General features: G+C 35.7%; 2 long non-coding RNA genes across 4 annotated transcripts; both read left to right on the top strand.

Moving 5' to 3' along the window:
* Positions 1-29,081: 29,081 nt before the first annotated feature.
* LOC306669677 lies at positions 29,082-80,256 on the top strand. 2 transcript variants are annotated; one of them, XR_013766195.1, is made up of 4 exons: positions 29,082-29,191; positions 31,279-31,406; positions 70,577-70,684; positions 79,836-80,256. It is a non-coding gene; the product is annotated as an uncharacterized lncRNA (long non-coding RNA). The 2 variants fall into 2 exon arrangements; XR_013766196.1 differs by lacking the exon at positions 79,836-80,256 and having other exon boundaries at positions 70,577-70,938.
* Positions 80,257-101,881: 21,625 nt separating this feature from the next.
* Positions 101,882-108,428, top strand: LOC306669594. Of its 2 annotated transcripts, XR_013766163.1 has the most exons (4): positions 101,882-101,998; positions 104,973-105,019; positions 106,924-107,051; positions 108,032-108,428. It is a non-coding gene; the product is annotated as an uncharacterized lncRNA (long non-coding RNA). The 2 variants fall into 2 exon arrangements; XR_013766164.1 differs by lacking the exon at positions 108,032-108,428 and having other exon boundaries at positions 106,924-107,481.
* The last annotated feature ends 35,751 nt before the right edge of the window (positions 108,429-144,179 follow it).

The raw sequence follows: 144,179 nt of genomic DNA, 5'->3' as shown, positions 1-144,179 counted from the left end.
ACTTTTAGAAGAAAAGTGTAGGAGCACATTACTTAGAGCTATTATGCAAGAATACCAGGACTACCTTAGCCAAACTTCACAGAGTTGATGCACAAAGAAATGAAGGTGGGGTAAGAGAGAGGTTTTATTTCATATGAAGGCCTTTCTTCCCCTTTGAAATGCTAGATTTAACTGTGAAACCATTTCCCAGTTTCCAATTATACTCGTGTAAGTTAGGAGTTCAATAAATGTTTTTCTACCACCGTCTTCAAAGTGTCTAACAAAAGTGTTAGCAATGACAGAAAAAACAGCTTAGAGTGGTGCTTACCGTGACAGTGACATTACTCAATCTGGATATACATGATTGCACGCGTGTCATATATTATAGTTGGTGTGAGAACAGGATATTTCTCTGTTGAGAAAGAATCATAAAATGTGATTCTTATTTATTTCCAAATATTCCTATTTCTTAATTTTCTCTCCTAAAAATCTAAAATCAATAGTTTTAATATAGTTTGGAAACTGAAGAAAGTGAATTTGTGAATTTATTCCTGAGAGTCTTTCAAATTAGGTACTGTACAGTCCTAGGAAATGATTCATGGTACTGTTGGGAGCCGGAGAGGATAAAGTAGAAAGTTTCATCTTGCTTAGTATTTTCCAATTTCTGTTTTAACTGGATAACCAGTTTTGTTAGTTCCTACACACTCTTCCACTGATTTGATTTGCCACATAATGGTGGTATGACACTTATACATTAGGGAAGATTGAATCGTGATTTTAAATAGTCTTTGGCATTAGTGAATCTAGTATTTGAGGTTTCAGCAATTTTTCAAGCCCATAGATATTTGTGTCATGAACAAGTCTAATATTTGGACAAAGCAGAAATCTGAAGTCCATGTGGTGAAACTCAGGTATGTCCTGAGATGGCACTTAGCCAACTGGGTCTCAAGTCATTTTTAGGCTTCTACTTTTGAAATAAGTAAATTGAGTTCCCAAACATTTTATACTTCATGAAGAAATAGCTAAAGAAACAAATCTATGAAACATATTTGTTTTGCTTGGAAACAGGATTTGAGAGGAAGGATTTGATTCTTTCCATATTTGTGAAGGAATCAAGATTCGTTATCTCTTGAAGGTCAAGATTTATCTCTCAAATGTCAAATGTCTCCAGAAGGAGTCTCTACCTTGGTAGGATGAAATTTATTATTTCTCATGAAAGCTGTCAGTGGATTTTAGAGTACTTCCAGTTTAATTTTAAAAGCAGAGATGGGTGGAGTTCAACTTAACCCTCAGTAGCCTCAATTTTTCTGTATTGTACCACTGTAGAATGGTAAATTTTAATAATATGCTTCGTAGGGTCAAATTTCCTTAGGTAATTCTCTCTTCTTTTTTCAATGATCAGAAGCTTAACAACAAAGGGATTTTTATTTGAAACTATCACTATTAAACACATACAGACCCACACAGGTTTTGAATTTTTACAAAATTTATGGGTTTTGTGTGGATAACTTTGAAGGATGAGAGGCTATGTATTGAAATATGCATTTATTTTGTTCTAGCTGGAAGAAAAAGAAAATGAGAATTTATGTCCATGCCAAAATCACAAAAATTAAAGAAATAAAGAAGTTGATGCAAAAAGGAACAATACATTGAAGGAAGTTACAGGCATACAGAAGGGAGGACAACTAAATTTTGAAGCCACATTCTAGATAAGGTAGAGGAATTGCATTTATAAGAATGTTTAATAAGCAAATATCATCAGTCTTAGTATAAGAATCTTATTGGAAAGCATGTATATTTGGAAATGATCTTAAAATTAAAAGTACATATTTCAGTCAGAAATTTAGGTGAAAAATCTTAAAATGCTGCAAAAATATGCAAATGTTAACACATTAACTTGACAAACTTCTGGAAACATTTCCTTTGTCCCATAGCCTTCTAAACTAAAATCTTCTAAAATCCTCTTTGGTGAATCTTTAAAATTAAAGTGAATCAGCATAAATTTTTTATCATCAAATTAATTATTCGATTTTCAAAACACCAAATGAAGCATTTTGGTAAATTATTGGCAGATAAAAAGAAAGGAGATTGAGAAAAGAATGTTAGAAATTCCTTTGCAAAGAGTGACAAAGGGCTAGAATAATAATAGTAATTAACAAAAACAAGAACAAGGATAATAACATAGAAAATCAAAGAACAGGTTTAAGGCAGAACAAAATGACACAGATTTAATACTGTAGATGTTTATGTAATCTACAGAAGTTATTATTAAGTGGTTGAGAAAATTTGCTGCATAATTTTAATGACTGAGATGGGGAGTTAAAAGGTTAACTTGAGTAATGAACAGAGAATAATTGGAAGGATTCAGAGTGAACTGAAGGAGACAGAGATGATGCAACAATAAAATAAAGCAGTCCACTAAAATAAATTTTAGGCAAGGAAAGAAGGAGCTTTGGAAAGTGGCAAGTGCATTAACAAGTATGGTTGAGTACAGTTGTGTTTCCCTAGGACCATGCATCAGAATATTTATAGAGTCAAAGCAGGTGCAAACAAGTGAAGGCATACAGAAGGGTTTCCAGAAATTATGGATAGTAGATGCAAGATGATGACAAGGGGTTCAGGTAGTCAGGGACCAATGCAAACAGTAAGTTAGCACAGTTTAAGACATGAAACACTTGGGATGCTCCTGAATTTGGAACAGTTCTGGCCAGGGAGGCAACTTGAGGTGGGAAAAGAGTCTCATCTTTTTAGACTTCACAAGAATGTTTAGTGGAAGCAATTGTCCAGTTGTTTTATAGGACTCAATAAACTGTGAAATATTATAGATTTATTTTTGGACTACTTGTTTGGTCTGTGACCTGAACACTTGGTATAGAAGAGTTTTGAATTAGGATGAAACAAAACAAAACAAAACAAGCAAACAAAAAAGACAGCAGGTCCTCCCCAGTGACTCACATTTCATTCTCTTCATCCAGGATCTACCTCCTGTTTATCTAGTCTTCTGCTAAGTTCATGTCATCTCTTCAACATAAATGCTGCTTTTTTTATCTTCATTTCTAGGGGATAAGAAAACACTAAGAAAAATACAGGAATTTATCCAAACTCTGTTTGACATCCTTTCTAGGGTTTTGATCTAATATTCTTATAAGTAGTTCTTGAGCCTTGCATGGCACGGTTACCTAATGTGAATCAGAGTCTTCCTTTTCTACCCTCTATCATACAACATTACGATAAAATTGTAATTCCTGAACATTTAACACTTTGGGTCTCAAAAATATAAGAAACTATTTAACTATACTGGTATACTGATAATATAAATTAATTTCATCCCTTGTCTTAAGATACACACATGCAGTTTTAACTTGGTGTGCAGAACACAACCTTCCTCTACTTCTTTCAACATGCTGTGTAATTATCATGATACAATACGGTGTAATGTAAAAGTGATTGTGTTTTAGTGGTTGCTTATTAGGTCACTGAATAAAAAGTTGTTTATAATGTTCTTTGTTTTCCTTGCAATGTCTTTAATATCTGTACTTAGGTTTTCCCTTTTTTATTCTGGATATCAACAACTTGCATTTTTTTAATCGCCGTATAAATGTTAATCTATTTTTTCTAATTTTAAAGAACCATTGAATGCCTTCATTAGTTACCTTTGTTGTTTGTATATTTTTTATTTTATTGGTTTCTGCTTTTGTCTTTTTCTTCTCCATACTTCAGATGTAATTCTCTCTTCCAGTTTCTTAAGATGGAAGATGAGAATTTTTTGCTTAAAGAAATTATTCCTTTTTATCATAGGTGTTGTGTGTTATAAAGTTCTCTGTAAACAATGCTTGATTTTTTCTATATTGTTTTCATTTTCCTTCAGTTCAAAATGTTTTTGTTTACTCTTCTTTTTTTTCCCCTTTACTTGTAGCTTACTTTCATGTATGTCTCTTATATTAAAATATTTGAGGATTTTTCAATTGTCTTTTGTTGATTGCTTGTTTAATCTATTGCTTTTAATTTGTAGAGACTTGATTTCTTGGAAATAGATGATAAATCTTGGGGAATGTTTCATGCACAATGAACATCATGCTCCACTGGGTGTTAGGGGTGGGAGAATTAAACACATCCTTTTGCTTTCTCTGTTAAGACTTCATGAGATCCTGCATCTGAAACTGATGAGGACTGTTTCTGTACATTGAGCCAGATGCATTCAGTGGAACATTCTACTATTTTTTTGTAAGTTTTCTAAAATTCAAACATAACTGTGTTCACTATGACTTTATTTTCTAAATTTGGCACTTCAGTGAGGGTTAAGGCAATGTATTTCTAGATACCAGGAGATTCTTGGGTATTATGGATCTTCCTTTTCTTACCTTCTCTAATGATTTTAGTTTACATACTTATCACCACAACAACTATTACTTCGATGTGAGTGAGAGATCTGCTTGCTTTAGTTTTACCTTCAGAGTTAATTCAATAATTCAGATTAGGAAAGTTAAAAAAAAAAAAACAACTAACCTCATTTCCCTGCTCTAAAAGCACCATAGATTCTTCTTCACTACAGAGATAAAGTTCAAACCCCTAAGCAGAGAAATCAAAGCCATTCATGCTTCATACTTTTCTCCCACGACATCCTTTAGCAAGCTTCTTAATCCAACAAGAATGTTCTCTTCAGTCATATGTGTTTCCTCCCAGGAGCCCATCCAGCTGTAAGATTAAACTCCTCCATTTCTGTTAAAGTTTCTCTATCATTTAAACAATACGAGGTAACTCCCTCTGAAGTAATAAAATAAGATAATGAAGATTTGTATTCATTTCACTGTATGTATTTTGCAAAAATGGTAGTAATTCCTTTCCTTAGAATCGTATTGAACTTTTGAAATGTTGTTAACTATATGTGTTATAAGAACTAACGTATGATATTCTAGGATTGACGCTAAACCCTGTATATTATTATAGTCATAATTTTGTTCTTAACTGTATTCCAAAATCTCATGTGTTAAAGGCTTGGTCTCAGGCTTGAAAGCCATGATTTGAGGTGGGACTTTGGGTAAATAATTGGATCATGAGTGCTGTGACCTCATCAGTGATTTAATCTAGTGACAGGTCTGTAGCTTCATGAGCTATTGGAAGGTGGTGGACATTTTAGGAGGTGGGGCCTAGCTGGAGGAAGTAGGTCACTAGGGGTGAGCCCTGAAAGGCTATACCTTGTTTCTGGCTCCTTATTCTCACTCTTTCTCTCTCTCTCTACTTCCTGGCTGGCATGAGGTGCCACAGGCTCTCCACCATGGATTCAGGTCTAAAGTGATATGGCCAAGGGACCACGGACTAAAACTTCTGAAACAATGAGAAAAAATAAATCTTTCTAAGTTTATTTACCTCAAGTATTTTGTCACAGTAATGGAAAACTAGTATACATATATCATATATATTAAAACACACATATATGTGTATTAAATAAACATGCATGTATAGATATTACATATAAATATACATATGTACACAATTAGTTATCTAATATATGCAAAACAATGTATAAATAGAGTCAATTCTTCATTTTTAGATCAAAACCCTGAGGAACAAAGGTTAAGTAACCTATTCAAGGTCATATATGTATAAATCAGGCAGTATGGCCCCAAAATCTATACTTCTAACCACGCCATTATAGTTTGTCTATAAGGAATATATTTAGAAAAAAGAAGAAAAGATTAAATTCTTCTTTTAATTTACACACTAGAGATAACTGTTATAATTACTTTGATGTATATTTTCCACCTTTTTTCTATATTTTTCTGTGTCTATGAATGTCTCCCCAGAAAGCACATTTTATTGTTTAAGTATGTTTTAATATCTATAACACAAACTGTGTGTGTACCTTGCTAAATATCATTGTACAGTCTTCTTTGGGATCATATCTACCCTATAGGATAGATTCAGAGAAAGTAAATTTTTAATTCTATATTTAATTTAGAATTTCAAGATTTAATTCTAAACTGCTTCTGCTTAATTATATCCTCAACAGCAGTAAACGATAGTATTTTATTTCACCTTTATTGATGATTAATATTGTCAGATAGTTTTAAATTTGGTGAATGGAAGTTTGTAACTCACTGTTTATATATTCCCAAGCCCTAGTGAGGTTGAACCTGCTTTCATATGTAATTGACCATTTGCATATGTCAGCTGAGAATTGCTTTTTCATACTGCTTACTTATTTCCCTAGATTGTTCATTTTGTTCCTATTGATTTTAGAACTTATATATGTGTCAGTGTAATTACTCTGTCTTTTATAGATGCTGTAAATATTTTCCCCATTCTTATTTGAATTTTAGCTTTGTTTGTCCTGTCTCCCTTTGATTGTTTATACTTTCTTTTGTTTAAAAGGTTTTTCTATTTACATTGTGAAACACACTACCCCTTGCAAATCATGCTTCACTTTGCACCTTGAGTGATCTTCAAAAACTAGAGATCAGATTGTGACATTTATCCTCCTGAAATCCTTGGTTCTCTTCCCATTTAAAGACATCTTGCTACGACTCCTATAGTCCTACATTATCTACCTTGGAAAATCTCTCACGGGACTGCTCTTCTTAAGTTCTCCTTTCCACTCACAGAAATAACATTGATCTTTGAGAAAAGCTCTCCTTCCACTGTTAGGTGCTTTAACTTGCTGTTCCCTCTTCCTGGAATGCCTGTTCTCTACTTGTTCTCAACTCTACTTGGCTATGTCATTAGTTGAAGAGTTCCTCATGAGAAAGATGTTGACGACTTTACCCCCAGTACCATAGAATGTAAAATGATTCGAAAATAGGGCTTTACGGAACATTGTCAGGCTAAAATGAGGTCATTAGGGTAGGACCTACTCCAATATTCTTGCTGTCTTTAGAAAGAGAAATTTGTATACAGGGACACACATAACACTTTGTGACCATGTGAAGGACACGGGGAAAAGTCTGCCAAGTGACTGGCATGATGCATCCGTAAGCCAAGGAATGAAAAGGATTATCAGCAGATGTTAGAATCTAGAAGAAACAAGGCTCGGTTCTCTTTGAGAGCAGTCAGAGGGAGGCTGCTGACACCTGCAGAACTATGAGAATGTACATCTGTTGTTTTAAGTCACCCAATTTTTGGTGCTTTGTTTTGGCAAGCCTAGGAAGCCAGCATGACTGCCTTCTCACTCCTTATATCTCAGTGGAAGTGCCCTCCCCTACTGCCTCTGCACCCTACCAGAAAGTGCCTTATCCTCAAAGATGATAGCACCCCTAGTCTTTCCAGATCAAAAGGCTCTGCATCTTTCACAGCATCTTTCAGTCATGATTAGTTTAGGAAAATAGAAATCATTTAATATATTTTAAAACAGAAGGGATTGCTTTAATTTAGAGAACTATGTACAAATATTGGCAGGAAAGAGGAATGAAGATCAGAGAATGCTATTGTTCATCTAAATCAGGGACTTCAGGAAATCAATGCTGATTATCACAGTTACCTCCAGTACCAAAGTAAATGCCTTGCTAAAAACACATATGAGATCCCATATCTGGTGAAAGACACACTTCTGCCTATATAGGGGCAAGGAGAGCTTCTCTTTTCCTGAAGGTCCTGAAGGTTTGAGTCTACTTGATAAACTGGTACTAGAGAAAGTGGAGAGGAAACATACAATTCATTAATGTCCTTAGGTGCAGAGGAATGAAAAGAGAATGATAGCCCTTTATCAGGTAGATTCAGAAACTTACACATTTTCTTTATAAGGGGAAGGGGAAAGGCACACAAATGCAATTCAAAGGGTTAGTGAATGATTTTTAGGTTCCATGAATGAGTCCAAAGCACAGACAGTAGTTTGTGACTAAGTTCCTCCTGGTAAGGGTGGAACTCACTGTGCACAAAGGTTGTTTTATCATCCAGGTAAATTCCCTGAGGTAAGCTCTCAGAAGTACCCTCAGAAACAGATGAAAATCTGTCTAGGGGTGGTGATAACTTTTATTCTCTTCTCTTCTCTGATGATTAATATTCCTGGGTTATTTGATGATATTCCTAAGGAGGGAGTTTGAGACATTTCTTTTGGAACAAGTTTTCTCAGTAGATAAGAGAATTTCAGAGAAAGCCCCTCCATGTGCTTCAGTAGAGAAAAAAGACCAAAGATCATAAGACACAGGGAGACTGTGAGAAGGTCAGAGACACCTTAGTTCTGAGACTGTTTCTCCAACTCAGCATGTCAAAGCACACTTGGGGATATCATTTCCTGAGCCTCAACACCTGCCACTGTGCGGAGAACAATATTATAATTATTCTTTCCCTCTGTATTTGTCAGCTTCTCTTTACCATAACAATAAAAGAGAGACAATTAACTTATAAAGATGAAAGGTTTATTTTGATCCATGGTTTTGAAAGTTTCTGTTCATGATGAAGCAGCCCCAATGCTTTAGAGCCCTGTTGAACCGAACATCGTGTCAAAAGTGCATGGTAGAACACACCACTCACTTCATGAGCCAGGAAGCAAAATAGAAAGAAGGGCCCAAGGTCCCCAAATCCACTTCAAATGCATGTTCCCAATGATCTAAGGACTTTCCATTGAAAGAGAGTTCCTCTGAAATTAAGGACAGGTTCTTTGCACTGAGAATTAAAGTTCCAAAATGCTTTAACTTCTAAGCTTCCTCACACTGAGAGTAAAAACTTCCTCATACTGAGAGTATGAAGGACTGTTTCCCCACCCACCACTCCACAGATACTGAGGAAGCTGAGAAGGACATATTTTCTGTCTAACTAAATCTGAATATATGTATTTTCTGCCTTATGTCCCACCTGATCTCCTTTTCTCTTATAAAAGTTTATCTTGCCTATTGAACATTTTGATGTACACCTGTGATCCCACGTGCCTAGGAGGCTCAGTAGGATTGCAAGTTCAAAGCTAGACTGGGCAAGTTAGTGAGACCCTGCCTGAAAATAAAAAATAAAAATGGCTGTGGTGATGGATCAGTGGTAAATCCCCTGAGTTTGTCCCCCAGTGGTACCACTGGGAAGAGAGAGAGAGAGAGAGAGAGAGAGAGAGAGAGAGAGAGAGAGAGAGAGAGAGAGAGAGAGAGAGAGAGAGAGAAAGAGAGAGAGAGAGAGAGAGAGAGAGAGAGAGAGAGAGAGAGAGAGAGAGAGAAAGAAAGAAAGAAAGAAAGAAAGAAAGAAAGAAAGAAAGAAAGAAAGAAAGAAAGAAAGAAAGAAAGAAAGAAAAGAAAAACTAACTTTCCTTGCCCTTGAGTTCTTTGAAGATTATAATTTGGGAATAAGTCTTCTCTATCTTCCTTCAAATTTGGCTTTGAATAAACTCATTTTCCTGCCCATTTGACTCCTGATTATTTTTAGAGCAAGAAGGGTGGCAAATCCAGCCTTTGGCCCTACCCTATAACACCATAAGGGTCCCTTCAACATGGTCCACTACTTCCCCATAGTACCACCCTGGAGAACAAATCTTTACCACGTGATTCTTTGAAGGACATTGTTATGGTTTGAATGTCAGATGTTTCCTCATAGAAGCTCTTGGGTTAATGCAGGAGATGAAACTGCTATAGTGGGGAGAGCCAAGGTAGCCAGAGATACTGCAGGAACCCACAACCACTGGTTCTTGGCAATCCCACAAGAAGGATTTCTTATGAGTTCCACATAGTAGCAAACTAGAGTTTATCAGAGGATAAGGATAAAGGAAAAGGACACTTTCAAGGGAGAAGGGAAGAGATTGAGTCCTCTCAGAAGAGAGGGACAACATTCTTGTTGAAGGAAACAGACTGGTTGAGAAGGAGCAAGCAGCACTCAGAGAGAACTCCAAACTTCATTTTATGCCAGTGGGCCCAAAGGAAAGCAAAACTCCAAATTCTGAGCCTCCATCCACAGATTTTCATAACATTTATAGGCTATCTAGTGTCATAAGTTTTCTAGTCCACCCGATATATGGTTGTGCTTCAGATTTCTAGAGGAGAAGCACGTTTACAGAAGCAGAGTGATCAGGGGAAGAACTGACCTTGGGCCAGGAGCCTCCATGGCCTGTTTACACTTCAGAGGGGAGTAGTCAGACTCACAGGGGAATTGTCTACAATCCAAAAGGTGGGGACCCAAGGTCAACCAGGCTTCCTGGAGAAAAGCCGAGAGAGGGAGGGGAACTGACCCCTCCCCCAGGCATTTTTTTTTTTTTTTTAACCATAACATTTTTATAATTTTATTTCACAATCAGGTCTGGTTTTGCCATCACACTATCACCTCCCCTTCAGTTTTACTGGGCCTCCTAGGAGAGTTTTCAGAGAGTCCTGCCCATATCTACCTCTCAACTTTTGTTTTGACTGACAGCAGGATTGTATTGATCCCCCTGCAGGTTATCAGTCACGAGTGAGTTCTGCTTCCTCAAATGTTGAAGTCTGAACATTAGAGCAGCAGCCAAGGCAAGTGTCAAAAGCAAGTTCTATTTAAAAAATAGTAACAAACTCCTTCTGGGAGGGAGAAGGGGGTCATAGCCAGGATCCTGGTGTCTCGAGAGGTGTGAGCATCCTGCTCCTTGTATACATTTTAGACTTTCTTTGTTTGCCTGCCTCTTCCCCCTTCCCTCTCTCCTTCCTGCTTATGTGATGAGGCCCAGGAGATGCTGGTGAAATGGCCAAAAGGTGAGAAGCAGGTGGGTGAAGGGTCAAGGTGGAGAGATCTGGGCAAGAAAGGAGCAGCAGCCCAGGGGGTGATAATTAGAAGCACCCCATCTGCTCAGAGGGTACTTCATTAACGACTTTCTGGGAAGGGCAGCACAGGCAGGTAATCTTGGTAATAAAAGTGTTCTGGAGGCATTTCCATTCCGATCTCTCAGGGGTGGTCTCCAACTTCCAGGTCCCAAACCAGCCTCCATTTTCACAATACGACCCAATTACCTACCTACACTATCTGCCTGTTAATCTTGCTTCAGTGTTAGATTTCCAAGTCCCCTCTGTGCTGGTCTTACCTATAGGTACCCAAGCAACACCCATGGAGGGGGGAAATTTTACTACTATATGACATGCTAAATATCCAAAGGCAACTTTGTATCACCTTGACCCAAATGTTATTCTTACAGATTTTATGTTTGGTGGTCGGTTTCTAATTAGCCGATCTCCAACAGTCTTGTAATCTTTGGCTTGTATAAAAGTCACAGGAATCACCTGTGAACTTTTCTTATTGTCAGGGAGGAGTCGCTGGGCCTGCCTTCCTCTCTCCAACAGAAAACAGGTTGCTTTTTGACGAATGCAACATATCCTATTGACTTAAACCAGGGCAGGGTCAGAGTGCCCTTAGGTAAATTACTTTTAAAAGAAAACTTGTGGGGTTCACAACAGCAGAACATCAACATCAACAACAGAACCATCCCTCCAAATCCATGTTCCTGTTGCTCATGCCTGTCTGCTCCTATATGAGATTCATTTGAAATACTTAGGTCAAGATTGTGAAAGCTGTAACCCAATCAGTGGACTGATCCATTTGATACATTAATAATTTGAATGGCTTACTGGGTGATAACTGTAGGTACATGGTGTATGGTGCAGGAAGTGGATCAGCCATGCCTTGAAGATTGCGTATTTTGGCCCTGGACCCTTGCTTCTCTCTCTGCTTCCTGGTTGTCATGAACTGAGCAGCTTTTCTCCACTGTGCTCTCCTGTCCTGAGGTTCTGCTTCATCTTGGGCTTAGAACAATGGAGCTGACCCACCATGCTCTGAGCCTCTGAAACTGTGAGCAGAAAATAAACTTCTCCTCATTTATGTTGTTCTTGTCAGGTATTTTGGTCCCAGAGATGAAAAGCTGACGAACATAGAAATTTAATGTTAAAACTATAGACCCTTACTCTAGATTTTTCCACTCATGTCTCTTATTGACAGAATCTATCCTACAACTTACTGGCTGATCTGGCCCTTCCTTTTAGAAGGAAGCATAGAAAAAGAAAATTGAATTGAAATTGATAATGAGACTACTAAATCATTGGATAGTAAATATCTGTACACAGCTTTGCACTACTATTTAATTTCCAAACAACAATGCTAATGAGAACAGGAGGTAAAAACATGATAGGCAGATAGGGTGGGGACATCACTTGCTACAATTCTGGGTGCAAATGATCTGAGGGTAAGACAGCAAGTGGTCCAGCATGTGAATAAGCACATGACATAGGGCACATGATCATCAGGTGTCTAGTAATTGGATTTAAAAATCATCAGCCAATAGCTTTAAAGGCCACAACCAGCAATACTATATAAAACCCTAGACAGTGGCAACCTGAAGGCAACTCATTCAGGACCCCTCCTTTGCGGGAACTGAACTTCCTCTCTGTTTAAAGAAAGAAAGAAATTCTTTCACTTTAGTCTAGTCTCTGTTGTCTGCCTGTGGGTCTCATTCTTTAGATTCACAAGACAAAGAACCTACACCTCACTGCATCCAAGTAATAACAATATGCTTCTACCTGATGCTGAAAACTACTCTTGACAGAAATGTTGCAGAGGATGGGAATCCTTAGCCATCAGTTCTTGTGATCTGACAGCATGTACTTCAAGAGGGTTGCACATAGAAGAAGGTGGGAGTTTATATTTATAAAAAGTGAGAATAATAGTAATAAACATACAGTATAGGCACTGACTGACCCAGACCGTCTCTGAAGAGAACAGTGTGACCCTCATAGAGGAGGGACTTTTTATGGATCTTGGGCACCTTTGTCTTTGCCTTAGTTTCCCAGTCCCCTTAGATGGTTTATTTTGCCTTTGTTTTACATCTTCAGTAACTTTTCTTTGTGAGGATCCTGATGACCTGTCACAAGGGAAGGGTTGTGATGACCTGGTTACAAGGGATGGGTGTGACAAGGGATGGGTGTGACATGGTCTTGAAATAATAGTCCCTTAAGGGGTTATAATTAACCATGACTGCAGAGGTTTGGAATACTAGTTCCCATTTTCCAGATGCTTGTCTGTTCTGATAAAGCTCTCTGTCATCCCCCTGGTGGCCTGGGGACTCTCTTTGATGTGTATGTCAGATGTTCACCCCCCAAGGGTGCTCTTCCTCATCCTTCTACCCACTTACCTGGTCACCCTACCTAAAAATCATGCACCAAGAGTATGCAAAAAGTTTACCTATTATTTTATTCATTGCTGAATGACCTTCATTCTTTTTCTGACTCAGTCATATTTTGCTAAAATCTTCCAGAGATATCCTATATATTAATGACTCACTTATAAATTTGAGTTCTACAAAAACACTTCATTATATATTAATAAGCAAAGGGTAAAAGACAAAAAAATTAATTAATGTATGCAAATATATGTTTAGCAAAGCCAAGAAAAATAAGGAGAGCTATTGGAACTCTGGTTTATATGGCTGGGCAGGAGATTGTTGCTCTTCAGATCTTTCGATTCTACTGCCCATTCTATGCTTCATTTGCCTTCAGTTGTTTGGGCTTCATTACTAGGTAGGGTATATAAATCTTTAATCATGAATCATCTGGATCATTAATGGCTATGCAACTAACGAGTTGTCTCCTTCCATGACTTTTAAAGACTGGACTACAAGTACAAAGAGAAGTTCACGTAAAAATCTTGTGAGAGATTAGCACGAAGAATGAAAGGCTTTGAATTCCATGCTTAGGGATTTGAATTTTATAGCAAAGAAGTGTCTTTGATGTTTGCAGGGTACGGTAATAATCTGGTGTGTTAACTTGTGTAGGTTGAATTTTCCATTCTTGTTTTATAAGCTCAAAAGGAGAGAAAAATCATAAGCAAGGAGTTAAAGCATGGCTATAGCAATAGTTAACAATATGGTGATGAGGATGTAAACTAGAAAAAAAGCAAAAGAAAAGCATTCACAGATCTTGAGACTTGAACAGACATGAAGCAAGGAGGAATAAGAGCCTAATCTTTTAATGAAGTTTTGAGTGGGTGTATGCTGGATGGAAATCAGCATTCAAACCAAAACGCAAGTTTAAGATGGCATTTTGAGTACATCTGTGAGAAGCCCAGAGGCAGAGGCAAGCACAACCATTTGTATCCAAGTATTTCTGTTGATCAGAACGTTTTTAGGCAGATGACTGAAGCAGAGACTTTCTTTTCAGGATGAGGGGAAAAATATACACTGATAAACCCTGAAGAGAAAAACTTTATAGAAGTTTCTCTCTCTCTCGTTTTTTTTTTTTTTTTTTCTTAATGGGGCACTTGATAACTACACAAAAGGATTTGCAGAAAAGAACTAGAGAAATAGTTGAAGAAATATTAGATTACTTAATTACAGGAAGTTTATTTCTTTTCTTTCAATATTATGGTGTAAAGAAGTTGCTGCTGTCATGTCAGGGAAATTAATGATGCATTCATTTTCAAAACTTGTAACTTAAGGCAGAAATTAAAACTTGAATATTTTCTTAATCTGCTGAGGCAGCATGTTAGGGTTCAATCACAGAGATAGAAACACTTTTAAGTGATGTGGAATAAAGCATTTATCTTACCATTTATATTTCCACCAAGGTGGGAAGGAATCTCTGGTAAGGAATCTCTGGAAGGCCATTGTCTCTGTTCCTGGAGGATACCTGAGATGATCTGCAGTTGGTAGGACTAACTGTGAGGCAGGGAGGAGGAGAGTGTACTGGAACCCCTGAGAACAAGCGAGCATCCACATCTGGTTCTTGCTGCTTCCAGGCTTGGGTGACCCTCAGACCACACTGGATCCCTTCACCTCAGTGCTGTTCATGCAGCTGGCCCAGGATTCAAAGCAGTGGGAGAAGGAGGTCTAGCTGGGGTGGAGAGTCAGTCTAATGAAAACACACTCAGATTTAGTCAGGAGGTAATTAACTTTAAAGTGGCCAAAATGGCCTCAAACTTCCCCGTCAGTTTGAATAAACTTCATGTAAGTTTTTTCCTGACTATAAGTCCCGGTCTCTCTTTTCTTAGAACACTTATCTTAGACAACTTAGAATTATAAATTCTTTCTCTCCTCCTTTGAACTCTATGTAAATCTTCTCCTGCCAGTTTTGACAACCAGAAAATATTTTTCTCAAGGACTTGAGAAGCACCTCTCTGAAATGTAGATATTGAAGGACAGAGCACCCGTGCATCCCAGCCTATGTTAAGGGTAAGTGCCTAATTTTCATGGGCACCAGCCAGCAAACACAGAAAAACCAACCACGGAAAACATTCCCAACTCAGGAAATGCTCTGTGCACTGGACACCTCCCAGCCACCAGCCTCACATACGCCACAGCACTAGCTCTGCCTTTTGATTCGGTGGAATTGAGTCAGTTTCTCTCTATGGTAGTAGTCTCGAATAAAGGTTTCCCTGACTATTTCACTTTGTGTAGTGTAATTTTTATATTAATAAAACATTATTGGAAAGGAGATAGGGAGGGATGATGGCAATATGGAGAAAGCTATGCCCATAAGATCTAAGCATCTCAAGGGTTAGCCAAAATAGCCTTTTCTTTTATAGGGAGGATGAACAAGGAGCCAGTGTGGTGGTGAACACCTGTAATCCCAGCAACTCAGGAGACTGAGGCAGGAGGATCACAAGTTCAAGGTCAGCCTCAGGAATCTACAGAAGACCTAAGCAATTTAGCAAGATTCCCGGGTCCAATCCCCAGAATCAAGTAGAAAGAGAGAGAGAGAGAGAGAGAGAGAGCAGAAGAGAAGAAATAAGGCTAGAAAGAAGTGGAATGAAGAGAAGGTATGGAAGATAGTAGACCAGAGAATGTTTCACCCTGAAGAATCCATATCCAACCAAGTGGAGCTTTGGGTTGGAGTTGTATGCTAGTATGGAAAAGGAAAGAAACTTAAACAAAGTTTGCTTCATAAGCATTTTGTTCCTATTTATCAATAAGAATGAGAAGTCAATGTAATCACTTACAAATCAAAGAAAGGGGATTTGAAGGGTTTGTGTCTATGTTGTAGGTAGATAAGGGGCCATCCATAAATCTAAACTAGGACTTATGTGGGTGTATTGGTGCATGAGTTCCTTTCTGGAACACAAAAGTGTGTTTATATGTGTAATGTGACAAGGAAATAATAGGAATTACTATAGTTGTGTGTTATGTAGTAATAATAAGCTGTATTTGGTATTTGCCTGGACTTGTAAAACTAAAATAAAGGCACCTGGTGACAAACTTGCTATGTGGCAGGATGACACTCCTGAACAATGCCAATATTAACCTTTATTTATGATTTGAGTGGTGGCTCCTAGTCTAGTCATGTTCTGGTCTTTATCAATGAAGACCAGAGCCTGACTGGGCTGAAAATCACGAATTACACCCCTGGACTTTTGGAGCAAACTGTCAGCAGCACTGTGACCAGAGGACTCCATGTTGCTCTGTCTTTTGACTGCCCAGCTGCTGTCCACTCTATCGCTGATTGCTGATAGACCATTGTCTCCGAGGCCAGATGACTGACCATCTCTCCCGCAACAATAACTGCCACCCAGCCTCCAGCTTATCGGACACCCAAGGACATCCAAGACATCCGAGGAGCTGAGAGAGGCTCTGGCTGATAAGAATCCCCTCGATCTTGCTGACTGACTTCTTGGCTAAGAGACGTTGCATTGAGTAAGTGGATGGGGATTGGACTCTAGGTGAATAAGGGAGTGAATCTTCAATGTTATATGTGACTTGCTATTATTAGGAATGTTAGGTTGAGCGTGCATTGCATGAATATAATCCACTTGTTGGAACCAAACTTGATTCCTCTCTTACTCACTGCTCATGACAGTATATCAGGGAAAGGAGGATTTCTTAGCTGTCTTTGTTTTCTGGGGGCATAGGGCTCAGGTAAAGCTCAACATTTTCAGGTACCACAGGTGTGGTGCTGCCCCACACCTGTGAGGTGAGCCAGCAGATCAGCAACAAGGTGTGGGAGCTGCAGAGGCCCCTAACACCTACAGTGAACTTCAGAGGATAATGGCTACTGCTTTCTGTTCACCTTCCAAGTTTCCAGTAAGTTCCTCTCATAGCAAATCCTAATTTTGAACCATACATTGAAGTAAGTTCTGGAAATTCAGCTCAGTTAAGTTAATGCGGCACAAAGTCAACACGACAAATGAAATGAAAACAATTTTAAAGTGAAGCAGTATGATTCTGAACAACTGGAACCATGTGAATAAGTACAGCACAGTAAGTTAGAAAGAAACCACCACAGCACTAGAGTGTCACATGGATAAAGTTGTTATTTATTTCAGAAGCATTACTGGTCTGTTGTGCCTATACTACTCACACCTGACCTTACCAATACTTGCTGCATTCTGTTTTAATTATTTATTGGTGGGAGGATCTTTCAAACTAGGTTTGAACTTGCAAGGTCAGGTAATGTACACACTTCTCTGGGTAGCTAGTGCATTCAATCATGTCTGGCCTACAGAAGTAGGTCCTCATAGGTTTGCTGAAAGGATTGTTGAATGAGGCAGGGATTTTTTTTTTTTTTTTCTAAAACACAAACATTAAATCTGGGACTCTAATGATGGAAAGAGACAAGTTATATAAAAAATGAAAATAATCTATTTGTTTTGTCCCAATATTCAGATCAAAAGACAAGCTATAGTAGTACTTTGAGTACATCAATGGGAAGCTCCAGAGGCACAGTCAACTACTACAATTATTTTATAACCAATAGTTACAGGTTATCGAAACCCTTTAAAGGAAATGACTTTAAAAAGGGATTTATTTTCAAGGCAAATTTATTTTCAACATTTATTCTTTTGGTGCCTTTTAATTGATTTTGTTTAAACAATAATGTACATGGGGAATGTGGTGCACACACACACACACACACACACACTCAAATGGGCACTACAAAAAAAATCTATAATATGTGTATAAAACACATTGCAATCACTGCCCTTTTCTTTTCCAGAGCCTACATTTGCCTCACTCAAAATTCTGTGCAATGTGTTCTGTCCCGTGCCAATGAAGCCCAGGTTAACTTGATCTTCCTTCACACCCTGTCTTCTGCTCTCTGACTTGTTTACATGCCTTTTCCATTTCCATCATCATCTTCCTCCTTCCATCCCCACTCAAGCTTTCCCTGCCACTTCCTGTAAGAGAATTGGCTATCCCAATTCTCATTTTTCAAAAAAAAATTTAAATTAAATTAATTTTAAATGAGAAACACGGAGACACAAAACTGTACATATTAATGGGGTAACATGATATTTTGACACACATATACATCACACAAGGTTTAAATCAGCTTAAGCATATCTGTCTCCTTAAACATTTATCATTTCTGGTACATTATTGTTTTCTGTAGTCACCCCTGCAATAGCAAGTCACCTTGTTTTGCAATAGCAAAGAAGGACTTCTTGTTCCTATCTAGCTACATACATTCATCCATCTGTTCCTCACACTGAAACACAGTGGCTAAGTATAAGGAGAAAGTCCAGGAAAGCTCCAACTGGATATAAAAGATGTTCTCATCACGAGTCCTCACCATTGCCCTGCCGCACATCTTTTCCTTTTGACCCTCCTGTTCCTGTTTGCACTTATTCCAGCATCACTCAATCTCTGTGCCAGCTTAATATTTTTGCATAATAATTTACACTGATCATTTAACTTATTTAATAAATAGCATTAGTAGTCACTCTGCTATGGTAGTCACTCAGCATTTTTCTAAGTGACTTTCAAACATGAATCATGTAAAATCTCACAAAGACTGTATGAGGAAGATAGCATTTTTGTCTCCACTTTATAAATGAGAAAAATGGGACTCAGACAGTTTAGGTTAATTCAGTCACATTATAGCAAATAAGTGGCAAATCCAGAATTCAAACCTGAGAAGTCTGGATCCAGAGACCAAACTCTTCACCTATACACTAATTTTATGGTTTGGATGTGAGGTGTTCCCCAAAATCTCATGTGTGAGACAGTACAATAAAATTCAGAGGAGAAAAGATTGGGTTGAAAGACTCTTAACCCAGTCAGTGATTTAATCCCCTGATAGGGATTAACTGAATGGTAACTGAAGTGGCTAGAGGACATGGGACATTCAGGGCATAGCTTTGGGGTATATATTTGTATCTGGCATGTGGAGTCTCTCTCTCTACTTCCTGATCACAAGGTAAGCTGCTTCCTTCACATTCTTCCACCATGATGCTCAGCCTCACCTTGAGTCTGGAATGGAGCTGGCTTTCTATGGACAAACACCTGAGCCCTTGAATAAACCTTTCTTAGTCTTATTCTGGTTGGGTTCTTTTAGTCATAACAGCAAAGAGCTGACTAAAACAGCTAATGATTTCTTCCTAGATAGCAGAATGAGCTAAAACAAATTAAGAAAAAATGAAATGATGGAAACTGATTAAGAAATTAATTATCTGATTAAGAAATAGGCCTGCAAAGATGAACAATGACACCAAATGAAAGTAAACAGAGAAGAGAAAGTGGGAGATAGCAATGTAGAATGACAGAGATACATCTATTCAGAAAAACAGAAGCAAAAATAAATAAATAAATAAAAATAGAAAAGACAGGAGCACAAGGGCAGAAACAGTCAAGTTTACAAAAGTGGAGTATTAAATACCTTAGTATTCATGAGTTATACTGTTTTATTTTCCCTAAACTAGCAAGTCATTCGGAGCTAAAGTTCAGATGATTAAAACACAGATAAAGAAGTTTTCATTGAGACAAAGATGACCTGTGAATGAGAATGGTAAGGAATAATTTAAAAGAGAAAGTGGGAAAAGCATGTTAAGAGGGGTAGCTTAGCAACAGTAGAAGGCCAGTGACACATGTAGGAAATAATTGGCAATATTGGCTGTTTGTAGGGAGACCCTGGAATTTAAAGTGCTGAAGAAAGATTTTTTGCAAATTTTTTGTTAGTACATGCTAACAAGACTGGAGAAGAGATATGCTTTGGACTGGGTGAGCCACAGTCTCTAAATCACCTACACAGAGTCATTCTGGTGACACCTTCGATGAGCTAATTTTATACCAGAAAAAATTACAGACTTCTTTGAGGACATAATGCTTGTTAGAAGCATGGGAAGGAGTAGAACTGTGAAAAGTCTAACCACAAAGTGTCTACAGAGAAAATGTTCTGTTTCCCTCCCTAGATTTATAGACCATGTTGAAGGCTGGACTCCTTGTGTTGGAGAGTCATCTCCATTTTTTTCAAACACTTCATTCAGAAAGTGTAGCCTTCACTTCAGTGAAGAATCAATGTGACCATGTTGGTATCCTATGCAACTATCCATTGTCAGATGTGACTTTTGTTCTGCAGATGACACAGAAGCAATGGCCAGAGAAAACTGATTTCCCACGTCTCTGAGGAGTTGTTGGATATCTCCATGATGGAAGTTTTTGTTTTGCAGTTGCTTAAGTTCGCTCATTCATTCGTCAGAATGTGGGACCAACACTTTTCTTCACAATTTTACTAAAGTATAATTGAAGTACAGACAATCATATACAGTGGATCCATTTTATTTGCTGTGTTTGTGATTTTGCCTATTAGTGAGAATCTTTGCACAGTAGTTCATGGACAGGTGCAGAATGACAGAAAACATTGAAAATTTGCTTTGTTTTCTTGGTTGAGCTGTCATATTATAAAATAGCATCCTCTCAGCCATTCATTCAATACTGCATTGTGCACATTTAGGGCCTTTTTGTTGATGATTTTGCTGTTGAAAATCTGTCTCTCAAACCTACCAGTCAACTGGTGTTCCTAAGTCCAATAGGACAGTGATATGTTCTAAAGAGGAAACATGTAGTTTACATGTGCTTTATTCAGACATGAGTTCTAGTGCTTTTGGCTGGAAATTCAATGCTAATGAATCAACAGTGTGGTACATCTACAAAAGGGAGAGGAAATCTACCTATTTGTATATGAGTCCATTCTCTCTTGACATGTTCTAGATCAACTCTAGTAGAACTTCAGTAAGGATCCTAAATAACTGGAGGAGCTCTTAGAAAGTTATACTGTTGGGTGACTTTCCATTTTTCTGTGCTCCAAGCACTAGATCAATCACCAGGTAAATGTTTAGGGTGGGGGAAAAGAAAGATGCAGACAGTCAAATTCACATTTGTCCCTGTCCTCTTTTCTTCTTTAACCAGGTTGTTTCCCATTGAGACACATTACCTGTCATTATGTGACATGTGAAGCGTTCAAAAAGAACTGTAAAAATGTGCTATGAATTGAAATATTCGGGAGTGACACTCTGAGAGACTTGGGTGACTTTCACAAGGGAGAATATCAGTGGATGCAGAGACTTTCTGGGAGAATCTTCAGGAATGGCAAGCATTTCACCAGGCAGAGGAGGAGTGAAAACAAATAGAAGGCATGTGTTGATCATGAAAGTGACCGGAAGGAACAGGAAGGAGTAGCATGAGATGGGGTGAAAGGGAGGGTTAAATTCAAACTGCTCATGGCTTCACATGCCCTGCTAGGCTATGCTGTGGAGTTCAGACTTTTATCATGTAGGCAGAAGAGTTCAGATTTTGATTCCCCTACTTAAGCTTATCCTTTTTATGCTCTTACCTGCAAAAATCTCTAAATAGCAATGATAACAAAGACTAACTATGTTAACTAACCAAATTTTCAGTATTTCATGTAAAGTATACTTACATCAGAAATGTTCTTAGCACCAAAAGTCTGGCTTGAATGAGCTTGCAGAAGTCTGGCAATATTTCTTCACTGGCAAATATTGAAATAAAAATTCATCACTGAATTGATGAGTTCTGAAAAAAAATGATGACTCTGAAAGATAATGTATAAAATTGGAATAAAAAATGATAAAATATACTTCAGGCTTCAGAAGATAAATTCTAACTAAAAATGACAACTTTGGAGATCATCTAGGGCAATGATCCCAATTGTCTTGTGGAAACTAATGTCCACACTGATTTTTTTCCATGGTGACTGAAGTCAGCGACAGAGGTAGTACTAGAATTCAGGACTCGTGCTAACCATATCAAGGCATTTTTTTTTTTTTTTTTTAAATATAGCTATTGCTTTACCTGTCATTGCTGCTATGGTCCATCTCTTTCTTTGTCAGTTTACTGACCCTTCTTGATATGACTGCTTGATATGACTTTGGTCCAGTGTCTATCTTCTCATTGATTCAAGAAACCCACAACTGAGTACTTCTTTACTTTCTATTTTAGTACAGTTTCATTTTTAAAGATATTTCCATCACACACTATATAGTAATAGAAAGTTTGGGATTAGATTCTCAGCTTCAAAAGTAAGCTACTTTTACACCAGTTCACACATACCAACCTTCCCAAAGTTTACATTCCTTATTACAGGAAGTCATTGACAGGAGAGTGGTGGGTGGGACTGGTCTATAGCAGTGGTACGGCTCTAGTTTGAATTACATTCCTTTCTTCTTGAAAATTCTGATAGGCTCCCCTCCCACTTACATGGAATTCTTGTGGGAAGGACTTCCAGGAAAGCTTACCATGGAAACCAAAAATGACCAAGTTATGGGTTCTTTTTATTTCTGCTGCTATCTACACATGCATCTCACTTGCACTGTATGCTCTGTACAAGTCACTTCATGGTGATATTTGATTGTGTTTGTGGCTCCTACATAGTCTTGTAAGCTCCTCTGCCTGCCTCTATCAGAGCAACTAATGCATTACCTGGAATTGTATTTCATGTGTTTCTCAGCTACACTCATCCGTTATTTCTCTAAGGAAACTTGTCTTATTTTTGTATATTCAGAATCTAATACAGTATTTGTCAGATTGGAGAAATACTTTAAATATTTGTAAATCCTAAGTAAATTGTTTGAAAAATAACAAGAATACTTCTAAGATAGTAGGATTTATGCACATACTTCCCTGCCCAAATACTCAGTCACTATTAACATATACATTGAGTAAGTTGAAACTTAATTGAATGAAATCACAAAGCAAGTTTCTGTTTCTTCATAAATATCCTTGCACACCTGCTAGCAGAACATATAGAATCCAGTGAACTGAGAAAAGCACTTTGAACATAATTGGCTTTAGCCTGGGAAGCTTGCAGTGAATTGAGGGAGTGAACAAGGTCAACTAGGTAAACTGTTTCTATTCCTCCCTCTTACTTGTTCTATGACCACAGTAGGATTGAAAGTGGTAAAGGGCAAGGCAACCTAATTTAAGAAATACTATTTTATCTAGAGTATGTGTGTACTCCAGTTCAACACCAAATCTCTCTCTTGAGGGATGTTGATGGTTTCCTTTGAGATTTCAGTGGCTGTAACCTGTCTTGTATCAGGCAATGACTCTTCTCTGTTGGGAAGTCTATTATTTTCTCATCTTCCTCATCCAACAAAGTACCTCAGGTGTCTTTCAGCTAATGAAGATATCTTTAACAAATTCCCTTTGAAAAAGTGACTCAGAGAGCAGTGTCCTCTTACATGATCACATATGGACCATGGAAAACACTACTCTACTCTGTCAGCAGAGGCAGTACAGCCTCTGTTCCCAGTGTAACTATTTCGTAATGGTTTCAGCGTATTAATCTCCAGACAAATGGAACCAACAGGATGTATCTATCACCTACTTACCCATCCAGATTTGGGTGCTGAAAAGTTCCCAGATCTGCAGTCAACAAGCTGGAGACCTAGGCAAGCTTATGTATAATTTCAACCTCTGTCCAAACACCTGAAAGTCAGTCGGTGATATAAGATCCAGTATAAAAATTGTAAAACCCTCGATCCCGAAAGAGTCAAAGTTTCACTTTGTATTGGAGGCAGGAAAAGATCATTATCTCAGTTCAGCAGTCAGGTTAGAGGAGTTCCTTTTTACAGGCAAAGCATCATTTTTGTTCTCAGCAGATTTTCATTTGATTGAGGCACACCCTCATTAGAAAGGGAAATCTGCTTTATTCAATCTACCTATCTAAATGTTAATTTCATTCAGAAGTACTCCAACAGACACATGCAGAAACATGTTTGACCTAACATCTGGGCACCTGCTAGTCTAGTCAAATTGACACATAAAATCATTAATCATATTAGCTATATCCTTTTACTTTAAGTTTCTCAAGCATAGGTTAAAGCTTGGTATCTTATGTTGTTATAAACTTCAGGAAATATTTGCCAAACTGTTCAAATGGTTCTTTTAAGCCTTTTATTTCACTTGATGTGAAATGAAGGTGATGCATCTATCCATCCTCCTCGGTGGGCTGAATAGGGAAAATATTGCAAAACTTCAAAAATTTTAACAAGAAAAACTTATCTTCCAGTTCCTTGGGTTCAGTTTTTTTCTTTTCTTTTATTTTTAATTCCCTTAAAGTTCTGTTGTGATTCAGGTCACAAGATTTTGATTGTCTCTTGTTACGGACTGAACTGTGTGCCCCTAAATTTATGTTGAAGTCCTAACCCTCAGTACCTCAAAATGTGACTGAGGGTCTTTACAAATGCAAAATAAAATCATTAGAGTGGGATCTGAGCCAACATGATTTGTGTTCTAATAAAAAGAGGAAATTTTGGCACAGAAATGTATAGGAGTGTAAAGATGCAGGGAGAAGACGCTCATTTACAAATCAAAAGAGAGAGTCCTCTGAAGAAACTAATCCTATAAACACCTTGGTTTTTGACCTTTTCACCACAGAATTGTGAGAAGATAAATTTCTGTTTATGTTACCCAATCTTCAAAATGGAATCGGTATTTTCTCCTGTACTCTCAATAGAATTTGCTCAGGTAAACGAGTCTGATAAAAATAAGGCAGACATTATATGGTCCACAGGACACTTCTCTTACCTTTTACATCTAAATATCTACAGACATTAGGTATCTCAGTAAATGCAGAAGTATGAGAATTGAGAATATAAACCAAGAAAGAAAGGATAGTGACTAAAATATTATTTTCATGGTGTAACAGTAAACACATTCTATTAGAACTTTGTTAGAACATAATTAAATCTCTCCTTGGTTGTAAAAGATAATAGTGCTTTCATAAATATGTAGCAGTATAATGCCTCTAAGTTGTCTTCACATGGTATCCACTGAGATGTAATTGACCAGTCTAGACACAACATGGAAATAGAAATGTGCCTTTCTTCACTAGAATAAATAAACACACACATGCTACATGCTTAGTTGACAGCTTATACAGATCTTCAGGAAAACCAGAAAGTTGGAAACATAAACACTACCTAAGAATTAACATTTGCATCCAGAATAACTCCTCATCAAGATTCCTAAATTTGTGCTCCTTTTCATGTTCTCGCTTTAGCCAGAAAGTGTAATGAAATCCCGTGTGCAGAACACGTTCAGAGGGTCTGCATTTTGTCAGATACTCTCTCATTCTTCTCCTCACAGTGCACATACTTCTGTTAACAGGCAGACCTCATAGATCCTTTTTGTCAAGAGCTTATTGGAAACAGAAATCTATTCTGTCTGCTAAATGTGAGGAACTGAGATTCAAGTTCTGGCACAGCTAAGCTGTCAACCAAATGCAATGATTGGGCTGATGTCCAATTTTCTAATATTGACCTGCTTCTTAAGAATCCTAATAAAGTAAAGTAGCAATGGCAACTGCTCCAAAATGCGTGACTGGGACACCTTCATATTTTATGGGAACCTATGTCAGTTTTCCATGGTGACCTGTAATATCTGCTTTATTACCTGTGATGTGTTAGCATCAGGTTCCTGACAAGTAGCAGGCTCTCAAACCTGAGGCATTGCATCACCATGGAAATCAGGTTCCCAGACGCCACTATTCAGAGCTCACATTTCCCACTGTCATGAAAAGTCCAATTGTTTGTGGAAACTGTGAAAATATTTCAAAAGGTAATCTTAATAAAATCTTTCTGATTTGAGTTGGAAACAGTTGAATTTTCTCTTAGAAGCTCGGAGTTGGAAAAGGATAGCAAGTAGTTATTTTTTAGTTCACTCTCTTCAGGGAAGACAAGACTTTATGTATATGTAGAAGCTTTAAACTGTCATTCCATCATTTTTTTAAAAAAAAACCTTTACATACATTCCCTTTGCTTAAAAGGTAATTCTTTAAGCTTTTTTTTTTTTTTTTTTTAATAAAGCAAAGGTCAGTTGAATTCATGCAGTTGGTTGAGATTTAACTGAAACATAAACATAAGAAAATAGTACATATTTATGAGGTGTGATATTTTGATAATTGTATACATTGTGTAGTATTTAAGTCAGATTCGTCATATCTGTCTTCTTAAATATTTATCATTTTTTATTGTGAAAACTTTCAAAATGATTCCTTGTAGTTTTTTGAAATGTACAGTACTTATTTATTATCTGTAGTTACACTACTGTGCAATGCACGCCAGAACTTCTTGCTCAGGTCTGACTGTAACTTAGTATGAAACAACACTACTTGAAAACTGATCAGCCTTTCCATAATTCCCAGTCTCCACTACTCTTTCCAGCTTCTGCTAACCACCATTCTGCTCTTAACTCTTATGGGGTCGACTTGCTTAGATTCCACTCATGAGTGAGATCATGTTGTCAGGAGCTCCTGTAACAGATTCTAAGCAAATTCTCCCTAAATTTCTATGAAATTCTAATGCATGACCCTGAATCCCCCTTACATGGAACTCTTACCCATATTTCTATTCCCTTTGATCCATATCACACTGAACTAGACAGATAAGTAATCTTTCTTACTGAATTTTCCAAAGTATTCATGTGTATCATAGGTTTTTCTGACATTTTAGGGGACAATGGGAAGGAATTCTGTCTTGCATCTCTTCAAATTACATTATTCTACAAAAAGTCAGCTGACCACTTTGCTACTGGAAATTGTTCACTGGCCTTGGTTTCCGGGCTTTGGACTTTTACCATGTTGCCTGATTCATGATTTCCTCTGTTGCCTCTGTAGCTTTTGGTGTTTTGGTTTTGCCAGATTGCTCAAAACCCAAACTCTCCCTTTCTATGGAGTTTGTTTCAATTTATTTAACTAACTTCCCTCAACATTTTTTTCTAGGATTGTATTTTCATATCCAAAGACCCATTATTGTGTCTGATAAAACAAAGGATTGCTACTCTCTGGCTTGCCTATTAGCAGATCCAAATTTGGCTAGTCTTGTCCCCTTTATGCCCCTTCAGTCATTTAAAGTTGGCACATATATAAAAGTTATTTTCCCTCCACAGGAAAAAAAGTGCATGATGTACATGACCATGGCCAATTAGCTTTGGGTTAAATCACCAAAGGCAATACAACTGATAGTGCATTTGAAACTTGGCTTTGCATTTTCTCTTTTGCTCTGTTACTGTCTCTTTTGGATCACATCTCATAATGTGAACATGTAAGTTTTCCACTGGCAGGACTGTATTAAAAAGAGGAACAAGTTCTTTTAAATTAATGATTATTTATTAAATATATTAGTCTTTTAGGTTTGAATGAGGGTATGTTTAAATGCTGCTGAATTAATTTCCAATTCTTGGGTCAAAGAATTCCAATAGTTCCAGTGAATATTCCACAATAAACCAAAACATGCCACTAGTTGTTTTTAGTTATCCTGGGCATTATCATTTTAACCATGCTCATTTCCAAGTCAAAGCTCAAAATACACAAATACATTTGAAAGTGTTGCACAGATTCAGGTTTCCATATCAATAAATGTCCAATAAATATGAAGAGGAAGGCCTGAGGCTTTCCCACTGTGTTAATCAGTTTTCTGTTACTAATAATTGAAAACGTCTTATCCTAAAAGATAAATCAGGTAATTAAGCCAACATCATGGTGGAAGCAAATTGTCTATCTTATGGTTGAAATGAAAGGGAAAGAGGAAGAAACCAGGGTCCCAAATGTCCTCTATGGATACCCCACCAATGATCGAAAATTTCCCACCAGGTCTCACCTCCAAAAGGTTCTACCATCTCCCAATAGTATTGCAAGCTGCGGACTAATACTTTAATACATGGGCCTTTGGGGTACACTCCAGAGCCTAACTCCAGGGCCCATTTTCTTTCAGCGGTTGGATTGGCAATTATTTTTTTCTTTGCTTGTTCAATTACTATTTATTTTCTTAAAAAACACTACATTGTGAGATATTATAAATTAGAAATGTGAAAGAAGGGGCAAAGAACATATAAAATAACAGACAAAAAAACAAAGAAAATAAGGGCAAGGAATTAAAAAAGCACATAGAACAGAAATAGGGATAAGACTTGAACAAAACAAAAATATATTACAATGGAGACCTTTTAACAAGAAGATGATAAGAGATAACTCTTGGTTTTGTTCACATGTGGAGAGAGATGTAGTTTGCAGACTATGCTAACTGGATGTTGCTCACAAATGATTCTGATAGTTATGTGAGAATGCCTTGACATTAACCTAGATTCTTCTGATAATGGCATATGGAGAAGCTTAGAGAGAAGAACAGGAAGAAAACCTACAAATAACTTATCTTCCTAGATGGTCTTCATGTTGTTCACATTTCTCAGTAAAGAATAACCAGCAATTCTTGTTCTTTAGAAAAACATAAGATGTCACATGACGAAAGTTTGAGTGCCGAAAAGTCTTGGCAAACTCTCTTAAATTCAATGACTTCTGGGTACAAATATACTTTGAGTCATATGAAAAGAAAAGTTGCTTTGTTCTCTCTAGTCTTTTGGTATCTTTGAAGTGGGTTTGTGTCTTTTTTTCTCTAAGCTCACTTAAATCAGCTTCCCAGAAATTTGAAGCCAAAAGAGACTGTTGCTCAAATTAAGGGGATAGAAAGTTTGAGAGAAAAATTAAACATTTTCTCATATGCACTTGATTGATAGCTAGATTAGATAAATGTTTTAAATTGCTTTTCTTCAGTATTGGAGATTGAACCCAGAGGTATTTTACCACTGAGTTACATCCCCAGTGCTTTTATTTATATATTTAATTTTGTGACAGGATCTTGTCAAATTATGGAGAATGGACTCAAGCTCACAATCCTCCTGCCTCAGCCTTCTGAGTAGCTGGGATTTACAGATGTGCACCATCACTCCTGGCTAAAATGTATCGTATTGTTATGGTTTAGATGTGGTGTCCCCACATTTTAAGACAATAAAAGAATGTTTCTAGGAGAAATGATTTGGCTATAACCTTAACCTAATCAGTCAATTAATCTCTGATGGGATTAACTGAAGGCAGGGGGTGTGGCTGGAGGAAGTGATTTCATTGGGGGAAGAGTTATGGAGCACATATTTTTATCTGGCGAGTGTAATCTCTCTCTACTTTCTGATCAGGATGTGAGTGCTTCCCTCTACCACCCTCTCCTGCCACAATGTTCAGCCTCACTTTGAGCCCTGAGGAATGGAGCCAGGCTTGGTTGGACTAGGACATCTGAAACGGTGAGCTCTTAAATAAACCTTTTGTCCTCTACCATTGTGCTGGTCGGGTCCTTTAGTCACAGCAGTGAAAAAACTGACTAAGACATGTATTAACTATTGATAGTTTGGGATTCGTTGAAAATATGCAATGAAAAAATAAGATGTGCACATGTGTGTCCATGCATGCATTTTATGAATTCACTGCTAACAGTATCTATATATTATAGGATAGATATGTATATAACAAATTATCTTAGTTTAAGCATCATGGTAATAGAAAGTGTCTCCAAAAATTTTAGTATAGCTTAGAATATAATACACACATTTTCAAATAGAATGTTTTTGACTTTTCAATAAAGTGTATTAGATATCATAAAGTTCAATCAGGTCTCTAGAAACCCTTTTTTATTAAGGTACTACTTCCTAAAGGGATTGTAATAACTAAGAATGTGTGGGAAATTAGGGTGAGTGTATTTACAGGTACTGATGTGGAAAAATTTTTCTTTATTTTTTGGAAGGAAAGAACTGGGTATGACCCAAATCTGTAATATTTTCTTATATGTAAACTTGAGTAAGTTACTGAAATCTCATTTTGCTTTCTCAGTTTAAGAAATCTCACACAGCAGATGCTTCTAATTGTTACTACTGTAGACATGGCCAATTTATAAGATCTCAGTATCTGTACTTTCTCAACTGTATAAAAATAGTAGCTTCCTGAGGTAGTGATAGTGAGGATTAAATAAGATATTACACATGTGTGTCTACTTAAGTGCAAGATGAATTCCTGTATTAGTGTGGATATTTTCTTGAGAAACAGGCTATGAGAAAATACGAATCTTCCTCTGGTGCACAGAGCTTCCCTTATGGAGAGGCATTTTGTAACCCAGCTCCAGAGGAAATGCCTTTGGTGTCTGCCTGATGTACACCATGAGAGCAGCATAGTTGTACTTTATTTCTTAAACCAGGAAGTTTTGATTCTAAGACTGTTGATCTCTCACCTGTTCTAAATTTGTACATTTTATGTGAGACTTGCATCAAGAGGAATAAAATATTCCCTTTATGTACCAAAGGCTAATGAGAAACTATTGACCTTATTTATCAATATCCATCTTAAAATTTTTCTTCTGCCCTGTTTTCCTTCGCCTTGAATACAAATTGTGCTTTGTAAATCCTAGTGGTTCTTATTTTACTACCTAGTGCTAATATGTGGATTTGGTTTCTCTATTTTCATGTATGTGAAAATCATTGGAGCTTCAATTAAACATTTAAAAGAAACAATCAAATCTTCAAAAGCTGCATATAAATATGTGTATCTTAGATTCTACTGTAGGGATTATATCACAGGCAGAAAGAGAATGATTTCATTGGGATTCTCTTTCATCTAATCGCATACCACTGCTTCAATGGCACCAAGAGCCAGAAAGGGGAAAAAATATTGTAGTATTAATATTATTAATAATATTGTAATATTAGTTCCAACTTCTATAGGCTTTAATTCAAATCAGCTTATGTGGAGAATTTGCAATAAAGTTGCTTTGAAATTTTATTTGTATGTTTGATTATTTATTTTTATATGGGCAATAAAAAACCTATTTTTAGTATATACTATTAAAAATATTGACCCAAACTAGGAATCAATGAAATTCTTAAAACACTCCATGAATTACTAAATGGGTTAGAGATAGTTAAGAGCCAATAATAGATATATTTTACTGAATAAATAAATCCTCTTTTAATATTGCATTACAGTTGGAAAGTTAATATTCTTGCCATTCACAAAGTAGGGTTTCCTTAAGCAAATGTATCCATTTGCACATATATGAGAAATGCAGTTACTTTTTGTTATCCTTATGGGGATAAGATATACTGGACAGATTTTGTTTTTTAATTACACAGGAAAAGATAATTCTAAGCAGTTCTCTTTCTGTAACTCTAGACATTTTTTCATTGTTATTTTTCTAGAAGGACAAATAAATTTACCATTAGGCCATTTAGAAATTTGTTTTACAATCAATTATAAAACCACATAGCTGAATGTTTCCATAAGACAGCTTTTTATTGGCTACTTCTATAAGCACATGAACTTTATTTTCACATTCCACACAAAGTTTGAAGAAGCTGCTGTGATTGCTGAACATGGTGGCACGTGCCTGTAATCCCAGAGGCTCGGGAGACTGAGATGGGAGGATCACAAGTTGAAAGCCGGCCTCAGAAACTTAACGGGACCCTAAACAAGGTGAGACCCTGTCTCTAAATAATATATAAAAAGGACTGGGGATGTGGCTCACTGGTCAAGCGCCCCTGGGTTCAATCCTTAACGCGCGCGCGCGTGTACACACCCACAGGAAACTGCTGTGACACTGAAATTGGCACGTTGATAAGGTAGTACTACAAGTAACAGCAAGACAGTTTAATCACTTCGTTGGAGGAATATCAACAGATGGTATTTTTCACAGCTTCTGATTTTTAGAGGGAAAAAGAAAATAATCTATGCAAATATTAATACCGAGAGTATCCTACCCAATAACAATGGGTAGTAATGGATAGTTGTCAGATTTCTACAGATGATGTAGCAAAGTTTTGGCTTAAAAGATCCATTTTCACTCACAGATGCATAGTACACACACACACACACACACACACACACACGTACATCTAAAGATGTTTTCCATGGCTTCTGTTGTTTAGTGCTGCAATGTCACTCCTCTAGTTTCTTTCTTTTTTTTTTTTTTTTTTTTTTTGCGATACTGGGGATCGAACTCAGGGCCTTGTGCTTGCCAGGCAAGCACTCTACCAGCTGAACTATCCCCCCAGCCCAACACTTTTCTACTGTCTAACTCCTGTTTCCCTTGACCGGTTATTGACCTCAGCTGTGAATGGACTAAAGTCATTTTTAGGTCCAAAGTGCTTTGATTCTGTGATTCTATTTCTGTTCTACACACATTAGCTATATTACTACTACTCCCAGATGATAGAGGTAAAGATAATATTAGGTTCCATTTCTATTTCTTTTCCTAGGGGGCTCATTTTTTAAGCACATAGCGTTTAAATATAATAATTTGTATGGAAAAACTAAAAGGAATAGATGGCTTTTTCATTTGTTCATTCCCAAGTGATTGTTTTTGATTTACCAAGCACTGCACTAGATACTAGTGAGGCAAGGCTTGGTTTTATTTCATTTCAGTTCAGTCAGTTCCATTCAGAAACCCTCATTGAAGTGGGAGGAGGCAAAGGCACAAACAAGTATAAATGCAACAGTGATGTACATGTGCAGAGACTACAGAAACAGGTCTAGTTACCTCTCTTGGGAGCCTCATCACTAGGATGTTAGTGTGTGGGCTTAATTTGAAAAGATGAATGGACTTTTCACAAGTGGGAAGGTCATTCCAGGAAAAAAATAAAAAAGATGTGTGAGTGATAAACATGGGTGTTCAGTACTGCTGGTGTATAGAGGGCCTCCCACTTAACGTTTGAACTCTATCATCTATAATACAGGTCTTCCACGTGTGGTGAGTGCATTGGGTGGTTGCTTAATAAATTCTATCAGAGTATGCAAGTCTATAATAAGACTTCTATTTGAATTTATATCATTGAAAAATTATTATTTTAGTGGGCTTCATTACATATGTATCTAATTTATACTTAGACAATTATGCTTATAATTTATAAGTAAATTAGTATGAGTCAAAGTTCCTTAAGGATGGAGCATGCAGTGAAAATAGTGGAGTACATGGAGAAAATGTAGTTGGGAGGAACAAATACTGGCCTTGGCATTTGGGATGCTTGCATCCTGGTTTTGAGAACCATGTAAATTTTTGGCAAGAGAGTTAAGTTTTCTTAGGCACAGTTTTCTCATCAGCAAAATGAGGATATCAATGTCCACTTCATTGAATTGTAGTGAAGATTTCAGATAATATGTATAAAAAACCTGGTATAGTCCACAGTTTATAATAGATCCTCACTAAGTATCTATACAAAGAAACACAGAAACTGTCATCATGACATGACTGGCTCCTGGCTCCTATTCAGAAGTCTTTTCCGCTGGGATGCATATTTTATTATTTATTTGGATGTAAACATCTCCATGGCTCTTTCAAACTCAGGACTTTCCCAGATAAAAATGTAAAGAGAATTTTGCTCTGTTCTCTTAAAACAAGCACTGATTTTTAACATGGCCTTACACTCTATTTATAAAGATATATTTTAAAAAATTCTTTAAAAAATAATCAGTTTGGCTTAAATTTCAGTAACTGGGGCAAAGGTTTCAGTGACTAATGTCTATGCAATATTGTGTCTTTATACTTCTATGGCAATAAGGGTAAGCTAGTATGTTTTCATGATACAGAAGATAATTTCAGAGTGTAAATACACCTGTGTTTTGACTTTTTTTCCCTTTTGTCTTTTATTATAAATATTTTAAAGTCATTTTGGCTGAACTGAACAATTTGCATACATGGACCATCATATAGAAAGCAGAGTTTTAAAATTATGATCCAGAAATGACATTATTGAATAATTTATTCCTACCTAGAAGGTAAAGAATTGATGAAGATCAATTACCTGTAAAAAATTAAAATAATGACTTGTGGCAGATATCAAAAAGAATTTGATTATGGCATATCCTATAATTCCATAAAGGATTTTAACGTGTTTAATTACACAAAGGTACAGTTTGAAAATAATTTATTTTGGCAGGGTCACCAGTGTCAGGTAAAATATAAACCAAATGTTTCAGTTCAATCTAAAATACAAAATAAAAATAGGTTAAGAAAATTCCTTTCTCATCTTGGTTTGCTGAATATTTCATCCTGCTTGGAATTTGCATTTGGTCAAACTTTGTTCTAAATCTACTTAGATAATCTTATGATTGCCTTCTTTAGGCCATTGATATGGAAATAAATACATACTGACTTTTGAACATTGAAACAGACTTGCATTTCCAGTTTAACCCTGTTCATACATCTGTATTATCCTATTGATATGTTTCTGGAGTTAATTTGCTAAGATTTTGTTGAGCCTTCCTTCATTTATATTATGAGAACTACTGATCTGTAGTTTTCTTTTCTTATAATGCTTTCTCATGTTGGCATCCTGGGAATTTTGGCCAAATTTATATAGGTAATCCTAGATAAAAATGAGTCAGAAGTGCTCTTGCCATTTCTACTTTCTGGACTATTTATTTTATATAGAATTGATATTATTTGCTCCTTAAATATTTTGTGGTACAATTGCTTATGAAGTATGCATGCCTTGAGCTTTGTTTTTTCAAAAAGGTCTTAACTATGAAATTAGTTTATTTAATATGTATAAAATTATTCTTGTAATCCAGTTATTTTTAAGTGAGCTAGGTTAGCCTGTGTCTTTGAGAAAATTTACCCATTTCTTCTATGTTGTTGGATTTATGGACAAAAAACTATTCATAATATTTACTTAGCCTTTTAGTATCTGTAGTATCTGAGATGATGCCCTGTATTTTACTCCCGATATTAACAATTTATATATTTTCTCTTAATTTTCCTTGGTCAACCTGGTTAGAGATTTATGAATTTACTTCGTTTTCAAGAAACATGATTTTGGTTTTACTGAGTTTATCTATGATTTTCTTTTCAGTATTATTCATTTGTCTCATACGTTTATTCTTTTCAATTTTCTCTTTAATCTGTTGTTCATTTTTAGCATCTTAAATGGGAAGCTTATGTCACTAATTTGGCAACTATGCTTTTTTAATATTAATATTCCACATTTTTTTGTAGGTAGTACTTTAACCATATCCTAAAAATATATTTTGGTATGTTGTATCTTGCATTTTCATCCAATTCAAATATATCCTAAAACTCCTTGTAATTTCCTCTTTAATCCATTGAGAATTTAGTAGTATATTGACTAATCTCCATGTATTTGAAGATTTTCCACATATCATTTTCTTATTGATTTCTAGTTTAATTCATTTATAGTCACAGAGCATATTTCATACAATTTAGAATTTTACAGTTTTAAATATTGCTTTGTGGTCCAACTCATAGCTTATCTTACTGAATGTTCCTTGTACACCTGAAAATAATGTGTATCCTATTAGTTCTACATGAAGTATTCTACAAATTTCAATTAGGAAAAGAGGTAGCCTTGCTTCCTATGTCCTTATTGATTTGCTCTGTAGTTTGTTTTTTCCTACCTGCTGGTGAGAAACAAGTTTTAAAGTTTCGAATTGTAATTAATTTTAATTTTTCATTCAGCTTTTAAAATGAATGAGATATTGTCATTTGTGACAACATGGATGCACCTGGAGAACATTATGGTAAATGAAATATGCCAAACACACAAGACAAACACAGCTTGATGTCATTTATACTTGGAATCTAAAACCAACAAAAGCCAAACTTATATATGCAGAGAGTAAGATTATTGCTAGGGGCCTGGCAGTAGTGGAAACATGGAGATATTAGCCAGGGTATAAACTTTCAGTTACGTAGGACTTATAAGTCTAGAGATAAAAGAGCATAGCATGGAGACTATAGTTAATAATAATGTACATCGAAAATTTGTCAATAGGGTAGAGTTTAGCTCTCCTGTGCACATGCACATATATGTGTACACATCTACCTTGTACCTATATAGGAGGCACATATGGAAGGTCACAGATACATTTACATTCTTGACTAATAATTATTCCATTGCATGTATCAAAACTTTGTGTTTATAATTATAAAATTAAAATCATAAATTATAATTATAAAAAGTACACTGAAAGAATAAAGATAAAATAAAATATAGCATAAAAATAGAAATTTAAACATCTCCAGTGTTTATGTTAACATCAACAAAGTAGAATTCACAAAAGAATATTATTAGGAAAAGGGAGAGATATGACAAAATGATGAAAGGGTCAATTCATCAAAGGCTTTGACAGTTTCAAAATACATTAAACAAAAACTGAAAGAACTAGAATGAAAAATAAATGAATTATCACATTACATTTTAGAGTGGTTAAAAACGAGAAAAAAATGATATTTATCTTCATTCTACTTTTTTTTCTACAGATGCAAAAGCTGTTTCATTAGAAAGTATGCTGATATGCCTTATCAAACCCAAAATGTGTGAATTAAGGAGATAAGTAGACTCTTAGGAAGTTCTGAGACATATTTGTAAAAACCAGATGTTTTGTAACTACTTAGTACAATGAACTCTTCATTGCACAGACATTGTAGGTACCTTTATCTTTAAAATCACAAGTGATATCATACCACCACAGGGTCTACCTAGTTACTGGAACTTTTACAGTCTCTCTCAGTAACTTAGTTCATCTCTTGAGTTAGTTGCATCATGACACTGAGGTGTCATGTAACAATTGGATATAATCACATGAAAGATTTTATGAGCTATGCCAAATCTCAAGATGATCAACTTTGATCAGCCTTCTGAATTACTCCCAACACTGATACTTCCAAATGGGAATAAAGATACCTGTGGAACCTATCCACTGGCACATGGAGGGATGGAGCAGCTCTACCAGTTAGATTTTGTACATTATACTAGTAGGAATATACTTTGAAATATATGAAAATTTTAGGACATTATCTTGTCCAAATATTTTCTAAAAGGATATTTGATCATAAGCTATTTTTGCATCCAATAACCATGTCAGCTTCCACTGCTGATAGCCTTTTTGCTATCCTTTATTATAGTCCTTCATAATTTGTAAAAATATATATATATATAATACCTCTGTGCCTCATCTTTTGTTGATGGAAGTATTTTTTTTTATTTTGCTTCCACATAATTGCAACTTTCAACATGAGTTTTTAAAATTGAATTGCTTACCACTTTTTAGATTTCCAGAAATGTTGATATGAATTGGTGTTTTTGCACAAAAATATAATAGTATGTGGTTTTTAAATCATATGTTATAATAGCATAATTATAAACAACTGAATAAGTCTCTGTATTTGGAAATGTAAAAGTTCCTGCACTGAGTAATAGATGTGAGCTTAATAGTAAAGTGTTAGTCTAAGAAGCATTACTTTTTAACCTCCAAAAATGTAAGCTATTATAAATCTTTCAAATATTTATTTGACATTATTTTCATGCATATAAGATAGATTGCTGCATAATGCTAACTAAATGTTTGCAAAGTCTTACAAAATGGTATATAATAATAATAATAAGAAGAAGAAAATGGCAAGTTTAACAGATTTACAAATTTAAACTCAAAAGCTGTATTTTAGAAATTTGAAGGTACATATGCTTGCTTCTTAGAGATATCACTGAGCTTCAAATAATCCTATAAAATCTGATTAAAGGTGCAAAAGATGTCATCTAATTCCCTAAGGCTGTTATTTCATGTATTGTTACAAATGCTTTATAAAGTTATCTGTATTAGATAGTAACTAGTTCATTTAAGAATGAACAGTTTTATGGGTAACTGTTTTCTAATTTAACCTGGATTTATTGTTATTTTCAATGAAATTGGAGAAAGGATCCCATTTATATTTTAGATAGCTTGATTTAGTTTAAGATGAAACTGAAATCAAATTTTAAATCTTGGAACAGTGACAGTACTTTGAAAACGTGGGTTCCCCCCCCCCCCTTTGGTTGTTGTTATCTGTTGCTCTGTCACAAATTACCAGAAACAGAAGTTTAAGACAAGAGACACTCATTCTCTCAAAGTTTTTGTGTATTAGGAATCTGGGTACAGCTCAGCTGAGTGCCTCAAAGTCTGGCTCAAAGTCTCTTGTAAGACTGCAGTCAGGTGTTGGTCTGGGTTGCAGGTCCACCTGAAGGCTTGACTGTCGGAGTCCCTATTGTTAAACTCACTCACATGGTTGTTGGCAGGACTGAGTTCCTCACTGGCCTGTTGGACTGAAGCCCTCAGTCTTTGCTTGTCAACAAAATGATGATGGCTTTCATTTCCCATTCCCATTCCCTCCCTTTATTTCTTGCTTATTTGCTCTTCTCATGTAGCCAGTTGCCACTTTATAAGGTCTCTTAATGGGGAGATAACTGCAGCAAGGAATTTTGGACACCACTGTCATTCTGTAATCTCTTTTTAGAAGTGACCTTTGAAGACTTTGGCTATATTCTATTTATTATAAGAGAGTCACTAAATCTAGCCTACATTCAGTGGGAGGGAATGTTTAAAAATGTGAATGAAATGTATGGAACCTGAGAGCTTCATGTTAAGTGAAATAAACCAACTCAGAAAATCAAGGGTCATTTATTTTCTCTCATATGTGGAAGCTAGAAAGAATAAAGGAGAAAAAAATGGGGAGGGGATCTCAAAAAAATAGAAGTGAGACAAGAAGAGTTAGAGGACGGGGATTGGGAGAGAGGAGTAGAGACAGGAGATAGTGGGAAGCAAATTATATTGTCACATTGTATGCAAGTACAAAAAATATGCACAAAGAAAACCTACTCCTAGGTATAATAGAATGTGCCAATATAAAATTTTTAGTAAAAATAAGGAAACAAAAGGGGATGAATGTCAGGAGTTACTAATTTTGAGGTACCAAATTTGAAACTTTCTACCACCTCAGTTAAGAAGTTTCTTCAATTTCTATGACACCCAGAAAAAAACAAATTTAAAGGAACCTGCCTTTGGTGAAACTAGTAAGTGATAAGTGGATATAGTAAAGGAATGATATTTTTTTCTTTTGGAAAGTATTTTTTGTTATTGCTATTCAAGATGTATATTCACATTTTCTTTGTCTAAATCTCTAATGTGTTTGGTTTTATCCTTCTATTTTAAGGGCATGAATTCTAGGCAAAATTGTACTTCCAATGTTTGTGCTGTTTCTACAAATGCAGTGCTTGATCTTCTTAAATTAAGTTGAGCAGCATTTATTTATAGACCAGAGAGCTCTAGGGAAGTGTTCCACTTCAACATGGATACACCTTGAAGATCTTAGTGACTGACCTGCCATGCAGATTCTCAACAAACTATTTTCTGTCCCTTAGCTAAGAGGGAAAAGATTTTATTAAATGTCTGTGTTTCAGGGTCAAGAAAGAAACATCTTTAGACGTGCTTTGTATAAATTCTCTTTGATATAAGCTAGAAAAGTCATTAACTTTATCTACATTTGTTCACATTAATAACTGAATCTTCCAGATGGGCCTGTATAATTTACACAAAAGGCAAGACTACGATGCTAGAAACAAACTGATTTTACTTAAAAAGATGATTATAAATTCCCTTTAGTTTGGTATTAGTTCTCCATGCTCCAATTTCTCTTAAGCAATAAATGGAATTTTTCTCTTGCAGAATGATGTTAGTATATTTTGTCCAGTCTTAAATGTTAACCGTGGCCCTATCACTATGACAGCAACTCCCACAGTCATGGCACTCAGTTATTAAACAGAACTACCTGAACCCCTGCCTTGTTAGATTGAGTGCCTTTCTCATGCTAAAACTTTAAATTCGGATACAGAGCTTGCCAGACATTGCATTCTGTGACTTGATACCACTAAATGCTGAATGCTCATCAGTGTGCCTTAATCTGCCTGAAATATTTCTAATGAACCTAGATTCCTAGAGCACTTAGGAAGTCCAATGACTTCTTTCTTTATTCATCATTTCTTGCCTCTCATTAGAACAATTAATAGTTGTCCCACACCCATGATGAGGACAGTTTCAAACTATTCAACACAACGAACAAAATTTGTGATTTTTTGTTTTTTATAGATTCAAAGATCAGGATTCCCCTATGTTTATTATAGTTTAGGTAATCATTTACAAAGTACATATGTATGGCTATAATTGAAAGAAGAGTTTATATGAATCAGGACAGATTATAGGTAAAATAATGTATATAACTAAACTGTCCTCTATATCTTACATGAAAGTGAAATTGAGGTAAACTGCTCATATTTTATTAATTCTGCTCATTTTAATATTTACTCATATAATAATTTCTGCCATATGTGTATCCCTCACATACTCCAAAACTGTGTTTGCAAGTGTTCTTATTTTTTAACAAGAGGTGTATGGTAAAATTTTCTTGATGTTCAAATGGCTTCAAAAGTACCACTTAGCAATTGTTATTCCTCAGAACGTAGTTAAGAGGCATGAATTTGAAATATTATTCTCCATTTTCTCCTCTTTTGCCATTTAAATGTTATTTCCCAGATCAACATATGATGAACACTTTCCTTGAATTTATGGTTTATAGTGGGCCTGGACTTTATTACTTGTTCAACACCTGTTTGGTGAAGATATTGAGGAATATAATAGAATGGAGAGTCCAATAAGAGTGGAGAATTGTTTATTTATTTATTTTTGGCCAAGTAAATACAGTGAATGAGTAAAGATAAAGAGGTTATGGTGAGGCAGTGGGTACTTGGTACAGAAACAGTGCAGTTTTGGTGATAACAAAGGAGTAAGTGTCTGAGATGCAGGTGCAGATACCCAGCAGTTGAGAAGTCAGGAATCAGTCTATATAGATTTTGAAGTCATATATAAGGATAATAGGAGTAAAAGAAAAGCAGGTGCCAAAAGCGTTCATAAATGACTACTAAGTAATTAAGATAGGTGATTCATGAGAACAGGAAGAAATTGGTACAACCTAGTGATATATAATGATTACACACATAGTATAGATTTTTTTTCCTGAAATCTATTTCATCAATCCAGAAATGATTAATTCTGTTAATGCACAATTCTTGTATTCTTCTAATATGTATTTCTCATTGTGTTACAACTCAAGGTTTTGTTTTATGATTATTTCAGGCGCATTTAGTGTGGGGTAACACTAGAAGTTCACAAAATGAAAATAGGAGAAAACTATAACAAAGGATTCTACTAGGTTTCATTACTTAAGTAACAAATTAAATCCTTTTTATTACTGAGATTTTGATTAGTAATTAGCCTTTGGATCCCCAAATGTTTGTATTTTCCATTACCTGTCTACCAAAATGCCCCCAAACTCACCAATACAATTCTGCTCTTCTATGGATATTAACCATGTAAGATTAATTACCTCAGTGCTCCCAAATGAAATAAACTCAATGACATTTACTGTACCGTTCAGCCATTTACCCCTTTACATCAATCCTGTAATGCTTCTTGAATCACAATTAAATTCTACAATAAGTAAAGATGATGAAAGTTTTAAACAGTATTTCTTAATGATTTCACATTTTTGTCAGTATCCAAAGAGCAAGTTGGGAAATAACTTCTTACCAGAATAAAAAAGCTAGACAGAAATCTTCATGTTTCTTTGGTCTACAATTCACTTAAAGTGAGTGCAAAACTTGAGACAGCCATAAGCACCAGAAGTCTTTGTAAACAAAACTTAGTTCTTAATTTCAGCTCGGATAATATCAACAAGAGAGTTCACTAATGAAGAATTGGAATGGTCTATGATGTTTCTATATTTACAGTTGTTAATGGTCTGTTACTGATAGTATTTGGCATCTTATTTTTCTCTTAAACAAGTTCAATAGCTATGAAAAATTTGGAGAAAAAATAGTCAAGTAGACTAATTTTACATAATAATTTTGTATATAACTTACATGTATCATTTACCTCTTATCCTGACCCCTTATAGCTGATTGTTTTTAATAAAAAAGGAATTTTCCAAAAACTCAATATCCTTACTTGAATGGTGTACTTAAATCTTAGACTCATAGGCAAAAATGTGTCAACTACCTTAATGAGAACACATTGATATTAAGAACACTGTCCCCTTAGAACCACTCTTCTTAAAATTGTGTTCAACTTTACATTTGACCCTTCTCTAATAATAGAATTTCCTTTCCATATTACTACACAAAAAGAAAACTACTAAGTTCTTTGTGGGGCTGTAGCTGTAGCTTAGTGGTAGAGCACTTGTGTAGCACATGTGAGGCCCTGGGTTCGATTCTCAGCACCACATAAAAATAAATAAATAAAATAAAGGTATTGTGTTCAACTACAACTAACAAATATGTTAGAAAAGCCAACTTTTAGTATTCATCTGTTTGTAGTTTTAATTTAAAATAAATGGCATCATGTATGGAAAGTTTTGACTTCATATGATCCTCAAAATGACTTATAAAAGTAAAAAATAATCAGCACAGTCAGGACAATAAATCTTCTGGTACTCTATGTCTTATAATCACTGCTTAATTAATACCTGGAAGCAATCATTATGCATTCCAGAAACTAAACCATTTGCTGCATGAACTAGTTTTTGGAGCAGCAAAACCACAACTTACTACATATGGGGGATAATCAAAGTTGTATGTGAGCCAAACAATTTAAATAAGTTACACAATATATTCTAATATATTGCTAATTTTTTCAATGCTTTGAAATACTTATCTTGTGTTAAAGTGTTGTAAAGTGTATATCTTGGGAGCACAGAATTGATGAACAGAAAAAGAAAGATGAATGAAAGTATCTAATTTCATAGTTTTCCAGAGAGGGACTGGGCATACAGAACTTGGGCCATGGATTCTTATTTTAGCAACATCAGATTTTTATGCTCTGACATGTAGATTTAAGGTCTATAAACAGGCAATTCAACCATATACAACAAGATAATGTGTTTTCTTCAGTAATCCCTCACATTCCTTCACCTCTGTATAACTGCAGTGACCTTGAGTGATAGCCACATGGTAGACCCGGAGTGATCCTGGTTGGTTTTCACTGTACAGTTTCCTAGCATACTATAAATAGACCAAACTGTAAAAGTGTCATATGAAACTTTATGACCTGGAATCCAGTGCCAGAAATGCACCTGACTCATTCATATTAACTTGAGATAAGCCAGGTACATTCCAGCTTGAATAAGGTCACTTTTGTCCTGACCATTTTATAAGCCCTTGTCTCTGATTCATATTGCAGAGATCCAGTTGATCTTGCTGTCTCCCATTCCCAGGTTCACACTTCTGTCAGTAAGTCCCTCAACAAATTTCTCTCTGTGCAATCCTAAATCTGTCTGCTTCTTTTTGCTCTCATGGTACCTTGGGACCAGTTCTAACATACTGGGTCCAAATTGTTACAGAACACCCACTTATCCAGGTGAGCAGGATGTCTTTTTAATAAAACCAGGTGTAAAGACGGAGACTTTATTAGCCTGATGACACATCAAGTTCTGGTATGAGAGAACAATATTAGCCCAAGGAAACTTTGTTTATATTAAAGACTTTTCACTCCAAGAGAGGAAAACTTAGACCATTAGGAATCCATGTCACTCTTTTCAGGATGGAAGCTATAAAGATCTTTATAACCTTGACATCAGGGAAAGAAGCTAGGATGGGTGAGAGTAGAATAGTTCTATAAGAGAACAAAATCAAATTCCCAAGAAATTTTATTCATGGGGGATATAGAAGACAGAAAGAAAGAAAGAGAGAGAGAATGAGAAAGAAAGAAAGAAAGAAAGAAAGAAAGAAAGAAAGAAAGAAAGAAAGAAAGAAAGAAAGAAAGAAAGAAAGAAAAAGAAAGAAAGAAGAAAGAAAGGAAGGAAGGTAGGTAGGAAGGAAGAAAAGTAGGTAGATGGAAGAGAGGAATTAAAATGGACGGTCATATGAAGTCAACTTTGAAAGATGGTTTGATGAAAGAAGTTATGTTTTGTAGCATTTTTGGTACTCTGTGAGTTAATGGTATAGACTGATTTGTACATCTGCAAAATTCATATGCTGAAGCTCTGACTCTCAAAGCAATGGTATTTGGAGTTGGAACCTTAAGAAGGTAATTATATTTATATGGGGTCATGAAGGTGACTCTTTCATGATGGGATTAGTGCCTCTTTAAATGAAATGCTCGACAATGGGGTTTCTTTCTCCCAATCAGTGTAGCTGCACAGGAAGAAGAGGACCATCTACAAGCCAGAAGAAAGTCCTTACCAGAAATTGACTATGCTGACTCTTTGAGCTTGGAGTTCCTGCCTATAGAACTATGGGAAAAAAAGTTTCCATCCAGTCTATGGTTGGCCAGTTGGCCAAGGCAGCTCATGGCATCTTAAACCTAAGACTCCCCTCCCTGAAATAATGTATATAGTCATTGTGGGGGCAAACATGAAAATGTTGGTTACATAAGTTGGCTGAAAACTTGAATGTGAATGATGTTGGACTTTTCCCTGTGACAACAGTGGTGATTGCTTTGGTTCAGATTTGAAGGCAAATTCAACTTTGAGCTGTAGGGCAAAGGAGGGTTTATAACAAAGAATCCATATAACTATATCCATTCATTTGGTAGTAATTACTTATGGAGTGACCACAATATGCCAGACCTTGTCCTGCACACTGAAGCTCACACAGTGAGCCCATATCCCTGCCCTTTCAGAGTTTACATCCTTTGTGGTCATGGGCTATATAAACAATGAACCAAACGAGATGATCTACATATAGATGTTCACAAATACTACATATAAAGGTAAATACAGTGTCCAGAGAAGTCATCAATGGACAGAACATTTTAGCAAATAGTCAAAGGAGATTGAGGACCACATAGATCTGGATGAAGAAAGTCTCAGACACAGGAAACAGAAAGGGTAAAGGCCCAGTGATGGAGATAGGCCTGGGTACAGTCATTCATCACTTCACAATAGAGACATGTTTTGAAAATTTGTCACCATGCAATTTTGTTTTATGACAATCATAGAGTATACTTGCACAAACCTAGGTGGTCTGTTATATACATTCCGGCTTAAACTATTTGATGAAGACACACACACACAAACTTTTTTTTATAAGATACATCAAAATCACAATAAAATGCATATTATAGTAAATACATAAATCAGTAAGTCATTCATTGTCATTATCGAGGGTTACAAACTCTACATAATTACATGTGCTATGCTTTTATACCTCTGGAAGCACAGTAGATTTGTTTATACCAACATCTCCCCAAATATGTGAAGGTATTACTGTCCAGCCTCACTAGACAATAGGATTTCTCAGAAATTCTGTGATCTTATGGGACCACCACAGCATATGCTGCAGAGTTGACTGAAACATTATTTGGTAAATGTTTGTATTTGAAGACAGGAAAGGACCCCAGTGTGGGCGGAGCAAATTGAGGAGAAGGGAGTGAGAAAGATTTGTAGATATGAGTGTAGGGGGAGAGAGCAAGAAGTTAGAAAATAGGCCTTGTTAATGTTTTGAGCTGAATTTTCAAAGTAATGCTAATGAACTCATGTTATAATTACATAAAAGTCACAATCACCAGGATACTGTTAATTTCTAGGAGACTTTGCAAGTAAGATGAGGATTTTAACATTTTCATGTTGACAGTTTTTAACAGATGGTTATTTGGTTAACCTAGAGCTCAGAATCCAGATGTGGTATTTTAAATAGACATGAAGGTGTTATTTGAACAAAACCTTTAGGCTCCAATCATTTTGATGAGGCAAGGTAAGCCAGAGTTTATATTTGAGGCCAAATCTATTCTCTTTGAGACTAAGAACACATTCTCAATCTGTGCAATTTTCTGGATGTGGTTGATAGAAAATGAAGCAAGAATGCACTTTACACAGTATAGTCAATACTCTGAATGAAATCAATGCTTTACGATCACTATTAGATAAAGATTTATTTTCAGCTCCTGCTTGTTGATTTAGGACTTCTAATATTTATACAGGGTGTTTCATTGTTAAAAATGGTTATTTCTAATTAATGCAATTTTTTCAAAGTCCAGTTTAGCATTTCAAATAAGTATTTGAGTTCTTAATGGTTACAATATTTTGAGAATTGAAATATCATTGAAGAAAGCAGAAGATGAGATGATATTTCAGGTATAAAACTTAAAAAGATGTTGTGCAGAGGAAGCACTTTTGAAAGGCCAGTGCACATGGTTATTTTAACATTTTTCCTTAATTTGTTTTACCTATGCTACAATTTATAAAGATTTCTTGAAGTATTAGGAGGAATATCTTACCCAAAATTTCATCATGGATGGTTGTGATTAGTATAAAATGTGTTTAGCATAAAACTAGGAAAAGACCTGATATCATGATATAACTTGCACATACTAATATTTTTGTTGGTTTTGGAAAAAAATATAGGAGATATACAGAGTACCAGAGAAGGAAGAGCTTAACCAATATATAAAGTCTGTCTCAAACCATAAAACCCTCATTATTTCCCTCCAAGGCCATGCTATGTTCAAGACCAGATACATAATTTATGGAGCCCAATGAAAAGTAAAAATTCAAGGTCCATTGCTCAAAAATTATTAAGTATTTAAAGATGGGAAGAGTGTAATGAACCAAATATGGGGTCCTAAAACAGGGCACTATCAACTGTGTAAGTTACATGAATGTGACATTGTTCCAGTCTAGACTCTCCTCTGACCAGAATTTTATGTTTTAAGGTACAAAGCATGTGTCTGTTTAAATGAAAAAATTTCCCAAGTCTAAATCAACATGACTCATGTCTTCCAAAGACATAACCTATGTTTTTGTCATGTGCATGTCAAGAATCTAAAGGAAAAGTCTGAAATGTATTCATCTTCCATCTCTCCTCCTTCCTTCCTAACCTAATGATCAGGCAAATTATGATCTCTTATATCATGTCTTCATCAGAGGTCTCCAGAAAAACACAGAATTGGTTGTATTGAAGCTTTGGGATTCTACCCTGAACAACAAACCTAAGGCCTGTGCTGCTCATTTAGAACCTGATCATCTCTTGCCTTCCTAAGAGTGCCATGGGACTGTTTTCACACTGGCTCCTTTCAGGTGATACAGTTGGTATCATCAGCATGGTAGAAAGAGGAAATAAATTCTAAGCTCTGTGGTTAAAGAAAATAAACATAATAATGAATATAAAATTAAATATAGAATAGTTCTCAAGGGAGGGATAGGTCATCAAGAATGAAGAAAGACCATTACTGATTTTATTTAAACTCTTCACTTTCTATAAAATGCATTAAATAACACAATATGTACTGTAAGGGACAATTTACCTAAGCTTAGATTTTGTGTCTTTGATACAAGCGTATTTATCAGTAATAATGCTACCTTGCATAGTAGACTCAAAATGTCCATATCTCCATATTTCATTTAAGTAAAAGGTAAAAGGAATTGTAATGGATATTTATATGGATCCAGAGCTTTGGGGGCTAACAACAGAGTTTCTTAAGTAAAATAGGTTTTTATATACAATTTTAAAAAGATGAATGAGATAAAGATCAGGAATTGTAGATTTTTAATACTTGGAATGCTACTGTCTTCAACTCTCTAATATTTTTTGTTATAAAGTCCTTCTTATTTAATACAAAATGTTTATTTATTAAATTACCTCACAGTTTTACATTTTTCATAGGAATCTGACTTACAGGAAGAAGAGACAGCTATAGAGAAGGGAGATGGAAGTAGGTCTACAGAGAAACCAAATGTCCGGTGAAAAAGAAGTATATTGGAATAACTTTCCTAGAAAGATTGGGCTTCAAAAAGCAACATTTTCCTTTTCATCATTGTCATTCTAATATGTTTACACATTACAAACACAATGTCATAGTCCTTAGTTTTTTTTCTTGTAGTTCCCGTCTGGAAGAAAAGTCCAAGGAAAAATATTCTGTAGATGGTAAAGCAAAACTTCAGATCCAGATGAAAGGCTAATGAAGTCTGTCTGGAACTTGGGTCTTGGATTTATTTTATAGACCTGGAGCAAATAAAACCACAACTCTGCATCCTTGAGAATAATAGGGGGATTGATACCATTTTCTGTTTTCTTCATAAAACTATTATAGGGGTTAGTTAGGCAACATCATTGGACTGTTGTGAGCATCCAATTTCAGTTATATAAATCTAGATTATAATGAACACAGGCAGAAGACAATTGGTTTATAGTATGATGAAAAAGTTAATGAATTCAGCAGAAGTAACCCATTATGCGGACATCTAGAAGGAATCAAAAGAAACAACTTGCTCCTATTTGCAAATTATCTTGAAAAGTCATTAGTTGACCTCACTGCATATCAATAAATTCTGTTGTATTTGGAAGGAGCCTGAAGGAAATGAGGCATTGCCAGAATACTGGCAGTGTTTACAACGTCTGCAACAGGAGAGGAATGCTTTCACAGCGTGGAGGGTCTGTGTTGTGCCACAATATAATTAGATTTTGGTGTGATTTCATTTTCAATTAAAGTGATCAGCTTAATGCTCTCTTCTTCCAGTCACTAACAAGGTAACTTGGATAATATTTCAGGCTTATTAAAGTGAGTTCTAGTTCCTTGTACCTCTTTAGAATATTGTTTTATTTCTCCTGCTTAGTCAATGAGCATATAGTTCCAGCCTTACTGTAGATAAGCAAGTACATTTAAGAGAGCTGGTTTTTACTAAGGGCCTACTGTGTGTCAAGGAAAGAGAAGAGACAAGTGAAAATACATGAAAGAATGTGTTGGTTTAGGAGCTGGGAGTTCATAGTAGCAAAACCAATATGCTTAAGAATTGCAAAGTTGAGCTTACTTAGGATAATTAGAGAAAGGCTGTAGACAGTTATGGCTGTCACATCCTAGAGTTTTGATTTTACCATTATATTATGGCCAAATAAGTAAGTATACACACAATAAGAAACATCATTTTTTAAAATTTATTTTATTAATTTTTTTCTTTAATTATTTATTTTTTTATTTTTTACAGACTGCATTTTGATTCATTGTACACCAATGGGGTACGACTTTTCATTTCTGTGTTTGTGCACAATGTAGATTCATACCATTTGTGTAATCATACATGCACATAGGGAAAAATCAATGTATTGGTAATGCATAAGAGAGGCTTTGCCTATCCCAAGGATCTCTTATGACTTGGAAGTGAATGGTTAAATAAGTGTGTAATCCAATCACCCATTTTGGCAAGTGGAGAAATGATCAAAGTCGGACATTTTAGGGTAAGAAGCAGGAAGAAGACACAGGAGTTTTCTTATCTCCTTATAAGCAAGCTAATAACATTTTAAAAAAAGAATTACTATTATTATTATTACTAGTAGCAGGGTCACCTATCCATGGAATGCTTTTGATAGTATGTACCTATTTATCTAGGATTGCTTAGGGAAAACATGCCTAGAATTATGAATTAAGGGGGCATGGCTCTCTGGTCCTAAATTGTATATAGAATTGAGATGTTTTATGACTCAATGAGATGATTATACACTTTAATTAGAAACCTCATCTGTTAACCTGGGCTTGATACTGAATAACTGTATCCTGAATAACTGTAATGGTAGCCCACCATTCTTGCTGCTTAATCTTTCCCCATGATTAGTTGTATTTTTGAAATGATTAGTAGAAGTTGATTGTGGGTGTTTTAGTTAGCCTTTTTGCCACCGTTACCAAAAGACCCAACAAGAGCAGTTTCAGAGGGGGAAAAGTTTATTTGGCGTTCAAGGTTACAGAAGTCTTAGTCCATAGATGACAGACTGCATAGCTCTGGACTGAGATGAGGTAGAACAAAATGGTTGAAGGAAGAAAACATCTCAGAACACTGCAATCAGGAAGCAGGGATGAAATGCAAATCCCGAATGCAAGCCCCCAGTGACCTACCTCCGGTCACACTCTACCTGCCCATAGTTACCACCTGTTAATTCATATCAGTGGATTAATGTGCTGATTAGATTAAGGCTCTCATAACCCAATCATTTCACCTCTAAACTTTCATTGTCACTCACAGGAGCTTTTGGGAGACAATGCCTATCTAAAGCATAACATTAGAGTAGATCTCTAATTCTTATGATTCTGATTCACAGCATAATCCTCCTTATTATCTCAAGGAAAATAAAATACCCATAAATTGTCAAAAGACATAAAACTTTTGATAGTATTAGAGTCTTAACCATAAAGATGCTATTCATTTAAGCCCACCTGTCAGTACACTCCACCTCATTTCTTAGTTCTTTTCATATCTCCTTGCAGATGGACAGCATTTATAGGTAGGGGTGAAGATAATAACAACTGTATTCTGAAAGATGTGTGGTTATCTCAGAAACTTTATTGGGAGGAAGATGAGACAGAGATGGAGGGATCACTATTGGTATTTGAAAGTAAGGAGATAATGTCTTTTAGGTGTTGCACTTGGTAAATAAAAAAGCCACATCTGATTTTTTTGGTGTTTTAGAGAATTTGAGTTTGGGGACCGGGAGTATCCCGTGTCAACAATAGAGCTACAATATATGAAAATCTTTCAGAAATAAACTGAGGTCATTCAGGTTTAAAATGGAGTTATAAAATTCACTATTCTTCAGGTAACATCATAATAATCTCTATATACAACACACTATCAGAGAGGAGAAATCAAGTCCAGTAGATTTCTTTCTCGTTCAAGGTTGAGGAAAACAAAATGAAGGAGAAGGAGAAAGAGAAACCTGGAGACTCTGGGGGACAAAATTTCAGATCAAATAAATCAAACATTTTCAAGAAAACAATAAAGTTTTCCTCTAATTTTTTTTCATTTTTATTAAGGGAATAAATAAATATTTATTGTTTTAAATAAAATTCAATGGGTATGACCTATGCAAAACAAGAAAAGGAAATCATAAACACAAAATAGATAAGGCTTATATCTATATAATAAATATACACAAAAGAAATATAAATATGATGGAATATCATGAAAAGGTTTCAAGAAAACCTAAATTTTAATAACTGAATTAACACATTATAGGCACTGAAATCATATAACTGGTGTTTCAGGAAGTAAAAATATTGCTGCAGAAGACAAGGTTGAAAAAGTCTCTTAGATGTATAAGAATAAAAGTGATGGAGAGACTGATATGAAAGACTAAGACATACATATCATGCATGGATCAACATACATACGTGATTTATTCCTAAGAAAAAAATCAGAGCACAAAGTTACAGTCAACAGAAATAAAAATTAACTTAGAATAAATAGAAATAAAAATCACACTCACTTTGTCCTTTCCATAACAGGTAAGTCTATTGTACAATGTACGATACTACAAAATATTACAAACTTACAAAAATAAGTAGATACGCATAAAAAAAAAAACAGGTACAAATAACAAAGGTCCATAAAGAAATATAACTTTAGTAGAAGGTTACTATCCTGCCTAAAGCACATCTGATGAGAGTATTTATAAATGTTATTTATATACTAAATATATATTAGTTGTTACCATAGATAATGATTATTTTATCCTTTCTCAGAATATTTGCCTTGTCCATTCTTAAACTAGGTGACATATGAATTTGAAAAAAGCAGACATCATTCAGGGAAGTTCTTGATGCAGAAGCAAAACTTAAAAATTAAAATCCTATAATCATCTGGAAGTTAAAATAGGAGTAGGTAAGTTTGGGGTCCAGTACTTCAAGTTCAGTTATTTACAACATTGTTACAAAGAGTAACAGTATTATAGACAATTTTACAGACTATTTTCATTTGTCAAAGAGACAAATTATCAAAATCTGGTCATTAGTTTTGAACTTTGCCTAGTTCCAAAAATATCTTTTTCTATGTTACTAATTTAAGCAACAAATCTAATGTAGTCAACTTTCTCTTAATGTTATTTATTGATATCCATGCCGTATTACTATAAGAGAAAATCTAGTATTTTTGGTCTTTATCCTAATTTCAGAATATGAAAGATTTTTTCTTTCTAAAAGAAACCTTTGAATTCACCTCTGCCCTTCCTAGTATTCTCTTTTCTCTTTTGTATATTTATTCTGATAAACATAGGTTACTTTTTTTTGCATTCTCAATCTCTCTTACTCCTGCCATTTTTCCTCATAGTTTATCAAATTTTCTATGTTCTTTTAGACTTTTTTAAAACTCTCATCATTTTCCTTTTTTCTTTTCCAAGAGAAGTATATTATCCCTCTCCTATTTTTTACCCTTCATTGCCATGGAATATCCATCTCTTCATGTATGTCTCTCACAGAGTCAGTCTTTCCATCTCAACTATATTGGCACTTCAGTTTTACCCATTGTAAACAGATAATCATTTTTGTGGAGGTCTTTTAGATATTTTTATCTATTTATCCATGTGTATCCATCTATACCTATTGTATTAGTCAGGGTTTTCTAGAGGAACAGAATCAACAGGAAGTATGATTATAAAAAGGGGATTTATTAGACTGGCTTACACCACCAGAAACTGGATGGTCCACAGTGGCCATGTGCAGGCTGGAGAGCGGGAAGAACCAGTACTATGCAGTCCAAGAAGCAGAAGCCGCAACACAAGAGGGATTGACTGTGCTATTCTAGTCTGAGACCAAAGGTTCTGGACACTACCTGGAGAATCACTGGCAGAGTCCACTTTGGATCACTGAAGAATGAGAGTCCAATATCCTCAGATGATGGAAGCAGCAATAAAGAACCTGTTCAAGAAATGTGAAGCTTGCACCTGTATCTGCTTCCTTGTTCTTCCAAGTTTTTTTTTTTTTTTTAATTTATTTTTATTGTAAACAAATGGGATACATCTTGTTTCTCTTTTTTGTACATGAAGTAGAGGCATACCATTTGTGTAATCATACATTTACATAGGGTAATGGTGTTTGATTTATTCTGTTATTTTTTTCCATCCCCCTACCCCTCCCACCCCTCTTACCCCTCTTTTCCCTCTATACAGTCCCTCCTTCCTCCATTCTTGCACCCCTCCCACCCCCATTATGTGTCATCATCCACTTACCAGCAAGATCATTTGTTCTTTGGTTTCTTGAGATTGGCTTATCTCAGCGTGATATTCTCTAATTTGATCCATTTGCCTGCAAATGCCATATTTTTATTATTCTTCATGGCAGAGTAATATTCATATATATATATATATATATATATATATATATATATATATATATATATACACACCACAGTTTCTTTATCCATTCATCAATTGAAGGGCATCTAGGTTGGTTCCACAATCTGGCTATTATGAAATGAGCAACCATGAACATTGATGTGGCTGCATCATTGTAGTATGCTAATTTTAAGTCCTTTGGGTATAGGCCAAGGAGTGGGATAGCTGAATCAAATGGTGGTTCCATTCCAAGTTTTCTAAGGAATCTCCACACTGCTTTTCAGAGTGGCTGCACTAATTTGCAACCCCACCAGCAATGTATGAGTATACCTTTTCCCCCACATTGTCGCTAACACCTATTGTTGCTTGTATTGTTGATAATCACCATTCTAATTGGGGTGAGATGGAATCTTAGGGTAGTTTTGTTTGCATTTCTCTTATTACTAGAGATGTTGAACATTTTTTCATGTTTCTTTTGATTGCTAGTAGACCTTCTTCTGTGAAGTTTCTGTTCATTTCCTTAGCCCGTTTGTTGACTGGGTTATTTGTATCTTGGTGTAGTTTTCAGAGTTCTTTATATATTCTGGAAATTAGTGCTCCATCTGAAGTATGAGTGGCAAAGATTTTCTCCCACTCTGTAGGCTCTCTCTTCACATTGCTGATAGTTTCCTTTGCTGAGAGAAAGCTTTTTAGTTTGAATCTATCCCAGTTATTGATTCTTGCTTTTATTTCTTGTGCTATGGGAGTCCTGTTTAGGAAGTCTGATCCTAAGCCAACAAGGTGAAGATTTGGACTGACTTTTTCTTCTATAAGATGCAGGGTCTCTGATCTGATTTCAAGGTCCTTGATCCATTTTGAGTTGAGTTTTGTGCAGGGTGAGAGATAGAGGTTTAGTTTCATTCTGTTGCATATGGATTTCCAGTTTTCCCAGCACCATTTTTTGAAGAGGTTATCTTTTCTCCATTACATATTTTTGGCTCCTTTTTCTAGTATGAGAAAATAGTATTTATTTGGGTTTGTGTATGTGTCCACTATTCTGTACCATTGATTTACCTATTTTGGTGCCAATACCATGCAGTTTTGGTTGCTATTGCTTTGTAGTATAGTTGAAGTTCTGGTACTGCAATACCTCCTGCTTCACTCTTCCTGCTAAGGATTGCTTTAGCTATTCTGGGTTTCTTATTGTTCGAGATGAATTTCATGATTGCTTGCTCTCTTTCTGTAAGGTATGTCATTGGGATTTTAATTGGAATTGCATTGAATCTGTATAGCACTTTTGGTACTATGGCCATTTTGACTGTATTAGTTCTGCCTATCCAAGAACATGGGAGATATTTCCATATTTAAAGGTTTTCTCTAATTTCTTTCTTTCATGTTCTGTAGTTCTAATTGTAGAAGTCTTTCACTGCTTTTGTTAGACTGATTCCCAAGTATTTTATTTTTTTGGAGGATATTGTGAATGGGGTTGTTTTCCTAACTTCTCTTTCTGAAGATTCATCACTAATGTATAAAAATGCATTAGATTTATGAGCATCGATCTTATATCCTGCTACTTTACTGAATTCACTTTTGAGTTCTAAAAGTTTTCTGGTGGAATTTCCTGGTTCCTCTAAGTATAAATCATATCATCAGCAAATAGGGATAGTTTGAGTTCTTCTTTTCCTATTCCTATCCCTTTAATTTATTTGTTCTGTCTAATTGCTCTGGCCAGAGTCTCAAGAACGATGTTGAATAGAAGTGGTGAAAGAGGGCATCCCTGCCTTGTTCCAGTTTTCAGGGGGAATGCTTTCATTTAGAATGATATTGGCCATGGGCTTAGCATAGATGACCTTTGCAATGCTAAGGAATGTTCCCAATATCCCTATTTTTTCTAGTGTTTTGAGCATGAAGGGATGCATGAAGGTATTTTATCAAACGCTTTTTCTGCATCTATTGCAATAATCATGTGATTCTTGACTTTTAGTCTGTTGATATGGTGAATTACATTTATTGATTTCTGAATGTGACCCAACCTTGCATCCCTGAGATAAAACCCACTTGATCGTGGTGCACTATCTTTTTAATATATTTTTGTGTGCGATTTGCTAAAATTTTGTTGAGAATTTTTACATCAATGTTCATTAAGGATATTGGTCTGAAATTTTCTTTCCTCGATGTGTCTCTGTCTGGTTTAGGTATCAGGATGATATTGGCTTCATAGAATGAGTTTGGGAGGGTTCCCTCCTCTTCTATTTCATGGAATACTTTGAGGAGTATTGGAATGAGCTCTTCTTTAAAGGTTTTGTAGAATTCAGCTGAGCACCCATCTGATCCTGGACTTTTCTTTGTTAGTAGGCTTATGATGACTTCTTCTATTTCATTACTTGAAATTGATCTATTTAAATTGTGTATGTCCTCCTTGTTCAGTTTAGGTATTCATATGTCTCTAAAAACCTGTTGTTGTCTTCGAGATTTTGTATTTTGTTGGAGTATAGATTTTCAAAATAGCTTCTAATTATGTTTTGTATTTCACTCGTGTCTGTTGTGATATTTCCTTGTTCTTTCTGAACTTTAGTAATTTGAGTTTTCTCTCTCCTTCTGTTTGTTAGTGTGCCTAAGGGTTTATCTATCAATTCTGTTTATTTTATCAAAGAACAAACTTCTTATTTTGTCAATTTTTTCAGTTGTTTCTTTTGTTTCGATTTCATTGATTTCAGCCCTGATTTTAACTATTTCCTGTCTTCTACTACTTTTGTTCTTGGTCTGTTCTTTTTCTCGAACTTTGAGCTGTAGTGTTAGGTTGTTTATTTGTTGATTTTTTCTTCTTTTATTGAATGCACTCCATGAAATAAATATTCGTCTAAGAACTGCTTTCATAGTATCCCTGTGATTTTGATATGATGTGTTTGTTCTCATTTACCTCCAAGAATTTTTTTATTTTCCCCCGATGTCTTCTGTTATCCATTTAATAGTGTATTATTTAATCTCCAGGTGTTGGAGTATTTCCTGTTTTTTATTCTGTCATTTATTTCTAAGTTCATTGCATTATGATCTGATAGAATACAAGGTAATATCTCTATCCTCTTGTATTTGCTAATGGTAGCTTTGTGGCATAACATATCACCTATTTTAGAGAAGGATCCATGTGCTGCTGAGAAGAAGGTGTATTCGCTCTTTGTTGAATGCTATATTCTATAAATGTCCATTAAGTCTAAATTCTTGATTGTATTATTGAGATCTATGTTTTCTTTGTTCAATTTTTGTTTGGAAGATCTGTCCAGTGGGGAGAGAGGTGTGTTAAAATCCCCTAGTATTATTGTGTTGTATTCTATTTGATTCCTGGTATTGAGAAGGATTTGTTTGACATACATGGATCAAACACTGTTTGGGGCATACATATTTATGATTGTTATGTCTTGCTGATTTATGCTTCCCTTAAGCAGTATGAAATGTCCATCTTTATCCCTTCTGACTAATTTTGGCTTGAAGTCCACATTATCTGATATGAGGATGGGTACTCTGGCTTTTTAGCTGAGTCCATGTGCATGGTATGTTTTTTCCCATCCTTTCACCTTTAGTCTGTGGGTATCTCATTGTATGAGATGAGTCTCTTTCAGGCAGAAAATTGTTGGATCTTTCTTTTTAATCCAATCTTCCAGTCTATGTCTTTTGATTGATGAATTCAGGCCATTAACATTCAGGGTTATTATTGAGATTGATTTGTATTCCCAGTCATTTGGCTCATTTTTGTTTTTTTGACATAACTTGGTTTCCCCTTTATTTGGCTATTCCTTTAGGGTAGTTCCTCCCTTTGATGATTTACATCATTGTTTTTCATCTCTTCCTCATGGAATATTTTGCTGAGAATGTTCTGTAGCACTGGCTTTCTTTTTGTAAATTCTTTTAGCTTTTGTTTATCATGGAAGGATTTTATTTCGTCATCAAATCTGGAGGTAAGTTTTGCTGGGTATAAAATTCTTGGTTGGCATTCGTTTTCCTTCAGAGCTTGAAAAATGTTCCAGGCCATTCTAGCTTTTAGGGTCTGGATTGAAAAATCTGCTGATATCCATATTGGTTTCTCCCTGGATGTAATTTGATTCTTTTCTCTCACAGCCTTTAAAATTATGTCTTTTTTTTTTTTTTTTTGTATGTCGGTATTCTCATTATAGCGTGCCTTGGTGTGGGTCTGTTGTAGTTTTGTATATTTGGAGTCCTATAAGCCTCTTGTACTTGATTTTCCATTTCATTCTTCAGATTTGGGAAATTTTCTGATATATTCCATTGAATAGATTGTTCATTCCTTTGGTTTGTTTCTCTAAGCCTTCCTCAATACCAATAATTCTTAAATTTGGCCTTTTCATGATATCTCATAATTCTTGTAGATTCTGTTCATGATTTCTGTTTGGTGAACTTTGTTTTCAAGATTAAAATATTTTGTCTTCAATGTCTGAGGTTCTGTCTTCCAGGTGTTCTGCCCTATTTGTTATGCTTTCTATGGAGTTTTTAATTTGGTTTATTGTTTCCTTCATTTCAAGGATTTCTGGTTTTTTTTTTTCAGTATCTCTAACTCTTTATTGAAATGATATTTTGTTTCCCACATTTGTTCTTTTAACTATTGATTGGTGAGATCATTCAAGCCTGCATTTGCTCTTTCATCTCATTGTTTGCTTCTCTGATCATTTTAATTATGTACATTCTGACATTTATCCCTTTCTGACATTTCTTCTGCCATGCTGTCATTGGATTTTATTGATGTGGCATCTAGGTTTGTTTGTGACATTTTCGTCCCTTGTTTTCTCATATTGCTCCTTTATCTTCCCCTCTAGTAGTGAAACTCTTGAGATATTTCAGGTTTCCTCTGTTGACTTATAGTGTCCCTGTAGATTTCCAATAACTCACCTCCTAGCCTTCAGTAGCCTGTAGTCTTGGTGGAACTTGATAATGCAGTAATCCACAAGGAAGCTGACCGTCTAGGGCTGGTGGCCTTCAGGTGGGGTATATTCCCTGTTACTGGGCAGAGGCTCCTCTACTTGTTGACTGGTGGTTAGCCAAAGGGGGCTAGACTGCGGGCTAGGGCACAGCTGGTCTGGGCCTGGGTCTCTGGTTACACCACCCTGGTGGGGAAGCCTCATCTAGCAGGGAAAACTCACCTGGTGGGGAAGTCTAACTGGGCAGCTCTCCTCCAAGAAATTCCCTTTTGTCTGGAACTACTGCCTCGTCCAGGGAGCCTCATCCTGCTCTGAGAAGCTGCCTGTGGTCTGGGCCTGCCACCCAGTCTGGGGTAGCCTTGCCCAGTAGGAGAGACTCACCTGGCAGCTCTGAGTTGGTCCCAAGTCTCTTAATACCTCCTCTTCTTGAATCCTGAATGCTGGAGCGACATGAGATGCAGTCACCCTCTAGTCCACCATCTTGGTTCTCCCCTCTTCCAAGTTTTAGCATCCAAGCCACCATCCTATTGGGCAGTGCTGCCTATGTTTAAGGAGAGTCTTCACTTCAGTTCACTATCCCGCATTACAATCATTCCTGGACACACTCTAACTGACACACCCAGAGGCCTCTTACATTGGCCTCTCTTAATCTGATCAAGTTGGCAATTCAAATTAATTATTACATCTATCTCTATATCTGTTATTTATTATCTTTCTCTCTATGTATCTATCTCTCATCTATCATATTTATTTATGAAGAGCATTCATAGATGTAGGAGAGTATGATGTAATGATAACCAAAGGATGAATGTGTTGCTTCTCTAGCTAAATGAATTTTGTTAATTTTCACAAAATTAATTGAAATTTTACAATTATTTGTATGATTCTTTGATTACTGTATGTTTCAACCAGTATACTCAAACCCTTTTTGTGAACCTAGCAAAACAGTAAATGTTGCACAGCAGAAACCCAATATGTAGTTGCAAAGTATAAAAAAGGTATTTGTTGAATAAACCGTGGTCAACTTAGTGGAGTGTAGTTTAGATGTGAAGTAAGGTGATAGAACATAATTGACAGGATTTTGCATTATAGAGCTATCTGGTGCCTCAACCGGCTCTGGTTCAGTGATCAATGTGAAATTCTACAGTTTCTGTACACAACAGGAGGTGAGGATGTGAATACTGCATGTATTCCTAATTCATTTAAGGACTTTGGCTCTAGGCAGAAAGTTTGTGGAGGCATCATGGGGGGGGGGGGTGTTAAAAATTATTACAGACTAATGAGAAATTATTCAGACTAATGAGATTAAAAAAAGAAAAAAAATTCTTCATCTTTCCCTCAAACCTGGTTCAAACTAAACCTCTTGTCTGAAATACTGCAAAAGCTCTTTTGGTTATTTTACCTTTACTACTTTTTCTGTTCTGGTCTCCTGAAATATGGTCCATATTGCTGATGGAGTAATTCTGGTGTTTAAGATTTCCAGTAACTTCCCATTAAACTTAGGCTCTAAACAAATTTCCTAAATGTGTCCCTCAGATTCTACAACTTCTCGTTCCTTCCCCCCGTAATCGATCTAATTTCTTCTGCTTTCTTCCCTATTTTCTGTTTTTGCAATACTGGCCATTTTCAGAATCTTATAATATTTTTCCCATTTTATTTTCCTTTCTGGAACTCTCCTTGGGTATTTCATGTTTCAGCTCACATGCTATTATCTCAGATACTTCTTTGCTGATTTCTCTGAAGACCTTTCATTACCTTAATATGGTCATTTAGACCTTTCTCCTTATAATTGCTTATATGTGTGATTGTGTTACTATTGTACAATTTTCCCAGCTTCCTGAAATCTCTGAAAGCAGGGGGATTATGTCTCTCTGTGGTCACCATTATGTTTCCAATACCTTGGATGGCAAACACAGTAGAAGTACTCAGGAAGTTTATTTTGACTGAATAAATGGACAATGTTCCTTTATAAGACTGTAAGGATGGGTGGGACTATGACCCAATGGTAGAGTACTTGCCTCGCATGCACAAGGCCCTTAGGGACTGAGCATTGGATGCCAGTAGATTTGCAAATGCAAAGAATTTCTGTGGATTGACACAAACACCCTAGAATTACAGGGGTAATGCATAAGAAAAAGCTAAAATACTTAATGAACAGACAGACCTCAATAGTATCCACACTGATTATTGGTATTGAACATGCCATTCAAGGCTCCATGGATTGGAGTCTATTTACCTTTGCAGCCTCATCTTATACCACTCCCACTCAAGTCCCTAAAGTTGCAACCTAACTATGCAATCTCAAAATGTGCTTTATAGATTTTGTCTCTTATTTTTCTTTTTTCGCTATCATTTTCCTAAGAAACTACTTTCCTCATCTTTGCCTTTCAAAAATGCATCTCCCTCCACAATTGATTCCTAGAAGGTTTTACTTTAAAAGTATCAGTTTCACTTAGGTAGCACTTTGCAAATAACCTATCAAATATGTTTTCCGATTATGTGGGCAGCATAACTTCTATCTGACTTGACAAGAATTTGAATGAAGATGTTACAAATGGAGAATTGGCTTTTAGAATGAAGGAGATAATTATCCCATTTAAACAAATGTATACATAACCACATCACAGCTTTCTGTGTTGTTGAATGCTTGATCTGAAGATTAATTTTATTGTCAGGCTATCAGGTTTTTTGTAATCCAAGACAAAATTGGATATTGAATTTTGAGTCTAAAGTGTCTGTTGAAACTCTTAGAAGCAAATAATCTCTAAAGCTTTTTATTTCTTGCAAAGATGAGATTATTTGTTATTTTTGAATGTGTATTTTTAATTGACAATTTCTTGTAGCAATTTATAGAGCTTATTGTTGGTGTTTCTCATCTGCAGCAGAATGGAATAAGAATATACACATAATTTTAGGATGAAACAGGTATGGTAAGACCTTAAGGGTTAAAGATCTGATGAGTAACAGTGCATGAGTTAATAATGATTTCTGTTATGTGTTACATTTTATTTCAAAGTTTATGTATGAGCATACCCAAAAGTTATGTTAGTTTTGCATGCTTAATGAGTACTGCTGATATGAAAGGATTATTGGTAAACTCCCAAGTTGCCTATTCAAAATATTTATCTTAAGAATGATACTGGATATTGGCACTGGACAAGGAGAATTTCTGGTGTTGGCCAAAGGTCTGTTATGTTCAGCCAGACTGTGCTTTTTTGGAAAACAAGTGAACTATCAAACAAAAATGATGTATCTAGCATATAGTGCAGACTTAGACATACATGTGCATATATATTGGGATTGCTTAATACATACCAGAGATAAAAAGACACAGTAATAGCTCAGGCATACATGCACAGCTTCTCTAGGTTTCCTAAAACATAAAACCAGATCTCCGTATTTTCCTAGATTCAGAATAAAGGCATAGAAACAGTTCTGGTCCTGTTATCATGATTTGAAAGGGGCATACAGTTTTGTTGACAAATCATGAAGGCAAAAAATAGGTTGTTGTTGGAAGTTCTCAATACATGGGACTGATGTGTTGATTGTCCTTCTCAGGATCACAGATGACTATGCCACTTCTAAGCATCACATTCTTGCAATGTGTTTCAAGGCAAGAATCAGGAGAAGAGGTGATAAGAATTAAACTTTCTTTATGAATATATATTTTTTAAATTTTCCTATAAAACAGAATACTTATCTTTTTTCTCATTGACCAGAGCAGTGGGTTGGGTCATATCTTGCTATGAATGGGTTGGCAAAGTTTATATCTGGGGAAAGGGGTTAGGGTGACTATGACTAGCTTAAACCAATTGCGATTACTCCTTGGGGATATTTACTAAGAAATTTTGAAGAAAATTAGCGAGCAAGAAGTAGTGGGACATGGCCGTCATGCAAAATCAAACAATTTCAATATTTTTAATAAATAAATATATACATTATTAAGAAAAAATTTGTGTACATTGGATATAATTACTTGAATTACTTGAATTATAGCTGAATACAGTTTGGAGGGTAAATACACAGATGGTCAAAGGTTTGCAAATAATTATCTCTTTACTTTTTTGTGAAAAAAATAATTTTTCTTATTTTGTTGATACTAAAATTTATAAAGTAGAAAAGTTGAGGGACAATTTATTTCCATTTGGCTGGACATGAAGAAGTTTTATAGGGTGATTTTACTATGGTTGTACAGATTTGGGGACTCAGCTTGACAAGCATGTAAACTGAGTTTCATATGTCAACATGGAGATGATTGGATAATCTTTAGTTTCTTTAGAGACAGATGCATAACCTGGGATGCCAATTTCTTTATAATGAGACATTTGTGTCTTTGGTGACAAAACAGTACTTATCCTCTGATTCCTTTCTTCATAGAAATGTCAGTGGGCATTCGAACTTAGTAATTATAATGCTGTTTGACTTGAATTCAACTAAGACGGCAAAGAGTTGGGAGTGATCATTTGTTTCCAGACAAGGGAAGAGTTCCAAATATCTTCACAGAATGAATCTTTCTAGTGACTGGATTGTTCGTGTCTGCCAGGGTATGAATGTTGATGAACATGGATTACCAAAATCTGCTTTGGGTTTCACATTTTCCATATTCCATTTCTAAATACGATCTTTGCTGATATTTCAGTCTTTCCCTAGTGATGTTAATATTGCTGGATAAATGAGTTAAGGAGCTTGATCCCATAAGCAGAAATGCTCCTGCTTTCTCTTTCATTTTATGTGGAAGCAAATAGAATGTGTGTGTGTGTGTGTGTGTGTGTGTGTGTGTGTGTGTGTGTGTGTACTACCTTCTTCCTCACCTAACATATATAATTGTGGTTGAGGAATGAGAAATTTGAGAATAATTTAGAGAAAATATGTTAAAATATAGAAGAGATGAATAAAGAAGAACTCCGGTTTCATAATTAGAGAAATCGAGGAAAATAAAAGCCGCTCAGTTCATATGGGGCCTCAGAGAAACAAAGTGAGGCAGATAATGAGAGAGGTCTTTTGAAGTAAATGAGGATGGTGGGTAAGAAGAGCTTGAGGTAACTTGGAGTTGGAGAGAGAAACAAAAACAGCAATTGTGCAACACGAATTGAATATTTCTTTTTTTTTGCAAAACCATTGAGAAAGTTAAATATGCTAGGAATGTATTTTTCTTTTTTGTCGGCAGAAGGAAATAGGTTACGACATGGGGTAGAAAGAAGAATGAGTAAGGGCATAATATTTCAATAAATATTATCATTAAGTCATAATCAAATCTTTTATATAAATCCTGATTTCTGGTGATACATTTGGGGAAGTATTTCCCTGGGTATACTAGTAATCACCCAGAATTAGTCTTAACAGGGTCACGAGTTGGTACGAACAAGTGACAACATAAAATCTTATACAAATCATATTTTATTTCAGAAAAATTGAAAGGATACAGGGCTTAAGAGAGAATGTAGAAATATATTCTGAAATTTTTCCTAAGCAAAAGACACTCAGTCAATGGCTTCTGACCTTCGGGTGGGATCTACCAGGATAGAAAGTTCTAAGTAAGAGCTTTCTGAGCATCCGCTGTCCTCAGACCTGTCACCTAGAGCTCCAGCAGCTATGAGAGCATGACACCAGGACCTAGTACCCAGGTTCTGGGTTGAATCTTGTATTTGCCACCAGTACTAGTGGTTTTGTTTTGACCTGGATTATATAATAATGACCAGTTCCACCATCGACACTACAGAAATGTGAAAAATGACAACTATTGGAATAGCATTTTTCCCTTTCTCATACAAAAATGGCAACCAAGGAGGTTCTAGAAAGACCAAGCTCAGCTGATCTGTTACCCTATTAGATCTAATAATATCATTTACAATCTTCCAAGAATTTGAATGACTTACCATTTCCAGAGCCATAAAGAATCTGAGATGGTAATCAAGCAATAAATAGGACATTAGAAAGGACTGGAAAATAATGCAAATGTGGTGAAAATGTTTCAAATTTTATTTGTTTTCAGTTATCTGAAGGAAAGTCAGTATTAGAAAACAGATTAAGAACCGAGGGCCAGGCCCACTTGAACTTGCAGCTCCATTTTCTTCTGTCAGTTTCAGCACTTGTGTTGAAACTGTAAGCTTCCTTCTGGGTTTTTCTTTGTCACATTTTGATTTAATGATCCGGAACCTTTTTCTATCTAAATATAAATAAAGTAAGACTGCAATTTCTACTATTTTATGTAAAACTGCTGGTTCTTCTACTAGCACAATATTTAGATATATAGGATAATCTGGAAGAAAATGGGGCTATTTATTGATTCCTTCTTACATATTTTATCTTGGGCAATCTTCCTTCCCAATGTGGCTAGCTATATGATTTTCAGTTGAAAGATAGTATGGAGACTGAGAGAAAGCATGTGACTGCCTAAGGTCATAAATTTATGTCACATAGACATGAGGAGAATCTGGCACCCTAATTTGAACATCTGCTTTCTTGCTACAATATGAACAAACCATCTAATCCATGTTAGTAACTTGGATGACACCTTCTAATGAGGTAGTTCATTCACATAGAGATCCTTCTCAAGGAAGTTACAGAAATATCCAGGAAGGTTGATTTTAGTACATTTCTATCTACATAGTGTTCCCGGGACATGTGGATTCTCTTACTTTGCTGCCACAGGGATGGAGCCAGCAGTAGTGTATGTACCCTGGGCTGCGCTGTCACTTGTGAGGAGGCCTGCTGGCAACAGACCAACTATGTGTCAGTGTAGTTCTACTTTCAAACCTGGGAAGTTATGTGTTCAATTCTGAGAACATGTGTATGTTTGATTTAAGAAAAATATAGAGACATCTTGCTCAGAAACAGATCCTGTGCAAAACAAATAAACAAAAACCCTTAAGCATTTTTTACCAAAGAGGAGGCTTATCAATTAGTTTTCCATGAAGAGAAATGCTTTAATTGTATACATGATTTTTTTTTTTTGGAAAGAGAAAGAAACAATATACACAAGGATGGTGAGGAAATATGAGTCATAAAGCATCTGTTAGTCTACCAAATCAAATAAAGAGTGCAACAGCTAAAAAAAAAAATATTTAGTGTGATGAGCATGAAAACCTTTCAAAAGAAAGAACCTAGAAATGGATCTGAGGTCTTCAGGCAAAGCACACAGGGCTTCTGAGACTTCTACCCATTCCCTTGCAGATGTTTGCAATTATGTCATTATTGAGACTGAATTATCAGTTGTGTGTAAGGAATTGATATTTCATTATGCAACACCTTTTTAAAGCAAAATCATAAAATATTATTCAATTCCTATGCTGTCATTAATTTTCAGGACAAAGTTAAGTAAAATATCATTGAATATATTCCATGGCAATATCAACATGATTTCTGTATGGTATTTGTTATGCAGTACTTATATCAGGAGCTGTTTTTGGATTGAGTAAAGGAACAGCATAGATAGAAAATGAGTCAGAATAAATTCAGCTGTTTGATTACTATAGTACTATTTGGAAGATTTATCTTAATATATCTAAATTATGAATATATAACATTATTGATTTCCACTTGTTCTTGGGACAAAAATAGTAATTAACATTTTCAAAATTATTTTTCTTAAAAAATAAACATAGTTGTGTCTCCATTTTTGGAAGTTTGTCTACTTAGAACTCTGGACCTCCATAAAAGAAAAACTAAGGACCGATCATTTATTTGGCCAAAGAGTCCTTGTGCCATTCTGTAGTGACTACACTTTTCCTATCTATTTACAATGCCTTAATCCAGAAAATTTTTAAAAATTCCATTATGAAATATAAATTAGTATTCATATTAATTAATATTCAAATTAATTTTTAAGATCTGTAAGAGATATCTTTATTAGAGTCTATGCTATATAATCTTCACATTGCCTTCCTTTTCAAGCCAGGACAGTTGAGGTAGAAAATTGTGGTTTGGCTAACACAGTTACAATTTTTTTTTTTTTTGATGATTCTAATACTGACTAATGCAAGTCCTTGAAGCCTCCTCCATTGTTTTAGGTGTCTACAAGAGATATCTGAAGTGTTTGTAAATGTTCTCAGCCTCAGCTCAGTCCTCAGGCACCCACTGTCAGGAAGTTGCCTAAGAGTGACCTTACCTCAGCTTCTGTGACAGAGCAGTCCTTTGACTTGGCCATGTAAGACTGTGAGTTATCCAGTGGAAAGGAAAAGAAGCTTGCCATGTTCTAGACCATATAATTAAGGTAATATTCTATCCTTAGTGTCTTGAATCATATGCTTTGTACTTTCAACTTGAGCATTTCTCTTAAAGCCTCAGTTTTCATAAACAAATTAGATATGACATGATTAGGAATACTGATTAATTTGAAAACATGGTTTGCATTCTGCCATTTGGTCTCATGGTGATTTCAACAGACCTCCTGTATCAGAGATGTGAGTGCTTATTAAAGTAGTGCAGTGTCCATGGCCCCACTGCAGAGTTACTGCACAGCAAGTCTGGAACAGGGTTTGAAATGTGGGTCCTTATGAACCTTGTCAAGTGATTCTGTGACTGTACAAGTGTTGGGATTTATGAAAATGCAGGTCACTTTTGATGATGACTGATAGTGACAAAGATGGTGCTAGTGTTTTAGTAGCACTGTGAGTTTATTTTAGTAGCTTTTTTTTTGTTGGGACTAAGAGTGATTGGAAAGTGTAAGAATTACTAGGTATTGAGAAAGACAAGCCACTGATCTTGAGCAAACAAAAGAAACAAAGACTGATGACTTAGGAATGTTCAACTTCTGGGTCTGATATTTAGTTTTTATGGCTGTGTTTATAGTTATGAAAGCATTTTATTATTTAAACTTTTACAGGAAAATAACTTTTTTTCCAATCACAAGGTCCCTTGTCCTTAAATCCCTTTCTCCCATTAGTTTTATTAGAAAGTAAATAAAACTGTTATAGTAATATTTTAATTTTGTGTTTTGAGTTCTCTTTGGAGCTCCTCTGTTACAGCAGAGTAATCTGTATGCTTCTTTATTTAATGCCCACATACCTAAGCGATACCCATTATTATTCTCATTTCATAGATAAATGAACAGAGCCTCAAAGAGGTTAATTAACTTGACCAAAATCACACAGCAAATAAGTGCTAAAGTCAACGCTAATTCCAGGCTGACTGGCTCCATGTTCAAAAATTTTTATAATATGCTACTCATTTGAAAAATGTATTTTGTTTTCTGTAAGAGGCACATTCCTGTCTTCTGTGTCCTTTACACATCTAAGCATTATGATAATCCACAAATCGTACTCTTTAAAAACAGGTTGGATGAATAGTTTTCATGATCATCCTCTTTTTAACAGAAATTCTAAGAATAAGCTCATGAAGTATCATTGCAGAGGGTGTGAGGGTGTGTGTGTGTGTGTGTGTGTGTGTGTGTGTGTGTGTGTTTGTTCTAGGGTGCTAGTGAGGGATGATGATCCTATTTGTTATGGTTTGCATGTGAGGTATCCCCCAAAAGCTCATGTGTGAGACAATGCAAGAAAGTTTAGAGCTGAAATGATTGGGTTAGGAGAGCTTTAACCTACTCAGTGCATGATGAATCCCCTGATAGGGATTAACTGGGTGGTAATGGTAGGCTGGCAAGGTATGGCTAGAGGAGGTGGATCACTGGGGCCTGTCTTTGAGATTTATATTTTGTCAACATGAGGATAGCATTCTCTCTCTCTCTCTCTCTCTCTCTCTCTCTCTTTCTGGTGGCCACGTTCTGAACGGCTTTCCTCCATCACAATTTTATGCCATGACGTTCTGCCTCACCTTGGGTTCAGAATAACAGAGTTGGCCATCTAGGAACTGAAACCTCTGATACTCCGAGCCCCAAAATAAACTCTTCCTCCTCTAAATTTGTTTTTGTCCAGTCTTTTGGTTACAGCAGTAAAAAGCTAACTAGAACACTATGAGCAATATTTGTCTAAATGGACAAATCATCTTTCCGTTATGTCACTCATGTACTCTTTCCCTTATGATGTTTATATCTTACACGACAACATTCCAAATGAAGTGTGGGATGTCAGGCTAGTTGTACAAACATGCCTTTTCCACTTTAAAAGCATATGTGGAACTTTGTAAGTAATCAACAACAGACTTCTAAAATTTTCTCAGATTTGAGCCTTCTGTGCTATTCCAATTAAGTGGGATCTTTCTCTCCACCATGGGAATTGCACTGTATAACTGATTACCAAGCACATCATGTAAACGGCTCTTAGGAACTGCAAACAACCCATTATGGAGAATGCACCTTATTAACAAAGGTCATATTAGAATCTTACCCTGGTAACTAATCGCATCAAATGTACAGTACATCAATAGGCACATAGACTAGGAAACAGCGTTTTCCAATTAAGTGAATCAGTTTGACCTTCTGAACTATAAATAAACTGCAGCAACCGCTCCTGAGTAGGCTTAAGGAGTCTGACTTCCATTGCAAACAAATGCCTCAGAATTTAAGCATACTTAGAAAGTTAATCCTGCAAAGAGTCAATGAACAGATTTAAAGTTTCAGCATTAATGCTTTGGACCTGAGTTTCCTCAAATTTCTGCAATGGAGGCAGAATGGGAATGTATCCCTCTGAATAGATAAACAAGCCCTGAATTCGTTTCATTTAGCCCTCCCTCAGGATATTTAATTTAACAGGAGCAAACTCACTTTCAAAATAGAATAAAATATTTGCTTCTCTAAGTAATTATAGGACTTGGTTGAACTACACAAATATATGCAATTAACTATACTTTAGTGGAAACTTAAAGCACTTGTTAAAAAACAGATTTTGACTCTTGTTTATTTTTATTTGATGTCCATTCCAGAACTAATTCAAAACCCATTCATCTGATTCAGATCTGAAGTAAAAACCCAATCCAGTTCTTTAATCTCTCATATTCTTCCTTTGCAAGGTCTTCAAGGGAGAGTATCCTTGTGTAGTTTTCCTAGTCTTGGTTAATGTATTTCCATGATCTTTCAAGGACTCAGTGTTCTCACCTACAAACCGAGGATGATGACTAAATGAAGTTCAAACATCTTGCAACTCCAAAATATCTGCGTCTCTGTACATAGCTAACTAAAGTTCAGAACTTGTTTAACTATCCAGATAAAAGTAATGATCAGGGATACAAACTCACTTTGCATAAAGATAATTCTAGAATTTTGAATGACATATTTGTATTTTGAAAACCTGTGTAGATTCAGTTTACATAGAAGTTCTAGGCTAGGGCAGCAGGAATTGAGAGGGACTTGGTTCCTTTAAACCAGTTCCTCTCTTATTTATACAGCAACAATATACTGTACATAGAAATCTCTCATATCAAATATTATTATTTAAATTGTCAATTATTCACTCACTGAATTTAAGATTTCCAACTTGGTTTTCAAGTTAAAGGAAACAGAACAGGTGAGAGAGATCTCCTTGAATCATGGTAACAGAAGATTACATAAAGGTTGGAGAAAAAGATAATGTGAGTTTGAGAGACTGTAGACTAGTTTAAGAGACTGTAAACATGCAAAATTGGTTCACATTAAAATAAGTTAGAGAGTCAGTATTTTATTTGACAAGATTAATGGTTGAAAGGTAAATTCATCATCTATTACTCTGGATGAGATCTTGGCTTTTGATAATATACATCCTTCAAGTTTTGTAGGTAGGAATGCAAAAAAGGATTTGATATAACATACAGAGATATTGGCAGTTAAATTATAAGGTGGGAATTATCTCTTGACTTTGTCTTCCATTTATGTATTTCTCTGTCTTCCTGGGGCTCTTTCATCCTCCAGTTATCACTAAATTTTCATGTCTTAAAGAAAGGCATCTGACAGTTTCACATAAGCTCTTGCAACTTAATGTATCTTTCTTTCCAGAAGAATTAATCTATTTAAAAGTGAAATAGAGGATTAACTCAAGAGACTGAATCTCTCTTAGTGCTACCTGAATCAAGGATATATTTATACTCAAAAGGATTTTCTGGATGCCCCATTATTCTATAATACAGGCAAGTAGCTTTCCTTCTTTCTTCTCACAGTTTGGGAGAAGGTGCTAAGATACTACAGCTGCTTGCAGGCTGGCGCATTTTTTTTACTGTGTTTACCACTTTTACCCAACACTGAGAACAATGCCCATCACGGAGTAGGCACTCAACAACTATATATTCAGATATCCTCATTATCTCTTACCGCCAAGATTCACATATTAACCCAGGGCCTGTGGGAACTGCAGAGATCTGGCTGTGTTGCATTTGTCTCCTGGTATCAGCAGGGGATTTGTTCTAGGATCCTTGAGGTTGCTAATATCCAAGAATGCTCAACTCCATTATATAAAGTGTAGTATTTGAGCAAAGCCTGCATACATAGTCTCTTACAATTTAAATCATCTCTAGATTATTTATAGTGCCTCCAACATAATATAAATACTACACAAATAGTTGTTCTACTACATAGTTTGGGTAATAATGACAAGAAAGGTATGACTGCACATGTTCAGTGTAGATGCATTTTATTTCATATATTTTCAATCTATGGTTGATGGACTGAATCTGCCCATTGTGGAATCCATGGTTGGCTAACTATATACTAAGAAGCTCAGACATAAGTGGAAATTGGCTACCAAAAGGGAGTGAATGAATGTGAAGACTACCATCAACCAACCCAAACAATTTTCTTTTCTGAATGAGAAGATCAGCTAGATTGCATTTTATAGCCTCCCTTTCTTCTAGGTGTGGCCAGGTGACTGGCTTTTAGCCACTCAGTGTGGTGGGCTTAAATGATTTTATGTCCTAGCTCATCAAAATCTTCTGCATGATTCTCTGTACTTTCTCTTCCTCCACTTTCCAGCTGGTAGAAGATTCGCCAGACTACTCCAGACCCTAGAAGAGACAGAAGGAGGCTGGTTGCTGTGTGATGATGTGTCAGACCCCTGCTGAACAGGAGCTTCTGTGTCAGGTTTTGTGTAAGCCAGGGATGAACATCTATGTTACTTAGCCATTTTCACCTATAATTGCAGGAGGGAAGAGCAATTTCATTCAGAGAATGATGAATGACAAGATAGGGTAATTCAAACCAAGGAAGAAAGGATAGAAATGTGACTGGAAATCTTGGTAGACTGAGGCATATTAGAAGTAGGCAAGTAGATTATCTGGAATCTGAGTCTGATGCTAGGAGATGAGGAGCAGATGTGCTAGGTCAGCCAAAATAATGATAAGAAGCAGAGTCACTGGAGGAAAACCATAAGGATACACAAAACTTTCAATAACTTGGGACAGAAACTTCCTTTGAAGTTAAAACTCCATAACTTGACATGGATGCTCATCATCCTACCATGTGAAACTTAAGATCATGTGGTCTTATTATCTAACTCATCTTCTCCCACTACAATAAGGCTTCTACTAAGACTCTGTTTTCAGGTGACACTCTCACCTGTCATTTTAATTGACATTTACTTTCCCCTTAAACATTTTGTACTCAATGAAAATATTTTCCAGAAGCCATTAATTTTGGGGGTCCTCTTCCTGTTGTACTTAATTTGTGTGACTTGTTTATTAAATATAAAATGTAATAATGTTTTGACTGATTTCTCCACCAATTTATCTCAATCTCATTTTTTTGGCGATTTTTGAAAAAATATAACTACTGTTATTCTGATTTCTGTAAGTACATATGGAGTTCTGCCATCATCCCAACAGGGGGGCTTTCACTATCACTCTACCGTCAGCCACCATTGGTCATCCCCACCAAGGTGAAAGGCACAAAACCCAAACTAAAACCAGCCTTCCCCAGCCACAGGCTGACTAACCCGGGGCCAATGGAACTAAACTGACATGTGAGCATAAGGTTATGCTCTGTCTGACATCTGTGCTTTCCACAGAGTAAATGCCCCATAATATGCTGCTGAATAAATAGTCAGCTAAATAAATATTGCCAGTGCATTCTATTATTTTATCTCCTAAAGCTCAGTTGTGTAGAATTTGAAGAGCACAATAAATAACATCGTGTAATAGTGAAAAAATGAGCAAAACCCCTTATGTTTTTATCAAGATATGGTTTTGTGTAGTGAAGTAGGTAGAGTACACTGACCTGAACTGTGTAACTTAACTGAATTTTCATCAACATTCATGCATTAGTCTCTACCCATGCACTGTGCCCAAGAAGGATCCCTAATGCATCCTCCTAGTCAACACCAAACATCTTTTCTCACTTAGTGAACACTGTTCACTTCTATCAAATATATATTTTAAAAATTACAGTGATGCAAGATGGTGGACTAGAGAATGACTGCATCTCCAGTAACTCCAGAACCCAGGATTCAAGAAGGGGAGGCATTGAGAGACTTGGACTAAAATAGAGCCTTGGGGTGAGTCTCCCCCACCGGGTGAAGCTTGGCCAGGGTGGCAGGCCCGGATTCGGGTGGCTTATCAGAGTAGGGCAGGGCAGCTAGGGTCTTCCCCAGGGAGCCCTGCGCACTCCGGCAGTGGGCTCCTCCCACACGGACAGGTTCTCGGAGCAGGCCCCCCAGTGAGTGCCTCTCCACACAGAGCCAGGTCCAAGCACTCGAAACAGTAGCGGGCTAGGGACAGCTTTCTTCGGAAGCCCTGCATTATCAAGTTACTCCAAGACTTCAGGCTACTGAAGGCTGGGAAGTGATACACTGGAAATCTACAGGGACACTATAAGCCAATAGAGATAATCTCCAACATCACAGAGTCCCACTGACATCTGACAAATATGAGAAAACAAGGGAAGAAAATGTCCCAAATAACCTAGATACCATATCAATAAAACCCAATGACGGCACAGCAGAAGAAAAGTCAGAAAGGGAGTTCAGAATGTACATAATTAAAATAATCAGGGAAGCAAACAAGGAGATGAAAGTGCAAATGCAGGCATTAAATGATCACACCAATCAAGAGTTAAAAGAGCAAATACGGGAAGCAAGAGATCATTTCAATAAAGAGTTAGAGATACTGAAAAAAACCAAACAGAAATCCTTGAAATGAAGGAAACAATAAATCAAGTTAAAAACTCCATAGAAAGCATAATCAATAGGATAGAACAACTGGAAGACAGAACCTCAGACATTGAAGACAAAATATTTAATTTTAAAAACAAAGTTGAACAGAGAAGATGGTAAGAAATCATGAACAGAATCTACAAGAATTATGAGATATCATGAAAAGGCCAATTAAGAATTATTGGTATTGAGGAAGGCTTAGAGAAACAAACCAAAGGAATGAACAATCTATTCAATGAAATAATATCAGAAAATTTCCCAAATCTGAAGAATGAAATGGAAAACCAAGTATAAGAGGCTTATAGGATTCCAAATATACAAAATTACAACAGACCCACACCAGGCACATTATTATGAAAACATCTAACACACAAAATAAAAACAGAATTTTAAAGGCCGCAAGAGAAAAGAATCAAATTACATTCAGGGGGAAACCAATAAGAATATCAGCAGATTTTTTAATCCAGACCCTAAAAGCTAGAAGCGCCTGGAACAACATTTTTCAAGCCCTGAAAGAAAATGGATGCCAACCAAGAATCTTATACCCAGCAAAACTTACTTTCAGATTTGACGATGAAATAAGATCCTTCCATGATAAACAAAAGCTAAAGGAATTTACAAAAAGAAAGCCAGCATTACAGAACATTCTCAGCAAAATATTCCATGAGGAAGAGATGAAAAACAACGATGCAAATCAGCAATGGGAGGAACTAGCCTAAAGGAATAGCCAAACAAAGGAGAAACCAAATCATGTCAAAAAACAAAAATGAGTCAAATGACTAGGAATACAAATCATATCACAATAATAACCCTGAGTGTTAATGGCCTGAACTCATCAATCAAAAGACATAGATTGGCAGATTGGATTAAAAAGAAAGATCCAACAATATGCTGCCTGCAAGAGACTCATCTCATAGAAAGAGATACCCATAGACTAAAGCTGAAAGGATAGGAAAAAACATACCATGCACACAGACACAGCAAAAAAGCTGGAATATCCATCCTCATTTCAGATAATGTGGACTTCAAGCCAAAACTAGTCAGAAGAGATAAAGAAGGACATTACATACTGCTTAAGGGAAGCATAAATCAGCAAGACATAACAATCATAAATATCTATGCCCTGAACATTGGCTCATCCATGTACGTCAAACAAATCCTTCTCAATTCCAGAAATCAAATAGACCATAACACAATAATACTAGGCGATTTTAACACACCTCTCTCACTGCTGGATAGATCATCCAAACAAAAATTGAATAAAGAAAACATAGATCTTAATAACACAATCAATAATTTAGACTTAACCGACTTATATCGAATATACCATCCAACAAAGAATGAATACACTTTCTTCTCAGCAGCACATGGATACTTCTCTAAAATACACCATGTTTTATGCCACATAGCTACTGTTAGCAAATACAAGATAGAGATACTACCTTGTACTTTATCAGATCATAATGGATTGGAATTAGAAATAAATGACAGAATAAAAAACAGAAACTTCTCCAATACCTGGAGATTATATAATACACTATTATATGATGAATGGATAACAGAAGACATCAGGAGGGAAATAAAAAAATTCTTAGAAGTAAACGAGAACAAAAACACATATCAAAATCTCTGGGACACTATGAAAGCAGTACTTAGAGGAAGATTTATTTCATGGGGTGCATTCAACAAAAGAAGTAGAAATCAACAAATAAACAACTTAACACTACAGCTCAAAGTCCTAGAAAAAGAAGAGCAGACCAACACCAAAAGTAGTAGAAGACAGGAAATAGTTAAAAATAGAGCCGAAATCAACAAAATTGAAACAAAAGAAACAATCGGAAAAATTAACAAAATAAAGAGTTGGTTCTTTGAAAAAATAAACAAAATTGATAAACCCTTAGCCACACTAACAAACAGAAAGAGGGAGAAAACTCAAATTACTAAAATTTGGAATGAACAAGGAAATATCACAACAGACACGAGTGAAGTACAAACATAATTAGAAGCTATTTGAAAATCTATACGCCAACAAAGTAGAAAACCTCGAAGACATCAACAAGTTTCTAGAGACATATGAATTACCTAAACTGAACAAGGAGGACATACACAACTTAAATAAATCAATTTCAAGCAATGAAATAGAAGAGATCATCAAAAGCCTACCAACAAAGAAAAGTCCGGGACCAGATGAGTTCTCAGCCGAGTTCTACAAAACCTTTAAAGAAGAGCTTATTCCAATACTCCTCAAAGTATTCCATAAAATAGAAGAGGAGGGAACCCTCCCAAACTCATTCTATGAAGCCAATATCACCCTGATACCTAAACCAGACACAGACACATCAAGGAAAGAAAATTTCAGACCAATATCCTTAATGAACATCGATGCAAAAATTCTCAACAAATTTTAGCAAATTGCATACAAAAACATATTAAAAAGATAGTGCACCACAATCAAGGGGTCTTATCCCAGGGATGCAAGGTTGGTTCAACATCCGGAAATCATTAAATGTCATTCATCATATCAACAGACTAAAAGTTAAGAATCACATGATTATTTCAATAGATGCAGAAAAAGCATTTGATAAAATACAGCACCCCTTCATGCTCAAAACACTAGAGAAAATTGGGGTAGTGGGAACATTCCTTAACATTGTAAAGGCCATCTATGCTAAGCCCATGGCCAATATCATTCTAAATGGTGAAAAACTGAAAGCATTCCCCCTAAAAACTGGAACAAGGCAGGGATGCCCTCTTTCACCACTTCTATTCAACATTGTCCTTGACACTCTAGCCAGAGCAATTAGACAAACCGAAGATGTTAAAGGGATATGAATTGGAAAAGAAGAACTCAAACTATCCCTGTTCGCTGATGACATGATTATATATTTAGAGGAACCTGGAAATTCCACCAGAAAACTCTTAGAACTCATAAGTGAATTCAGTAAAGTAGCAGGTTACAAGATCAATGCTCATAAATCCAATGCATTTTTATACATAAGTGATGAATCTTCAGAAAGAGAAATTAGGAAAAGTACCCCATTCACAGTAGCATCGAAAAAAATAAAATACTTGGGAATCAATTTCACAAAAGTGGTGAAAGACCTACAGAACACTAAAGACAGAAATTAAAGAAAACCTTAGAAGATGGAAAGATCTCCCATGTTCTTGGATAGGCAGAATTAATATTGTCAAAATGGCCATACTACCAAAAGTGCTATACAGAATCAATGCAATTCCAAATAAATCCCAATGATGTACCTTACAGAAATAGAGCCAGCAATTATGAAATTCATCTGGAAGAATAAGAAACCCAGAACAGCTAAAGCAATCCTCAGTAGAAAGAGCGAAGCAGGGGGTATGGCAATACCAGATCTTCAACTCTATTACAAAGTAATAGTAACAAAAACGGCATGGTATTGGTACTAAAATAGACAGGTAGATCAATGGTACAGAATAGAGGACATGGACACAAACCCAAATAAATACAATTTTCTCATACTAGACAAAGGGGCCAAAAATATGCAATGGAGAAAAGATAGCCTCTTCAACAAATGTTGCTGGGAAAACTGGAAAACCATATGCAACAGAATGAAATTAAACCCCTATCTCTCACCCTGCACAAACCTCAAGTCAAAATGGATCAAGGACCTCGGAATCAGACCAGAGACCCTGCATCTTATAGAAGAAAAAGTAGGTCCAAACCTTCAACTTGTTGGCTTAGGATCAGACTGCCTTAACAGGACTCCCATAGCACAAGAAATAAAAGCAAGAATCAACAACTGGGATAGATTCAAACTAAAAAGCTTTCTCTCAGCAAAGGAAACTATCAGTAATGTGAAGAGAGAGCCTACATAGTAGGAGAATATCTTTGCCACTCATACTTCAGATAGAGTGCTAATTTCCAGAATCTATAAAGAACTCAAAAAACTCTTCACCAAGAATACAAATAATCCAATCAACAAATGGGCTAAGGAAATGAACAGACGCTTCACAGAAGAAGATGTTAAAGCAATCCACAGATATATGAAAAAATGTTCAACATCTCTAGTAATAAGAGAAATGCAAATCAAAACTACCCTAAGATTCCATCTCACCCCAATTAGAATGGCGATTATCAGGAACACAAGCAATAATAGGTGTTGGCAAAGATGTGGGGAAAAAGGTACACTCAAACATTGCATGTGGGTTTGGAAATTAGTACAGCTACTCTGGAAAGCAGTACAGAGATTCCTCAGAAAACTTGGAATGGAACCACCATTTGACCCAGCTATCCCAGTCCTTGGTCTATACCAAGAGGACTTAAAATCAGCATAGTAGAGAGATACAGCCACATCAATGTTCATAGCTGCTCAACTCACCATAGCCAGATTGTAGAACCAACCTTCAACTGTAGATGCCCTTCAGTTGATGAATGGATAAAGAAACTGTGGCATATGTATACAATGGAATATTACTCTGCCATGAAAAATGATAAAATTATGGCATTTGCAGGCAAATGGATGAAATTGGAGAATATCATGCTAAGTGAGATAAGCCAAACTCAAAAAACTGAATGACGAATGATCTGGCTGATAAGCGGATGAGGGCATGTAATTGGGGGTGGGAGGTGTTAGCATTAGGGTTAGGGTTAGGTTTAGGGTTAGGGATAAAGAGGGTGGTAAGAATGGAGGAAGGAAGGACTGTATAGAGGGAAAAGAGGGGTGGGAGGGGTGGGGGTGAAGGGAAAAAAAATAACAGAATGAATCAAACAACATTGCCCTATGTAAATTTATGATTACACAAATGGTACGCCTTTACTCCATGTACAGAGAAACAACATGTATCCCACTTAAGTAATAATAATAATAAAAAAAGATAATTAAAAAAATTACATTACACTTAAGATCAAATATTGTTGGCCAAATGAAATACGGTAGGATAAAAGTCTTGAAGACGTGAGCTACAATATAAACTACTACCCAAATTGCAAACCCATTCCTGAGGGATTTAAATTTCTTAAACAAAGAAATATAGAGTTTTTAGAAATTTAGAGATTTTTTTAATGGTAAGCCTGAAACAGAGGTCAAAGAAAGTCACATCCAGATTGTGACAGAACCTCTAAAAAATAAGGATAAAAATCACAAAAATAAAGCTTCATTCTATACACATACATATACCAGTTAGCATTTATTAACAAGGAAATTACCAAAGATTGTCAATGAGTGAAGGCTAAAGAAACATAACAACATGCTTGTAGGAAGAAAATATAAAATATTAATAACACAGATGCTTGAAGAGAATGGGGCAGTAGTGACCTGATACGTTTTCAAAGACAAAAATTTGATCCATGTGAGTTCAGTTCTCTGTTTCTCAACAGAAAGATTAAAGACAGGAGAAAATTGTGACAAAGTACCAAATCCAATTAAAAAAATCAACCTTCTGAGCTATTATCCTATTTTTTTTTTAATGGTAGAAACTTTAGTAATATTAGGTTAAAGATCCACTGCTGCTGACGTCAAATGAATTTCAGAACCTCCAGGTTCGGACAAGAGCTTTGGACAAGAGCAAGTCTAGAGACATTTGACCCGAGATTTGACATTGGTCCCTCAGGACCAAGGCAAGCACACGAACCAGTCTTTTGGGTAAAATGCTCACCTGCCTTCCAGTGGGGCAGTTTCAGCTTTGTCATGGGCATTTTTGGTTTTTTTCTTCTTCAAGGTTGCAGGATGTTACGAAGTTGAGTTTTGGGATAGAGAGTAGTAGCAAGTTCCCTAGGATAGAAAAGAACATTTTTCTAGTCAAGTCTGTCTGTGAGGCAAATGTTTACTGAAGCACAACCATTAATGAATCTGGGAACAATAAAACCATTCTCTTGCCTAGCTACAGTTAATAATTCATGCCTAAAAGTTATGTTCTAACTGTAAAACTGGGCAAACAAAACATAGCACAAATGAATTTTCCTCTCAAGTCCAATAGTTTGATATGTGTGTTGTTTCCCACTTGGGGCTACACATCTTATGTGATCTTTGAAAATGTGCTAACAAGTTTGAAAGTATTGGGGCTTTTTAATACATTTGCATTACAACTGAGGGTTTTGGAAAATGAAATCTGATGCTTCTTACTCAGAACATAATGTGAAACAAAACAGGAGTTTGGAATATGACAGAATTTATGCCACATGGTAGGATTGTCTTAATTTATTATCATGCAAGGAATGCTTTTTCTTTTTTACTTGTGACATACTTTTTTAATGTTACTAGCACATTATTTACCTAAGAATTTTTATTTTTCCAGAAGATCTTTTATAGTTAAACTCTTCTCTGAAGAGGATGGCTTAGATGGCTCTTTCACAATGTATGAAGAGTTCTCACATTGCTTTCTAAAAAAGACTATTGGGGATGATATTGAAGTAAAGGTCAGAATTCTAAAGAAAGTATTTTGGAATTCTGAGAAGAATTGTGAGTTGGAAATTAACTTATCATTCAGATTCATAATTCTCTGATTCAAATAAAATGGGCTCCTTTATAAATATCAGCAAAGTTTTTTATTATGAGTTATAAAGGTATAAAGGTACCATAACAAGAAACATGAAGCCACATTGGATAATGTACTTGAAGTCCTTGAACTAAGCTACTAAGTACATTATGTAAATTAGATCCAGTACTGAATTTCATTCAACCTGTTTCTACACCTTAAAATGAATTATTAAATTAAGTCCATGCTTTTGGAATTTTTAGCCCAAGGGTCCATCAGGGTCTCCCAGACTAGGGATGTTGTAAGGAGAAAATTGCTGTGGTGATAGGATCTATATTAAATGGCCAACTGCCATATTAGGAAGTTATATAACTTTTGTGGATCTCAGGCTTCCAATGATTTTATCAATTAAAAAAAAAAAAAAGACTGCAGATAATTCTAATGCTTTTCTCCTTGCTTTAGAAAAAAGGCATTCATCATAAAGACAGGAAGTGACCATTAGTTAAAGTGAGGGTAAAGGGTGAATCAGATGGTTTCTGCTAAGCCTTGTTTGTCATCAGGGATGATGTCAGGAAGGAAAGCACAATGAGCAACACTTCACTGATAAGAGAGCATTCTGTGAATTCTTAACAGGGGAAAGTGCTCAGCAGAAGCAGCTCTCAGTGGATCACCCAAGCTGTACAGTGTTTTAGGAACATCTGGGCAGGACTGAGTGGAGGAGAGTAGCCATCAAAGCTGAGTTGTGACAGACAGACCCGAAGAGACATGAGCTTGTGCTGCTTGCTTTAAACAGGTATTTCCAGTAACAATGATAGCAGTGACAACTATGGAAGCTCCTTAGGACTAACTGAGGAATAGAAAGCAAACTTAGGGCCTGCAGTGGGATGGAGGGTGCACTAGAGATAAGAGCAGAAAGAGGGGTGCCTTTCGTGGTCCTCTGGAAAGCACTGTCAGTTTGGGTATCATGTCAGACTTGTCGAAGTTGTGAAGAGCAGGGTGCATGGTCTGCTCCCATTCTAGTTGGTGAAGGCCTTATTTAGAGATTTCAAGAATGGTGATAGTGAGGCTGTTGGAGAGTAGCTTTCAGGATTATTGCAGGTGAGGATCATTTGGGAACTCCTGGAGCATTGGTGAGGACAGTTCAGGTGATATCACAGAGAAACTTGTCCTGTTGGAGGGGGAGACGTGTTGGGAGGGTGGAATAGCATTTGTTGATATGCAAATGATAAGCCTTAATTGAAACTGCACATGTAAAATCATGATTTTTGTCAAGTGGCTGATGACATCCCATAATGTATGGAGCACTGTCCTTTGGAATTAGTAAACATGAGAGAACATGAGACAGTCTCACAAAAAAAGGTGACTTATATGTAATTATGTTACATAATTTTTGGTTTCACTTTGATTAAGTGAGTAACTTAATCAGTTTGTTTCTGATTACGAAACAAAAAAGTGAGTATAGGTTCTTAGCCCTAATTTTCCTGTATAAATTATTAATCAGAACTGTGGTGGCTTGTGAATCATAAGACTATGATTAAACAGGCTAGAATTTTGCTTTGGCTATGATGAAGTAACTAAGAAGAGATTAGCATTTGTTTTAGTCAACTTTTTTGCTGCTGTGACTAAATGATCTTACCAGTACACTTGTAGAGGAGGAAAGATTTATTTGACAGCTCACGGTTTCAGAGGTCTTAGTCGGTTGAAGGCCGGCTCCATTCCTCAGGGCTCGAGGTGAGGCAGAACATCATGGTGGAAGAGATGGCAGAGGGAAGGAACTTGCATCATCAAGAAGCAGAGAGAACGAGAGAGAGAAAGAGAGAGACTCCACTCTCCAGATACAAAATATATACGCCAAAGACATGCCCCAATCCCAATCTCCTCCAGCCACATTTTACCACTTTGATTAATCCCATCAGGGATTAACTCATGATTGGGTTAAGACCCTTACAACCCATTCATTTCTCCTCTGAACCTTCCGCATTGTCTTCCATGTGAACTTTTGGGGGACAGCTCACATTCAACGCTTTCAGCATGTATGTCATAAACAGCCATCCCCCATACCTATTGTATGAGGCAATTGCCTGAGTATTGAAGATTGTGCTGTACCATCTCTGAGAGGAGAGAAGTTTGTGAGGTGGGTCCCAGGATGCCTTGCTCTGCCTGGAGACAATGTGGCCCAGTGGACATCACAGACCTACTGGGTGAAGAGGCAGAGATCAGAGTTTAAGCAGATTGAAATGATAAGAATGTTGAAGGAAAGGGATACACTAGGGAAGAGGGAACTGAATGTGGTGTCATAGTGATAGGGATTGTTGAGACTGATAAAGGTTTTCTTTTCTCCAAACTGGACCTGACCAATACATTCGTTCAGTTAGGCCTGGGACCACTTATTAGGCTGGCAACTTTCTGTCTTTGAAAATACTCTGTTTTAGGTGAAATGAATTAAATGTCCAATATTCAATTGTTGTAAGGTATGAAAATGTAATAGCACTGAAACTAATATATTTTTACCTGTTTGATTCCATGTTTAGTCAATTTATATATTTATTAAGAAAACTCTGTGTATATAACATAACAAGAATTTTCCCAAAGATGTAAATATCTTATTCTTGAAATTTTGATTTATGAAGGAGGAATGAGTTTGATATCTAAGCTTGTTGATCCAACTTAAAGTAAGCTGTTTCTACACACATTCTTTATATTTTGAAATTAAAAGGAAGAATATATTTTCTGAAGACCTGACACTTGGTCATGTAATTTGAATGTTTCACAATGAAAAAAATTAAATGACCCAACGGTATAACAGACTTCAACAGACATCATCTGTTTACATGATTACATGAATGGTATAAATCTACATTGTGCACAACCATAGAAACGAAAAGATGTACCCCATTGGTGTACAATGAATCAAAATGCAGTCTGTAAAATTACAAAAATAAAATAAAAAAGCATTAATGAGTTTTTCCAAATTGTTAAATATATAATAGATTCTAATCACTTTATTACAATCCAATGTGTTCTGTATTTTGACTATATTATGAATTAGGAAGGGTGGAAACATATGTAGCTGAAGAACAAGAAGGGGCAAAACACAGGAAGTTTTATGTAATAGTCTTGGTAAACATGAAAAAAAATGTGAAAAAAAAAAAAAAAACCAGTAAGTATTCAAATTGAAATCCAATAGACTATTGAGGCTCTCTAAACAGAGAGCAAATGAGAATGAAAAGAATATTGGCAAGTCCTGAACGAATTATACACAAAGTTGTTTTTTCCAAGGTGATGCCTCTTGTGTTCGAGGAATAATCCAATAAGCACTATGATATGTCATAGGATTAGTTCTATTGAAGAAAGTAGATAAAATGAACACTTTGGGTTATTTTATTCACTAATTCCTGGACTCCATGATATATCACACAAGGATCATCTACCCTGGTAATGAAGTACTTAAAGAAAAATAAAACCAACTTAAATGTAAGCATAAAGATAATTTGAGATGTCAAAGATACAAAAGTGTTGCAAATGCAATTGGAAAAGAGAATAAAGAGAAGACCCTCCAAGTAGTTAAATGTATTTGATATTTCTTTCACTGTGCATTCTTTAAATTTGATGATAAATAATGAGGCAAAACATTTTATAGTATCTGATGAATTTAAAAAATTTAATTGTTAGTTTGAAGTATACTAAAAGTACATTTTTTACCTGCATAAATTTGAAACCATTGTCAAAATGAGAATGGTAAAGTCAGTGATGCCTTCCTGCCTCAGGACAATCATGAGCAATATTATTCTAATGCTCTTTTAGAAACTGTCGATGTATGATAAAGATACAGATTCTGTAGTGAAAAACAAAGATTTAAAAATGTACTCTTTCAACACTTACTCCATGTCTGCTAATCATTTAAGCAAAATTAATTCAGGAACAAAAGTTAATGAAAGGTCAATGGACACAGAGGCACACACCTGTAGCAATGTCTCCAAAACACGCTAGACAAAGAAAAAAGCAAACTCACTTTGTGAAGCTCACACTTAGCACACCTGTCTTTCAAATATAATTTCAAAATACATTTTTTCCATGTCAAATGCAATTTTTCTAAAAAAAGTTTTACCATGTTAAAATATTTAGGTTTTAAATGTAATATGTATTTACTGACGAAATTGACACACATTGTATGAAATGCACTACTAATAAAACCTGTATTCTATATTTTCACGATAATAATATGGGTTTAGAGAAAATGGTATTATTAGATGGATTTATAACTAATTGATAATGTCCAGTGATGATGTATAGCTTCATTTCCCACTGGGGGAAGACTTTCAGCACAGAAATAATGAGTTTGCCTCTCACCATTTCAATAGCAAAAGGTCTCCATTTTAAAGCAATGACTGATATGGCAAGAGAGCAGGACAATTTTGAATTTGCAGACTACCTGAAACTAAAGGGAACACCAAATGCTGCATGGTAAAAACTAAGTGTAAACTGATGTCAAATGTTGCTGTGATAAATTAAATATAAGTAGACCAGATATAAATCTTCCTGATCTTCATTAAAAACAAAACAAAACAAAAAAAACTTCACCAATATAAGTTGTGGGTGGACTTTCAGATGACCTGAAGTTCAGTATGAATTATTATTGTCATGTGGCTGTTGGTGAATCTACTTTGAGTTTAGACTTTATTAAAACCATGCACACTATCTCAAAAGAGGAAATATAATAACTAGTTCTACATACTGTTCTTTCAAGAAGACTGATGAAAATAAATGAACAGGTAGATTTGGAGAAAGTGGCCCATTCAACGTCAGAGAACTTACAGAACTTTTGTAAGTCAAGTGACATTCAGATTGCCTTCTTATGTTTAAAAAACTAAGACAGTAAAAGATGCCACACTTATACAGAAGGAGCAAAAGTTTTGCATAAATATTAATAATGGATATAAATCACAGAGAAACTGATTTTTGATAGAATTTATGGCAATATTTCTCACAATCAAAACTGCCTGCATTGCGGGTTTCCTTCTCATCACTGAAGGACTTCAAATGAAAGTCTGATGAGCATCTGGGGGAATGTATTTAGTATAGTTTGTTGCTTGGTTGCCTGTTCCCAGATCATGCTTGACAGAAATTAGCTACAAACCAATATTTATTGAATGAATGATTGAACAGAAAGGAGTTACTTATTAATATCTAGGGGGCACTCATTATTGGTCAAACACAGCTAGCATCCAAAACCCTATAGAAGGAAGTTATCATTTTAATTTTTCAGTTCTGACAATTGAAGAGTGCACAGGGAAAGGCACTTGTCTGTCACTCGGGAAATGAATGGAGGCAAGGCTCAGTTACCTTATATGTGTCTCCTGAACCAGTTTCAAGCATTAGAAGGTGGTCAGCCCAGACAAACTGTGAGGTTCCCTCACCAAGCCTTCCACTGTGTATCCCCATGGAAAGGACTTGAATTTCTAACTCTTCCCACTACATTAGAACCAATTAGTTTACTTTATTTGTTGACATTTGATAGAAGGACAGGAATTTGACCTATAAGGGAATCACATATACACTATGGAAATTTTAATTAATAAGTTGAGAAAACATAGCAACTAGTACGGTGTGTTTGAGTACCTAGAGGCTAGTGTGGGATTGGAACTTTATTGTGCTTTGGGCTCCTAGATAAATTGCATGGTTATAACAAAAACAAGGGCCTAGAGAGTTTTTAAGGGATGGGGTGGGCTATTTAGATAGCAGTAAGAAGTCTGGTGTACCATTGCACAATAGTATGAATACGGATAACAATGTGCTGTACTTAAAAAAAAAAAAAAGAAAGGATTTTGAAGTTTTCACCATAAAGAGATGAGACATACTGGAGGAGATACATGTGTTTAACTGGATTTAAACATTGGGTAAGCTATACATACATTGAAACATCACATGGCACCCAAATATGTACATTTTTTTTTAATCTATTAGGTAAAAATAAATTTAAATAATTTTTAAAGAGAACTGGAGTGTGATGATTATAAGCCATATGTGCTTGCTAATTGACCTTACCCAGAGGAGTGACTTTCTCTTACCTTGGTGACTGTCCAAGTTAGCTGCCTTCTCTTCCTCACAAAGTGGGAGATGGAGGAGCTTCTTCTTCGATTGCGTTTCAAAGGGAAGGCTCCCATGTTCTTGAAATAGACATTCTTGGGTTGTAAAATTGGCAACACACTTTTTAAAAGATTTATATCTCAAAAGGTTAGAGAAAGAATTTATAATGACACATTTTTTTTTTTTTTTAAAGTAAATGCCCTAAAGAAAAAGGAGGTGTACCCTAGAGTCAGGCAAGAGTTCTGCCTGAAGCTAAGCCAGACTGAGGCAGATGCAAAACCCTCTTGGTCAGTACTCAGGAAAAGTTGAATGAGTGAATAAACAAATTCTCCTCCTCCTCCTCCTCCTCCTCCTCCTCCTCCTCCTCCCCCCCTCCTCCTCTTCCCCCCCCTCCTTCTCCTCCTCCCCCTCCTCCTCCTCCTCCCCCTCCTCCTCCTCCTCCTCCTCCTCCTCCTCCTCTTCTTCTTCTTTGTAGTTGTAGATGAACAACATGCCTTTATTTTGTTCGTTGTTTTATGTGGTACTAAGAATTGAACCCAGTGCCCTACATGTGCTAGGCAAGTGCTCTGCAACTAAGCTACAGCCCCAGCCCATAAAGCTTTTTCTTTAATGTCATAAGTTGAAATCATAGTTAAATATGCCAGTGAACTGAGAAAGTAACTAAAGCAAATTTAAAATAATATTTAAAAGAATTTTTTTTTTTTTTTTTTTTTGTATCAGGGATTGAACCCAGGGCCATTTAACCAATGAGCCACATCTCCAGGCCTTTTTACTTTTTGTTTTGAGACAGGGTCTTGCTAAGTTGCAGATGCTGGCTTTGAACTTGTGATCCTCCTGCCTCAGACTCTGAGCCACTGTGATTATAGGAATGCATCATCAAAAAGGTCTTTTAAGTCTCTGTTATTCATCTAATATTTCATTGTGCAGAAAATGCCACATACCCCAAATATAATACATGCACAATATGAACAAACTTTTCAAAAAATTAAAAAGACTCCCCACAACTTTAAAACTCAAAGCATAATTTATAAACTATTTACTAAAGAAGAAAAAACTATGATATGTTAAATGTCCTTAAAAAATAAAATTCTTCCTTTCAGAAGAGATTGTTTTCAACATTTTTGTTTATTCTAGGGTGAAAACATTACACCAGACCCTGAAACATTATGCATAAGCTTTCTCTGGCAGCAGTGGCTATAAAATAAGAATAATAATGCTTTCTTTTTCTACCTTGATGGGTAGCTTATGAAGAACAAAAGAGAATGTGAAAGCACTTTAGAAATGTAAAAATAACTACAAATGCAAGGAATTTTTAAAATGAATAATCAGCATATAAAGTTGATTTTGAAGATATTTTCATTTTTAAAAATAAGAACATCTAAAAATGTAGTAAGATATCAGGCTATCTCCTAGGATATGAAAAATAATATTTGGTGACCATGACCTTAAAATAATTGTTAAGTCTGAGTTAGTGATATGTTTAAATATTGGAATTCTAACAATAAATACTGCTAAAATCATAAAATATACTGATTATTTATCTCCAAAAGCATGATAATATCTAGAAGAATCATCTTCAGCAATGTAGTATCAAATGCATCTTAAGAGTATTGATTTTACATGCACCTAAATAATTGGGTTCAAATCCCATTTCTACAAAACACCAAGTCTGTAAACTTGAACATGTTACATGAAATCTCTAACCTCTGGTTTCTTATCTGTGAAACTGGAGAAATATCTATGTCCCAGGACTGCTATGAAGATCGCATGACATGATGGATGTTAAAGCAGTGCAGTGGCTGACCCTTAGGAAATTTTTGGAAATGGCAGAAAACATACAAGCAACACATGCAATTAGACATAGTATCCATATATATAATGCTAACCTATGAAGACTGCCTTTTGGTTCTCTATCATCGAAACTTCCTGTGCTCACAAAACAGTTCATTTTTTATTATTCAAGAAGCAATATTTTTCTTATTGTCTTTATTACGTAATTATTTGACACATAAATCTTTTCTCTTTCACTGTCGGTGTAGAAATTTTAGCAAGTCTCATACATCATTAATTTTAAATCAATTGAAATAAAGACTTTTTACTAAGCCATATTGGGAGTGTGCATCAGAGGTACTGTATCCAGTACCAATCACATTAGACTGGAGTTTTTAAGTCCTAGGTTTGTCATTCATCTTTTGTCTTCGGGAAAGACACTCATCTTTCAGAATCCCTGTTCACTGATTTGTAACTGCTATGACAATTGAAGCTACTTGAATGGATTATTAATTGTAAAGATGATAGGAGATAGTAGAAGATGGACACTCACCCACAATTTGATTTGGTTTGTGATGATCATTCACAAACACACACACACACACACACACACACACTTACCCCAAGAGGATATACCAAGGGTTATGAAATACATAATGAGGCTTTCTGGGCAAGAAAGAGACAGGCTTTCCCCAGTCTGGTCAGAAATTCCTTGAGAGAATAAGGGAAGGAGACTGACTTGGGGTCCTTAATGATGTTTGTGTGGTGGGACTAGGGAGATGGTCCCATATAGACAGAGGCTTGGATGGTTTGAATTTCCCCCAAGTACTCAAAATAGTGCCTGAGATTTCCTAGGAGCTTTCCAAATGCAGGGAAGAAGGGAAAAGGGGAGGGAAGGGTTTAGAAACTTTTACAAACAAACATTAAAAATAGATTCAAACTTCATTGCAGTGCAAATAAAAGGTTTTATTATTAAACAGTCCATGGTGTTGGTTTTTACCCAGTAGCCACTTCCTTCCCTCCTCTTTGTTGACAGAACTGACCCTCCACAACAGAGGCTGAGGATATGACTCAGATCAGACAGGAAATCTGCAAGAGGGCTCAGAGGGCTGATTTTGCTCTCTAATAAAAAGAGATGCATGGAAACTAAATATTCCATTTCTTTATCATCAAGAAATGTGATTCAAATTTATAAAGGAATAAATTTAAAAATTATAGGATTGCTCAGGAACATTTCAGCATGAAACCAGAATATCCATGTGTTCCACAGAGCTACTGTGTATCTTATGGTACAGAAATACAAATGAAAGCAAATATGCACTCCATGATAACTCATTTTAATAACACCGGCTATCTCCTAGTAATCAAAAGATCTAATTCTTAGTAGTAAAGTATCTTGGTGAATAAAAATGAAATGAATTTCTTCCATTTAATCAATATAATTTGTGGAATAGATGTACAATTTCATATTATGCCATCTATGTGTGAGTAATTCTTAGTTGTGATCAGTTTGTTCATGCTGAGGTAAAGTGTGTTTCCTTTATTTAAGAGTTACAATTTTAAAATGGACTTGTAGTAGCCTGAAGAAAATGGCTCCCAAAGATATCCTGCCAGAGGAGAGACCCAGAGGCTGGGAATGTGTTACATCACAAGGCAGAAGGGACATCACATACAGTCAGAGGAAGAGGATTTTAGGTAGGAAGTTGTAGTTTAGTAATAATACTCATAATATTAATAAGTTGTATAAGTAGTACATAGTGACACTAAGTGTGCTGTTGATGTGAGATTAGTATGTTGGTGCACAGCATTAGTTTAAGGGAAAAGAAAAATTTGGATAAAAAGAGACTTTCTGTAATATTTATCTCAGGAATAGAAATTGACTCACAAACACAATATCTAATTTGGGCAAGAACGGTCTTAACAGTCTAATCCAATGAATCAATAGAGTTAAAGAATAGAATCCAATGAATCAATAGAGTTAGAATTTAGTACTTACTAAATTCTTTCTTAAAGCAGAATTAGGCACTTTCGTGTCTATCTTCTCTACTAAAATATTACTTATTGAAAAGTATATCATAAATGTTTACACTATATTAATTATTTGGCTACAGATTTTATATTGTCCTAAATGACATGATGGACTCTGATCCTGGGGTTTGGGGATGCAGGGATGGTGGTGAATTTCAGATGGAAAAAAATAAAAGACAGTAGTGGTAGAGAACCAATGGCTTAGGAATATGTTTTATCCCAGGAAACTACATAAAAATCATTTTAGAGCTCTTTACATTTCTATGGTGACCCCAATTTTTTGTTGTTTTTGCATTCACTAGTTTAGTGGCTTCTAAACTTGCTTCCTCACTTTCTCAAATACAAGCTCATGTAGAGTTTGTAGGAGTATTTATGTACTTATATGCTCAACAGGATTGCAGCCAGAGTAAAGACTGTGGGGTAAATGCAAAATAAAATAAAACAAAGCATCTCCATTCCACTTCTGACTAACAATAACAATATACCATGAAACTCTGTTTTTATTAAAGATTTCATTTGCTTTTTAGCAATTCTTTCTGGTCAGCTTGGCTTTGGTATATGCCCTAGTAAATTGTAAAAATATGAAGTCAAATGCTTTGAGATATAAATCTTTATAGGTGTTTTATATCTAATATAAACCATAGTACCCAACACCAAGCAGGTATGGGATGGATGGATGGATATATACTCCATGTTTGAGAAGCTCAACCTACATCTCAGGACATTTGAGAATAGAAGATGCAAATACAGCATGTGGATAACTGGTAGCTTAAAAAAAAAAAAAAAAAAAAAAAACCAAAAAACAAAACAACAATAACAACAAAAAAACAGTGTTAGTCCATTTTCACCCTGATCTTTCAATCATATTCAAGTGCCTTGACTGTGAAGGTCTCCCTCTTACTTGTAGTTGTTTGCTTTCATTCATCCATTAACTAACTGCAGAACGTTTTTTCTCCACCCATTTCTCTTCATCAACTCTAATGTAGCTGTCAGGTCTCAGACTTTAAGTTTTTCCTTCTGGATGGACCTGATCCCAAATTCAGGAGAGACAATTCTCTTCTTTAATCTGATAGAACTGGATAGTCCCTTTATGAAACATTGAGCTAACCACACTATATTCGCCTATTTGTCCTTTCTCACAAATTCAGCAAAGAATTCAATAACCAAAAATCATGAATTGAGATCCATTCCTTGTTTCGTATTGCTTAAAGAATATCAATGCTAATTTTTAACCAATGACACAGAATTGATTTCTATAGAAGATGCCCCCAAAGCTTTTCTCCCAGTCCCTTTTCCTTCCTTACCAAAAACATCTGTCCAATTCCAGGTCTCAGTCTTCAACCCTCTGTCACTCTCCTCTGGGTGATTTCCTTTTCTGTCTTGTTAGATACAATATCTTCCAGTGCAGGGCTCTTCAAACAGCGGTATGCTGGCTCATGACGATTCCAGAAACTTGTGTTGCCAACAGCAGGGAGAAAAGTACAGAAACCGAGAGGAAACATGTAAAAAATTCATGGAAAACGAATTGAGTCTTTTTAATGAATCTAGTAATAAAAAGGATTTATTTGTCATTGCCTTTTCTAATTTCATGTTTCTATTATTTTATTTTTATTGTATTAAAAATATTGGTCTGTGACGAAATGGGAATAAAAGCTGGTTCTTCACCAGCTTGTTGGAGAAGTATTGCTCTTCTTTCTTCTTGGCTATTGAAAACATTTGACCTTCTTTACAAGGAGCACACCATACAGTCTAAATGGAGGCTGTTCACAGAGTGTGTTTTGGCCTTCTGAGCGTGAATTCATCCGCATATCAGCTCTATCTTCTAGAACTCTCCCTTTCCTGATTTATCCAGTCTTACAAAGCAACTCAGGAACCAAACATACAAAGCTCTATATGGTGGGCATAGCTGGAGAGGCCCAGAAGTCCTCTTCTGCTGCCTGAAGTGGGAGGATGGCAGGTGATGAGACAAGAACACAGGTGGCCAGTACCTGCCATTCAATACCTCTTCTTCCATCCCCATTACAAAAAAAAAAAAAAAAAAAAAAAAAAAAAAAATTGAAGGAAATGAAGGAAATGGACTGAAGTCATGGAATACACATATAAGAAATCTCATTTTTTAAAGATATGAATTTTGGGGAGGGGTACTGGGAATTGAAATCAGGGGTGCTTTACCACTGAGCTACCTTCCAACCTTTTTTTTGGCGGGGGCTCTTCCTACTTCAGCCTCCCAGACACTGGGGTTACAGGCTTGCACCACCACGACCAGCTTAAAGACACAAAATTTTAATTTTTAGGAGGTAAAAGCAGATATTCACCCAAAGAGAAAGCTGTTAAGACAGATAATGCTTTAAGGTAAGAAGAAAACTTGCATTAAGTAGTGACTTGATTCTTTTTATTTTGTGCATCTTTATTTATAGAGATTGCAAATAAGACTACACAAATCAAGGCATTAACCAGATCAAAATTTCTATTTAAATTCATTTACTTTTCATGTATCTATTATTATCTATGGTCATTTGTTTGTATCTAATTTTACAAAGACAATTCCATGAACACTACAGATATTGCTGTACTTTTAATCCAAACATTTCATATATTGTTTTAAAATAATTTCTTTAATGCTTTATTGAGCTATTAAATTCTGAAGTGGCAATGTTGCTACATATAAAATGCTTATGATGTAAACTTTCTTGGGATATGTATACTGTAAGAGCCACTGCATCTTATTTAAAAATTTCTTTCCAATTGGCTATTTGCCCTTTTTTGTTTGTTTCTAAGAATATTTCCTTGGATCCTACATGCTTTGCTTCTCTAAGGTTCTCATTAGAGAGGAAATACTTTGCATTATTTAGGAAGCCATCAATAAAAAAACAAACAAACAAACAAACAAAACAACCCAGTGGTCTCCCATAGAGTATCAGCACCATCTCTCTTCTTTTTATTCACATTATTTTTAGATTTCAAATGTTGAGTCATACCCATTGATTGTGATAAATTAACCATTTTTTGAGATAAGTGGATTGTTTCATTCTCCACTCACATCTGCTTCCTTCAAACCCATTCATATTTACCACTTAAATTATCAATACTATTCAGCTAGCTCCTGAATTACCTTCTTTCGTCCCAAGCATTCTCTGCGTGACAATCTGAATTTTCATACACCTAATTAATATATTTTTAAAAAAAATTTGTGGTACTGGGGATTAAACTCAAGGGTGGTCTACTTCTCAGCCACATTCCCAGTCCTTTTTATTTTTTTATTTTTATTTTGAGACAGTCTCATTACATTGTCCAGGATGACCTTGAATGTGCAATTCTCCTGCCTCAGACTCTTGAATAGCTGGGATTACAGGAGTGTGTTACCACGCCCAGCTTAATAAATATATTTGCTTGCCTCCACCTAGTTTCCTGTGTTAGTTCATTTCGTGTTACTATTTAAAAAAAAAATACCTGAGGCTGGGTGATACCTAAACAATAGAGGTTTATTTGTCTGGAAGTTGAAAGTCAGAAATGAAGCAGCCCCATGGACTCTGGTATAGGGTTTGGTATGGGTTGGTGTCATAACACGAGTATATGGAAGATAAATCACATGGTGACACAGGAAGCCTGGAAGGAACAGTCTTGTTCTTTTATAATGACTTAATGTCCTGGGCACTAATTTCAGATCTGATATGAACTGCATTCATTCCTTTCAAAAGCAGCAACCTCGGTGACCTAATCACCTTGCACAAAGCTCCACCTCTTAAAAGTTCTGCCACCTTCTAGCATCGCCACACTTTTTATTTATTTATGTACTTATTTATTTTTTAATTGTAAACAAATGGGGTACATCTTGTTTCTCTGTACATGAAGTAGAGGCATATCATTTGTGTAATCATACATTTACCTATAATGACGTTTGATTCATTCTGTTATTTTTTCCTTCCCCCCACCCCTCCCACCCCTCTTTTCCCTCTATACAGTCTCTCCTTCCTCCATTCTTGCTTTCTTCCCACCCCCCATTATGTATCATCCTCCGCTTATCAGTGAGATCATTTGTCCTTTGGTTTTTTGAGATTGGTTTATCTCACTTAGCATGATATTCTCCAATTTCATCCATTTGCCTGCAAATGCCATAATTTTATTATTTTTATGGCTGAGTAATACATATATATATTTTTATATATATATATATATTTATATATATATATATATATCTCACATTTTCTTTATCCATTCATCAATTGAAGGGCATCTAGTTTGGTTCCACAATCTGGCTCTTGTGAATTAAGCAGCTATGAACATTGCTATGGATGCATCATTGTAGTATGCTGATTTTAAGTCCTTTGGGTATAAACCGAGGAATGGGATAGCTGGGTCAAATGGTGAGGGTTACACTTGAACCATATGCAAACCACAGCAGTCCCTTAAACACAATGCCTCTGAAATGAAATGGATTTTCTCTACCCAATCTTGTTCTCGTCCCTGAAGAAATCATCCTCTCTTTTTAAATGGTCAGTATTTCTATTAATGATGGCATAAATTTTCTAGTTACCTGAAATAAAAAAATATTCTTCCTGTTCCTTTCTTGATAAACCTGATTAGTCAGAGCAAGTCTTGATTCTACCACAAAATTTTTTAAAAATCTTTTTTTGTCTTTTCTCTTCACACTTATATTTCTTTTGGCCTATACTTCAGCTCCTACTTTTAATTGCTTGCTATTTCACTTCACTTTCCAATCTTCTGTGAGGATTTTCTTCCCAAGTTACATGTTGGTTCATCCGGACCTTTCCTCTTCTCAAAAATCTAGTATTCTGCTACTTATAGAATAAATTCAAATTCTTTACCAAGGGATTCAAGGCCTTTGAAGACAAGTAGTTTATATAAGCTCAAAACTCAACAAATTTAGTATATTCTTCATTTCTAGGATTTGTCATTTCTCATGTTTCTATCTTTTGGAATATTTTTATTTCCAATCATTTTCTTCACAAGCCATTGTTCTCCTAAACTTTCAGGGCTTACCTGAAATGACTTCTTCTTTCTTGTGTTCATGAGGCTTATTCCTGAGAAGTCTCAGAGAGATTAGTTTTGATCTCTACTTGTTGGCTTTTTTATAAATATAGTATGGTTTTATTACAGATACATTTAACTTACTCAAATCATCCATATGTGTGCTCACAATTTCAATAGTACAGTTGAGTCTACCTCTACTTGCCATCCTTTTAAAATTATTTTTATATATCTCAGTTCTCACAGGCTTTTTATAGGAACATCTTACTTGATGTGGTTCTAGTTTGGGGAGATGTGGTATTTTTTCGCATATGAGAGCAATGTCCTGAAATGTTAGGTCACAGATACGTACATTTTTATTACTTCTGTGACTTGGAGGACTAATTCAGATGTGCCTGTTTAATTCTTCTACTTCCTTTTTTTTTTTTTTTTTTTCCTGTTCTTTCTTTCCTTTTACCTTTTGTTTGTCCTGGGGACTGAACCCAGGACCTTTCACATGCTAGGTAAGTGCTCTACTGCTCAGCTACATCTACAACCCTGCATGTTTATTTCTAATGTGGTGTTTTCCTAAGGAGATTTTTCACTTTTTTGTAAGACGTGAATTTGCAAATTTCTAGGTTTTAAACTTTCTGTTTAAAGATCGTGAACTCCTAAGGGAACACATATGCTATTTATTTTTCTTATAGCATATATTATAATGCTGAAGTCAATGTTTAATGCATAATCATTTGCTTGAATTTATTTTAAGTATTTCAAACCAGGATGTATCTCATAGAGATATCAAATAATCTCAAGCAATGTTCTAATGTTTCTTTGTGGTATAGTGACTGTCTGTGGTACAGTGGGTAGTCCGTATATATGCTACATAAACACTTCATAACCAATTCAAGCATTCTACAGGAAAATCTTACTCATGTTTTTATAAAATACAAGAATTAGTATCTTAACTTCTTATAAATAAAAAATGTGAAGCTGATCTTATAGAACTTGCATAAACTTCAAGGAGGAAGTTCATCTCAGTATTTGAAAGAACCAGAAAACAGAGCAAGGGACTCATGTGGTGAATTGGTCTCACATGGATTCAAACTCACAAATTATAGCTAAGTGTGCTCAGGAATATTCAGTCTTTCTAGTCTGTTAGGAAAAGAAAAGCATGGTTTAATATACTTACATAAATACATGCACATTATCATATATCAGTAATAATAAAGGCTCCTTGATGATGTTGTGATATTTTAATTCCTTTGCAGGAAAAGTAAAGAGAGTAATATGCAGGTTGTGGCATTTCAATTTTCCACTTTGGAGATTTTGCGTTTGGATGGAATCTCTTTGAGACCTGGCCTAACGTAAGGTTGTGTTGTCTCTCGTTCCCACCTTTGATCATCCTTTCAGCAGAGCAGGGCTAATGACATCACCATCATCCTTAAGCTCAGAAGAATTCCCTGCTGTTTTTTTTTTTTTTTTAAGATAATCATAATATTTTTCATTTTTGAGAAATTTCTTATATTGAATGTTTGGTGTGGAGGCAAAGAGTTGTAGTAAAAGAAGTATCTTTAAAAAAAATCTTTATCATACTTGAAAATTAAATTTCTTCCTGAGTAGTTCTGTTTCTGTATGTGCCTCTGTCCATAAATGAGGTTCTGAATTTAGGAACCAGGTTAAATGTTTTATCTAAATGGACATATTTCAACCAGATTTGTAAACCTCATTACAAATAGCCAGATGCAGTAACTATTAGAAACCTAGCCAGAAACTGGAAGCTTATGTTTTTAGCATTCAGTCTGCTGTCCAATTATTTTCTGCCACAACTCCCATTCTAATTAAGCTATTGAAAATACATTGCAGTTTTATCATTACTAATGCTTTTGGTTTGTTTCATGGTAGAGCTTTTTTATAATTGGAACATGATAAATATTATCTGAAATTATTTCATGAATACAAATCATTATCTGCTCTGCTTGTATCAATGTCAAAGGAATCTTACTGGTATCTAGAGGTTCTAGAATGACAGTGAATCTGAATAATTCATTGGCTGTTGACAGGTCAGCCTGACTACTTCCACAAACATTCAGGAAGGCACATAATGTTTCAGTCATAAAGAGCTTAACCTTAGCTTTGTTTATTTATTTTTCGCTATTATCATATGAGGTCAGTACAAATTACCTTTGTTACTATGATTGGGTGGTTCAGAAAACTGAAGAACACAGAAATAGACTGAAACTATGGTTAAGCCTGTTACTCAAAGTTATAGCCAAGGTCACAGATAGAGTATAAGTCTGAAATTACATGCCTAAACCCGTATTTGTTCTTTCACTGTTCAATCAAAGGAGGCAGATTATTTCTTAGTTCTGGTATGTTTGCAATTTTGCAGCTTGGAACAAAACAGCACTTTATATTATATAGCACCTTCAAATTTCATCTCATCCAATCATACAGCAAATATTTCTTTAGTGCATTTCATGTGAACTGCACATGAAAGTCTAAGCATGTGCCAATGTCACATTTCTTATTTTCAAAGAGCTTCATGGGCACAATTCATTTTAACATAAGACCAAGAGGCAAAGGAACAAATTAACTGTTGAAAGGAAGCAATAGGCCAGACATCAAAGGGTGGAAGCTGATTTTTCTGCCAAGTATCTCATATCAGACCTGGGTATATATCTGGGATATACAACCATCAGATATACAGCCAAATGATGTGGAATACCTTTAATCTGATAACCTTTAAATATTTATTGAGCATTTATTTAATTGAGTAGATAGGAAAAGATGAAATGTGTATTTACTAGAGAGATATTCTTTGCTTCCAAAGTAATGACTTAAACACACCAAGGTGAGTAGACATTACTTCACAGTCTCAAATGTGAGACTGACTGTCTTACATTTTCAAGTGTTAAGTTTAACTTTTGTGTTCAAGCACTTTTTTCTTTTTCCAGACTGATGAAAGTCTTTGGACCTTGCAGGTGTTTCTGCACATCCCAGGTTTGTGCCCTGGTGAAGACAGAGGGATGGCATATACTAGGTTCTCAGTTATTGTTTCCAACTGAGTATTAATAAGACAAATGGAAAACATAAAAGTGTCCACAGATTAGCATCTTAGAATATTATCCCAGTCACATTATCTTTCGGTAGATCATTGTACAGTTAAAAAGATTTCTTATTTAGATTTATTTCTCAGAGTTCTCAAAAAAGATACGACATGGCTCTTTTGTCCAAGAAGTAACTGGCAAGCTTTGGACGTCTGGAAGCGTTGGGTAGGCTCCTCACTGGGAGGTACAGCATCAGTTTCCCTCAAACTCAGTCCTCCACGCATGGAGCCTCTCTGACACGCCTCTTGCTGGAGCTCAGTCATAGAAGAGAAGAATTAACCAGAACTGTGGTTCTCCAAATTGAGTAGGAAGGTAGACTGAAATCGGACTAGACCCTTTCAATTCCTGAGACAATGCCTGCTGGTCTTAGCTTTCCTGTTATTAGTTATGCCTTCTATCCTTGTGACAGGTGCCATCTACTATCCAATGTTCTACTCTAGGGACCCTTACACTTTACTAATTGCTGGTTGCTGTCCTGGAATAATCACTCCCAGGCCAGGTGCTCCCTTGAAAGCTTTCCTGTGGCTTGAGATTTGACCTAGTCATCCCACTCCTCAGCATATATCCAAAGGACTTAAAATCAGCATACTACAGTGACATAGCCACATCAATATTTACAGCAGCTCAATTCACAAGAGCTAAGCTGTGAAACCAACCTAGGTGCCTTTCAACAGATGAATAGGTAAAGAACATATGACATATATACACAATGGAATGTTACTCAGCCATAAAGAAGAATGAAATTATGGTATTTGCTGGTAAATGGATGGAACTGGAGAATATCTTGCTAAGTGAAATAAGCCAGTTCCAAAAAACTAAAGACCAAATGTTCTCTCTGAACATAATAACAGAGGGTAGGGAGTGGAAGTATAGAAGTTCATTGGATTAGACAAAGAGGAATGGAGAGAAGGGATGGGGGGAGGGGAATAGAAACAACAGTAGAAAGAGTTGGACATCACTTTCAATATGTTCATATATGAATACATGACCAGTGTAACACCTCATCATGTGAAAACACAAGTATGGGATCCTAATTGGAATAGGTTGCACTCCATGTATGTATGAAAAGTCAAAATACATTCTAATGTCATGTATATCTAAAAGCAACAAAGGAAAAAAAAAAAAAAAGAAAACCTTTCTCTGCAGGCTCTTCTCTTTCTTTTTCAGCTGTCTCCTTGCTGGCACTATAGGCACATCTCTGTTACATTCAACAGCTGATGAATCGAGCTGCTCTCAAGTACTATATGTAAATCTCATTCTACAAACTGAAACTTTCTTCCATTTTCTAAAACTCAAACTGCATTTCCAACTTTAGACTCACAGGAAACACAATGTTGGTTCTTCCTGAGGACTTAACCACACAAATAAGAATTTCAGAACCTACGAGGAATTAAGAAGGAAACATACAGGTAACAGGAAAGGAGCAATGGCTCTGTTAATGACCCCTTCAGGTATTTCTAAGCCATGCTAGAGCAGTAAAAATCTTTTGCAAACTGCCTGTAGTTTAGTAGAACTGGAAACACTGCTCAATCATTTCTCAGTGTCTTATCAACTCCCTGAGGAAATAGCCCTTAAATTCAGAATCTACAAATACCTCATATTCTCTCTTTCTCTTTCTGTGAATGTTCGTGTGTGTGTGTGTGTGTGTGTGTGTGTGTGTTTCTCATCTTCCTTTGCCTTCCAGTTTCTTCATTAACACTTTCCATGCCAAAGAAATCCTAGTCCCTTGCAGGACAATAAAACAAACAAACAAACAACTACAAAACCCCAAGTCAATGTAAAAAAAAAAAAAAAAAAAACACAGGATCTCAAATACATCATGAGTAAAACCTCACAATATTATTCCTGATACATATGTTCTCAACTAAATATAATTTTAGTCTCTTATTTTATTCGTTGTTACCTTCACTTATTAAATGAATGCGTAACTGAAATGGAGTGAATATCAAATTCCTTTTCTCCGCTTTATTTTTTTCCCCTTGTTAGTAAGTTTTCCCCTCATTTGTTTAGAAATGGGTTTCAATATCTCTTTTATATTCCTTAGGAATTTTCTTAAATCTCAAAATCTCTTTGTGATGTGTCCAGAAGGATTAATTTAGATAGCAAAATAAATCTCTCAATCAGTGTTCTATACTCTGGTTTTGCAATTTAAGCTGACTGATTTTTAGCTCAAGTTTTCAGGGTTATAGTTTTGGCCTATAGTTGCATCCTTCAGTTTGAACATTTGAAATAAAACAAGCAAACACACAAACAGAAACAAAACTTCTCCACTCCTAATTCTGTTGGGAGGAAATCTTTGCCAGCTACTCTTCTGACAGAAAGTAAATATCTAGAATATATAAAGTACTCAAAAAACTCTACACCAAAAATAAAATAATAACCAGCTCAATAAATGGGCACTGTAGAGACTGTTCCCACAAGAAGAAGTGAAAACGGCCAAAAATTATATGAAAAATATTCTACATCTTTAGCCATCAGGGAAATGCAAGTCAAAACTCCCCAGAGATTCCATCTTATTTCAGTTAGAATGGCAATCATCAGGAAAACAATTAACAATGGTTCTGATGAGTTGCAGAAAAAGGAAGCCTTATACACTGTTGATGGGAATATAAATTAGTGTAGCCCTATATAAATCAGTTATGGAGATTCCTTACCAAACAGAAAAGGAACTACCATATGATGCAGTTATACCACTCCTTTATATTTTTTAAAATAATCAAAGACAATATACTTTAGACATACATGCTTTGCAATTCACAATAGCCAAGTTATGGAATCAGCTCAGGATTCCATTGACAGTTGAAAGGATTAAAATATGTGGTTTGTATACACAATGGAGTTTCATTTAGTCATAAAGAAGAAGGAAATTATATTATTTGCAGGAAAGTGGATGGAACTGGAGAACACTGTGTTAAGGGAAATAAGCCAGGCTCAGAAAGACAAAGGCATGTTTTATCTCATTTGCTGAAGACAGAGTGGGAGGAAAGGGGGATCTCAGGAAAGTAGAAGGGTGATTATTAGGGTTGAGGAAAAGGGTCAGGGGACAAGAGGAATGCAAGGGAAGATACGGGGGAGTGTAATTCATCAAATAATGTTATATGCATGTATGAATATTCCACAATAAACCCATTAATTCTGTGTAATTAATATGTAGCCATTAAAAAAAAAAGAAGTTTTATTTTCTTTAATTCAGTTGGAGCATAATCAGTATGCATTTTGCTACTTAGTTGACTGTGTTAGAAATTCTATAAGAGACTCAATATAGCTGGCATCCTATTCCTGGTTCTCTCCAAGTGATCATTTTAGCACCCTTTTAAATTGGTACTTCAGGCTTTGCCTGACTGGTCTGTCTTGTTACTGGACCTGGGCCACCCTCAAATCATGCTTGCACCACCAAAAGAGCTATCTAATTAGTCTTCTGTCTCTGGTCTTACCTTACTCCAGTCATTCATCCCAGAGGTTTGTGTCTAAAATGCAAATCTGAGCGTGTTACCCACTTGCTTACATGTCTTAATGCCTTACCAGAATCTATTTCAGTGAACTACCATATGCTACCTATTAGATGATTCCGGAATACCTTTAAAAGTCCAGAATACTGGACCTTACTTCACAAACACAGGTTGAGAATTTATAATAGGACTAGAAAATTTCTAGTAGAGTTGGAAATTTGCATTTACACTTGAGCAAGAACACTGAGAAATTCTTATGCCTGACAAAAATCAGAATCGCTATGGACAGTAAAAGAATAAAAGTCATTAAATATGATTGCCTTGCTTATCCTTCTCCTATTATTATGGAGTCTCTGCTCGAGCCATGCTTGATTACATGTATTTTCCTTTTTCTTTTATGCCTTCTTGCTTTTTCACATGCTATGCCTTCAATCTTGAATGCCCATTCTTATCTTTTTAACTGTCTAATTCCTACCTGTTCTGTAAGAGGCAGGAGGAACAATTCTTCATCTGTGAAGTCTTCCCTGAACCTCCTGCCTCCCACAGAGAACCATTTCCACTCCTCCAGCTGCTCCCATCACGCTTAGTAAACACATCATCACGGCGCTAAAGAGTTCAAGTTAAAACTAGTGGGCAGCTATGGGTATTGTGGCCAAAGACAGGGCATGAACTAGCATGCCTGACTCTGACTGTGAGGGTGGTAATAGTATTTTCTCAGTTTTCTATGTTAGCGCTCACTCAAGGGCCATAGTATAGAAGGCACTCAGTCATTTTTTGAAATAATACATTTAAAAATGCATACGTAATAGGAAATACGATGGAGTTTTTTTGTTTCATAGGGTTTCACAACTCAAGTCAGTCCAAAGCTGAAGAAAGGTTGCTAAATGCATGCCATTCCAAAGATAACCTCCAGCAATTGGGGCTTTTATTTCCCCTCCCAGCACTTACCAAGTGCTATGGGAATCAGTCTTCCTTTCACCACTTATCCTCCAACTTCACTTGCTGCCAAAAATATCTAAAAAGTACAGAGAAGCAAGAGATAAAGTGTGTCATCAGTCATTGGCCTGGTGGGAAGTGATCTGTGAGTGATGGAGGCCATCCCACCATGAGGGTGAAAGGTTTGGGCATTTTTCTGCCAAATCAGGTGATGAGGACACATTAGTGAAATTATTCACATACCAGCACTGCGATAAGAGAGACTGGTTCAAATTCCCTCAATTTTTAAAAGCACTCATGCAATGGATATTTGACTGTCTTTTGTCTTTCTGGAAGAGAATTGGAGAGAGGGGCAAGGAAGAGTAGGGTGGGTGTGAAGCACCGTCACATCTCTCTGGCATACTAAGGATGTGTGAATGTCCTCTGTGTCAAGTGTACACTCTGGAAGGTAAGTGGCTTTCATCCATGTTTGTAGGAACCAGTGGAAGAGGGCAGACAGACAAGGGAGATGACTGTACATAAGGTACTAAGGGTGGAACCTGAGATCCTCATAGTGGAAGAGGATGAGCTTGAACTCCAATATCCAGGGACTGTGCAGTGTAAATCCCTGCAGCCTGGGTGGTCTGAGACTGAGGTACCTCATTACAGAATTGCACCTGGCAAGCAGAAATCATTCATCAGTGTTGGTCAGAAAAGCAACAATGGCAACCACCAAGAAAATGGCGGCCAGATCCAGTTAATACACTGAAGTTCATCACTTTCACCCCCTTGCTCTTTATTCTCATTATCAGAGTAGTTTCATCCTAGAGGAGAGAAGAAAGGACAGCTCCAAAAAAGAACACATATTCATTTTCAAAGAATGTTGCTAGTTCCACAATGATGACCAACAACAGGAAAGAGGAAAGCTTTGCATCTATTAACATGTGGAATTCTATGCTGGGCTAGACTAATGCAGTGTGGAGCTAATAGTAAATGTCCAGAAAGCTATAGAAACTTCTTAAAGTTGGCATTAAAGGGTCTGTCTCCCAGTGGAGAGTGCATATTCAATAGAATATGTTGGAATGCTATGACTAAAGAAAAATAAGTCATTTTTTTGTTGTTGTTGTTTTCATACCATCAAGCTGGGCTTCCTTTAAAAAAAAAAAATGCAGTTTGCTTGAATGGAAATAATGAATGCTAGAAGGCAACGGGGGTTCACCAAGGGCTAGTTATGTAACAATAATATCATTTCACTTTCTGAAAGTGTTTCTAGAGGATTGGAAATACCCAAGTCTAATCAAGATGAACAAGAAGCCTCGGGATAAGAATGGAGATAAGAAACTTGTAGTTTGTACAAATGTCTGAGGGAATAAAAGTGTCAACCAGAGTGAAGTGAGGTTTATATTGAGCTTAGAAAAGGGAGAATAAAAACATTTTTTTTTTTTTTTTATCAGTTTTTACTTGGTCTTCCACATTTAGGAAAAGAAATGCACTGAAGTTAAGGATGAGAGCATCACATTATAGGAAGCCTCTAGCTTGGCCTGGATGTCAAACAGGGTCTGCTCCTCCAAGCAGTGAGGCTTCCTTCTGACCCAAATTTATCCCTATAAATAAGAATAACTGCAGCTCCCATTTGGGATTATAGTGCAGATTAAGTGAAACTGCAAACATACACAGTGTGCCAACACGAGCAAACCCTAATAAACAGGGATCTCTTTCTTTCCTACTGAAGAACATATTAACTTCCTCACATTTTTGTGATAATTGAGACCTCCTTTGAAAATTTCCTTTAATACCAGTTCAACCTCCATCTTCCTACGTCTAAATTATAAACTCCATTTCCCGGATGTTTGATTCGGTGCTGTTTGGATGAGACACCAGTGTTTTACCTTCATTAAATCCAGTCAAGGACTCATCACCCTCTGGTGTTTGGTTCCTCACATCCTGACTTGATAGCAAAGCTCATCAGGATTAGCAAAGCTGAGGACCAGTCCTTAGAAAGTGGTGACCCTTCGAAGGGTGGCTGCCCAGTGAGGATCAGCTAGACTTCCTGTTCTACCTCCCTTCTACCTTTCCTTTGAATGTTCTGTGGAACCACATTATAGCTTTAGCAACAGTTTAGGAAACAAGGCAACTCGGGAGGCCTTGTGAAACTACAGCTCTAAGACAAGGTATGCACAAAATGGCAAGCTCATCATGTAGCATAGTTAGGCAGATTGAAAGGCAGGTGTGCTCATCTCCTCAGGGCAGGAAATGACACAAAAGCACACGCAGGCATTAAGGGAAAAGGTTTTCAGTGCAAAAAGTGTTAGCCACCTGCCAGTTGAGCACAATAGCAGGTGCATATGTTAAATATCCACAAAGTCAAAATGATTTTTTTCTGGTTCTAATGTCACTTTTTGCTCTTTAAAACAAGACAATGCAGGTATACATTATATGTCTTAAGATTTTGACTTTGGAAGAATGAGAATCTTATTTCTTGAATTTAACATCAAATGTAAAAAAAGTAATATAAATATATGCACCTGTATAATTTACAATAAAGTTTCCAAATTTAGCTCTTTTCCTGAGTATAAAATTCTAAGAATATTGAAAATTATTTGGTTAAATTTGTAATTAATTATTTTTTTAAATGCAAAACCAATCACTCTTACTCAGACTCTTTTTGGATTGTGATGGGATGGGACATTATAAATATAAATTGCTTATCTAAGTTTTCAGAGGAAAACTGCATCATCCACAAATACATTGGATACTGAACGAAGAAAAGAACAATTAATTTTTAGCTTCCCTGGAGAATGAATTACTATGACAATGAATATATGTTTAACAAAAATTATATTTTAAGGGGAAAATACACTGAATATGAATTATTTTGATGATTATCCAATAATGTTATGCAAGTAGTTTCACCATTTGGGTTCTTTGTTTGTTTTAATAAAGCGTATGAAGTACTTCCTTTGATTGTGATTCCTGATTTGACTTTGCATCCATATTGGAAATTATCCTAAGTTTTGGGAAATAAATAACAGTTTTCAATTAATGCATGACAATTTTAGGGCATGACAGTTGGAGAATACAGCACTTAGGTTGAAAAAAGCATGTCATAGAATCATAGATGTTTTGTACTGAAAAGTTAAAAACGGGATATAGCTCAGTTGGTAGAGTGCTTGCCTTGCATGCACAAGGCCCTGGGTTCAATCCCCAGAACAACAACAACAAAAAAATGTTAAAAACATCTCTTTCATATACTTTATTAAAACAAAAAAACAAAGAACTCAAATGGTGAAATTACTTGCATAACATTATTGGCTAATCATTAAAATAATTCAAATTCAACGTATTTTCCCCTTTAATATGTAATTTTGTTAAACATATATTCATTGTCATAGTAATTCATTCTCCAGGGAAACTAAAAATTAATTGTTCTTTTCTTCATTCAGTATCCAATGTATTTGTGGATGATGCAGTTTTCCTCTGATTTCCATGGGTGAATAGTATTATTTTCAGAGAATAGCAGTTGAGATGACACAATCTAAAATTCTCTTCTATATGAACACTGTTAATGCTTTGTAATAAACATTCCTCTACATTCACAGCTAATATGAATTACATGATTTGTTTAATAATAAGAAATAGATCCTCTTCTGTGTATAATATTGAGGTAGGAAATTTACCTAGTGTTCCATGCATTCCCTTATATTTCTTATCCTCCCTTGCAGTTCAGTTGAACTATATGGCCAATTCTGGACCAAAGATTGGAAGAAGAGGTAACACAGCAGTTAAAAGCTGGCGTACTTCCTTCATATGTTGTATTGCAAGCTAATTTTGGAGTCCATGTGTTGAGAATGTATTGCTGCAGGATAGCTGCCTGACTTTCGGAGTTATCAACAAGAGGACAAATGCCTCCTCAATCTTCAATATAAATTCCTACTATTTCTCCCTTTTTTATAGCAAAAGCCACATTACTTTCAAAAAATAAATAAATAATTAAATGATCCATGTTATTTGAAGTCACTGAGATTTTTGTGTTTAGTGGGCAACTGACATTGCTTTACCTCAGCAATGTAAATATTATGCACATGTGAATCTATGGTAAGTTGCTTATTTCATTATTTTATGTAAGTGTAATCTTCCAATTTCCAAATATTTATGATAAATAGAGTGTATTACTCACTTCTGGGAGTAGGGTGGATCTGGAGAAACATTTCATTTTGTCGCTGATACTTGATTTTTCATCCAGGCAGCTTCCAATTAAAGTTGATTTAATTTTCTTTTTCAAACTTCTGGCATGTTCTTAACCTCTGAATCCAGGTCAGAATTAAAAAAAGAATGTTAACAAGCAAGCAGCAAATATTTTAATAATGTATTAACAATCTATCAGATATGACCTGACTTTGAAATATGAGGAAAATAAATAAAAATATTGTCTTAGAATCCATTTGGTAAATTTTTGAGCACTTAATCTACGCTAGGAACTAGTCTTGGCTCTGAATATTAAGTAGAACCTTAATTCAGTCTACTTTCTCCTTGAGAGGTTAGTTAATAAGTAATTGCATAAATAAATCAGGTAGTTTTAATAGTAATCTATTTTACAAAGGAAACTGTAAGCTTAGATAATGGCTTTTAAAAGAGTGGTGGAGTCCAATTAAATTTTTTGCCAATACTTTTCAAGTAACTGTAATTACCAAATAATGTTTTAGTGAATTACACATATATAAAATGGTTGGATGCTATCAAAAACCCTGAGGAATAGATAACAAAGACATTTTACAGATGTGAAAATGTAAACAAAGAAGAGGTAAGTACAGCATAAAGTCACCCGCCTGTCTCCTGGTGGAAACCAGGATTTCAATCTAGAAAGTTCAAATTCAGAGTTCAAGCTATTCAACATGCTGCTGTGTGATTTGAAGACTTCTCTGAGATTTACTGAATGACATATTTTATTAGGCCACACACAAAAAATATCCTTCTGAAAGAGAGAACTAGACAGAGGGAGTAGTGAGTATATAGATTCAGGGGTTGAAATGCACTTGGGATGTTTGACACTAAAAGTAGTATGGCTATTGCTATAAATAAGGGAGAAATAGTAGGAATTTATATCAGGCTACGTATTGGCATATAGTATATGGAAAGAACATTAATTTTATTAAGTGCATTGGTTTTATATCAAGGAATCACTAGATACAATTTTGCATTGTAAAAGAGTTCTCTGTTTATGGGATACAGACTAAATAAGGACAAGAGTAGAAGCAAAATATAAGAATTGCTCACAAATGGCAATTGCTTACCCAATCTGCATTCTCATTCTCCCTTTCTTTATCTTTCTTACATAGTTAATAAAATCTTGTTCTGTTTCACTTTTTTCTTTCTTTCTTTTTTTTTTTTTTCCAGATTGCATTGCACATGGAGAAAATATTTCTCAGCTTCCCTTGCAGCTTGGAGTGGTTATGTCAATACTAGATAAGCTGAAATCTCTGGATGGGACTTTGGGAGAAAACTCCATAGATGGAGCTGGTTCTGTAGGCTGTCGTTTTCCTGTTTTCCCTTTTTCTGCTTCCCCAGACACAGGATTAAAGGATGCATATACCAGGACTAAATTACAACTGCAGGGCATCCTGAGGAGCAGAAGGCCTGATATAAGGATGTCTGAGAGATAGAATTGAGCAGGAACTAGAGACCATAGTATAAGATCTGGACACTACATTCCAGTTTTCAGTTTTATGAAAGAAAAATCAACCCAATTTTATTTAAGTTGGGTTTATTTAATTACTTTCCAATATGCAGCCATACTCATCCCTTAAACTAAAAACAGAAGTGAGTCAGAAGGTTATAAAAAGAGTACTAACAAATGAAGATAGTGGTTTGGACATAGTGCTATCTATGAAGGTCATTTATCAATACAATACATGGAAAATGCAGTCCATAGACAATGAATTAAAATAAGTAAATAATGAGTAAGAAAACAATGAATATAATATTTTAATTGAATAAAATAAGTTAGTTAAAACTCTGTGACTCTAAATTTCACCATAATTACATTTATGTTAGAATATATCCATATTATATGTGTGTGTGTGCATATATTTTCTTTTGAGGAGGTAAGTAATGTATGAAAGGGAAAACACTATGTCAATCTTGTATTAATGTTTTCTAGTTGAGATTTTTAAATGGCTAAAACCTTAAATTTAATTTCTTACAGTGTCATTAAGTCAAAGATACATTTGCAGGGAAAAGCAAATAACCCATCCAAGCTTCCATGTACAGGCAGCTTCCCAGGGACAGATCAACATTTAAATCTATCAGATGAGTAAAATTCTATTTCTGTTTCTTTTTTTTTTTAACTTTAAGACAAAGTCCTCAATCTTTGCCCTCTCAATTCTTACTACTATACATATGCCACGTTTGTTAGATTGAAACTTTTGGTGGGGACATTAGGGACTTTTTAATCCCCCTTTTTGTGTAATCAATGCAATCTGCCTCCACTGCTTGCCTTGTACAGGAGGGGATACTATGAACCAAGCGAAATTCAATAACAGTGGTGGCTGACACGCTGGATAATTTAAAGATGCAGCCGTCTGACAGCTGATTCTTCAGTGACTACACTTCTACTGACAGAAGGAAAAGAAAATGCTGAAGTTGTCAGTCTGCTTCTATTTTTTATGAGCAAATTTTGTACTTTTTGGAGCTATGGGATGGAGGTGCGTTGCAGGAATGAACTTCATGTGCCAATCTGCAAAGCAATCCTTGCTCTCCCTTGTGATGGGAATAACACTTGTGGAGCATTTTTCACCTGAGGATGGCAGAGTGCCTCATTAAAATGGATTTATTAAACCTCCAGGGCCCTCTGTAGAAGAGGGATGGTCAGTTGCTATTTCATCAAGATGGGAAAACTGGGCAAAAAAGAATCCAAATGACTAAATTATAGCGCCCCAAATTGGCAGACTTTATGTGCTTTCTGCCCTGATTTTACAGCTGGGGTCAGCTCAGGCATGAAGCATCCTGGTACTCTAAGCACCAATGGGTGTGTAAGTAGCATAAAATGCTACATGCAAGGTTTTTCAACATCAGAACTATTGACATTTTGGTCCAGAAGTGTCTTTATTGTGGGGTGGTGGTGGAAGTTGACCTGTGCATTAAGTATGCTTAACAGCATGGTTTTCCTGGCCTCAATCCACAGATGCCAGTAGGATCCTCCTATTTGGACCACAAAAAATATCTCCAGATGTTACCAAATGCCCTGTGGGGAACAACAGATCCACCAACCCTTTACTGAGAACTATGGAGCCTTATGTAGGTGAACAAATCTGGGTTCTATAATTGGCACTTCATAGGAACATCCAGCATCACACACAGTGTTCAAAGGTCAGATGCAAACACTAGCTTGATTTGAGCAACTATTTTAACAAAATAGCAGGAGAGCTCAGTACGCAAATGGATTGTGAGTGGCAAGTAATACGAAAGTAATCGGGACAGGTAAAATCATTGAATTTGAGAGATCCATCCTTTCAACCAATGTAAAAAGGAATTGGCAAAAGTAGGTGAGGTCCCAAGGCCTCAACGAGATACTGAGATACAGGACAGGAGGAGTGTCAATCAAGGGGCTGCAACCTAATTTGTGGCACAGGAAAACCAAAATAGTAGGATAAGAGCTTTCCTGTCATTTCCAGACTGTGCCAGGTGATAATTTCTGAGGTTGAATACACTTAATGCAAACTGCTTTGGGAAGTGGGTGGTGCTGAGATCACTAGGAAAAGGCATCAATAATTATTGAGAGGAACAGTCAGAGAAGGAGGGACCATCGATGAGAGGTTCATTTCCTTCCTTTATCACAATCTGTTGTGAGATACTAATTCATCCCCTGAGCCTACATTAAATCAATTCCTAAGCTATAATTACAGGGAGAAGTAATAATTTCATATATTTAAATATCATTTAACAATTTTTAAATAGCAACAGTAAGAGCAAAGCCATCATTGATCTTGTAACCAACCTAGTATCTGAGAGAAAGGCTTCCTCTTTGGGACCAGCAATCTTTTTCAATCTCTGTCATTAAATGTAATTTCTCTTTGAAAAGTACTGTTACTTTTCCCATACTAAAATATACCCAAACCAGCTTAGACTTTATATGTGACATGGTAATTCTTACAGTGGCCTCTCATTCATGAATTCATCCATCCAACCACCCAATTAGTTAAATGGCAAACACCTTTCAAGCATCTATTGACACTAGGCACACACGTAAATATGGGACAAGTAAATGTGAATAAAAGCAACCCCTCACCTGAAGTAGATCATAGAATCCTAACAATATACTCCTTATTTAATTGCTATAATATAATTTCATGCCACTTGCAATGCTGTGGAACATATAGCCTCAAAAAGGACATGATATTTCACTTACAAGTTGAAGAGTTATTGTTGTTTCACCATAGGTAACATAGATTTTCCAACACAACAGTCGGAGCCAGTAGGGAATACAGATGTGCGAAAGAATGTCATAATCAGAGAACAGGAACACAATTGTCAGAAGCTGTGGGAGCTAGGCTTACCCAGTGGGCAGGATGAGTTTGTTAGTAGCCTCCTTTGGCAGGCTAAGGAAAGTAGGGTTTTCAGCAGGTCTTTTAAAGCAATGGAGTGACTTGGTCAGGTTCATGTAACAGGATGATCCCTCCAAAGGCACCACGAAAGATTTATTAGACTTGAGAGAGATTAGTGGCAGTGAGACGAAGAGTGACCAACTAATAGGCTATTCGAATCATCTCTGTGACAAATGAATTTGGCCTGAACCGAAGCCGTGACAATGGCATAGAATGAAGAGGAACGGTCTGGGATTTTCTGAGACGATGGAACACATGGATTACATAATTGGACTGATTCTATGTAAAGATTTTGGAAACTGATGGAACAGGGACCAAATTTGAGTTCACTTTTAGGTCAACATGATCGACTCTAGGACAGTTTGGCAGCTGGCATCAACCACAAGCCATGGAAAAGCTTGCACCCATAAAGAAATAATCTAGTACTTTCTTGGGTATTCTTCTCCTTGGCCAGCTGCAATCCTTTTACAATTTCTTGGCTATTCATTCTTAACTTTGCCTCCAAATTCAGTGCTGCATGTATAGTTTGATATTCTTAGTATTTACTGAGAGCATCCTATTTTGTTTTCTCCAGGATTTGTCACTCTTTTTTATTTGACTATTCAGAGCTAGGGCCACTGACTTCTCCCTAGCTTCCTGGACATATCCTCTAACATAGATATACCTTGTTTACCCACCCAGAGTTCTGGAAAACTTCCAATGATTGGATTCGTGGAGATCTATCTTTTAAACAAAAGTATACCAGTTGTAGACGTCTAGTACCAGTTATAATTTTCTTCTGGGAATTCAAGAATCAGTACAGGGAAAAATGCAAACAAGAGTATTATCAGGTTTTACATGTAACCATTGAAAGTCATGAGCTTGAATAGGTTCACTTGAGAGAGAAATGGAGTAGCATGAGAGAAGGTCAAAGATAGATATTAAGAAGCAAAGCACTTGGGGGCTGAGAAAAGAGATAGGGTAAAATTCAGGAAGGTGAGGGAATATGTGGGAGGTAGGGGAATCACAGACTGAAGTCATAAGGGGAAAAACCTTAAAAAGTCAATGGTGACTAGTCAACTATCATATTGCAATCATTTTATGAAGTGCTAAAGGCAAGAGTCACAGCTATAAAGATAAGTGGTAAGTGGGCAAGTGAAGAAAATAAATCAGGCCTATTCTTTTAAGAACTTGGAAAATAAAGTGGATTGCAGAGCAATTAGGAAGTAAAGTGAATATGTGGACAAAAAAAGTCTTTAAATAGAAAAGAATAAATATGGGAAATAATAAATATGTTAAAATGCTGAGAGGAAAAGTGCAAAGTACAAGAGAAAGGCACATCCATCATTCAAGCAGGGTCCCCGGAGGAGCACGAGAAGGAGCTGTCAGTCTTGGAGGTGAAGGGAGGTGTTCCCTTTTCTGAGATGCAAAACAAAGAAGAAAGAAAAGGTATGGAGGGAAATAGGTAAGTTGTGAGGTGGATAGATGAGCTTGGAGGTGACAGGAAGGAAATGGATGGTCTTCACATTTCACAGCTTTTAGATTCTCAGAGGAGCAGGAAGGAAGATAATATGCTAGGGTGGAGAGAAGATGACTGCCCTGATATATAAATATAATAAGGTCTTAGAATAATTAGGAAAGCAATATCATCATTTAATCATCACAAAATCTTAAAAAGTAGACATTATCTCCATTTTACTAAAGCAGAAACTAAAATTAAATCACAGGATGTAAGAGAAATTTATAAATTCTAAATGGCAGAAACAAGATTTTAACCTATGTATGTCTTATGTTTAGTGCTCTTTCAATCAAATAATATTAAATAAGAATTACTAATTATTTGAAATCATTATCTGTGGGCATGGAGTGAGTGAAGAAAGTAGTTCAAATATAGACAGGACTTTTGAAGAAATAGAATTTGTAAGAGTCAAAGAAAGGGGTAATCAGTCTCATTAAATAATATAATTGGTGAATTTACAGCCAAGTCATAGATGTAAATGCATAGAAGTCTGAAGCTGGAATGCGGGGAAAGGAGTTTGAGATTTCAAAGATGAAGCACTTCCAAGTGACAGAGTATCCTGAATGTGAGATTCTGAAAGCCCTTCCTTAAAGTAAGTGTGACTCCTGTTGGATTCCAGAGGTCAAAGAATCATGTGGTCAGGGCATCAATTGAGTTAACCAGTTAACCATGAGAAAGCCAAGATGGACCTAATGATGGAAAGATTTAGGTTTAGCTAGTGGATGACTCTCATAAATGAGGTATCAAAGGAACAAAGACACAAATTCATATTTGCTACTTTAAGACCTTTGGAAAGTTAATCTTTTTTTTCTAAGCACTGAGAGATGAGAAAGACAAGAAGAGTAGAGAAGGGATTTACTTATGGTTCTTTCTTTTTCTTTAACCAGACTTTATTTTTGATGAAAATTCCACTCCCAGTTAATCTTTCATTAAACGGTTACAAATATTTAACATTTTTTGTAATCCTTTAATAAGTTTTGTCTAAACTGGAACCACATTTCATCATTAATAACTGATTTATAGATCTATTTTGCTTTGGGTAAAAATAATTAAAGCCGATGGCTTACTTCAGTGGAAAATTGGAAAATCTTTTAACCTTGTTGTCTTGTCCCCCACTGACCATTTATTATAAATCACAGAATAATAGAACAGATTAACCTTTCTTGATTTATACTGTAGCATTATTAACATAAGCATATCATAGATGTTTATTATAGGGAATTTATGCTAAATCGAATTATGGGGAAAAATAAAATCTCTATACTTATAATTATAGCACTCCCTATTATTATTAGAGAAGAAGATAATTTCTCCAGTGGGTTACAAGAATCAAAATAATTTTAAATTTTACAAAGCATTTTAGATTTTTAACATATTTCTTTAATAAAATCAGAAAAGAAAAATGCTAAAATCAATCAAAACTTTCCAGAAGTGGCCATGACAGCGCTTCTAGTGCAATAAACAAATGAATCCTAAGAGCATGTCTGATGGCAGCCTATAGCCACAGATCAGATAGTCACCTCCCACTGTGTGCTACTGTTTCAGGGCTGGCATGCAAACTTTAACATAGTTATTTTTTCATTATCTTCATCTGTTAGTTCCTTCTGGAAGCCAGCTCCTGCCAGAAGTACTAGTATTAACTCTAATAATGTGAAATAGGATATTACAAATTCATTTAGCAAATGACACTTATAATAGAAGCAAAGTTTTATCTTTTACAATCAGAGAACACATTAATAGCATCATTCCTTAGGCAAAGAGAATGCTCTTATTCTCCAGTCTATTAATAATTCTGGTGTATGAATTTCAGTTTCCATTTTTCTTTTTGATTTGCTTTTTGCTTATCAATCAATCAATCTCTCTATTTAACTTAGTTTATTTAATAGCTTTTCCAGGGTTACTATAGTGGGTCATTTATGTCACCATTCTTGGAATTACTGATCATTCAGATTTTGTTAGATTCCCTTTTTGTTGCTAATGACTGAGTTGGATGCAAACAAAGCAAGCTGGCAAATTCATGAACATAAAATTAAATTTAGAGACTTACAATTTTCTTTTTATATTATTACTAAAGGAAGTGAAGATGAAAATCAACACTTCAGATATCTTTCTCTTGTTCTTTCTCCTTTGTCTCCTGAATTGTGATCTAAGGGACTTTGCCCCACAATGAACCCCTTGACGTTGCTATTCAGCACTTCCACTGGAAGCCCGAAGCCTCGGGGCTACTCTTTCATAGCCTGGAATCTTCAAAATCATAAGCTGAATAAATGTGTCCTTTTGTAAGTTAATTATATCTCTGGGGAATTTTGTTATAGTAACAGAAAGTGACTCCTGAAAATTCATATAACCATTGTGGGATACTTTTGAGTATGGAAGGTAAATAGTGTCAGTAATTAAGCTAGGACAACAGGATAAATCCAATAACTATTTAAAAAGAATACACAGTCACCCTACTTTTATGCCTCTTGCCTCATTTCATGTTATTTTGTGGTTACATGTGAAGCCTCCTCATCTATTTCTGGAAGATGGTGAATTGAAAATTACTTGAAAGTGGTGCTGTTTTTCTCTATGCTCCTTTGAATTTCCCACAGTGATTTGCATTTAGTATATGTTCAAAAGGATTGTCCCTTGATAAATGATGACTGCTTGAAATAGTTCTAATCATCTTTTATCACAATGTGAACAATATAGTACATAGGCAATTTCAGTTTCACATGGATGGGAGAGAATCTTCTGACATCCTGCCCATTTCTGTGGTGTGATAATCCTTCCTGAGCCCTGATTACACTCTAGAAATCTTTTATCATATTCTACCTCAAGTTGACTTAAAAATAACATTTTTGTATTTTGTTATCTGTAATTAGATATATGATCTACTTGGCTTCTTTCAGGGTGTGTGAGGTCATGTCTCAGTATACTCGTTTACACAAAATTAAATCCTTTTTCATTTCTGAAACATTTTCAGTCTGTTTTATGTTATAAATGATTCAATTTACAGAACATTTACAAGTGAAGAAATACTTATTTTTCAATTGCTTAAGAAAATATCATGAAATTTTAAAACTTCAGAAGAACAAAATTATCTTTGTCATTACTTAGGCCAACTAGCTCACTTTGGATAAGTAATTTTAGATTCTAAAAAAGTAAGATTATGTCTTTGTTAAAAAATGGTAATTATATTAGATATAATTTATTGATATTATATATTAATACATATTACATATTTTCGACCTGTTGGTATACATTGTAAAGATGGCTATTATGGTTTGAATGTGTGCTGTTCCCAAAACCTCATAAGTAAGACAATACAGGAATGTTCAGAAGTGAAATGCTTGGATTGTGAGAGTTGTAACCTAATCAGTGATATGGGTTAACCGGGTAGCAACTAGGCAGGTGAGATATGGCTGGAGGAAGAGCGTCACTAGGGGTGTGACTTAGGGATTTGTATCTTGTCCCTGGTGAGCAGAGCTCTCTTTCTACTTCCTGATTGCCATGTCCTGAGCTGCTTTTATCCAACACACCCTTCTGCCATGATGTTCTGCCTTACCTCCAGCCCAGAGCTACAGAGTTGGTCGACCATGAACCAAACCTCTGAAACTTTACCTTCTCTACATTATTCTTCTCAGATCTTTTAGTCACAGAGATATAAATCTGATTAAAACAATGGACTGGTTGAAAAAAAAAATTTTAGAGAGCGTATCACCTGAAAACATCAAAAGTTTTATTATAATAGGTTAGGCAAATGAAAACTTATGTTACTTAGATACATAAAACTACGTGAGTGATAGAGTGATGGTGAAGAGGATTTCAAGTGTTAATGCTCTGAGATCCTATTGTCTTTTTGTTCTACCATCCCTGGCTTGTGCTTTTATTCTCATGATTTCTTCACAGTCTCAAGAAAGCACCCAATTTCCAGATTAACATCTGAATTTCAATCTGGTAGAAGGAATAGGAAGGACAGCACCCATATTTGGAAGGCAAAGCATTCTTAAGTCTCTAGGAAGCTTCTACTTGAATCCTATTCACTACACAATGAAAGGATGGAACATGCAGAATTTAAAAAAAAAAATCTGTCACACCACCACTCAAGACAAAAACAAACAATCCAAAACAACAACAACAACAATGTCACACACACACAAACACACACACACACACACATACACACACAGAGAATCCAGCATTTCTTGTTTAGGAAAGAGTAAAAAATGATATTATATAGGCATCTAGCAGTACCTGCTGCAACTGGTTTACATAGAAAGGGAAATTATGGAAGTATCATTATCTCTGGGAAGATTATGAGAGTCAGACTGAAACCATGGGAACAGGAGTGACACCCAATCAAACTTTAAGGTCATTCTTCCTTCTTCCCATTTGAAAGTTAGATTTTAATCTGGAAATTGGGTGTTTTCTTAAGACTATCAATAAATCTGAGAGTGAAAGTAAAGTCTATGGGCAGAAGAACAAAAAGACCATTACTGCTACCTGACATGAACATTTTACTAGCTAGCAACTTCATACTATCCCTGCTATATTAGCTCCCTACAAGGAGCTCAACCCAGAATCCTTGACCTGCTACTTATTTTCCTTAAGAATTGTTTTTTATATTGACCTGCAAAACTTATCTTCTTACTGGTTTAATCTAATGAATTCAGTCCTATTTCGTTGAATTGGCTAAAGATGATCTGAAGTTACCTTGGTATAGTTGCCACTTTTGTTGATATTTCCATTTCATAGCTTCCTTTGGTGTTTTATGCAATCAAGTTAGTGATATGGAAAGTTTAGTTTTCACTGCAATACATGAATGAGGAGATATTTTAAGAAACAGAATTTTCTAGAGTGCCTGAAAACACATTACTCAGGCAGTTGACCTTAGTCATGTGATAGTATCTGAAAAAAACACATGGTTCAGGCTTTTGGAGTCAGAAAGTTAAAATTAACATCCGGACACTACAACCACTACAACATGACTTAGGCCAAATGTCTTCACCCAGTATCTCAGAGGTAAAGTGTTGGAAAGTAAGTTCTTCCTCAAAGGATTGTTTTGAATTTCACTAACAACTATACATGTGAAACTACCCTAAACTCTCAACGGATACATGTCTTATGTCTATTAGATTTTCTTAGTAAAAGATAGAAAGAAGCAAATTGGAAAATAAGTGCTCCTCTCCTTTTAAAAGACAGATTTGTCAGAGTCCTGAGCTTTATTCTACTACATACTTGAATGTTTCTTCCAATAGTCTCTGCGGAAGGCATTTAACATTTCTGGGTTTCAATCTTCTCATTAGTATCAGGAGAGAGAATTACTTGCTTCTTGTTATGAGGAAGATGTGATAAAACAATGACTAAGAATAATAGAAAAGGAAAATCTACTGGCATCTCAGGAGCTGAATAGAAAAGGATGTTAATAAGAGTGACATCAGCAAGATGGCGGGGCAGGCGGTACCATTCTTTGTCCTCGAAAAGAAATACCAAAATCAAATAGTGTTATACATACAAAAATAGCTGTTTCAGCTTAAATAATAATCACAGTGGAGCAAAAAGGGTAGAATAACCAAACAGAAAGGCTTATTGAGATCAGCAGACCTGAGATGTGTGGAGATGGATAAGAAAAAAAAAAAAAAAATGCAGAGGCTGTTGATATCAGTCACACAAAATGGCATTGAAGTTCCTCCAGTGAGTGACTCATCACATAACCTCAGCAACTCCTACAGTGGAGTATCTTGTCAGAGTCCAAGGCAGCCACATACTCCCTACAGCTTTCACAGTGGAGGTCCCTTAGTGTTTGTTGGCAAGAACACCAGTGGATTGCCCCACAGATGACAGTGGCAGCATTTGCCATGTAGGGAACAAATTACCATTGCTGCTAAGAGCCGGGCAGAGGGAAGAGCTGCTGAACCACATGTCCTTCCCCAGTAAAAAGGAGCTGCTCTCGTGCTGCACTGGGATAATCCTCCACCTCTGCTGCCACCGATTCCATATGTCAGACTATCTCTGTGACCACTTCATGAGTATTTAAATGCCATAGGAACTGCAGCAAGAATTTCATGTCCTATAACCTAGAGCAGAAGTTGCCATGCATGCACCTATGAAAAGAATCAAGATTATATAGCTTCTCTGCAAGGACCCATACCTTGGACACTGGAGTCATTGCTATACGGAAAACCGCGGCTTCTTAGCCCGGCTGCTCCAAGCGGCTCCGCCGCTTCTCACTCTTATGGCCCAAGCAGCCGGTCGAAAGACACGTACAGTTCAGAGTTTCATGAAGCAGCTTCCGCTTTATTCAAATAACACCCTCAATATATAAGCAGTCTCATGCATAAGCAATTGTAACCAGATATGTCCATCCAATCCTGTTAAAGGTCAAGCGATCACTCACTCAAACATACATGTAAAGTATATCTGTCCACGCGCTAGGCGGCTGAACTGATTATCATGCAGCCAATTGTAAATGCTTCCTGCCATTCTCCAGGCATAATCAGGATGCCATTTGCTCTCTGCCAGTTGCCATCTTTAGATGCACGTGGTGTAACCCTGGGCCCCGGGTTTCGCCGGCCACATTGCTATATCAGGAACATCTGTTCCCTAGACCCTGCAGCCATTGTAATTCTTCATGCATACATGATCTGAACCTCCACTCCCCAGCTTCTCCACAATGTCCACACTTTGACACTTTGAAAGTCATTATCAACGCCATAGTGGGGACATTTGTGCCTTGCCACAGGTAATACTGTTAGCCAGGACCTAGAAGCTATATGATCCCTCCACATGTACCCATTCTCCATGTCCCCAGCTCTGGAGCTACTATCATATCTACTGTGAGGACCCCTGTGAGCCAGCCCTGGCACCAGAAGGGATTCCTTCAATCATGACTCCCTCCATTGTAGAAAAAGAGATGAGATGGACTCCAACAGTTTTTACTGTAAAGACTCAAATCATCCTTGCTGCCACTGTGGACTCCCACAGGCTGAGACACAGAAGACCACTTAATCTTTGCCAGTGCTGACCTCAGCTACTGGAGCTGCATGTGGACTATACCTCTTTGACCTCTATAAAGTTTAAACTGCTGCATTTCACTGAGCTGGAACCCTTGAAACCATGCTTAAATAAAGGACTTTTCTCATTGAAATCAGTTTTTGAAGTATGAAAGAAGTGATTGTCCATCTAATATGTTTTCATCTACACAAGGAAATAATAAAGATGAAAGTTTTCCAGTAACTTACTTCAAAAAAATGAAGATCTACATGTTATTGGACAAAAAAAAAATTAAGAAAGCTCAGAAAATTGGACATGGTAACACATGCCTATAATCCTAGTGACTCAAGAGGCTGAGGTAGGAAGATTGCAAGTTCAAGGCCAGCCTCAGTAACTTAGTGAGACCCTGTCTCAAAGCAAAAACTAAAAAGAACTGGGGATGTAGCTCTTGTTAGTGTTCCTGGGTTCCATTTCCATTATAAAAACAAAACAAAACAAAACAGAAACAAAAAACTTAGAGAACTACAAGAGAATACAAAAATTGCAAAGAAATAAAAACAATACATATGAAATGAGTTTAATAAAGAACCTCAAAAAAGACCTACCCAAATTTCTGTGTCTGAAAAATGCAATAAATGAGACAAAAATATAATCATTTGTTAACAACAGATTTAATCAGGCAGAAGAAAGAATTTTTGAACTCAAAAAGAACTCCCTTGAAAATATCCAATCAGAAGAGAAAATAAAAAAGAATGAAAATATATGGAGTTCACAGAATTTATGGGACACCACTTAGAAAGCTAAATTCACATCATAGAATTTAAGAAATATGAAATTAATAAGAAAAGGGCAGAAAATTCATTTAAAGAAATAATAGCCCAAACCTCTCCAAATCTGGAAGGAAATATAGACATTCAGGTATGTGAAGTTTATGGTCTTTGACCAATGAAGACTTCAGTAAGACATATTATAATGGTCAAAAATCAATTCCTTTTTTATCCACAAAAGAAATTAAGGAAACATCCCATTTCTAATTGCATTAAAAATAAAATAATTAAGAATAAAAAAAGAATAATTTTTTAAAACTTTCTGAATAGTAGGTCTTTTCTCCATATTTTTGTTGGTACATTATAATTATACATAATGGTGGGGTTCTTTGTTACATATTCATATATGTACATAATATAACAATATAATTTGACTGATATCATTCCCCAGTATTCAAGTAATAATTTAACTAAGGAGGTGAAATACATGTAGACTGAAAATGGTCAAACATTGATGAAAGCAATCAAGCAAGTCATAAATGTAGAAAGATATCCCACATATATTAATGTATGGAAAAAATCAATAGTTTTTCTAATATCCTTGCTACCCAAAGTCGTCTACAGATACAATGCAATGACTAGCAAAATTCCAAAGGCATTCCTTCACAGAAATAGAAAACCACAAACCTAAAATCCACATGCAACCACAAAAGACTCTTAATAACTACAACAATCTTGAGAAAGGACAACAAAGCTGGAGGCATCAAAACTCCTGATTTCCAAGTATATTACAAAGGCAATATATAATGTTATATTACAAATTTATTATATTACAAAGATAAAATTATCAAAACGGTATGGTACTGACATAAAAACAGACACATATATACATGGGACAGAATGGAAAGCCAAGAAATAAACTGATGTTCATGAATTAACTAATGTTCACACAAGTTGCCATAGATAGACAATGGGAAAGTAAGAATCTCTTCAATAAATAATTCTGGAAAATTAGATATCTGCATGCAAGAAAACTATGAATTATCTATATGCTAACATACAGGCTAACATACAGCATGGTAAACATCACTAACAAATATTGTATATTTGAACTTTTGCTAAAAGAGTAAACAACTATTTTTACAACTGAAATGAGGTAACTATGAATCGATTGACACATTTATTAACTTGATTGTGGTATACCAAAATATCTTGTTATGCTTTAAATATGAGATGTCTCCCAAACCCTCATATGATGACCTTAACCTAATCAGTACATTAATCCATCGACAGGGATTAATTGGGTGGTAACTGTAAGCAAGTTGGGTGTGGCTGCATGGTTACCAGGGGTGTGCCTCTGGGGTATATATTTTGTCCCTAATGAGCAGAGATCTTTCTCTGCTTTGTGGTAGCCATGTCCTGAGGTGCTTTTCTCTTCCGCCATGATGTTCTGCCTTACCTTGGTCCCAACACAATGGAACTGGCTGTCTATGAAATAAGACCTCTGAAATCATGTGTGATAAACTTTTCCTCCTCTAAAATTGTTCTTGTCAGGTCTTTTGGTCAGAGTGATGAAAGAGCTGACTAAAACATATCATTGTTCATCTTGAACATATTTTTTTTTTAATATCTCAATAAAGCGGGGGAAAGAATAAGAGGAAAAGGTGAAAGGTGAAGAGCATGAAGCCTAGATAACAGAGGCAAGTCGGAAACATCAAAGATATACAGTGGGAAAAAATATACAGACTGTAAAAGGAAAATCTGTAGGACCCAAAAAGGTAGAATCAATGCCTTTAGTATCCAGGCCAATGATACATGCAGAGCAGACTACTCTCCCTCCTGTACATTGCATTCCCTGATTCAAGAAACCTATATATCTCTTTCATTTGGCTGCATTTGAGGTAATAGGGACATAGACTGTCTTTTCTGTCTCAAACAGTGCTCTTTTGATAGCTTTTTACATTTCCTTCTGCAAAACCACCATACCTAATTTATAAAATAGAGGTCATTTTGAAAATGAATGTAGTCACTGGAGAATGTGGCAAGGTTGTGTCTTCCATCATATCGTCAAACATTTAAGGTTAAAATTAGTCCTCTTCTTTATCCTCTACAATCTTAGGACTTGATAGCTTTGGATTCTCTTTCTTCTGCTTTATATTTTTCAGGTCAAATTTTGAGCTTCTTTAAGTACTGCAATGACTAGGAGCCTCCTTACTCAATACAGAAGATTCTTTGTCTTATATTATGACAAACAGTTGATTGGAATGTGATGGTTTTTATTGATTTGATAGGACTAGAATTTGAATGTGAACTTTCTCATATTTTTACAATCTTTTTTTTTTTTTTTCATTGTCTGCTATGTATCTAGCACTACATGAAATCCATTAGGTATATATGTCTTCAATTTTTCACTTGCAGATGTGGGTGCTGAGACTCAGAGGATTGGAAACTTACGCAAAGTTATACAAATAGCACATATGAGAACCAAAGTTTAAACCATGATTGTGTGACTTCAAAGATTTTGTTGCTAATGGCTACATTTTTCTTCCATTTTGGATATATTTTTTTTATGAGCCCTCAAAATTTTTAGAAATCCAACACTTCCTAAAAGATGTTACCAGATTCCTTAGAGATAAACATTTCTTCTTTACATTTCTGGTTGAAGTATGCCACCCAATAAGCAAAACCACGAGAAAAGTTGCATAAGAGCAGTTCAGTTATTGACTGAGATTAGAAAACAAAAAGAAGACTTGGCTGTAGATTTCAACTAACAGCATTTGAGGTGCAAGCTATGAAGAACTGAAAAATCTACCTCAGTGAGTAGAAAACAGTCTTTTCACAGAAAGAATCCTTGCAGAAAGGTAATATTTTGGAATGAGAGAGAAGAGAGATTTGGCATTTATAGCACCCACATGAAAGGAGCATGGTCAAAGTGAGGGAAAAAAGCCAAGGATTTAGAAAATATTTGATTGTATACTTGTGTCTTTGTTTCATGAAAGATAGCACTGCTCATCATACTGGCAAAGCACTTTTAATTAGGATTCTGTAAAGCTTTAATATTTAGCAAACCATGAAGCATTCTGGCTTGCATTTAGTTATAAATAAACTGAATCTTGTCAGGCTGTGAATCCTTTCAGCTGGCTCAAGTTGATGACGATTATCCTTTAGAAACTATGGTTGGTATCTAAGGCAGGGGAGAAAGAGTTCACTGCATTTTCAATCTGTAATTATCTTTAATTCTGACTTTTCAGATATCCCCTGAAAACCTATGACTGTGTTCTGATGTAGAGTCTGATGGATTAACTAGTTCTCCAAAGCACCTGAAAAGCAGGAGGCAAATTGTTCCATGCCACCACATTCCAGAAGCAATCTGCATCGTATTTGAGGCTGCCTGACTTTACTGGTAAAAATGATGCTCAAAAAGGATTCCTCAGACGTTGACATTTCAGAAGCTATAAAAACTCTGAGGGCTGTGTGTCATTAACAGGTGAGATTTGTTCAAGTTGTTTCAATCTCCTATTTTACCCAGATTAATTGGCAGGTCAGACTATGGATCCTTCCTGTGATTAAAGGCAAACTGTCTACTGATTCTCCCAGCCTGACTGGTGAGTTTTAAGGGCTCTGGAGTTGATTATAGACAATGAGACCATTCAGTGAACCTTGATATTGAAGCTCACAAAGAAGCCAACTGAGTGTAGTGAAGAGTATTCCCCAATACATCATTCCAACTGTCAGAGGAACCATTCAAAGAGGATTGGAGGCCATGTGGGGTCACTGCCTTGTGTAATCTCTCCTTGCCTCTTCTCTCTTTCTCACTTCCTTGGATGGAGCTATGAAATATAACAATAAAATCCAAACTTCCTTATATCAGGAGATATCTCATTTTATGAAACAAGGAAAAAAAGTTTAAAATGAAGAAAAATATAATTCTTGAGAAAAAAATATAAAATTGTTACAAATCAGATACTTCTTTTCCTGCTTCTGTTTGGCCATGCTAAGGCCCTCTCAGTGGGTGTGCCCTTACAGTTGTGTGTGTTCTGAAATATCTGTGTTGAATATGATGTGGCCTGGTAAGCTATCTTGACCCATGGTACCTGCCACAGGATGTTAGAAAAGGACATAGTTCAAAGAAAATGTGAAACCAACCTTTCATCATGGTTGGAGGTGCATTTCAGGAAATGACCAAGAAGATAAAGACAGCAGGGATTGCTGGAAACATTATAAAAGGCAGCAGAGGTCTCTTTGCATCCCGGGCTGTTTGACCAGCATAGAAAAGGTAGCTGGAGCCTGTTGTGAGTGTTGGTGATTGAAGGATAGGATGAACAGCTGCCACTGAAAGATGTGAGGAGCACATCACAATAGACGGAACTGTAGTGCCTCTGTGTTGTCCGGATTTAGCCATCCCTCCCACTTCCAGAAACACATCTTCCTCCTAAGAAAACTAGGTGAGTATAGTTGCACTTACATGTTCCTTTTGAAAACTGATTAATTATTGTTTATCCGATGAAGCTCACCTCTGGTGCCTTTCAGGTTTCATCTCTTACTCTTTATCTTTCTTAATTTCCAGTCAAACCAAGTTATTGATTGCTAGCTGAGTATGTTTTCTGCCTCTGTCTTCTCTCATGTGGTCCTGACAGCTAGCATGCCCTTTCTCCCTTCTTCCTCCACCTGCCAGAACCTGGCTACCAAGCTTTCTCTTTTCTGAAGCCTCATCTGGTGCTCTCAGCTAAAGAAATATCTCCCTCCTTAGAATTCCTCCTTTTTCTTTGTAATTTCTCTGATGGAAATCACATTTTACCTTGTATCATGGTTGTCTATATGTATCTTATCTCCTCTATTCTAGAAAATCACTATGAGATTTTTCTAATATAAAACTGTATTTTGTTAATTGAGTTATAATTTCTATCTTGTCATCAGAAAATACGCTATAACATAAGAATAAAAAACAGATTTTTCTCAATTTGTTAGTTTTGTTTAATCTTGTGTATACTACACTTTTAAGTTATGTAATCATAATTCAATATGAGTGTGTATATAGTAATGATGGAATAAGAAAGAACTTAAATGGAGGGAGTGTATAGTCACATTTTGTTATATTCAAATTAATCAGAGAAATAGAAATTCTGACATTTGTGAACAAGTTACTTAAAAACTACAATATTCAGGTCAATGAGTTAGAGTTATAATAAGTTAACTCAGGTCCTTTCAGCAACTGTGTAAGATAGATTTTATTATTTTATTTTATATATGATAAAATCAAACTTTATGAATAATAGTAAGTCACTTGCTCAAGAGCATAGCTAACAAGTTCAGCCTGACCAAAAAGTTCTCAATTACCAAAGCCAACCAGTGAAATCTTAAGAAAAGTTAAAGACAAGAAAGTTACTTAGGAAGAGGTACATTTCTGCTTCACTTATCAGTTGGTTGATTCATTTACTGATAAAATGTTTTTGAGCCCTTTGTTAGGAATTAATGTAAAGGTTGATATGCAGCAATAAGCAGATATATTGGGACACAAAATAGTTGCTGCATCTCTAGACATGACACCTGAATTATTGGCAAATGGAAGGGAAAAGGTAAGGGACATAATATCCTAGTATCTTCCTTTTAATGGAATTTTGCTGGAAGCTGTACTCGAATCTTCTTATAGCTCACTAGTCACATGAGTCACCCCTGTCTATGAGACTAGCTGGAATAAGTAGTTTTCATTACCATGTTAATACCTCAACAAATTAGGGTTATATCCATTAGAATTAAGATACGATGGCTATTTGGTGGGCAACTAGTTGATTCTGTATGATCTGTTACTACTCTCTGAATGTAAACTAATCTAGCTCAGTACCTAAGAAGAACTTCCAGCCCAGAGATGAGATGGAAATTCTCCACTTCTCCTCTCTCTTCTTTCAGTATCCTTCAAATGTACCATAACTGTCCACAGAAGAGCCATTCTATTTGGGTCAAAATTCTTTTTTTGGTTCAAACAAGTTATGCAGTTTTCAGCACAATCAGGGGAGAACCAAGATGTCAGGGTAGGCACAGAAAAAATATCAATTATAGGAAAAAAACAACCAGAAGATATCAATGAAAAAATAATACACACATGAAATAAGCTCTTTATGCTAAATATTAACCAAAGGATAAGAAATATTTATATTTAGTTGTTTAGGTCACTAAGTAGTGTGAAAATACTTTGTAATCAGTAACTTGCCTGTTCTTTTCAAAGACACAGATTAAATGAAGAATTGTCTAATTTCCTGTATCACTCATCACTTCAGGGAAAAATTCTGTCTTGGAAAATGGCAAGAGTAAAAAGAAAGTTATCTTCAATGGTGAATGTTAAAATAGCAGTTTAGAGAACAGGAATTTGAAGGTATTTAATGTCTTTTGGATGTTTGAGTTAATATCTTTCAGCAGCTGTTTCACTTTGTTTTGAGGAAACATGGAAGCTCTGAGGTTTGAAAGAAAAACTTGAGGAGAAGAAATGGAACCAAATAGACACGATGTACTGGTCCTCAACAGTCAGCTGTAGTTTGTATTGTGTGTTTCAAAATGGATTTAATTAAACTGGTGGAGCAGTGTTCCTTAGGCCTTGGTAATTAGCTAATAAGGCCTCCATCACTTCTAATTGTCTTGAACAGAGACAATTATTACAGAAATGAAACAGTAGCTACTAAAGGGAAATTGGTGTTTTTAAAAATAGCAACAATTGGAAAATGCAAGCAAATTTATTAAGTGACTCACATGGAATAGCTAATCTGAGGTAAATTTGACCAAAGAACAAACAACATTAATAGAAAGAAGCAATTATGAAGAATTAGATGAATCATGTATGAGCATGTACACATTAATAGAAAGCAACAATGAAGAGTGAGAGGAACCACGTGTGTCTTACACATCTGCAAAGTATGCTCATGAGCATATTCATACCAATACTTCATAAGTGATTGCTTAATTGTTTAATTAAATATTTCCTTTCCAATAATGAAAAGGACATCAAGTACCTTCTGAAAAGATTCAAAATAACAAATTAATGTAAATTAGAAGTAATTGTAAAAATAAAAAGAAGCAAATAAACTGAACCAAATGTTATTAAAAATATTTTCTAAATATCTATATCCTTGATAACTATGGTTGTCAATTAAGATTCTTTTTGCCAATATAAGTAGGAAATCTGGTAAACTGAATAATTTACTCTGTCCTTAAATCTAACAGCAATTAAGTATTAGGAAAGAAACAACTATAATTAACCCTACACTCAGAAATGAATTTCTTTTGAGGATTCTCATAAAGATTACTATACATAACAAACTGAACAACATCCATACTGGCATAGTTTTAGAATATTTTGGAGTGGAATGTCAGTAAATTCTTAGGGGATCTCATTAAAGCATGATGCAATGATCTATAGATGTATCAGCTCTCCACATATTTATCATAACCCAGGGGTGTATTTTAGATTATTTGGTGAATGCATGAACTATTCCAGTTTAAGACAATCCACACACAGATACTGGTCCTCTTGGTCTATTTATGTCTTCAGACATCATTGATTATAAAGGGTACTGATTATCTACACATTGATTCCACTATTCATTGCTAAAAAATAAATTGCTAGATTTTTATTTGCGTTAATAAATTTATTCACAGCCTAATTTATTTTTATATCTCCTCAAGTATTCTTATTGACTAGAGAAACAAATGATCAGAAGATTAGCCTTTGAGGAGAAAGTAGTTAGAAAATTAAAACCATTATTATTAGCTACCAAAGACAAGAGGAATCAGCTAAGTTCTACACCTTCAGGTATAACATGAATTTTATGATTACAAATAGATACTGGCAGTTACAAAAATCAGGCCACAATGGTGTTCATTGGATGCCAGGCATTTTTACTATTTGTACACACAACTATAGTGAATAACAGACTACCAAGAAGAGATATATTGAATATCCTTCTGGATTGTTTTAGAAATAATTGGTCATTAAATGGTTAAAATATTTCTGATAATGATTTATAACTTCCTTTGTGGTTGTATATTCTTGCAGCTTCATTTTTTTTTTCTTTTCTAGAGCATATACAAATCATCAAAGGGAATAAGATATATATTTGATATTTCAAATAAGATACAAATTTCAAATAAGATATATTTGAAATAGCACCACATTAATCTCAATTTATATTGATAAAAATGGTACAGGTTTGCTATTAGGGTTAGAATACAGAATTGCACACAGGTTGTAAGAGATCCAGAAAATCAAATGAATGAATTTTTATTGCAGTGGTAGAACAGCAATATGTTCTATGTCATATGTGTCATGAATATATAGTGGTAGTCAGTCAGGCTTCAGAGTAATGCTACATCAAAGGACACGTTTAAGTTATCCTGCCCTCTCCCTGTTCGTCTCCTGTCCCTCCTACCCTCTCAATCAGGAATACCTAAGATGAAACAAAGCCACTCTGTAGGCTTCTGTATCAGTCAGGGTTTTCCAGAGGAACAGAACTAACAGGAAGTATAATTATAAAAGGGGGATTTATTAGATTGGCTTACACAACCAGAAGCTGGATAGTCCACAATGGCCGTCTGCAGCTGGAGAGCTGGAAGAACCAGTACACAGTCCAGGACACAGAAACCCCAGAACAAGAAAGATTAACAGTGCTATACTAGTCCAAGACTAAAAGGCTTCAGGAAACTCCCTGGAAAATCACTGGCAGAGTTCTCTTGGGAAGAGTGAAGAAGTGAGAGGACTATAACCTCAAACAATCGAAGCAGCAATCAAGAACCTGTTCAAGAAGAGTTGAGTTTCCATTTGCATCTGCTTCCTTGCTCTTCCAATTTTTATTCCCTCCAAGCCAGCATCCTACTGGGCAGTGCTGCCCAGACTTAGGGAGGGTCTCCACTTCAGTTCACTATCCCGCATTCCAATCATTCCTAGACATACTCTCATCGACACACTCAGAAGTCTCTTAATCATTGTGATCTCTTAACCCAATCAAGTTCACAATTCAGATTAGCCACTACAGCTTCTGTACCTGTTTTCTTACTATTGGTAACATTTGTACTATCTTCACATCATAGTCTAGATATATCTTTCTAACATGTCTAATAGTCTTCTGCCTTAACCCCAACAACCTTGCTTCATTGTTTTACTAGTGGATGTACAATTGGGTTTAAAAAGAATTGTTGACTGAAGAAGCCTTTTTTATTCATTGGGGGAATGCAAATCAAAACTACAATGAGATATCATATTGCCCCAGGTAGAATGATTCTTACAAAAATTAACAAATGCTGGCAAAGACATGGAGAAAAGGCAATTCTCATACACCATTGGTGGGCATTTAAATTAGTATAGTCATTTTGGAAAACAGTATGGAGGTTCCTCAAAAAAGTGCAAAGAAATCCTTTTAATCTACTAGTATTGGGTTATATATTCAAAGGAAATGAAGTTATATACCAAAGAGATACTCACATGTCCATGTGTGTTGTGGCACCATTCACAACAGTTAAAATATTGAATCAACCCAGGTACACACCAACAGATGAACAGATAAAGGAAATGTAGTATAGGTACACAACTGAATATTATTCAACAATAAAAAGAATGAAATTTTTTTGTTTACAGCAAAATAATTAAAACTAAGGGTATTTTGTTAAGGTAAATGAGCTAATATCACGTGTTCCCTCACAAGTGGAAGTTTATAAAAATGAATATGGAATAGTGATTACTAGAGATTGGGAAGGGTTTGAGGGAGGGTAATAGAAGGAGTCTGAATTTAATCCTGACACAAACAATAGAGCCTTAATAAAGTCCAGCTTTATTTTTGGCTTCAAATGTGACATTAATCTGGTGGCAAGATTCAGTTCACCATATATATCCATGTGAGTCAGGCAAGCAACAATCCTCTGGAGTAGGTAGATGACATAGGAGTATTTAGGAATCAAGATGAGAGTAGCATTTTGAAAGGGCACAGATCTCTTTGCTTGTTTACTTTTTATGTCCTCTTTATTTAAAGGCAAGAACGTCATTAAAACACTTCTACCCAAACCCAGACATCTTGAAAATTACTAATTTACTAATAACCCATCTAGCATCCTTTATATCCACTAATAATTTTAACTATAAAAGTTCAATCTTACTGTGCAACTTTGCTACTTTAATTTCTAGCATTGATTAAAGGTGAAGATGACTGAAATGTTATCATCAGCTGCTTTGAATTTGCCAGGCTATAAATTTTCCTTTTTGCGTTCTGTAGTAATTGCCTCTCCATACATAAACAAGCACATTGCATTTAACTGCACATATATTTTAAATGTTGTGGTTCATCAATCAATATGTTTAAATCAACTTTTGCACTTTGTAAGTCATCTACTATGTCCTAGAATTTTATATTAGTAAACTAGGAAATTAATTGAGTCTGTGTGCACATGTGAGGGTAAGGTTAATTTGTTTCATGGTTACCCAGACTAATGCCATGTTTTTGTTATTATGATTTTACAGTCAATGTCAGTCTTTTATCATTTTCTTTTTATTTTGATTCCTTATCTTATTTCTTGTTGGCCTATTATTTCTTTATTAGACAAAATTTGTATTTCTTTCACCAGCTTAAGACCACGTTAGAAAAAGGAGTCAATAGTTCCAAAATAGTTGATTTACATGCTTTTTAACTTCTTACATTCAATTTCCTCACATGAATTATTTAAAAATACATTTTTAACATTTTAATATTTTATAATAATTTATTTACAATTTTTAAATTAAAAATGTTTTGAACTTAGTTTTTCAAATAACTATTCCTGAAACGGTGAGATCTATTGATTTACTCTGCTTTTTTCACTATTCTCATCAAAAGATCTGACAAAAACAATTTTAGAGGAGAAAAAGATGGTGTTCCTGGTTTCAGAGATCTCAGCCCGGAGATGACTGGCTCCACTGTTCAGGGTCTAAAATGAGGCAGAACATCATGGTAGAAGAGGAAAGCAGGACATGGCCACCAGGAAGCATAGAGAAATCCCACTCAACAGAGACAAAATATACACGTCAAAGGCACATCTTCAAAGACCATCTTCCTCCAGTCACACCCTACCTGCTTACAGTTATCACCCAGTTAACCTCTATCAAGGGATTAAGCACAGTTTAGGTAAGGATTTTATAATCCAATCATTTCACCTCTAAACTTTCTTGTCTTGTCTTATACATGAACTTTTGGGAGACACCTAATACCTAAACCATAATATTCTGCCCCTGGCCCACAAAAGCTTATGCCCACCTCACAATGCAAACCATATTTAGTCCATTTCCAAGAGTTCCTATAGTCTTAACGGTTTTACATTGTCTAAAAATTCAAGTCTGAAGTCTGCTCTGTGATCAAGGGAACTGTCAGCATAAACCCCTATAAAAATAAAAAGAAAGTTACATATATCCAATATATAAAGGCACAGAAAAAACATTTCCATTTCAAAAGGGAGAAAGAGAGTCATAGAAATAAGGGATAGGACTAAAGTAAGACAGAAATCCAGCTGGGCGAACAAATCCCACAGCTCCATGTTCACCATGTGGGCCACATGACATCATAAATATTCTCTCCAAAGAGCCTGTGGAGATCTGTCCCTATGGCTTTGCTGGATGCAGTCCACATGGGCTCTCTCTTGAATAGTCTTTGCTTGATTCCTGTAGCTTTCCTCAGTGCACATCCCATGTTATTGGCATTTTTTTTTTTAATCTTGGGGGTCTCCACTGCAGCTTCAGCCTCCTTCTCACATCTCCATGCATCCCTCTAAGGGTTTTCCCACAGGGCCTCTGACCCTGCTGCACTTTGCTTGACCTCCCAGGCCTACCTTTGAAATTTCTGCAGAAGCCTCCATGACCCCCCAACTCCAGAATCCTGCAGAACAAGCACCACATGATTGATGCCAAAGTATGCCACCATCTAGAACCGTAGCCAAGCCTCCAAGGACACTGTTTTAGCAATCACTGAGTTCCTGGGCAGCTGAGCATCGTGAGAAACCTTCCTAGGCCCTAGTCAGCAAGTAGGGTGCTCCACTGGTCTCTTCTCCAGGAAATTCTTACTTTTACACTGTTGAGCCTGAGATGGATATGGTCTTGCCAATTTCTGAGATGCCCTCAAGCCATTTTTCTTCTTGTCCATGGGTAAATTATTTAGCATCTTTTAAGTGCCTATTAAGTGTTTAACAACCACTACTTCTTTAGCCCATTTTATTCTCACTTTCCTGGTTAAACTCCAAGGTTTTCCAATCTTTCTGTTCTGTTTTCTTCATCTGATTATTAGAGTAAACTTGTAGTCAGCAATATCATGCCACTGCCAGAATATTCTATCGCTTAGAAAGTTCTGCCAGATTGAGAAGTCCATCACCTTTAAATTCAGTCTCACAAAGTCTTAGAACATGGAGAAAATATAGACAATTTCTTACCTAGAGCATAACATGAATGGCCTCAAGTCCAATTTCCCAAAGAATACTCCTTTTTCTCTGAACCCTCTTGAGCCCAGTCTTTACTGTCCACAGTTCTGTCAGCCTCCTGGCCTTCTGAGTTCCCACCAGAATTTCCATTACACTTTACTTACAACAATCTAAAGCTTTTGCAGTTTTCAGCTCTAAACTTTAAAAATTTCCTCCCATAAATTTCAAAAGCCTCAAAAACTTCTAAACCACATGGTCTGGTTAATCACAACAACAAACATACCAATTTCTGTTTTAGTCAGCTTCTTCACTGCTGTGACCAAAACACTGAATGAGAAAAATATTAGAGGAGGAAAAGTTTATTTGGTACTCATAGTTTCAGAGGTTTCAGTTCCTAGACAGCTGGCTCCATTGCTCTGAGCCTAAGGTAAGGCAGAACATCATGGTGAAAAAGAAAAGGGGCTCAGGACATGGCCACAAGAAAGCAGAGAGAAAAATATACACCCGGAAATCAAATCCCTAGAGACTCATCTCCTCCCACCCTGCCTGCCTATAGTTACCACAGAGTTAGTCCCTATCAGTGAATTAAGGCACTGATTAGGTATGCCTTTCATAATCCAAGTATTTCACTTCTGAACATTCTTGTATTGTTTTATACATGAGTTTTTGGGGAACACCTAGTATCTAAACCATTACATCTATGAATACCATTTCTTCATAAATGTATAATACATTTATGAGTTAAGCACTCAAAACTTTTTGAAGGGAAGTAATTCTCTATTATTAAATAAGAGTACCATAGGTATCAAAACAGAATTGCCAACTGTTATATGTATTTACATTTTAACATATATAAATAATTATTTTCATATGAATATACTTTAAATAAAGCCAGTCACTCTACCTGTTAATCTTTTGAAATTCTGTTTTAAATTGAGGAAGGAATAACTAATTTTTGTAAATTTCCACTAGCTCAATTACCTTCCTTTAATAAACAAAATGCTTCTGTATTCAGAAGGAGGAAAATCTTTTATAGATGTTAAAATTCTCTTTTTGAAATGTGGGTTTTCAACTTAGTAAAGGAAAAATTATAAACTGAATTGTTTCTCAAACTATTTGAGTTGCACTTACTTTTAAAAAAATCATTTTATTTATTGGCCTAAAAACGAATAGTCTTCTCTAAAGGATTCTAAATCAATGATCAGACTAATGTATAAGCTCAGCCAATTACACACTTTCAGTGATTTAAAAATGCCTCAGAAATACAATATATTTGATTTCCTTCCTATGTTTTTCACTTGCTTGATTTAACAAATTATGGTGACTCCTCAGAATGATTTTGGAATCACAGTCAATCTTCCCCAAGAACTTGAATGATCCACATAACCAGTATAGGCATCTCCTTCTTTGACCTGACCTAGGTGTCAATGTAATAGCAGAGATATAATAAAGCTACTTAAAATAAAATTCTCCAAAATGTATTTTTAAATTGAGCACCTATGCATTCAAAATCATTTTCAGACATTATAGGAATTAATACCAAACAAATTTAAACAGGCAAGTAATAACATATGTACTCTTCTCAAAGAAACCCCAAAGAACAGAAATCCTAGTCCTGAAACTTCATTAAGAAACCATTTTGTAGTGTTTAAAAGTATAAATTTGAATTGCTTGACAAAAGACTTTAATCTTGTTTCCTAAATATCTAAAAATTTGTATTGACATGTTATGTCTCAGATCTAGAATTTCCCTGAAAGTTTTATGCAGCAATGTTCAGAGGTGGTGCTCTTGAGAAGTGATTGGATCATGATGTCATTAATGGATTAATCCATATGGATTTGTATCTGATGACATTATTGGGAGGTATTGGAAACTTTAGGAATCAGAGCCTACTTAGAGGAAATAGGTCACTGCTAGAAGCCCTGAAAGGATATATCTTCTTCAGAGCCCTCTTGGTCTTTCTGTCTCTTTGTTCTCAGCTTTCCTAAGTAGAGCAGCTTTGTTTCTCTACACACCCTTCCACCATGATTTTCTGACTCACCACAGATCCAGAAACAATTGAGTCCGCTGACCATGGATATGAACCTCTGAAACAGTGACACAAAATAAATCTTTCCTCCTCTAAGTTGTTTTTCTCAGGTCAGAGTGATGGGAAGTTTACACAATATATTATTTTACAGACCCTCCATTTTTGAAATACAACATTTCAGATTAGTGTAAATATGCCTATTAACATTTCCCAAAGTTTTTCTGTGTGTGAACAATTCCTCAGTAAATGTGTATGTTATATTTATTTCAAAACGATAGTGTTCAATTTTATTCTTTCAGTACACCTCTAATTCCTGCATGTCAAGATCAGTGCTGTTCTCTACCTTAAAGGATGAAGTCCACGTTCTGGATTTGACTCTCACAGATTATCAATCTCATTTTTTGCTTTCTTCACTTCTCTATAGTCACAGTACCTTCTCAAAATCTGTGAATATACTACTGTCCTTCATGAATATATTCGTATTATTTCTAGTTCTTAGAAGATGTTTTGCTCCTGTATGTCCCCCTCTTTTTCTTACTCCCGTTCTCTCAATCTCATAATTCTTCCTCTAAGGCAGTGGTTCTCAGAGTGTGGACTGAAGGTTAACAGGACTAATATCACCTAGGAGTTGATGGGAAATGTAGATTTTTAGATCTTACCCTCTTTGTTAAAATTAAGTAAAACCAAAACAAAACAAAAACCCTCTGGAGATGGGGCCTGCATATCTATATTAATAAGTCCTCCAGATGATTCTGAGGAGAGGGAAAGCTTACAAAGCTATAATGTAAGGTAACTCAGAAAACCTAGTCATCAAATCATTAGGCCAGACTCAGGGAGGATGACAGCAATGGCTGCCTGTTTGCTAGGACCCAGCGGCTGGACCAGTGATTGACAGTACCTTCAGTGCAAGTGACTCTCAGCATTGGCTAAATGTTGAAATCCTCTGAGGACCAAGCCCTGCAACCTGGGTCTCTGGTCAGAGATTCTAACCTGGGACACAGCCTGAGAATTAGGATTAAAAAATATAACTCTCCAACTCATCCTAATGTGCAAACAATTTTGTGAGTCACTGCTTTTCTGATTCCACGGTGTCCTAATCACCTCAGAAGAAAGTGCTCATTTACACTTGCATGTGAGTCCATTTTGGCTGCAACTCAGCTATTCTCTGCTTCAAGTTTTTTCTCTCATCTGCCTCCAATTCTACCATGACTTCTGCTTCTTTCACCCTCTCTCAAGGCATTGTATTCAAAGCTTTTATCAAAATTCAATACAGAGTGCTCCTTTTAGACAAAAGCATCACATTGAACCTCCTCAAAGCTTGATGTTTCCCCTCAGATCTGGCCTATTGATGACTACCCATCAGTTTACACTGATTCCTGGTGTAATCAGATATCAAGGAGGAAGTGGTGCTGTCAGGTGACACAAACAAGGCTTATGTGTAGAAAGAACAGTCTGGCTTTTTCCTCAGAAGGGCTTTAGACATGCCAGATAATTCAATTAGTCTATGGTTTCTTCTCTAATGCAAATGCCCATCTCAAATGTTAACTCCTATCAGAAAACTCCCCCCGAGGGTCAATACAATTTTATCTTTCTTTTGATGTTTTCAATTAAGTACATTGTATTATAATTACTTATCAGTGTCTCATTTCCTCTCAGAGGGTTATAATCTTCTTGATACTGAAGATGTGATTTCTTACTGTTTCACCTTCTTTATTCCCCCAAATATTACATATCTATTGCACTCACACTCAGTCATCAATGCTCATTAAAAAGTGTCCTTGTCAATGGATGTCCTATTGATGCAGCAATAAATTGTATTCCTTATGGTCATAGGCAAGAGAAAGAGTAACAAAACTCTTATTAAAACTTGAATTAATAAATATTTTCAAACCTATTGGAGATAACCAAAGGAAATCAGTCACATAATCAACATTACTACCTTCATTATTATTTCACCTGGGAGCATCTTAAAAAGTGAAGCCACATTCCACACCAATCTACATATAACATACATATGATCTACATCTAGTAAGAATCTCCCTATAATGAGATTGCAGGTCTTTCATATGCATCTTAACATAAAGCATTTACTTAACACTTAAATCTCATAAATGTCATTTGGATTAGATCTACACATTTATTTCCAAATACATTCATACGCATATGACTTTCATACATATTTTAGCAACCTACTCAAATAAATATCATAATATATTGCATTACATTAGAGTCAGAATATTTTTCATTTTTTCCTTAACTATGGTCAATCAATAGAAAGAAAATGCTGTTTTAACAAATACAGTAAATTTGCTGTGTATTCAAGCATCTTCATTTAATGCAATTTCTCCTTGAGTTTCTCTCCCTTATTTCACACCTGCCACTTCGGCATGACTGAAAGAGATCAGAGAACACAGCTATGAGCCCTCACCTCCATGTAAAAACCATCATGCTCTGCAAAGTTGCAGCTTCACCCTGCTGTCCTAGCCACTTGGGACTTTGCATGTAGCCACGATGTGAAGTCTAACAGAAGTCTTAGTAGAAGGTCCTGTGCTCCTGGAAGATGGCCATTTAGACATCTTTGAACAACTTTTGCAGGCTCTTTGCCATCTGCCTCTCTATTTTGGGGAAACTCTCTTGCAAGAGGTTGCTGTCCATCACTATGAAATCGATTCCCTTAACACAGGGATCATCTGCACTTGTGGTTTGGTGTTATCTTGTGGAATTTGGAAAACTGACACCATGTTGAAATTGCCTACAGTAGCTGAGTAAGTAATAAGTAGTCACCATCAGTTGGGCTCATCGTATCCTTATTTACCTAATCTATCACAGGGTGGCATGAGTAGCTGGGCACCAGCTGATTCTTACAGACTGCTTTGCACTGAAACCACATTAGAATTTTATATATTTTACAGACCAGTGAAAATGGTTCTATCTCTTGCTGCCACTATTAGGCCTTTAGAAAAGAAAGATGGCAGCAATGACAGGGGATTTTACATAAAATCACAAAAAAATCTGAATTATTAGGCAAGATTCATTTCAACTTTAGACCAAACTAAATTTTCAGTTAAAATAATCGGAAAAGGCCACACAATAATTCAATGTGGGTTATTACTAGAAGTTATTCCTAATAAATCCAGAAAACAGTTTCTTTCCTCCTCATTTCCTTTTTTCCTCCTGAATGTGTCTCCTCTCTTCTTTCTCAAAATCACTCATACAGTATTAAAATCACTCATACAAGATTAACATGGTAGAGGGTTCTATCTAACCCAATGATATGTGTAATTTAATAAGGGATAAATATCTAAAGCAAGAAAATGTAGCTACTTTGGAAAAGCATATTAAAATTATTATGTATTTAAAAAATATAATCTGAACAAAATCAACTCTATCATAGCTATTTTAATTTTGTATATTGCCTTATTTTCTTTTTCCAGCATCCAACATACTTTTATATGTTTGTAATCTATGGATAACCAATTCCATTTTGCTATTAACTTTTGATACCTCATGCTTCTACCTCAACCCCAAAATAATGTCTAAAAATGAGACACTCTTTTGTGTGTGTGTATATATATATATATATATATATATATATATACTCTCAAACATATTTACATTTTTTGTTGTTATGTAAAACACTATAATTGATTTTTATTTTTTTAACCACATTTTTTCCTGTGAAATTATTTCCTATCACTAATGTGGATGATGTTGAGAAATCTTATCTCATCAAAAGAGTGGTAATAACATGAAAAAACCTGTTTCATTGTGATTGTTTGAATTTATAAAATATATCACATGCAAGTTTCACATAGTGTTCTGTGATTAGCTAGAGCTAATATCACATTTATTCCAATGTACAAATATTTTATATTATCAAATTACTCTTGAAAATTCTATCCATTACTTACTAGTTCACTTCAACCATACTGGCACTGGGAACTATCATTTTAAAACAAACACATATACAAAAATTTGATATTTTAACATATATAAAATGATGCCCTATAATATTTTATGCCATTTACCTTAACAAGTGAGAATTAATTTTTATGTATGCATACGTGCCATTGTATTTCTTTTTCTGTGAATTACTACTTCATATGCTAGCTTTATATTTAATGAAGTCATCATATTTTATTACATGTTTAAAAATGCTTTATCTGTCATACAGGATGATTTAATTAGAATTTAGACTTAACAGACATATCTAGAATATATCATCCATCAACTAGTGAATATACTTTCTTCTCAGCAGCACATGGATCCTTCTCTCAAGTAGACCACATCCTTGGCCACAAAGCAACTCTTAACAAATACAAAAAAAGAAGAAAAATAGAGATACTAATGCTATTATCTTCTTATTGCACATTTATTCTTTATGTGTTTGAATAAGACAAGGTTTCTCCTTAATATTAGGTTCCTTTTTATCTTTTTCCAAATTCCTAATAAATATAAAAAATCAAGTCTTAATTCTGATCCAATGATGCTTTACATTTTTGAAGACAATAACCCAATCTAAAGATCTTTGCTATTTTTATGAACTTAAAGAACTGGTATGTTAATGGACCAAAATCATTCTCCAGAGAATAAAAAAGGAGTAAAGAACATCAATTTTGAAGTATCAGAGTTTACCTTAATTTTTGAATTTTGTTTGAACATTAGAGTTGCCCAAAGAATTACAATTTCTTACCATTCATGTCTTCTTATCAATGGCAATGACCAATAATCAAAGAGATTGTAAAGGGTACTCACATATAGATGGTGGTTCTTTAAATGCCTTCTAAGATTTATCCAACACAAAATTTCTGTGGTTTCTGTCCATCGCTAACTGTATTATCTGGTCTTATTGGTTAATTTTCTCATACATATATCACCACTTTTTTGTTAATCTATAGTATTGTACAATGTGTCCTTTTAAAATTTTTGTGTGTATTTTCTCAACGTGATTGTGAGCTCCTTAGGGTCTATATGACAGGGTCCTTTGTGTCTTTAGTATATAGCATAACACCTAATAGTCAGGTGATAATAGATGAATACTTGTTGAAAGAATGAAAGACAACATGTGAGAAAAAAGTAAAGATGTGTGGATACTTTGTTGGGATGAGATCATTTTTATCACTACTCATAAATCTTACTTCAGATGCCACTGTAGAAAATATTCAGTTTATGACTGCATTTGTCATTTTAAGGTACTGTATAGTATCCAGGATGTTTTTGACTACATCAAAACTTTCTATAACTATTGTAAAAATAAATTCTGTATCTTTACACTAATTTATTCATTTTTGATAAAACCATGTTATTTAATGAATTACATATCATAATTAAGTCCTAGATTCTACTTTGAACTCTATCACTTGTTTGCAATATTTAAATCATTGTTTTGGTATTTTCTTATCTGCAAAATTGGAGTCCAATTAATTTCTTTCCTTCATGTAATTTCTCGAAAGTCAAAATCCTATAAATTTGATTTATAAGTTTTGAGACACAAGTGTAAGGAGGTTTTCTTACAGTGTAGAAAATTTCTATTGTTAAAGCTTATGTGGAAGGAATTCTAAATACCATTAAAACATCATACCTTTCAGTAGAACAATGTTTTTCCACAGAAGTTGGGCATCAGAATCAACTAATGACTTTTAATCAAAATTCAATTCACTCTTAATTCATTCCACAAGACCAGCATGACTGTAACAGGAAACCCAGACACAGAAAACTACAAACAATATTCTTTATGAGAATGATGCAGAACTCATCAACAAAATACTAATAAACAGAATCCAGCAGGACATAAACAGATTTTAACCTATGACCAAATTGGATCTATTTCTCAAATATAAGGTACATGAACATACAAAAATTAATCACTGTAATATGCCATATTGACAGAATGAATGTGAAAGAAAATTACCTCAATTGATGCAGAAAAAATAATTTGACAAAATTCAATATTGTTTCATGATAAAATACATGGCATATTAAAAGTAGAAAAAAATAATCTCAAAATAATGAAGGTTACGTAGAACTATGTTACTATCATACTTAATGGTATCAAGTTGAAAGTACTTGCTATAAGACCAGAAAGAAGGTAATGATACCTAATTTTGCCTCTTTTATTCAACAAAATACTGGAAATTCTAATCAGAGCAATCAAGCAAGAAAAAGAAACTAAAGTTTCTTCAAATTGGAAAGAAAAAAGTAAAATCATCTTTTTGTGCACTTGACACAATATTATATGTTAAAAAAAACATTAAATTTACACAAGAGAATTGTTAAAAAAAAGAAATGAATTTTATAGTTGTAAGAAAAAAATCAACATACAAAATCAATTTCATTTCTATACTTTAATGATCATTTAAAAAATAAATTTAAAACAATTTGATTTATAATAACATGGAAAAGAATAAAACAAGAATAAATGCAACAAAGGAAGTGAAAGACTTGTACACTGAAAAGTACAAAACTGATGAAAGAAATTAAATAAAACATAATAAAGAAAAACATCTTGAATTAATAGATTGGAAAATTTATTATCATTAAGATGTTAATAAAAAATAAATAATAAATAATTAGATGATGAACTTGTAGTTGGACAGCAAAATGTTGATTATAGGAGATGCCTATCTCCTGGAGATGCTTATAACATTCTTTCAAATTTAAGTATGTCTGAATTTTTTCATAATAAAAATTTGGGGAAAAAAAGATGTTAATATTACCCAACATAATTTACAGATTAAATGAAATCTCTATAAAAATTTTAATTATGCTTTATAGAGTAGAAAAATCCATCCTAAAATTAATGTAGAATCTCAAGGTACTACAGATTTCTGAAAGCATCTTGAAAAAAAGAAAGAGGTTGAAGATTTCAAACTTCCTGATTTAAAATTAACTTCACCCATACAGTTACAGAAACTGTGGTACTGGCATAAAAAACAGACATATAGACCAATGGAATCAAAGCCTCAAAATAAACGCTCACAAATTGAATGAAATGACGTTTTGCAAGTGCACTGTGAATTTAATGGGGAAAGGACAGTCATTTTAACAAGCAGTAATGGAAAGATTAGATATTCACAAGGAAGAAAGGAGGAAAGAAAGAAAGAAAGAGGGAAAGAAAGAAGGAAAGTCAAGTTGGATTTTTATCTTAAATCACAGAAAAATATTAAATTCAAATGGACAAAAAACCTAAATGTAAGGCCTAAACATGTGTGTACATGTGTCTGAGTGTGGGTGTATGAAACCAATAATATAGGCAGAAAAGGAAAAAAATAGATGGCATTGATTTCATTAAAATTAAGAACTCTTGTGCAACAGAAAACACCTAAAGTGAAAAGACAACCTGTGGGAGAAAATATTTGCAAAATGTCTCATAGGAAATTAATACCCAGAATATAGAACAAATTCCTACACCTCAGCAACAGCAAAACAAGCCACTATGGAAAGCAGTGTGGAGATTCCTTAGAAAACTTGGAATGGAACCACCATTTGACCCAGCTATCCCACTCCTTGGCCTATACCCAAAGGACTTAAAATCTGCATACTACAGAAATACAGCCACATCAATGTTCATAGCTGCTCAATTCACAATAGCCAGACTGTGGAACCAACCTAGATGCCCTTCAATTGATGAGTGGATAAAGAAACTGTGGTATATATATACTATGGAATATTACTCAGCCATAAAGAATGATAAAATTATGACACTTGCAGGCAAATGGATGAAATTGGAGAATATCATGCTAAGTGAGATAAGCCAATCTCAAAAAGCCAAAGGACGAATGATATCGCTAATAAGTGGAGGTTGACACATAATGGGGGGGAGGGAAGGGTTAGAGTTAGGGTTAGGGAGGGGGGCAAGTATGGAGGAAGGAACTACTGTATAGAGGGTAAAGAGGGGTGGGAGGGGTGGGGGGAAGGGAAAAAAATAACAGAATGAATCAAACAACATTGCTCTATGTAAATTTATGATTACACAAATGGTATGCCTTTACGCCATGTACAAACAGAGAAACAACATGTATCCCATTTGTTTACAATAAAAAAAAAAAAAAATTATCCTAATTGAAAAAAAAAAAAAATTGGCAAAGGATTTGTATAGAAATTTCTCCAAAAAGGTATGTAAATGGTCAATAATCATGTGTTGCTGGAAATCACTAGTCATTAGAAAACAGCAAATCAAAACCGCAATAAAGTACCACTTGCCCATTAGGATGGCTAATATGGAAAGCAAACAAACAAAAATTAACAAGTACTGACAAGGCAGCTCCACCCACTACCATAGCACAACCTGCTGCCACTACCCCATCTCCAAACATGGCCACCTCCATCTTGGGGACACCTGCTTGGGCCTGGGGGTTCATTATTGAGGTGCTTGCAGGTTTGGTTACACCTAAGGTCTTCTTTCTGGGTGTGCTAGCTAGTACACTTCTGCAGAGGCAGAAGAGAGTCAGAAGCCAGGCTCTTTCCAGATCCACAAGTCCTGAAGTACATGGGGACCAATGGGACTGGTAATGGTGGGTTGGAAAGTAGGATGAGAATGTGAGAGAATCTTGCTCTGGTTTGCCTAGCCAGGCAGTCCAACACTCACGGGGCTCTTGGGACCCACTTGGGGTGGCACTCGCTGGGCCCTGGCACCACCCTGGTCCCCAACTCCCTCCCCAGTTCAGCATCCATCAATCCCCAGTGTGGTTCTATACATCATGTTGAACAAGAAGAATGAGAAGTTAAACTCCATTTACGTATGATGTATCAAAATGTATTCTACTGTGACGTATAACTAATTAGAACAAAATCTTAAAAGAAAACCATTCAACTATGATGTATTAATAACAAAATAAGATAAACAAACAAAAAAAAAACAAAGACAAGATTGTGAAGAGATTGAAAATATTGTACTTTGTTGGTAGGAATATATAGTTGTTCTTCAACATTGTAAACATAGAATTGTCATATAATCATATATTTATGCAATTTCTCTCCTGAGTGTATATTGAAAAGAACTGAAAGCAGAGACTTAGTACCAATGTTCATAGCAACAACATTCACAATAGTTAAATGTTGGACACAACTCAAATGTCCATCAACAGATATGATGACAAAATATGGTTTATACACACAATAGAGTATCGCTTAACCTTAAAAAGAAGGAATACTGACACATGCTACAACATGGAAGAGCTTGGACATTATCATGCTACATGATAATAACCAATCACAAAATACAATTTTGTGTGATTTCACTAATATGAGGTACCTAAGGGAGTTAAGTCCATAGCAACAGACACAGAATATTGGTTTTCATGGAGAGTGACAGGAATGAGAAGTTGTTTATTAAGTTTGGATTTACTATTTGAGAAGATGAAATGTTTTGGAGGAGCATAGTGGTGATGGTTGTTGTTTTAGTCTGCCTTTTCACTGCTGTGACTAAAAGATCTGACCAGAACAATTTTAAAGGAGGAAAAGTTCATTTTGAGGGCTTGTAGTCTCTGTCCATAGAAGGCCAGCTCCTTTCCTCTGGGTTTGAGGTGAGGCAGAACATCATAGTGGAAGAGTGTGGCAGAGAGAACCAGCTTGCATCATCAGGAATCAGAGAGAAAGATTCCACTCTCCAGATAAAAAATATATACCCCAGAGTCACACCACAAATGAACCACTCCCTCCAGACACACCTCACCTGCCTCCAGTCACCACTTAATTAATACCATCAGGGGATTAATTATGTATGTGTATGTCATATACACACACACAAGCACAAACACACCCGAGTCTATTTGTCAAGCTGGGAACAATGGCCTATGGCTGTGGCATCACTGTGGCCCAGACTCTGAACAAGAGAATCTTAGAGAAGGAAATGTTCACATGGGCATCAAGGTCTCAGTTGTCTCAGTCCATAGATTGCTGAATCTATTGCTCTGGACCCAAGTACAGGCAGCCCACCATGGAGGAAGGAGCCAGGGGAGGAAAGCTTCTCTCCTCAGGGCAGCAAAGAGGCAGAGACAGAGGCAGAGAGAGGGGAAGATTGGGGACATGACCCTAATGAGTCTCAGCCCAAAGTAACTGGCCATGTCCCAGCTGCTTAGACCAACCAGCAAGTCAGTCCATTCAACCGAGGCTGGGCTGAAGGTCACAGCTGTCCCCACCCCATCATTTCACCTATAAACATCCCTGCACTGTCTCGGGGGCCTGTGTGTGTGTGTGTGGCTGGGGTGGGGGGCACCTCACTCTCAAAGCATCACGGGCTATAATCCTCTCTACTCGAACTCCAAAGGCAGGAGGATCACACAGGCAAGCCTGACCCGAGCACCTGAAGGAGAGCTTGTCTCAAAGAAAATAATAAGAGAGAAAACAGAAAACAAAAAATGTGTGGA

This window comes from Sciurus vulgaris, assembly GCF_902686455.1.
Source record: "Sciurus vulgaris genome assembly, chromosome: 9".
Lineage (NCBI taxonomy): Eukaryota > Metazoa > Chordata > Mammalia > Rodentia > Sciuridae > Sciurus > Sciurus vulgaris.
Note: the sequence above shows the minus strand (reverse complement) of the source record. Positions and strands in the feature narration are given on the sequence as shown.